Source organism: Patagioenas fasciata, chromosome 16 (genome assembly GCF_037038585.1).
Source record: "Patagioenas fasciata isolate bPatFas1 chromosome 16, bPatFas1.hap1, whole genome shotgun sequence".
Taxonomy (NCBI): domain Eukaryota; kingdom Metazoa; phylum Chordata; class Aves; order Columbiformes; family Columbidae; genus Patagioenas; species Patagioenas fasciata.
This window is the reverse complement of record NC_092535.1, coordinates 1,624,339-1,763,774: the sequence shown is the minus strand read 5'-3', so window position 1 is coordinate 1,763,774 and position 139,436 is coordinate 1,624,339. Positions and strand designations below refer to the sequence as shown.

Below are 139,436 nucleotides of genomic sequence, written 5' to 3'. Positions count from 1 at the left end.
CGGCTTTTAACTTATTTCCATGCTTTTAAGCTGCTGAGCAGGTGAAGCAACTGCAGCCACCACTGTACCGAGCCACAATTCGTGCTGTTACTGTCGGTGACGTTATTCCAGTACTTTTGGGGCGCTTGTGGTTCTTATCTGAGCCTTTCCACCTTTATAATGCACCTGTACCAAACTCCTTCCTTCCTTTTGCTCACCTTTACAGAGGAAGGGTTCATCAGAGATGGGTCCCATGTCCCTGGGGAGAAGCAGCACCCCACTGTGTTTGGGTGTCCCTGGGCTCTGCGGGTGCCACCGTCACCCCAGCCACTTGCACCCAGGTCTGGCAGCACCCACTGGTGCGGAGCTTCTTGAGATGCCAGGAGAAATGCCAGTTGCTGTTGAAGGGAAGCGGCTGTGGCAGCAGGAAAAGGGGAAAATGTTATTTTCCATTTTACCTCTGACATTTTTCAGGCGAGGAGCAGCAGCCTTTTTTAACAACAGAGAGCAAAGCGGAGCTGACAAGCTCAAATACACCCTGGTTTTCAGTGTTGTTTTGGGTGGAGAGTGTGAATTTTTGGTTGCAAAAATGAAGTGTTCTGGTTTTGAAAGCTTAACCCTTCCCCCCCCCAGCCACCAGAAAGTTAACCATTTTGGTAAAAGTTTACAGGAACATTTGGCATTCAGCTGAAGGCGCTCTCGTGCCGAAGAGGCTCCTGTGCTGTTCACCGGCTGTTGGATGTGATGCGCTGAGGCAGAAAGGATCTTCCCCATGTCACTGCCATGCTCCTGGCCATGTCTTGTGCTCCTCTCAGGGAAAATCTGAGTTTCTTGTGGAGTTTTGAGACCACCACTGAATGTGGCCGAGCTCATGTTTATCATGTATGACCAGCACCAACCCAGGCACTGTCTCACCCCAGGGACAGGACATCTATGGACCAGCCCCACCATGCTGCCTCTCCAAGAGCAGCCGTCTGCTGTGGGCACATCAGCAGTTTTGTTTAAACTCTTTTCCTTTCACCAAACCCATGGAGGGGTTGAACAGACGCATAGGTGAGGGTCTCGGGGACATGGGTTAGTGCCTGAGTGAGCAGGAGAAGGAAGGAGAAGGATGAGCTGGGTGGCTACAGTGACAACATGGCACGTCAGCTCTGGCTCCAGGGGCCATGCAGCCTCTGGGGAAGCTGGGGGTGCAGGACTACCTGCCTGAGGTGGAAACCCCCCCAGATTTGCTCGCTTGGACCTCCCGGAGTCGTGCGTGTAGCGGTGGAGGTTTTGAAGGGAGTTGGGATGAATAAAAACTTATTTGGGGCCTGTTTTCTGTACTAACTGCAAACTTATGTTGGATGAAGAACATGTTCCCAGAGGTATGTACCTAATGGATCTCAAGGAGCCGCCATCTCTTTGCTGATGCTTTATAAAGACCTCAACTATTCAACCGCCGGAAAAAACATGAATGGAGACTTAATAGAGGCATATTTCCGATATACAAAAAATTAATGAATTTATATGGTATCCTGCCTACCAGATGCATTAATTCAGATAGATGGCACTCAAGGCCTTAAGAGCTGGTGCTGCAGAAGTTGGACAGAATGAAAGCAAAGGAGAGTAAACAGGAGAGATTTCTAAGTGCCCATGACATTTGTTCAAATACTTTATTTCAATCAGCTTAAAAGGGAAACATAAAGCTGAGGTTGCTCCTAGGAAAGGGAATGGAATTGAAAACCAAGTGATGCACAGAGAGCAATTCAGAGGGAGCTGAGAGGCAGCCGTCTGCCCCACCGGCCATGGGCTTGTGCTCTTCTGTTATTTTCGTTTCCAAATACCATCTCACGTCGCCTTGTCTGTAGAAGAGAAACCACTCCAAAAAACAGTGAATGACACCGGGAGAGTTTCGCCGACGCAGACTAAATAATTCTACATTTTGCCAAATCCTTGGGGTGGAGGCCCAGATGGGACAGAGCAACCTGCTCTTCAGGAGAACATCCAGCATTTCAAGCTCATGTTCAATTCAGTTTAGAAACAACAAGAACTGTTGCATGGAAAAAAAAAAAGAAAATAAAAGGCAAAACCCAAACTATAATCTCAGAAAGGTATAAAGTTCCACTTCAATGCTAAAATTCCTCTTTCCAGCTCGCCAGCCTCTCTCACACGAGGAGGTGTGTGGTGTCCTAGCCCGCTGTACGTTCCCGGGGAAAGCCCTCTGGGACTACTCTACAGCAAGATTTGGTGAAAACTGCTCCGATTTCACACAGAATCACAGAATGGACTGGGTTGGAAAAGCCCTCAGAGATCATCCAGTTCAACCTTTGGTCCAACTCCAGTCCATTGACCAGATCATGGCACTAAGTGTCATGTCCAATCTCAGTTTAAAACCCTCCAGGGCCGGTGAGTCCAGCACCGACCTGGGCAGCCATTCCAATGCTGACCACTCTCTCTGCACAGAATTGCTTTCTAATCTCCAGCCTCAATTTCCCCTGGCAGAGTTGAAGCCCATGCCCCCTTGTCCTATTGCTGACTGCCTGGGAGAAGAGCCCAATCCCCCCTGGCTAGAACTGCCCTTCAGGTCGTTCTAGAGAGCGTTGAGCTCAGCTCTAAGCCTCCTCTTCTCCAGACTGAACAAGCCCAGCTCCCTCAGCCTCTCCCCATAGGTCTTGTGCTCAAGTCCCTTCCCCAGTCTTGTTGCTCTTCTCTGGACCCGCTCCAGCACTTCAATCTCTTTCCTGACCCGAGGGGCCCAGAACTGAACACAACACTCCAGGTGTGGCCCCCCCAATGCAGAGCACAGGGGAAGGATCCCTGCCCTTGTCCTGCTGACCACGCTGCTTTGGATACCCCACCATGCCCTGTGGTGAAGCGGATTCTGGGCTGTTCCGGTGGCTTCCACAGCACCAAACAGCAGCACCAAGGGCGATATTTAGGTAGAAATGTGGATTCGAGGCAAAGTGATACTTGGTTTCCAAGGAAAGCTGCGATTTTGTTGTTATTGTTTGAAAACTAGAAAACCAGCAAGCTGAGGAAGAAGGAAGACTCTTTGTGAGCACCTCCACTACACAAGACTGTGGGCTAAAAATGTTTGTTCAGTAGCATAATTTACTTCTAGTAAAAGAAGAAAAAGGTGAGGCTATTGATTTATCACTATTTTGTATTTGTTTTCCTCTTTTTTACATTCATTAGCTCACGGGGTTTCTTTGAGCTGTCTCTGATAGTATTCAATACATTTAGCTTTTCTATAAATATGTAAATACAAGATCTGTATGTGTAAATACTCACGCATAAATAAAATGGTAATGATGTGTATATCTATATTTGTGTATATATAAAAGCTAAATTATCTCCAATTTATCCAACGTCCTTTATATCTCCTGTGTGCATTATGTTCCTAAGTACATATAGTCATCATATTTACATGAAAATGGCACCTATGAGGAATACAGATAAAAGACAAAAAAGTGTTTCTGGTAGATAAGTAACTCCTAATTCCTTAATTTCTTTTTACTCGTTCCCCAGAGCAAGCAGAGGAAGATACATAAATAAGTCCGCACACATGTATTTAACCTCCTTGTTTAGCCATTTTCCGTGTGGTTTGTATCAGAGAGACCTGAGCTGACACCAAGAGGAGCGAGCGATTCTCCTGGGAACTCCCGTGCTGCTGCGTGGGTCCCCATACAGAGCAAAACCTGGAATTCCGAGTAGGGAAAACAAGGTTGCACCAAACAAGGTAAAGGTTAAAAGGAAATAAAACATCCCAGGGAGACCCTGAGTTGAGTTTTTCTTGGACAATGAACAAATCGGAGGCTTATGTCTCACAACTGTGCACCAAGAGCTGCAGGTGTTGCTGCAGCATCCCAGGACCTTCCCTTTTTCCCCATGCACACGGTTAATCCTGGTTAATGCTGAACCTTCCCTTAGAAAATAAAATCAGATGAGAAAATTCGCTGTCCTTGTTAAAAATCCTGAGGTTGCCCAGCAGGACACCAAGATCCAGACTGTGTCCCAAAGGGCGATGCTTTTGAGTCACCGTAGTCCTGCTGACACTTCCACCCATCTCCCAGGAAGGTTTTGCTGGGGCAAGGAGGAAAGGCCCTCCCATAAGTTCTGGCCCATGGCCCGGGGTATTTTGTAAGCACCAGCAAATGGAACTCAAAGGGCCAAACAGAGCTCAAAGGGCCAACTGCTCCTGGAAATGGGCTAAAGAAGCAGGAAAATCAGAGAGATTAGTAGAGATGATGGATGAGCAGCGTGAGCCCAAAGGTCTCTGCTCATTCTGACTTACTCCAGCACACAGCCGTGCTCCAGCCAGGCAAAAGCTCTGGGGTGTCTGCTCTCCCAGCTCAGATGATGCAGGAGCATCCCTGGGGAAGGGGTTTTCTCCCACTATACGGGCAAAGAGGCCTCGAAGGCAGTGGGGGTATATAGCTGTGTTTGTGTGCGTGTGTGCATGTGGACGTGTATCTGCGCTCACTCCTGCGAGCCCAGCTCCCAGGCACCTGCCCTTTCCCAGCCATCAGCTGCTATTTCAGACAGATTGGCTGTCCCAGGTTTCCGAGTTAGGACGGAGCATCGCCACCCTCGGTTTCTCCTCCGTTAGTTTGCAAGAGGTGAAACTCCGACTCGTTTGCCAAGAGAATTTCCTCCGAGCAGGAGATGAAACATGAAACCCCGCGTTTGGATGGAGCAGCCGGATCGGGGTGCGCTGCCGCAAGGCTTGAGCTCCCCCTGCAGCACCCGCGAACAGCAGCCACCGCACAGCCAGGCCTGCACCCAGGCAAGGAACCCGCTTCAGCCAAAACTGTCCGCTTTTAGCCAAGAATTCACCCCTGCGATTGACGTGACACCAGGCTGATGCTTAGGTGAGCCCCCGATGTGACAGGTAATGCCAGGAGGATGTCACAGCCCTCTCCTCTCTGCTTCCCACGCGTTCCCAGATGGAATGTGGATCTGAGGCATGTGGCATCCCCTGTGTCTCAGCATCTGGCTCCAACACCTGGCAGCACTCAGAGGGACCCACAGACAGACCCGCTGGTTCTGCTGGGGCGGTTACAGAACCACAGAATCGCAAAATCACAGCCTGGTTGGGGCTGAAGGGACCTCTGATCATCCAGTCCAACCCTCCTGCTCACGCAGGGTCACAGAGCAGATCACACAGGGTCACAGAGCAGATCACACAGGTGGGTCCAGGGGGTTTCAATGTCTCAGAGAAGGAGACTCCACACCCGCTCTGGGCAGCCTGGGCCAGGCTCTGGCACCTCCAAGCAATGAATTTTCTGCTCATGTTCAGATGGAGCCTCCTGTGCTCCAGTCTGTGCCCGTTGCCCCTCACCCTGGCGCTGGGCGCCACTGAACAGAGTCTGCTCCATCCTCTGACACCCCCCCTGAGATATGTACAAGTAGAAATAAGATCCCCAAATAAGGGTCCCTGCAGTGGGAGGGAACAGGGGGACCAGCCAAGCCCCCACATCCTCCTGGTGCCACCAGCCCCCAGCACCCACCTTTCTGCTTTGAGCAAGCTTCAGGAACCTTTTACAAACTGCATTTATTTTGTATCCTGTGCCTATAGGCCTAATAGAAGGAAAAAAGAGACTGATATTTTGGGATGCCTGAAAGAGCCATTTCCTGAATGTCCATGCCCTGGGATCACACCATTTAGAGAGCTGCACTCCATCCTGTTGTGGTGGCTTTGGATGCAATTTTGGATTCACTGTCTAATGGAGTAGGAAGGTATTTATAGCTCTGATGGGTTGTACCGGGCATTAATGCTGTCCTGGAGCCAAGAACTCGATTCTTGCTTTTAGGCTAAAATAACAGAGAGATCAGTGCTACCCCACGAGGGAAAAGAGGAGGCTGAGGATGCTGAAAAGCACGTTCGGTGGCACCGAGAGCAAATCCCTATTCGGCTGCTGAAGAGGGAGGTGGGGGCTTGAGCTCAGGTTTATGGGGTTATAAGGACAGGACTCCGCAGTTCCCTGGACCCGGCTTTTCAGAAAGAACGTGAGCAAAGCCTGGCAAAGCCGTCCCGCACAGGGAATGCTGCTCTTGCCACGGGCCAGAGTGGCATTGCCAGGGGCTCTGCAGGCAACAGGCACTGATCTTGCTTCTCTCAGAGACGTGAAGGTTATGGAACTACCATCCACTCATCTCTTACTCCCCTGAGCTAAGATAACGTCCTTGAGACGAGGACATGCTGTGGGATAGCAGACCAAAGATGTAGAGCCCAAGTCCTGCATTTCTCTGTGGGTCTCAGGAGCCCCCACATCCTTCAAGGTGTCTGTAGAGAGGATTTCTCCGCACTGCAAGGAGCCCCACTTAGGTTTTTTCTGGCAGATTACATGAGCCCCGAGTCTATGATCCTGTCAAAGCCCCTGAAGTGAGAGCTCTGCCAGGGGCACAGAGCAGCAGCAGCACCCAGGGATGCCAGCTCCCTTCCCTTGGCACCCAGGAAGATCCAGAAAGATTTTCAAGTGTTTCGCCAGGAGAGATTTCGTGGGAGAAGTGCTGCCAATCCACCCTGGGTGGGTGGGAGCATGGAAAAGAACTTGATGGTTCCCCGCAGCCAGTGTGAGGGAGGAGAAGGAGGGAAATCACAGTTACAGCAAGCTCAGCTTTGCTGGCATCCCAGCAGCCAGAGAGGTCACGGCAGGGATGACACAGCCTAAAGACCCTTCCAGTACTCGGGGGGTTTGCGCGTCTTGCCCGGGCAGAAGGGGAGGTTTTCTCCATCAGCAATTACTAACGATGCTGCAGAATGGTCCAGCCTAAAAATGATCCAGCCCCCGGCCAGGGGGAGCAACGGGAAACATAAAGCATTAGTGGTTTCTACCAGTGGGGATGTGGCCGTGGATGTAACCCTGGCTGGGACATGATGGCTGGGGAGCAGGGGGGTGGTGGGCTGGGAGTCCCCATGGGTCCCCCTCCTCCGGAGCCCTGGCTGCCCAGCTTCACTGGGGACTCACAAAAAATGGATATTTTGACTCTGTCCCTTCTTGGGCTCATCTGAGTGGCTTCTTTAAGTGCGGCAGGAGTGATTCTGGGCTAAAACACCAGCTTTGGCAGGGCAGGGCTGGGGAAAGATGCTGGAAGAGAGAGTTGGTGCAGCTGATATGGGAGGGACCAAAAGCAGGAGCATCCCCAGCTGGTCCCCACCACCAGTCCAGGCACAGCACATGCGGAGGCCCTGACCCCCATCCTCCCCCGACCAGAGGGAGCTCCCTGTTTCCCTCGATTTGCAGGATTCTTCACAAGCCATGAGCTCCCCGCAGCTCCCACCAGGTGCAGGGCGGGACAGCAGCAGGTGGGACAAGGAGAATTAACCCCTGAGCCCCCTTGCCACCCATTACTCCCAGGGCAGAGCCATTCCTCTTTGCGTCTATATTTTTGGGTCAACTTTTCTCCTTTTCTCTCCGTTCCTGGGCCAGCTTCCCTGCTCCATGCTGCAGACAGCACCTGTGGAAAGGGTTCAGGCTGGGGTGCCACATAGGGGTGTTTTTACCGCACACCTCAGCACTGCCAGCAGGCAGGACCCACACATGTACTAGATTAAGCACCCCAAAACCCAGAGAGACCCATGAAATAGCCCCAAACTGCCAAGCAGTCCCCAGCAGTCCTGGGTTCCAGTGGCTGCCAGGGCATCCCTGCCTCCCTGCCCTTTGCTGCAGGATGTGCTCCCCCACGCACGGTCCTGCAGCCACCAGGACACAAGCCAGGTGATGTCCCTTGTGTGGGAGAGCCAGGGCCACAGGGACAGGGGACATCGAGGTCCAGGCGGGTGCTCAGCACTCAGAGCAGCTCGGTTTCTGCAGGAATCCCGGTATCGGGCAGGGTGTGGGTGGCTGGACTTGTCCGCTGAGATGCTCATCTCCTACTTTTGATGGATAGAAAATCCTGGATATCCTATGGGGGGAAATACAGCTCGGTTTTCCTCCCCCTTTTCCTCAAAGTGTTCTGCAAACCTCAACACCTCCTTTTTTTTACCATTGGTGAAATGCTGACTTGCCAGCCCCAGTTTTTAGCCTCTTTACGAAACTCAAACCCAGGAAACGTTCAGCCAATATGCTCGTTTTCCACGATTTTCACTTTGCCAAGAACTCAAAGGCTTCCCAAAGAGCTGCTGCCTCTCTGTGGCTCACAGCACACGTCCCCGCAGCCGGGAGCACACGGCGGCCACGGTGCCATGAGGATGCTCAGTGCCAACCAAAGCTGGAGTTCGGCTGTTGCCACCAGACCTCAGCGGGGCTCCCCTGGGGCTCCCCTGGGTCTCCCCTGCACCCCACGACGCCCTACACCAGCACAGCCCCATCATGTCCAGCTTTTGCCACCAGCTCCAGGGATACACATTGGGATGGACCTTCTCGGGGGTGATCGCTGGGTCGTGTGCCCGGGAGCGCGGAGGAGACGGGGGCGGCCGAGTCCTGGGCACATCTATGGGACGCTTCCCCATCTCCCGCAGCCCCGGTCCTGCCCGCGGCAGCTGCGGAGCTGCCGGGACCACTTCCCAGGCTCCTCCGGCTCATTCTTCACTCTGCTGCCCAATATTTCATCATCCACCTCAGCAAAATGTATATTTCCCTTTTAAGAGCTCTCCTAGAATAATATAATTTTTTATTATCGTGACAGTGAGGGCTCCTGTTGCTATGGATACGTGCCCTTTGCCGGAGCAGGAGCGTTCTGGGTGTTGGAAATTCTGCTATTTTTCCTGATATACTGTGTTTGATTTTTTTTTTAATTTGGTATTCATTTCCATTATCATCTCCTGGAACAACAGGTCATTTATATTGCATATGGATGTGTCGTCGGTACAGCAAAGCCTTCAGAAATAACCTTCTGTTTTTCAGAATTTTTCACGGGGGGGGAATCTACCATGTAGCATTGGCAATATACAGTATAACAAAAACATGGGAACTCTGAAAAGGTCTCATCTCTATCTCACCACATTATACATTAAATCCCATTTCTGCCTTCAGGACTCCTGAATGAGCGTTATAAAACCATGAACAATTTTATGTGGTTTTCATAGTCTTGTGGTAGAACAAAACCTATATCTTCTGGTTGTCATCTCAGCCATTCTCCAGTCCTGAGGCTCCTGAAACCTGAGCTATTTGAGAACACACAGGGAGAAATTAAATGGACAAATGGAGGGAGCGATAGATAGACAAATAGACAGATAATAGACAGAAGGTTGGATAAATCAATTCAGCTTTTGACTCCAGCATCCCCTTGCAGGTGAGTGCTGTAACGCACACATTTACAAAGGTATCACACACACACAAAGACATTACAGGAACTTTTCCAAAGCATTTCATCCCTCAGGGTAATTAGCGGCGCAGGATTGTGCGTCTGCTGTCAGTGAGTGCTGGGAGGGGGCAGGAATAGGCCCATTTTACAGAAAGGGAAACTGAGGCACGGAGCGAGTCCACACCTGGCCCTAAAGCAGACGAACAGCAGAGCTGGGGTGAAAATATCTGGCTTTTCCTGGCTTTCTGCTGAATCTTCTCTCAGTGTTTTTAGTGACAGCATCCATTCCAGCTGACCTTCGCTGTGTGGTGAGGAGGGCAATCGGGATCTCACCTGTTGGCTCATTTCCCTCTGTCTCTCCACTTGCTTCCCTCTTGCTGCACCAAGGGATGCAGCAAGGGGTGCACCAAGGGATGCATTGAGGGATGCAGCAAGGGATGCATCAAGGGATGCACTGAGGGATGCAGCAAGGGGTGCAGCAAAGGGTGCACCAAGGGATGCATCAAGGGATGCACCAAGGGATGCGGCAAAGGATGCACCGAGGGATGCAGCAAGGAGTGCACTGAGGGATGCAGCAAGGGGTGCACTGAGGGATGCAGCAAGGGATGCACCGAGGGATGCGGCAAGGGGTGCACTGAGGGATGCAGCAAGGGGTGCACTGAGGGATGCAGCAAGGGGTGCACCAAGGGATGCGGCAAGGGGTGCACCGAGGGATGCAGAAAGGGGTGCACTGAGGGATGCAGCAAGGGGTGCACCAAGGGATGCACTGAGGGATGCAGCAAGGGGTGCACCGAGGGATGCAGAAAGGGGTGCAGCAAGGGGTGCACCGAGGGATGCGGCAAGGGATGCACCGAGGGATGCAGCAAGAGGTGCACCAAGGGATGCGGCAAGAGGTGCACCGAGGAGTGCAACAAAGGATGAAGCAAGAGGTGCAACAAGGGATGTAGCAATGGGTGCACCGAGGGATGCAGTATGGGATTCACCGAGGGATGCAGCAAGGGATGCACCCAGTGCTCACTTTTCAGTCAAGCATACAGCCGAGGCTGAATGAAAGACAACATCCTCACTATTGCCTTGGATCCTCAACATCTAACGTAGCTTCCTCGCTCCCGCAGGGCTCATGCCTGGGTAATATCACTCCCGTTTACATTCATCAAATGGCAAACCCAGTTTCCCCGCACCCCGAACAGGAGATGTGCTTGGGATCGCCGACACTGGTGTGCCGCACTAGCTCCGGATGAATATTGACTTTTTCATGACAAGCGCTCCAGTACAAATACCACCCGATGCAAGGCGGGCCAGGCAGACGGCTGAAGGGGGCCGGCATGCCTCTTATTCAGCAAATGAATTATTTGATTCTCGTTCCCCGCAGCATGCTGCCTGCTCGGAAATTTTCGTTCGGTCTCTCTAACTCGAGAACCAATTGTAAATGTCAGTGCTAAATGCTCAGATTTAAGTGTTAGGTTGTCTTGTTTGATTATGGCACTAAAAGGTCAGAGCCGACTAATGGCAAGAACAAGCAATATCGGGAGGGAAACAGTGTTCTGCCGCGGGTGAGCAAACACCTGGGGACAACCTAATCACTCTTCCCATAGCATCTCTCTCTTCCCTCTCCACTTCCTTCATTCAGGGCTGTTTTCCAGGTCTCGTGACCTGAAAAAGCCATTTCTGGAGAAAAATCCCACTTGTGACATTGCTGACGCCACCCCCTTCTCCCCAAGCACAACTCAGTTGGGCATCAAAGCTGTTTGGGCGCCAACCTTTCTGCCTTCATTTCCACCCCCATTTCGTGCCCCTCTGACAACCAGCATCCCAAGAGCTTCATGTAGAGAGCAAAATGTGGAGCTTTTTTTTATCCTCCTTCCCCATTTCCCATCAATTTCCCCACCACTTCAAACACTTTTAAAATCCCCTTTCCCTAAGTGGTTCCAATCATGGTGGCCAAATAAAACTACAGTTCACTCAAAGTGACTCCGCTGAGGAAATCTGCCTTTTATCTGAGCCCATCACCATCATTCCAGTTCCATAAGCTGAGTTCATTATATTTATTTTAAAGCCGCTTTCAAAAATATTCGTCCTTCTGCCATAGAAGTGCCTGGCAGAATAAGACCCCGCAGAGCTGTTATTGCCGCGGGGAGCAGCGCCGTGCGGTCCTGAGCAGGAGTGCTCATCGCTCCATCCAGATGCCAACCCCAAAACCTTCCCCAGGCAGAGAAACTCAGCGCCGACTCCAGATGTCTGAACATTTCCAGATATTTACGCCAATGGGAACTGGGGATTTTTGGAAAACTAGGACTTTTAGGAAATAATTGCAGCATGGTTTTTGTTTTTCCCCAAGATTTTGGGGGCTCTGATGGGTGTTGGCCTCAATCCTTCAGCACCAGCCTGGAAAATAACCCATCTCTGCAATGCTAATATCACCTCTCTGGGCATCTTCCCAGGAATCAGAGATGTTCTGGACTTCGGGAGAGATCTCCAGCCGCCACAGGCTCCTCTTTCTGGGTGGTTCATGTTACAAGGTCCCACACCACCCAGAGAAATAAGAGGCCGTTGTCTTATTTACAAGCCCTTTGCAAGAGCATCACCAGGGAAAGGGTCCCATCAAGCAGCGGATGGTGCTGGGAGGATGAAGGGGCTGAGAAATCACCATAAAATACACGAGGGGGAAAAAAGTCCCCACTCTGTCACCGCTATCAAATGCAAAGAAATCAAAGGAAAGGAATATTCACCTCCAAACCGAGCTGTTTCTTCGGCAGGCCAGGCAGGCAGCGCAGCGGTCTGCCCGAGCTGTGCTGCGAAAGTCGAGGCACTTTGTGGTCTGTAAGATTAATAGGAAATCTGCTCCGGATTGGGAGTGATTCCCTCTTTTATTAGAATGAACCCCAAAGAGTAATGGCTGTAGGGCAGGAAGAGGAAGGTAAATTGCAGTAATAATGTGTTTCCTTGTGCAGACATGCTTTTGATCATAGAAAAATACACCATCTGTTTCTAAATTACTTGTTGTATTGATTTAACAGTCAGTAACGGGGGGTGGGGGGGGGGGTGTCTTTTTTTTTTTTCTTTCGCAAATCCATTTTGCAGGGTTTCCTGGAAATCTGACAGTTATGTGCAATAAAAAGTACAGGCTTGTTCATCACAAAAGACGCCTGGTGCCAGCCCCGGGCTGTGTGCAGGGAGGGACAGGATGGGACGGACCCGCACGGGCCCCTCCAGCACCCTCCTCTCCAGCACCCTGCCCCACCAAGACCTGAGCAGCCGAGCGCTTATGCATCCCCTAAAAACTATTTCTCTACACCAAATAAGCCGTTCCTGTGCTTTTTGCCTGCGCAAACTGCCTGCACCTCACTGCCCTGGTTGCTTTGCATTTTCATCGCTTTCCTTCCATCTTTTTGCACCTCACACCCTGCTTCTCCCCCTACACCCCAAAGGCTGCGACAGCATCAGGGTCCCTGCACCTGGGAGCAGTTCTGCACATGGCAAACCACATCCCCCCAAAACAGCCTCCCCCAGGCCACCATGCCCACCCTCATCTGCTCATGTTCATTAGGCAAACAATTAATTCCCCAGTGGTGCACTGAGGTTGGCTCCAAGCAGAGCAGAAGCCCTGGAGCCTTCTCAGCTGCAGGTGCCACCTCTGCTTCACAGGCACCCAAGGAGCAGCACCCTGCACCCACAGCCAGGGGAACAGGGGTTCTCCCTCTCCAACCAGGTCTTCTCAGGGAACTTGGTCATTTCTGGGCATCCTCTACAGCCTGCTGGCAGCAGCCACCATCACAGCATCACCCTCCGCTTTTTGGGAGAGAAAAGACTTTTCGGTGCTGAGCCCCACACTAACAGGGATGCACCCGGGCCAACAGTGGTCAAGGTTAATCTGGGAATCACTCGGTAAATACCGGCTGTGCTGGAGAAGTGCCGGGAACCCGCAGACACCGTCACCACGCAGCAAGGGCTGCATTCGCTGCCTCCGTTTTTCAGCAAGGGTGGCATGTGAAGAGAACAACGTTCAAAGCCTCTGCTGCTGCTCGTCCAGGCGGCTACTTTTTAAAAAGCAAAACACACCACTTTTTCTGAGTTTGGAAACAACATCTCCCCTCCACTGAGCATCCAGAAGCAGGAAGCGCAGAGCACTCAGACCCACCTGGTATCACCAAAGCTGGTGCAGTGTCAGCACGTCCCTCTCCGCCACAGCCAGCGCAGTGTTGGGCACCTTAGAAGACTTTTGTCCCCACTTTAAATTCTTGCCCAGTGTCCCAAGAACCCCCAGACCAACACCACAGGCTCACCGCAACGTCCCACAGCCTCCAAGCGAAACCCTTCCTTTCCCTGGTAGAAAACACCCTGGGCACAGCCCTGGTATCAAAACAAGCCCATTTTCTACTTCTCCAAGCAAAACCAGATATGGGCTCCCGCTGGTTGTGATCCGCAATGTTTATTTGACCAAAAAATAAAGGCATTTTCATGCAGAATCTTTTGGTTCATAAAAGGAGTTCTTTCCCAGCAGCCACCTGACAATCGTTCCCCCCAAACCGAGAAATAAAGTGACCAAGGAGTTGACAAAATAAAGCAAACTGTCCAACTCCAACAAAGCAAAGTGGTTCCTGTCGTTCAGTACAATATGGAAAAATTGGCAAAAAGAGCTGATCTGCAGTTCCCATCTCTCAAGCACTATGGAGCTGACTCCGGACTCCAGCCCTCAGGTTGTCTGTCCAAGGGACAGACACACGTCCTTGTGCTGCAGGACCTGGGGACTCTCCAGGGGTCAAGTGAGAGCTGCTGCATCAGCATTTTTAACTGGGCGATATAAATATAAAACATCAATAAAAACAGGTTCTTTGTACAGAAAATATCATCTCACAAGGCACTGGGGTGACGACCGCGCAACCACTCGTGGTGGGCTCCGACAAGGCTTCTCCAGCTGCCGCTGAGCACCGGAGCGGGAGGAAGGAGGGGAAGGAAGCCCGGAGAAGTCCCGGTGCTGCCATCCAAGAGGATTCCACCCACCGCTGCCCCCAACCACGTCGGGAATGTTTTTTTCCCAGCTGGATGGTGTTTTTCCTTGGGGGGGGTGGCATGACCCCACGGGGGCTCCAGTCTCCTTGGGATGGCTCAGGGCTGGTGGGATGTGCATAGATGGGCTGGGGCTGGGGCTGCTCTGCCCAGTACTCCCTCCTCACACCAGCAGCCCCAGCCGGGTCACCTTGGCCGAGAGGAAGGAGTGGATGATAAAGACAATAGTTTTGGGGCAGGAGTGAAGATCCAATTGCTGCAAGAAAGGAACGGAGGGATGTTTGCAATGGGAAGGGGTGGTGTCTGGAGCAGCCACCAGCTTTCTGCTTGTGGTGGGGAGGGCAGGGATCAGCCAGAGCCCCCCAGAGCCCACCACAGCCTTACTGGGGTGCTGGGAAGGGCTGTGCAGGGTGGGTGATGTGCACGGGGGGGTGCTCTGCTCCCCCTAGGGTCGGTGGGGGAGTGGGTGGGGCTGACGAGGGTGAAGTCAACTCACAATCTCTCCCTCCGGGCCACCAAAGTCCAGGTAGAGCATCTTGGTGCCATCATCGGAGGACATCTGCAACTTCTCAAAGGGCTGTTGGAGCAGGATGGTCTTGCTGAGTCCAGGCTCGGTAGTGGAGATGGTGAAGCCTTTGTCGATGTGGATGGACAGGGTGCAATCCTGCCCCTTCCACGTGCAAGCTGGACAAGGGGACAGGGGTGAGATGACAGCCACCCACACCACCGCCTGTCTCCCCCCGGGCCATCGCTGACCTGCTGAGACCTCCTGGACCAGCTCGGCAGCGCCGTGGGTACCGTCCACCAGCAGGCGGGTCCACAGCGCCAGGTCGCGGGGGCTCTCCAGGCTGAAGAGATGGGTCTGCACGCCCAGCCGGGTGCCGCTGCGCAGCGCGAACGACAGCTCGGCCTCGTACAGCGCCGAGCCCTTGGCCGGCCCCGAGTGCACCAGCCTGCGGCACCGCACCGCGCTCAGCACCGCACCGCGCTCAGCACCGCACCGCGCTCAGCACCGCGGTGGTGGCTGCGCGGCGGGGCCGGCAGGGGGCGCTGCAGCTCCGCGGGTGCGCTCCGCATCCCCCTTTTCCCTATGCACCCCCTTCTCTCCCCGCACAGCCCGCACCTTCCGCGGCCAGACCCTCCGGAGATGCCTTGAACTGATTGAAACCCTCCTGCTCCGACACCCTGCCACCACCCCTGGACACTGCCACCACCCCTGGACACTGCCACCAACACCAGGGCTCTGTCACCACCCCTGGACACTGACACCACCCCTGGACACTGCCACCAACACCAGGGCTCTGTCACCACCCCTGGACACTGACACCACCCCTGGACGTTGCCTTTATCCCCATTGTCTGCCACCATCCCAAAGGCTCTACTACTAACCCCAGCACCCTGCCAGCACCCCTAGACACCGCCACCATCCCCCTGGCTCTGCCATCATACCAAAAGCCTCTTCCACCAACCAGGGACTCTGCCATCATCACTGCCCTGACCCCCAGCCCTTGGCTTGATCCCTGGACACTGTCACCACCCTGGAGTTCTGCCACCAATGCTGGGGATCTGCCCTGACTCCCAGCCTTCACCACCACCCTGGGGCTCTTCCATCTACCCTGGGGCTCTGCCCAGACCCCAGGCCCCTGCCAGCACCCCGTCCCCCATGCAGGGCAGGAGGGTGCTGGGCTGGTGGCCCCTACCTGGTGGCAATGAGGGGGTAGCTGTGCGCAGGCTTGCCCAGGGCGTCGCGGCTCTGCGGCAGGCTGCCGTACAGCAGCAGCTCCTTCTCGGTGAGGATGGCCAAGAGGTTCCTGGTGCCAGCGCTGGGGAGCTACAAGAGGATGGGGTCAGGGCCACCAGCAGCGTGGTGACATGGGGTGGCAGGGGGCATAGGGGTACCTGCTCGGTCAGCCAGCCCACGTGCTTGATGTCCCGTCCGGCCACTGTGCCAGTGCCCGCCAGCTGCGCTCGCAGCTCCTCCTTCACCCGCGGCAGCAGCAGGGCTGCGTTGGCCTGGATGGCACTGAGCCACGACAGCGCTGTGGCCTCGTCCTTCGCCCGCAGGAAGAGGGCAACGCGCCCGTCCGCCGAGCACACCTCCAGGTACCTGCAGGGACACGGCGCCGCTGGGTCCCCGCCAGCCCTCGGCACCCCAGGGCACCACGGTGGCATCGCCAGACCCCAGCAACACGTCCTGACCTGTGCTCCGGGTCGGTGGGGAGGCACTTGCGAGACACGTAGCACATCTTCAGAGGCACGGTCCTGCCCTCCCGGAGCTCCCGAGGGGGCAGGAGGGGGGATGACCGCTTCTGCGGGGTGGCGGGTGAGGGGTCCCAGCTGACTGTCGCCCCTGATGAGGAGTTCTTGAAATAGGGCGAGATCTCCTTCATGTACTTCACTGGAAGAAAGGCAGCACGTGGTTGAGGACATAGTGCAGACCAGGACAGCTTCATCCCACCCATCAGCACCCGTTCACCCTACCAAAATCCCTTGCACCATCCCTGCATTGGAGCTGGTGCCACCTCCATTGCCACCCATGAGTGGCCACGCCTGGGTGCTGCGGGTCACAGAACAGTTTGGGTCGAAGGGACCTTCCCAGCCCCCCAGTGCCCCCCCTGCCATGGGCAGGGACATCTTCACCAGCTCAGGTTGCTCAGAGCCCCGTCCAGCCTGGCCTGGGATGTCTCCAGGGATGGTTCATCCACCACCTCTGGCCAACCTTGGCCAGGCTCTCACCACCCTCAGCGTAACAATTTCTTCCTCATGTCCAGTCTGAATCTTTCCTCTTTTAGTTTAAGACCATCACCCCTTGTCCTATTGCACCAGGCTCTGCTAAAACAGGGTCCTCTGCCCTGCATCCCTGTGGGTGTGGGAGGGGATGGCACTGGTGGGCGAGGTGATACCAAGGGGTGACATGACATCTAGGATCCTCCCAGTGCCTCTGCCCCACCATCCCAGCCTGGGAAGCTCCTTCAGATGGGTGAAAATGGCCTTTCCCCCTTTTTACTTTCCTTTAACCCAGATTAGTTCACAGATACAAGTCTGATCGGGTCCCTGGGGTGGCACATGGAGTCAGGGGGTGGAGAATGGGCAGGAGTCCCAGGCCAAAATTACACAGTCCAAACTGTGCTGGTACAGCTGGTCCCGCTGCCAAGTGGGAATAACAGCTCTCAAATACCATGGCTTGGCCCCAGGAAAAGCTTCCAACTGCGTGCTTGCAGCTCACATAGCCCTGCCCAGAGAATTACAAACCAGGGACAAGAAATCAGCTTTGAGTCCCCAGCAAGTTTGGCTCCGGAGCCAGAGCCCTCCAAGCTGTGCTGGGACAGTGGTCGGCTCCCGAGGTTTAGAGGAAGGGGGGGACGAAAGTCACTGTGAATTCATGGGGCCCCACAGCTACATCCTGCAAATTAGGTCAGCAGCACCAGCCAAAGAGCTTGGGGTGAGCAGGGGGGACGCCCCACACGCCACAGCCCAGTGGGACCAGTCACGGTCCAGCTCTGGGGACAGTGTGGGACTGGCTGGTGGCTCCAGGGAAGAGCTTCCCTTTGGTGGCCCTTGGGGGAAGGACCGTGGGACAGCACATGCCTGTTGCCACGTCCCCAAACGTCACCGCTGGTTTCACTCCAGGTCCAAGTCAGCAGAGCGGGTGGCAGGAGGGGGGACACGAGCGTGGCTTTGCTGCTGACTCCTGTAGCTGGCTGGTTGGTGGACCAGCTCCACCGCTGCAGCAAAGCCACGGCAGCCTGATTTTGTGCCAGAAAAATGCCCTTTTCCCACCAGGAGAGAGTCTGAATGCAGAGCCTACCATCCCCATCCTTCACCTGCTCATTTTCCCCTCCACTCCTCTCCCAGTGAGCTCCCCAAAACCGCCGAGTCCCGCAATCCCACACAGGATGGGGCACAGTGGAGAGGCAGAGCCCCCCAGCAGGATGCAGCTATAAACGGCTGCCATGCCGCTGCGGCACGTGGGTCTGGTTACCCCGCGGTGGCCCCAGGGCCAAGGAGGCGGCGTGGGGCCACCAGCCCCGTGCCCTGCACCTCCCGGTATAAATAGCCGCCGCGTTCCCGCAGGCATTTGAGCTGTGTTGGATTTTACCTGGGTCATTAATCCTGGCGGCGGGGACTGGCCATTATCCCAGCGCTCGGGAACTAATTGGAGTTCAGAAAGATACCATTCAGCTGCTGAAACCCGAGCAGTGTCCCCACGCCAGCCTGTGGCTCCCTGGGCATGCGGAGGATGTCACCGGCATTAGCTGCGCGATGGTGGGGTCACGTCCCGACGGAGCAGAGACGAGCAGTGCCCGGCACGGGACAGGGCACGGAGAATTAGGCAATGGCCGGTGCGTGTGCCTCTCTGGCACGTGGCTCTCAGGAGGACTTGAGGCTGGTCCCGAAGCACCGATGGGTTCCCGCAGCACAACAGGGATCTCAAGCTGACAGGGGCAGCCAGGACGTGGTGGGGGCTGCGGTGCTCCCCGGGGACCTGTCACCCTCCCTGGGAGCTGCTGTCTCCTCCAGTGACAGCCATGGGTTATATTTCAGAGACACATGGCACAGCCAGGGGACACTCAGGGTGACAATGCTGTCCCCAGTCTGCTCTGCAGCAGTGGCCGCTGCATCCCTGCCCGCTCCTTGAAAAGCAAATAATGAAGCTGCACGGGCTTTCGAGGGGGGGTGACTTGCACCTCTGCCAGTCCGTTCATGGCAGCAGAATCGCCTGGTATTGAACGGATTCATTAACTACCTCCGCCTCATTAATGCAAACAACTCGGACCATATTATGCATCTTCTCTGCCACTGGTAACTGTAATTCTTCATTATTATTTTTAATTAACATCTTGCAGTGCTGAGACTCCCAGGCTGGCTGCCCTTTCCTTTTTAGCCAGCATCCTCCAAAAAACCACTCGGCACAAACCCTGCCTTGCTGCTCATGACTCAAAGCCACCTCCAGCCAGCAAACAGTCCCCTCGGTGCCTGCGGGCAAACCCACGGAGCCCCGAGGCCACGGCGCTCCCCGCTGGCTCTCTGCTCCCCCAGGGACACGGCCTGTCCCACAGAGCTTCTCCCGCACAGAGGAGACGGGATGAACAGGACCTTCAATTGCTCAGGGTTTTGCACTAAATAACACTGTATTTTAGGTTTGAGGGGAACAGCAAAAGTCTCCAGGGAGGCCACATGTGAGCAGCTGCTTGCGGTCACCTGTGCCCAAGTCACCTCTCTGCAGAGGGTGACAGCACAGGGTTCCTGAGCCCAGAGCATCACTGAATGCATCACATGTGCCCCAAACCCTGCTGTGAGCTGCACCGGGGACATGTTTAACTGAAGACCCTACATCGGCCCTTCTCCCTGTGTTGGAGTCAGATTTTTTTCTCCTCAGCACCCCAGAAATCGGCAAAGCCACAAAAACCCCTTGTTTTAAGTTCCCAGTTCCTCCCCTCTAACCAGCCCATCCCTTCCAAGGACGGGGAACAAGCCCAAACCAAGCGATGCTGCACCCTCCATCCTGAGCCACCAGCACCACCCAAACCAAGCTCCTGACCCACAAAGCTTCGCTGAGGAGCCCCTAACCTTCCTCCAGCCCCAAAAGCAGCCCCACAGTGACCCAGAACCGGGCTCAAGAGCCCCAACCCGCTGCCTGGGCCACCACCACATGCTGCTTCAGCCCAAGATCACACACAGATCCACTGTGGAGAGGCTGAACCCTGTGCTGCTGGGCAGGGGTAGGATGCCTCCTGCTTTTTCTCCCCACCAAGAGCTTCCCAGCAGCGCCTGTACAGTGCTGTGAGTCAGAAAGGTCCATACAGGTGGCCACCGCATCAGGAAAGATCGCAAAGAGGTCCTGGAGATCCAGTGCTTGCCCTAAGGAGATGCTAAACCCATCTCCAGCTGGCCTCTCTCTGTCTTGGGACTAACAGTGCAAAATTAACATGTGAAACTGGGGGGAGGCCAGCAAATCCACATTTCAAGCAACACACGGAAAGGCTGTGACCTGCGGTGTGCTTCCAAAATGCTACTGTCACCCCATCCCACACCCCACCCAGGGACCGTCCCCTGTCCCCGGCTCCGAGCGCAAACAAGGCGGCAGCTGCTGGTCACAGCTGCCTCAACTGAAACCCTTCTGTCCCAGGGAGGAAGATGCCATGGAATGCTGCGCGATGGAGGTGTCACCACTGTCCCTCCTGTCCCTGTCCCAGCACTCAGTGCCACATGCCCCAGCTCTTCCCTAAATACTCCCCTGCGGTGCATGGCCAGTGGTGACCCACAGACTGAGTGATCTCAGGGACATCATGAGACAGACAGCCACGCTTCCATGGAGGAAAAACATCCCCAGAAAACTCTTCAGAGAAAGCAAAGCGTCATGACAGCGAGCTGTGGAGAAGGTAGGAGGACACGGACCCTCATCGTCACTCTGCATCATCCCAAGGGCAGGTCCGAACTCTCCCTTTCTGCTTGTGTTTGTCACCACATCTAAACCACGCGAGCACACACAGCATTGCCGAGGGCAAAGAGCAGCTGCTCAGCCCCCCAGGACTGTCACATCTGCCAGAGGACATTCACTCCAGTGTCCCACAAAGGGCCAGAGACCACCTCAGGGCTTTCTCTGCTGCTGAGCCCTGAAGGGCAGCGGCGACAGGGAACCGCACAAATCCTGGCCGCCACCATCCCCTCCATCCTGCACCGTGTGTTATTCACCTCAGCACCACCTCAATTTTGTGGGTGTTTCACATTTCACACCATCCACACCTCCACCCTCTGCGGCTGACAGGGCAATCAGCCCAATGCAGCCGGGCATCCCCAGCGCCCTGCTCTCCCCAAACCCCTTCGCTCGTCTGAATTTCAACCTTCCAAGCTATGACTTGGCCGAGTGAGCCCTGGAGAGCTGTGACAGCCCCAGCAGCCAGAGCCCTGGAGTCGAGATGCCCACAGTTGCCCCAGCTCTTCCTCCCAGTGCCGATACAGCACAAGGTCCCCTCTGGGAAAACCATTCCTGGCACCAAAGCACTGCCCAGGGCAGCTGGAAGGATGTTTATCAGCCCTTCCCGTGCTGTGGAGGGTCTCTAGGTACCAAGCAATGCAAAAAAATAACAAGGGATAAATAAGGTAAGGGAGAGCAACTCTCCTCAGAATAACAATGTAATATAAATACAGTCAAACTCCTCCGGCAAATATCATGAGAGTAGTCTGGCACATCTGAGAAAACTCTTGGCAGGACACATGGACAGGTCTCTGCGTGTCCCCACGCCCGGCCAGCAACGACAGCCCGGGGCCAGCAGCCCAGATGAGCAGCCCCAGGTGAGATCTGGCACACGGAGCCACTGCTGATATTCGAATTAAAATCATCATCTCCCAGCTCCGCCACTTTGGGGACTCTCACCCCAACTCACGGTGCCATGAGGAGGTTCAGGCTCTCCCAGTTTTGTTACCTGCTGTAACACTGCTTGCACACTACCCTAAAAACTCTTAAAAGCATCCAGGAGCAGTGAGGCTGCAAACAGCCACTGGCTGTGACAAATTGTTCAGTTTTGGTACTTACAGCAACCGTAAGGGAAGCCGGAGTCATCCCTGCCAGTGCACAGGGACCAGAAAGTGCCTGCTTGATGTTATGGCCACCGTGTCACTTTTCAGCAAGCCCAGGTGTGAGGAGGGCACGGAGTGGCCACCCTTTAACACGCTTTGTGCACCTTGGGGCCACCCCCTGCAGGGGACACGCTGTCCCAAGGCCAGGCCGTCACCTCCGCTGGGCAGTGACAGCCGGATGGCGCCACACCGCGGTGCCAGCCCCGCCATCCTCCACGGACGGGGCTTTACCGTGCTGGCAAACCCCGAACAGGGAGGAGATGGACATGCACCATGTACTTGCTGCCGCAGAGACCCTTGCCCTGCTCCAGCTGTCACCTGCAGCATCCCCGAGCAACACAGTGACGCAGGAGCCCAAGGGCATCAGCTACAAACTAATTACAAAGCCTCCAGGGTGTCGTGGTGGGAGCCGGCCCAGCCCCGCTCTCCTCCCAAGGGTACCTGCTGGGAGTTTCAATTAATTAAGAAACCCAGCGGGTCATACCTGAGCTACAGCAAAGGCCCTGCCTGCCGCTGCCTCCTGGCAGCGCCCCGTCCCTGGGGGATGGAGGAGAAGGAAGAAGCGGTGGTCCAGGGAGAGAAGTGAATCTCTACAGAAAGGGCAGCTCATGTCCACCTCCCGCAGGACCCCCGGCAGAAAGGAAACTCACGCCAAAGTAAAGGACACCAAAAAGAAATAACAAAGAGGGTGGTCCAAGAACAACGGCTACGGGGAGGAATTTCACAGACTCCCAGAGAAAGAGGTTCTTGTATTTCTCTTTGGTAAAGAAACAAAACACAACACACAACCCCACCACCAACCCTATCTGCTCCCAGCAGCTGTGCAGAGCAGCACATTCCTCCGGCTGAACCGTGGTCCTGCGGCTCCCAGGAGAGGAGGAACCCACAGCAGAAAGGGCTGAGCGAAGCGAAAAATGAAAATCTGGAGCTGAGACAATGTGGGGAAGGCGCAGGAAAGCGAGAGCCACGGCGGTCGCTGGCAGGAGAAGACTCAGAGCTCTTCTTTGTCCGGGCAGAGCCCGGAGCGCCGCCCCCGATTAAAACCTCCCTTAGGGATGTGCAGCCCTACAACTGCCCCAGAAGAGCCTCTGGTGCCCAGACCCTCTCAATAAGCCAAGGCAACCTGGGGGCTGGTTGGTGGGGAGGGGAAGGGTCCTGTCCTGAGGGACATACCCCAGCAGAGTCGGGGTTCAACTGCCAGGTACCCCATGAGGAGGCACCTCCTACATCTGTGTTCCTGAGCTGGCCCTGCCCGCTCCTCCTGCCTGCCCCAAATCCCCCTCGGCAAACCAAAAGGTGCCCAGCCCCGCTCCAGCTGAGGATGCGGGTTTAAAGGAAATCACAGGAAAAGCAGAGGAGGGAACAGAGCTGGGGAAGGGGCTGGAGCACAAGTGTGATGGAGCAGCTGAGGGACCTGGGGTTCAGCTGGAGAACAGGAGCTGAGGGGAGACCTTCTGATCTCTGAACTGCCTGAAAGGAGCCTGGAGCCAGGGGCGGTCGGGCTCTGCTCCCCAGGAACAAGCGCCAGGAGCAGAGGAAACGGCCTCAAGTTGCCCCAGGGGAGGTTGAGGTTGGATCTGGGGAACAATTTCTTCCCCAAAGGGCTGTGGGGCATTGGAACAGGCTGCCCAGGGCAGTGCTGGAGTCACCAGCCCTGGAGGGTTGGACAGACACAGAGACACGGTTCTCAGGGACATGGGGCAGTGCCAGGGTTGGGTTCATGGTTGGACTTGATGATCTTGAGGGTCCTTTCCAACTAAAATGATTCTATGATTCCATGTTGTTTTCCATTTCATAGAGTGTGCACATGTGTGTGCAGATGATGTGTCATCCCCATGCTCCCAGCACACCACCAGGAAAAATTGGGATGAGTTCCCCAAAAGCAGGAAAACCCTCGCCCCTTCTCACACCTTCACCTCTTACCTTCCAGCACCACCTCCTTGCCCGTCTTCTTCAACGCCTGCACCGCCTCGTCGTGTGTCGCCTCGGAAAGGTCAGTCCCGTTGACGGAGAGGATGGCGTCCCCCACGTACAGCGCTTCGGTCTGATCCGCTGCCAGCCCCTTAAATATCTTGGAGATCAAGATGGGCATTTTATTCTCTCGGCCACCTTGAAACAGAAAAGAAACAAAGGGGTTGTGGTTGCTTGAGCACACAGAGGAGTGGGAGGGGAGGGGGATGCTCGGGTACCAGCCGGCCCAGCAGGCTGAGCCCTCCTCCCAGTTCTCTGCCGCACCGGGACAGTCGCTGCCCCGTTTCCTCAGATGCCCACGGCACACTCGGAACAACCACAGCAGCCAAAATACCACGAGGCCTTACAGCAGATGAAGATAATTGCTCCAAAACCACTCTGAACAGTTGCAGATTTCCTCACAGAGTGAACGCATACCCTGGCCATCTCCCCATCGATTCTGGCAGGAAAGCATGCCTTTATTTGCATTATTAATCATGTGTCCTAAGCAACTATCCCTGCTCTGGGGACTTCATGATCTAAACAGATAAGACAGCCAAATGTTTCAGGAGAGACAAAAGAGGCAGGGAGAAGTGAACCAACCTGGCTGTTTGCTCCTCTCCGCACAGTAGCCCTATTTACCTGCTGCTCCCCGTTCTCTAGTTTAAAACTATGCTATTCAAGCCTCCTGGCAGCTCAAGGAGATCATTTTGCACATTAACTTTTGAACTCACAGGGAGATTCGAGCCTGAGCTCCAGCCCAGGCAGGAGCAGCCGGGGATCAGCAGCACCAACGTGCCCTGCGCCCCAGGACAGCCTGTCCCGAGGAGCCTCCAGGAGATCATCTCTGGTGTTGGGGGGAGATTTGAGCCCAGCCTGTTGTCACCACCCACCCGGCGCTGCTCCCAGCCAGTGCCACAGGCATTTCCTCGCTCAGCCGCCTGCCAAGCCCCTCACAGGGCTCTGGTTATCAGCTGTTGGAGGCCCCCGTGGGGGCTGCTCGGTGCTGCCGAGCCCATCCTTACCGCAGCGGCTCCTGGTCCGCGCTGCCGGCACCGACAGCCCCTGCCAGGGCCAGGAGTCCCTGCCAGCTCGGCTCCCGCTGACCCGCCAGGCAGGGGACAGCCAGCCCAGCAGCTTGGGCACCCGTCCCCTCGCCACGTCACCTCACCCGCACCCCGGGTTGCGGTGAAGCATCCCCGGGTGACACGCAGCTGGCACGCTTTTTAACGTGGAAGCGCCAGCATTCTGGGTGACGAGGAGCAATGTCCCACTGCCCGTAACAGCTTCCAGCTCCCATTTCACATAACAACTACTTGGTTTCCATATACGTCACCGCAAAACTACAGTTTTAACTGAACCAAGTAATGCTTCTCCTTTCCTGGGAGAGCTACAGGGCTGGCAATAACTTGGCAGCCAAAGGGTTATTACGAAGGGGGCTTCATGCTTCCCAAAGAGAAGGGCTGGCAAGCTCGGGCACCTGGCAGACACAGCCAGTGGCAGCGTTTCGACCCAGTCCCAGCACCCGGACATCCACATCGCAAAACCTCCCGACTTCCAAAGGGAGCCGGAGGCTGCGGCCGCGTCCCCTCCGAGCTGGGAGGAGAAGCCACGTCAGGAGGCGAGAGCCCGAGAGCTTCCCCGCCGCTGCCCGCGGGGCTGCCGAGCCCGCACACCGAGCTACCGATCTCTCACCCACGCACCGCGATGGCCCTTTGCTGCCTGCTTAATCCTCCCTTCGGGGAGTTTGCAACACAGTCGGAGTTGCACGAAAAGCAAAGGCAGGCAGAAACGCCATCCCTGCCCCAAGAAGTTTCCAGCGTGAAGTTGAGGCGAGTCACGGAGAAGGGGGCAGCTCGCAAGGGAGAACGGGGATTACAACACAGCGGCTTTTCGCTGCCCAGCTCTTTGGGAGCGGCTATCTCCAAGCTTGAGAGCATTGGTTTAACGTCCCAGCTCTCTGCACCTGGAGATCGTCAAGGTCTCTACAATCGCTTCACTTTACTGACAGTTTTAAAGGGGCATTTCTCAGCACAGGGGCATAGAAGGGACAAGGACATGCTGGCAGAGCCCTCCCTTTGGCTGCAAAAAGGCAGCTTTTTTGTAACCAGGTACCCTGAGTGCCCCATCTGCCTCATGAGACAGCACCCTGCCTCTGCAGCCAAAGGGGCCACGGGAGCCCCCTGCAACTCCCAAACATCAGGGACCCCCACTCCAGCCGGGGTGCAGTGCCCAGGGGCTGACCTGTCACCCCCGGACCCCAAAGTGCTGCTCTGTCCCCGGGCTGGCGATGTTTCAGGCCCCATCAGTGCCACACATCCTGCACAAGGGCTGAGTTAGGGCACTGAAGACTCCAACCCCAGCCCCTGCCCCAGCTCCATTCCCCGCGGGCTCTAATTCCAGGAGCGGGAGCGAGCGGCTGGAAAAGCGGCAGCAACAGGTCCCGGCGCCCGCTGCCTCCCCCCACCGCGGGACGCCCCCCCCCCCCCCGGCTCTCACCTTTGATGCTGATGCCGAGCCCCCCCACGTCCTGCTTGACGACGCGAACCGTGCGCCTGATGTTGGCGAGCGCCTCGGGCACGGCGGAGCCCGGCTCCCCGCCGTTCAGCTGCGCCGCCGCCGCCTCGCCAGGGCCGCCCGCGGGGCCGGGGCCGTCGGCCGGGCTCACCCCCAGCACGTCCTCGGCCAGGGTGAGGAGGACGCGGAGCCACTGCCCGCCGGGGCCGCGCAGCTCCAGCAGCCCGCTGCGCGGGGCGCGCCTGCCCGCCGCCATCTTCCGCGCCTGCTGCGCCGCCCCCCGCGCCCCGCTCCGCTCCGCACCGCTCCGCGCCCCGCGCACCGCCCTGCGCACCGCCCCGCCGCGCCGGGACAGGGCACGGGTGGGAGGTGACCCGCGGCCACGCTCCGGCCCGGCGTGGAGCGCAGGGAGGGACCCCGGTGCACGATGCTCCGTTGCTTGTCCCCGATCTGGCCCTGGACGTGCTGGGGGTCCTATAATCATAGAGTCATTTTGGTTGGAAGAGACCCTCAGGATCATCGAGTCCAAACATTAACCCAACTCTAGCACTAAAACTTGCAGCTAAGAACCTCATCTCCATGGCTGTTCAACCCCTCCAGGGATGGTGGCTCCACCACTGCCCTGGGCAGCCTGTTCCAATGCCCGACAGCCCTTTCTGGGAATAATTTTTTCCTAATATCCAATCTGAACCTCCCCTGACAAAACTTGAGGCCATTTCCTCTTGTCCTATCACTTGCTACTTGGGAGAAGAGACCAACACCCACCGTGCTCCAGCCTTCTTTCAGGTAGTTGTAGACAGTGATAAGGTCTCCCCTCAGCCTCCTGTTCTCCAGGCTAAACAGCCCCTGCTCCCACAACCTTCCCTGTCGCAACTTAAGGCCATTTCCTCTTGTCCTGTCACTTGTTGGGGGTCCCTGTGCTGGCCTGTGTCACAGGGGAGGCAGCAGGAGCCCAACAGGGGGCAGCTGGCTCAGCCCTTAGTCCACACCCCCTCACCTGCAGCCTGTTCCCATGGTGGGGTGCCCAGCAGCAGCAGGGTCTGGTGGCCCAGCAAGAGCACTGGGCTGAAGGCCAGGGGCATAAATCTGCAGGGCTGAGCAGGATGCTCAGGGAGCCCCTGGAGCACCCACTCCTGCACCCCTGCCCAGGGGGGGCCACCCAGGCAGACCCTGTGGGGCACATCGGGGTGGGTGCTGCATTAAAGGGGTTTCTATCCCATGTTCGCAAAACTCTTCTGTGCAACAGCAGCACAGGAGCAGCGCAGGGCAGGGGCTGCCAGCATCCAGTCCTGGTCCAAGTCGTTTCTGGGCAGCCAGTTTCTTTGCAGTGACCCATGGGCAGGCTCCTCCGAACAGCCCCTGCAGGTATTAAAAACAGCAGTGAGACAGAGGGAGGAGGTGTTTACACGCACTCAGAAAGGCTGTGTTGCTTTTCCCTTGCTTGTCCAGCTTCTTGAAAACATGGAAAACATTTTGTTTTCTTTGGCAGACCAGCATTTTTTTCTGCAGACGCAAGGCAGCAATTACGAGCAGAAAATACCTCTAGGAGTGAAAATAATCCTTGGTGCGTTCCCCATGCACTTTGGGCGGCTCCAAAGCTGCCTGGGATGGGTCCCCGAGCCTCTGCAAAACACAAGGATGTGTAAGAATTCAGTGACATTTACTGCAGGCTGGAAGGGGACACAGCGAGGGGCTCTGGCCGCCCGGGGCAGCGGGTTCAGAGTGTGCGCCGCTCAGCACAGCCCTTCCCCGGCCGGGGGCCACGGCCAGCCCTGCGCATCTGCCACACGCAGAGGGGAAAAATGCTCCCCGGGCTCCCTCCCACACAGCAGCAGCTGTGGAATTTCTTGAGGTTGCAGCAGAGGAAACCCTGAAGGTTATTTCTTTACGAAACAGACGGCTCACATATTCCTGATTTTCTTTTTTGCTAAAAAAGTCCAGGGTTTGGTTTAAGTGACTCCTCGCCTTTGCAGGACGGTGCTGCTCGCTGTGGCAAGCACTTCTGCACTGCCCCGTCACCCAGCCAAAGGTATTTTGCCATTATCCCGTCCCCTCCACACCCCACGGGGATGTCTGTGCCCCGCTCCTGCTGCCCGTGCTGCTCGGTTTGGGTACAGCAGAGGGGAATTTTGTCCTTTCATCCTCGAGTGGAGACATGGCCCATTTTCTCTGTGCCACCCATTCTGGGAGCACTCGCTCTATCTGCCAGCCAGGCAGCTGCAATCAGCAGTCTGTCTGGGTTTTATTCCTTCCCAACACTCCTTTTGATATTTCCAGCCTTTAAGGCCACGTTCCCGTCTGCAGCGACAGCAGGAACTCTAAATAGTGCTTTTAGTATAGCAGAACGGCATCGTTTGGGTTGTTGTCTTTCATTTCTCAGCCCGTGCCCAGCAGCGCAGATGCTGAGAAGCGCGGCCTGGATGCAAGGAAGCCATCGGGATGGCGTCGACGCCAAGCAGAGGGAGAAGCCCTGCTTCCCCATCCCACTGCTGGGATGGAGGAAACAGCGTGGTCCCCGGAGCCAGGGCACAGTGTGCCAACTTCAGCTCCCGTGGAGAAACAGCCTCACGTGCCCGCACAGCGAGACCAAGACGCAGACGCACGCACAGCCCCTGTGCCGCTCCTGTTCCAGCAGCGAATTTGCCTAAATACAAGTACCATCTATTTCTCCCAAGTCACCCAAGTCTCTGCCCCAGGGCTGAGAGAGCTCTGAGTTTGCAGAGACATTTGCTGCACCCCATCCCAAGCAGATCTCCCTCCACCCCCATACAGATGAGCCTCGTTAGCAGATGGGCTTATTAGCATCACAGTGCTGAGCCTGGTGAAAGTGGGATGTGGGATATGAGGAATTGCCCTCCTGGAGCTACAGGAGCTGGAGATACAACAGAGGTGTTGGCCTCACTGTGCTCGGGGAATCCCCAAGCCATTTGGGTCATGGTAGAAAGCTCATTCCATGGCCACCGCTTTTGTACGGCAGCAGCACTGCCTGCTCTCCCCTTCTTCAGCAATTAATATTTCTTCTGCAATTGCATCAATTATTTATGTGGGATGCAGACCCAAGGCAAGTATTGCAGGTGTTGGTTTCTTCCAATGCAAATCACAAGTCCAAAGAGCCCTTGAGACCCTGGTCCCAAACCGGGAGGCTCAGCTTGAGCAGGGGCTTAGCAGACTAGTGCAGCATTGGCGTCTTGGCTCCAGGCTTTGCTCCAAGACAAAAACCGTCCGCTGGCTCCTCTGCACAGCTGGGTGAGGTGAGAGATGTGACCTGGGGAGGTTCGGCACTCCAGGATGTTCTTGGGGGTCTTGCTGCCCCCCAGGCGGAGATGATGATGCTTTGGGGACCTTCCCACAGTCTTGGTTCCCCCAGCCAGGCTCTCACTCCCACTTTTCCTAAGGTTCTTTCACTCCTTAGGAGCTCCCTCATGTCCCAGGGCACACGGTGAGCGCTGGGAGCCCAGCGTATGGGGCGGTTCCATCTCCATTTGACCTTCTGCGAGGTAACATGAGCATAACTCCCATGCGGCGGTGCTGCAGGATGGATCGCAGGGTGGGAGGGCGGAGGGTGAAGGCTCTGGCCAGGGCTGGCACGTGGGAGTGAGTCGCAGCTTCCAGGCATGCCAGCGGCGTTCGTCAGGGCTCCTGCCGGAGGGAGGCAGGACGGGGCGGCGGGGGGGGAGATGCTTGAAAAATTACTATTCACAGAAATAGAAACTTCCCGCAGAAACACGCACGCATGGGTGACAACAGCCCAGCTGGGTGTTTCTCCCTGGCAGCAGGAGCGGTGGGAGGGGAAGGGGCTGTGGTGCGGGGCTGGGGGTGCTGCCGGCGCCCAGACTGTTTTAGCTGGAAAAGCATCGCTGTGTCCAGCCGTCCTCCAAACGGGTCCCAGGAGGACCTGGCGCTGCGGGCAGACGGGCTCTGTGCTCTTTCTCAGCGACCTGCTCAGCCGGTGCTTCCCCAGCTGATTTCCAGCGCAGGGTTGAGCCCGTCCTGGCGTTTTCTCCACACGATCTCTCCAGCCCCTTGAACATCGTTGCTAAGCAGCTATTATTAGACTCATTTCTTGGCATAGCCAAGAGCCCATCAGCCTATTTATAGAGTGCGAGAGATGTTTTGTTACTTGCATTAATTTAATTAATCCCTTCTGAAACAAGACAAAAGACCTTAAGAGCTCACATTCAGTCCCTGGGACAACATTCCTGAGCTGTGGGGATCCAGGTAACAACACGTCAGGCTGCCAGCGCTGCTTGGGGTGCTCTGACAGTCCTCAGCACCGGGGACATGCTGCTCTGCGCCCCTAGGAATTCATGGGGGGACACGGCACCCACCCTGCCCCATGGGACTGAGCCCTGTGAATATGCTGCAAGGGCTGGAAAGGGAAATAAAATACATTTTATCATAAAGATAGGTATTCATATAGATAGATTTTAATATAGGTGGGTTTTAATATAGATATTAGTAGATTTAGATATGCACTACGTATTTAACTGACAGCTTCATCCTTTGTCGTTCAGGAAATGCAGCTAAATGGCATTTTCTGACCTTAAAATCACTGGAATCTTTGAGTCCTTTAACTTGAGAGCACTTTCTGTTTGCTTTGGGACATGGTCCCTGCAAAGTTTCTTTCGTCTCAGGCCAGACTTCTCTTACTGGATCTCCATAGGAAAGTCACCATCAGCTGGGCTCTCATGGTGAGAAAGTAGTTTTGTTACCACATGGGCAGATCTTGTTTATCAGGGCAGGATCATTTCTATCCAAGAACAAGACACTGGATGGGAAAAAGCACCAAGAAGCTGAAATATCTTTGGGAAAGGCTGGAGCTGTTGCACATTAAAGCCCAACATTCACTGCCTGCTGCAGCTTCTGGCTCTCAGGTGCTGCAAGACCAAGCGGCATCAGTGGCAGGGACTTAAATCAGCCCCCAGGGTAATCTAATGGACATAAATTAATCATAAAAGTCAGCACATGAATTGCAGATTGTAAAATCTGCTGTCACGCTTGCAGTTTTCGATTGGGCTGATTCACCCCACCGGCCTTTTCTGTGACAAATGAGGCAAACACCCCATGTTTTGGTTAATCTGCGGTTTGGAAATGAAAATGCTGTTTCCTGCCTAGCGGGCACGGGGGCAGAAGCATCCCTTGGACTGCAGAGCTGGTGGGACACACTGCTGGAGATACCACTCACGGGTCTGTACATCCTATGGCACTGTGGCTGCCGTATCTGCAGTGCCAGAGCTTGTGGGGAAACTGAGTCACGGATGAGGGCGGGCAGGTCCTGGCTCAAACCAGGAGCAAGGAGCGCTGGGCACATCACTGCCGTGTTTCCCGGCTGCATGGGTGATGCACAGGGGCTCAGGGATGTTCTCTGCTGGCCAGCACTGGTGATGTGGCCTCTCCCACGAGCATGGGCAGCATCTTCCCTCCAGGCAACACGTGCCCAGGCAATGCTACCTGCCAGAGGGTGTTTGACCTCTGGGCACTTTGTTTAGCAATACCAAACTCTTCCCTGCTCCCCAGCTGCTCCAGCCTGGCTTTAATTGCATCCCACGTCTTTGCCCGGGGACCACTAAAATCCTGGGGTGGGCTGCATATTTGGGGGGGTGACGGACAGATGGGCAAACACACTTGGAGGCAGAATGCTGCTTCCTGGTAACTGCGGTCCCACGCACACAGAGGGCTTCTGGATGCGGCCATGCAGACAGGGACCCCTGCCCTCTCTCCCCAGTGCCTCTGTGCCCGTGTGAATGCCGATGTGTCCCAGCAAAGCCGCGGGCTGACAGCCCCGTCCCCTCCTGACACCTCCGTCATGCCGGGATGCCCATGGGAAATGCCAGCTCCCCAGCGCAGGGACCTGGCAGCATCCCGGCACTCACAGCTCCCCTGGGCTTTTTTTAACTCAGCAAACAGAGCCTTGATAAATGTCACTTCTTTCCGCTGCTGTCGTTTCTCCCTGATGGCCTGTCAACATGACGACACCGAGGTGGTCCGGAGCAGGAGGAGAACTTGGTGGATGTTGTTGCGTTCCCTGGATCAGGGGATGCTGCAGGAGGAGGCTCCTCTACCAAGCACAGCGCAGAGGGGCAGGAGGGATGGGAAGAGCTTCTTGTCCCCAGGAAAAGGCTGTTGATGAGCTTTGTGGGGTGTTCACCCAGCTCTGGCTGGAAAGCCGCCTTCAGCATCAGGTTTTTGAGTTCAGCACAACCTTCGGCACTGCTGAGGCCCCACCTCGAATTCTGGGGTCAGTTTTGGGCCCCTCACACCAAGAAAGGCCTTGAGGTGCCGGAACGAGTTGAGAGGAGGGGACGGAGCTGGTGAGGGGCTGGAGCACAAGTGTGATGGGAGCGGCTGAGGGAGCTGGGGGGTTCAGCTGGAGAACAGGAGCTGAGGGGAGACCTTCTGATCTCTGAACTGCCTGAAAGGAGCTTGGAGCCAGGGGGGTCGGGCTCTGCTCCCCAGGAACAAGCGCCAGGAGCAGAGGAAACGGCCTCAAGTTGCACCAGGGGAGGTTGAGGTTGGATGTGGGGAACAATTTCTTCTCCAAAGGGCTGTGGGGCATTGGAACAGGCTGCCCAGGGCAGTGCTGGAGTCACCAGCCCTGGAGGGGTTGGACAGACACAGAGATGAGGTTCTCAGTGACATGGATTAGTGTCAGAGTTGGGTTAACGGTTGGACATGATGATCTTGAAGGTGTCTTCCAACCAAAATGATTCTATGATTCTCCTGGGGTCTCACCTTCCATGCAAGGACCGTGTCCCTGCTGCGCACCGCTGGCCTTGCAGATGACAGACCCATCCTCCCACGGACCGTGTCTCCTTCCCACGAGTGGGTGCGGAACAGCTCTGGGCCGAGTTTCGGTGTCACTCCGTGGAAAAAGGCAACTGCAGGATTCCAAGCTGACAGCAGATGCCAGCAAAGAGCCGCTCTACAGCCAGCCGGGCCCGGCCGTGGGGAGGGGGCTGCTCGGAGCCCCCCACCCTGGGCGCTGGGGCACCGCCTCCCCAAACCCGCCGTCCGGCTGGGTGCTGCCTGCCGAGGGACGGACCCTGCCGGGAGCCGGCGGAGCGCGGTCAGGGCTCTGCAGCCAGCTGAGAACCCCCCGCTCAGCACACAACCTGCAGCACCTGCCCTGAGCCGCTCCTGGCCCAGCGGAGCAAGTGGGGCAGCAGCTGTTGGTTATCAGACACTCACGGGGTGTGTTGGGTTGGAAGGGACCTTCAAAGGCCATCCAGTCATGCCATGGGCAGGGATGTCTTCAACTAGACCAGGCTCAAAGCCCTGTCCAGCCTGGTGTTGGTGCTACAAAGATGGGGCTTCTCTGGGTGACCTGATCTGGTGTATCACACCCTCACCCTATAAAAAATTCCTTTCTTGTCTGGTCCGAGGGGGCACTGGGGAGATGTTCCTGCTCTGGCAGGGGGATTGGACTAGATGATCTTTTGAGGTTCCTTCCAATCCCTAACATTCTATGATTCTGATTCTCACCTCCTCTCACTGCGCAGTCTGGGCTCTGGGCTAGCCCCAGCCTGTCCAGCAGAGTGGCCCTGCTTGCTTTCTGCTCAGCACTGTGGCCCCAAACCCATCCGCCCCTTCCTTACCAAATTCCTGTCACGAAGAGCTGGGAGACACCTCACACTCCCTCCTCATTTGGCAGGTGCCTGTGGCACTGCTGCTCCGCAACAAGAGCTATTTTTACCCACTGGCTGCACACCCCCCCCCAGCTCAGCCTCCCACCCTCCCCGTGCCCCGCATCGTCCCCAGTTCCTGGCTGGGTCCCCACTGCAGCTGGGACCAGGTGCTGCTTCTGTCCCCCGAGCACCCTGCAGCTGGGGGGGATGCAAGGGGGCCTCCTTCATTTCGTTTGTGGGCATAATTTCTGTGAGGCACATCCACCACCCAGTGCAAAGCTCCTTTTTCAGCCTGACAAGTAGATGGAGCTTGTTTTATAGGAGGATAGATAGATAGATAGATAGATAGACAGATAGATAGATAGATAGATAGATAGATAGATAGATAGATAGATAGATAGATAGCCTGTGCTATTTGCCCTTTCCCAACAGTCTTTTCAGGTCTCTGGTCCAAGTCCCTCAAGCGACCTCAGGGGTTCCCAGGGGATCGCTGGGAGCTTTGCCGGGTCTTTTCGATGGTCAGAGAAGGCTGTTGGACCTGGGAAAGCCCCAGCTCCATAGGTTTGGGGACCAGGGTTGGTGAGCACTTCCCGTCCACCACTCAGCTGTTGGACCCTGCGTTCCTCGAGGGGACGGGGCACACACAGTGCTGGTTTTAAGGGCTCCCTAAACAAAGCATCAGGGCAGCAGCTTGAGCCCACAGGGCTGGGGGAAGGCTGAGCAGGGGATCCATCTGCATCCTGGAGTGGATGCTCCGGGCACGAGCCCTGAGGGGGCTTGTACAGGGGCTGCAGCAAGGGGATGGGAGCATCACCTCTGCCACAGGCTCCCCATCCAGCCCATGGCATCTTCAAAGGAGCCCCCCAGCACGGGAGGGGACCCAGGGTCAGGAGGAGTGTCCCTCCAGGCAAGGACACCCTGAACACCACCCACTGGCCTCTGCTCACCTCTGATCCAGCCCTTTGCTCCTTTCCAAGGAGAGGTTTTAATTTACCCTCTTGGCTGGTGAAATCCTATCCCAAGCAATTCCCCTGCCATTCCTCCGCCTCACAGTAATTACCTCATTACTTTGATATTAATAGAATTCATATGGCCTGGAGAAGATAATTGAAATTAGCCCTGTGCCTCTGGCGAGGGGAGCAGAGGGGGCCGCGGGGGCCGGAGTGGGGTGAGGGGTGCAGGGCTGTGCCGGGGGGTGAGCTCTGACCCCTGGCCGGATCCTGGCACCCACTGTGCACCACCCACTGTGGGTCCTGGAGCCGGCAGCGCCCATGGGGCTGCAGCTCTGCCAGTCCCAGCCCCAGGGATGAATTATTGCCTGGAGTCTGCTCAATGGTACCAGAAGTGAGCAGATGGGATGGACGCCCATCCCGGCCTCTGTCGGGCTCCTGCAATTCAGACTGGGATGATGCTCAGCTGGACTCTGCCCCAGTTCTTGAGTCACTCACTCCCTCCTTGTCCCCTGCCTTGTCCCCTGCTCCAGGGCAGTGCATCCAGTGACCTCCATCAGCACCTCCTGCCATGGGGCTGTTTGTATTCTTTCTGGGGGAAAAAAGAAGAAAAGATTCATTATCTGGAGGAGCAACAAAGGCAGCGCGGTGCTGAATAGTTCTCGCTGGTGGTGCCATGCCCCAGCCACCAGCCGCTGCCCGGCGAGGCTGTGATAGAGCCGTCCACAGCCCCTCTGGCCCTGGGTGTGAGCAGCTCCCGCCCCACCTGCTCCCCGTCAGATGGGAGGTGACCCCCGACAAAGGCCGGGGCCACGTCTGCCACCCTTGGGCTTTGCCCCGACACGTGTCTCCTTAACCTCTTCCCTGGGACCAGCTGCTACCAGGGGACCCTCCTTTGTGGCCCCGTGCGCAGCAGACGAGTCTCCCCATCTGGCCAGTGAGGTCTCGTCTGTTGGAGACCCCCTGCCCCAGCTTATAATGGCATTAACCTTCCCTGCTGCGCCCTCCTCCGCTCCCACCCCCCGTCAACTGTCACCAAGCACCACCTGGGGACATCAGACTGGGGACAGCCCTGCATCCCCAGCTTATCACACTGCTCACCCACCGCCCAGCACCTGGCAGGGACGGGCAGCCCTGCCTGCACCTCGAATGCTGCCTGCAGGCTGACCCATGTGAGCTGGAAATCTCCTTTCTCCCCTCCGAACACTATGGCAGAAATATTGCATGTAAATTCTGTTTACAAACATTGCATATACATGTTGCTTGTAAATATTGCATGTAAATGCTGCATGTGAATGCAGGAGCCAGCCCTGGCTCCTGCAGTGCTGCAGCTCAGGACCAGGACCCAAGCATGGGGCTCCATCCCAACCCCACTGCCACCACGCCATGTGCTCTTGTCGCTCGCTGGCACTGAGCTCCCTGGGGAGCTGGGGGGTGCTGGAGCACCCCAGGGTGCCCAGCAGACAGGGGACCAGCAGAGACAGGATGCAAGGAACAGTAGTGTGCAGGATCAGGCCCTGCAGCCTGTTGGGGAAAGGAGCTGAGGGAGACGCCAGCATCCCCTGGTCAGTGGTGTCCCCAGGCCAGTGGCAAGAAGAGGCAAGACTCCGTCACCTCCACGTACCTTGCCAGACATCCGTCCATCCCCGGGGAGGCCTTATCTGCCGCTAATGCTTCACAGGAGCCTCCCCAAAGCTTACGGGCTTGGCAAGATGCTCCCGGACTGCATTTGCTCCAAATGGATTTTATCAGGGAGAGAACAAAGCACTGGAGAGTTTTCAAAGCAAAGTCGTGATCGCAGCCCGCAGGACAGGCAGACGGTCCCTCCCAGCAGCACCTCGCCGGGGACCCGACCCCCAAACCCAGCGGGCAGTGGGCTGGTGTCCCTCGGCTGTCCCCTCCCGGCCCCCACTCTACTGTCCCACAGTGGTGGCCGGGCAGGAACTGTTCAACGGGTGCTGGCCAAAAGACAACAGCTCCATTTTCACCAAAAAATGTCCTGCTGCAAAATCTGGCCTCACTCCAGCTGCAAATGAAAAAATAAGGTTAGTGGGTTTTTTTTTTCTTCCTGCAAAGTTTCTTGGAAAGCTGGTACAGGCCAGCTGGAGCAAATGCTGACCTGGGCATCACGCCATGGGGCTGGGGGTGCTGCACGGGGGCCTGCCAGCCTTGCTGCCCATCCCTGGGGCAGGCGGCTCCAGAGGCAGAGCAGCTGGCAGGGTGGACCTTTTTCCTCCAACACCCTCAAGGATCTGGGGAAAGAAAGGGAAATATTGTCTTCTCTGTTAACCTTAGCACAAACTGCAACTGCAGTGTCAGGAGAGGTGCTAACGCGGAGGCTTCCCCTGTTCAACCTGTGATCTGAGCCCTGGGAACGTCAGCGATGCCACCACACACCCTGAGCACGACGGGCACTTGTTGCATGAAGCGAGGTGTGCACCGTGCCCGTGGCGAGGTGTCCCCAGGGAACAGATGGCACGTGGAGACCCGTGCTTGTCAGGAAGGGCTGGAGGGGAAGCAGGAACCATGTAGGCAGAGGAAGGAATAAGACCAGAAAGTCATGTTGGCTTGGCTTCCCCCCTGATAGGCAGAGAAGATGGTGTCAGCAGTGAGTCAGCTCCGGGAGGTATGTGAAACCATAACTGAAGAACGCTGAGAAAACAGCAAAATCCCACCCCAAAAAAAAAAGGGGGGGGGGGGAAACCACAACCCTCAAGCAAAAGCAGCAGCGATGGTGCCAATCCCAGAGCCTCGGTGCTGGGCAGACACATGAAAGAGGACAGATTTAGCAACTGGATGCTCTTCAGGACACAATGGGATAACTGCAAAATTGCATCAGGGCCAGGGAAAAACAAAGCCAAGAGCTGTGGCTTTCTGCTGTGGGACAGGCAAAGGCTCCACATGGCCCTGCAGCATCAGGCCCTGCGCTGGGCTGAAGGACCCACGTGAGATCCCAGAGCCTCTCCCAGCCCATTCCCAACCCATCAGAAATGTTGTGGCCACGAGGGCTCCTTTCAACAAGTGTCAGCGAGAAGCTGGGGAAACAATAGAGCTGCACAACGCCAGGCTCTGCAAAACGCCTGACTCAGGGCTCTATCGCATCTTGAATGACGAACTCGTTTGTGCCAGATTAGCAAGAGGGAGCGGGGCAGGGGCAGGATGAGAGGAAACGGCCTCAAGTTGCACCAGGGAAGGTTCAGATTGGATATTAGGAACAATTTCTTCCCCAAAGGGCTGTGGGGCATTGGAACAGGCTGCCCAGGGCAGTGCTGGAGTCACCAGCCCTGGAGGGGTTGAACAGACACAGAGATGAGGTTCTCAGGGACATAGAGTAGTGCTAGTGTTCGGTTAACTGTTGGACTCCATGGTCTTGATGGTCTCTTCCAACCAAAATGATTCAATGATTTTAAATTCACAATCTCAAAGAAAAAGGTGTAACCAGTGGGCGAAGGGAGGGGTAGGGAACACGTGGTGAAGCTTCGGCAGTGACAGAATCCCAGCCCATGTGGCCCACGGGTACCGGGGAGAGCTTCAAGCTGCTGCCCTGACATTGCAGCACCACCACGATGAGCTACATCAGGTGAGATCAGGTCACACACACACTCAGGCCGGGACAGGAACTCATCTGTGGGGACACAAGCCACTCATGACCACCCAGAGAGCACCCATGCCCTGAGCATCCCCATGGGCGAGCGAGCTGGGCACCCAACCATGGCTGCAGAGCCCCAGTTGGGACCAGGGCTCAGTGCTGGGAGCCAACCAGGTGTGAAACAGCAACGAAAAATGCTCTTATGTTCTCGTAATTAAATCAAACAACCCACCCAGTTCAATGTACCCTCCTAAACGCATCCACTGCATAAGAGAAAAACAATGGCAGTAAGGAATAACTGTGCAAAAGGGGCTCCCAGCCCACGCTGAGGAGCAATTGCAGGTAGGAGCACCACAAACAGCACTTTTTGGGGGTGCAGGCATCTGCAGCTGTGAACACTGCCCGCGAGCACACAGCCGTGGTTGAAGAGATGCTCCTCAAGCTGGCTGACACGTTCCCAGCACTGTCCCAGCCCCACGGAGCTCTTTCCCCTCAACGGGGAAGATGAGCAAAGAGGTTTTACATAATCCTGTGCTATCTGCCTAACACATGGCCCCCCAAACATGCTGCTCTCACCCGCACAGAGCTCCTGGATGGTCCTCTTTCTTCTCAACCTGATTCCTATGTCCCCAGCCATGTCTTGAAGCCGGGAGTGAAACCCTGCACCCAGCAGCTCTCCCAGCCCCCCAGGCACAGGACCCAGCACTTTTGGGGGTGCTGCTGGCGGCACCCATAGCCCGACAGGCAGCTTTTCCTCTGGGATGGAAACACCACATGGTCTGCTGGGGAGGGATCAAAGGTGAAAGCGTGTTGAGACTTTGTGGGGACACTGTGAGGGTGCCATGCTGCTGGTGGCTCATCTCAAAAGGTCCCTTTCTCCAATCCCCCCATCACACCCAGGGAAGGAAAAGCCTCCTGCAGCTCGGATGCTGAGCTTTAGCTGGGGCCAAGAGTTTCAGAACCACATAATCCAGCCTCCTCAAGCTGAGAGAATAAACCATCCCTTGGTGATTGCTGGTTTTGCTTTAAAATAGAAAAGCAAAGCAAAAAATAAACCCCACCGGTCACTGCAGCCGCTTGCTGTGAATGCAGAAGCAGCAATGCCTGGTCACTACAACCTGATGTGTTTGCAGGGCTGGAAGTGGCCACATCCAGCCCTTGCCCTCACTGTTGCTGCGATGAGATACCCAAGAGAGCCAACTGCGACAGTGCCACGTAAAACCAGCCTGGCACCAGAGTGCCTCTTTCCCCATAAATCACCCCAAAGGGGGGGTCCATGTGATGGCAGCAGCGCAGACCCGGTTGGGCAGTACCCGGGGACGTGGCCGGGCAGAGCCGGCAGCATCTCAGCATCTGCAACTGTCTCCAATAATACCACCCAGAGGCTCCAAAATGTTGGGGAAAAAATAAATATAGCTCAAAGGAGACTCAGAGATCGAAGGGAAATGGCCATTAGCAACTCTCCATCTGCAGTAAAAGAGCCAGCCGTGTCCGGCACTCCGGATCTAATGGGTTTTTAATATTCTCGTGGCACGCACTGTGGTGTATATATGGCAAGAGACACGTGGAGGTCTTGCATGAGCACCATTACTCGGGGGGCTGCTCGCGGAGTTCAGGCTCTTCCTTTCCCTGCCAGCTGCCTTGTAGATGTAGATGTTTCAATTATTCTGTCAAGCTGCATATTCCAAATTAAGGCCAGAGAAGTGTCTCTGTCTTATGTAGAAAGAAAAAAAAAAATATATCCCTAAAAGGAAAAGAAATGAACTCAGAAATTAATAAGGCTGATTGACAATGCTGCTTTGGAAACTCTGGTACCATATGGCATCCTTGAATGGCTGCAGTGCTGTTAGGATGGAGCTGACCAGCTGGAGAGTTACTGTGGGTTGTTTGTAATTGTAATAATGGATATCAGATGGCTGGTGTGGAGCAGTTTATAAATGAGAACAGACAATGAGCCGCACTGTTTGTCAGGAAATCATTGCTGATACGGGCTTTGCGCTGCCCACCACTCCCCGGGTTGAGCTGGCTGCTCCCAGGGCACCCTGTGCTGCCGGTGGGCAACACGGGCGAGCAGGATGGGGGGCCCAGCCGCCAGCAAAACTGCCAAAACCCCCCCTCACCTTACTGGTACTTCGGGCAGAGCCCCAGATGCCGCTCAGAGATGGCGGCAGGGCTGATGGCCCCACGTGCGGCCGGGCTCTAAGGAAGCTAAAGCCAACAGGGATCCAGCCAGGGATCCTCCAAAGCCTCAGGAGCCACCCAGGCTCGCAGGGCTGATGGGGGCTCAGATACTGACACTTCCAGATTGGTTTTTGTGCTGAACAGCCGGAAAAATCATGACATTTCAGAATTTGCCATTTAATGGATTTTTCTTCTTCTTCTTTTTTTTTTTTTGTTAAAGTCGGTAACAGCGAAATTCATTATTTCAATTTCTGCTGATCTCCAGCTCTACGGCTTCTCATATAAAACGAAGCCTGAGTTTGGAATGAAAATGTCACACAGTTGTTCCCTCGCCTTTTCCAAAACAAAATTCCATCCAAATTAACACAGAGCATTTGCCCAGCTGAAATGTCCCCTGTGCTCCAGCCGAAGCCACCCTGTGCCACATCACAGCCCAGGACAGCGAGCCCCAGCCTGGGGATCTGCAGCCAGGGGTGGCTCGGAGATAACGCTGCATTCAAGCCTTAGATGTTACACCTATTTTTAATTCCCTAGCAATCTTGGATTTTTTTTTTTTTTTCAAAAAATAAAACCCCAAACTTATTTAAAGAAAAAGAAATGGATTATGCAGGCCAATGGCATCTTTGGTGTTGGGGCCAGGGAGCGGCAGATGCTCCAGGACCAGCCGGAGCGGTTTCTAGAAGAGCCGTCCCCGTGGGGAGGTGGTCAGGACGGGACTGATGGGCACAGTGGGCAGCGAGCACAGGGCAGAGCATCCAGGAGCTGAAATGCCCCTCGTCAGGGCATCTCATAGAATCATGGAATCCTTTTGGTTCTCTAAACCATCACCCGTAACTGAGCTCTGCGGTTATTTCCCTGAAGACTCCTGCTCCCAGCTCTGAAAATGTGCCTTTCTATACCAGGGTATGGCTCTTCCTGAAAACTTCTCTATTTCTTTGCTTTTCCCAGTTCGGAGAGGATTATTTGAGTCTGTTTATTTGGACCCTCAGTTTCTAGGCTTTCATATAAAATGCAAGTAACCCATTCATTTTCATAGCAGAGGTTTTTTTCTTATTTATATCAACCACTGGTTATGGAAAATTGGCACTCGATTCCCATGCACTAAACATCATCAACAGTTGATTTTAATCAGTAAGGGGACACTGAGATGTGATGCAGACACAAGACACGAGTGCGCTTTGGACACCCCCTCCGGAGCTGGACCTGGCCCAGAGGCAGGAGGGCTGACAGCATCCCCAAGACCCAGCCACCGCGTCCCTGTCCCCGTGTCCCCGCAGACCTCCCAGCAACCTGATCGCATCCCCCCAGCTTTAGCCTGAAGTTGTCACTCGACAGGAAAACTCCCCCACTTTCTCCAGCTCAACTTTGGCTGAACTCGCCAGCGAACTGAACAAATTGAAGGAAGCGAAGTCAGAAAACAGCCCAACGGCCCTTCCTGACGAGGCGATCGCTGTCACAGCTTGTTCGCCCCGGTTCCTTGCAACGAGCTGCGGGTTCCCCGTTTGACTTTGGCATTGCAGATGCATTGCTTACCGCTTGCTATCACAGTTTAAATCACCCTAACTGGAAGCCCCAACATAGGCTGTCAGCAGTTTAAATGTAGAGAGGTTTAGATTTCAAAAGAAAGAGATATTCAACTTGAATCTTTACTCAAATGCCCTGTTTTTCCAGCACAGGCACTCTGGAAATGCTGAGCACCCCAAGTTGGCTGCAGCTGTTTACTGGTACCCAGGTGTCCTATAGCTGGTACAGCTTAGTGTGCTCAGCTTGGCTCTCCAGGCACCATTTTTGGGGTGTCATCTATTTAATCAGCCCCCATCACCCCCCCCATTGCCTGCAGAGGGGCCCCACTCGCAGCCGTGCTGGTGTCGTTGTTGGTTTTTTATTTTACAGGGGTAATAGATCCTACCCACATCCTCCCATCCTGGCTCCCACCCACACATCGCCGGTGTTAATGGTTTGCTTTGCCGTGCCTGGCAGGTAACAGCCTCGAAAGCGGGTGTCACTTTGTCATCCCAAGCCGGCAGCTGCGTGGCGGGCGAGGAACAGGTGGCAGCCCCATGTCCCCTCACGTGGGGTCAATGCTCATGGGGTCAGTGTGTCCTGGAGGGATGGACTGGGGATCCCCGGCTCCGCTTTGAGCCATGACGCATCCCCAGCCCCACCGTCTCCCTGTGCCCCTTCTCTCCCCTTCCAAGGCAGGTTGAAAAACCACAAGGAATCTGCTGGGGCAAGTTGAAAATCCAAGGTAGGAGCCAAATGAGCACTGGGATGGGCACATGGTGGCTATGAGTGTGACCCTGGTACAGACACACCAGCCCCAAACCCTCGGTGAGTTGTGAGGGCACCCACGGCCAGACAGAGCATGTGAGAGGGAACAAGCACCAGGGCTGAGCGGGAACAACCATCATCATCTACAAGTCTTTTAAACCCCTCCAGGGCTGGTGACTCCAGCACTGCCCTGGGCAGCCCGTTCCAATGCCCCACAGCCCTTTCCAGGAATAAATTGTTCCCAAGATCCAACCTCAACCTCCCCTGGTGCAATTTGAGGCTGTTTCCTCTCATCCTGTTGCTTTTTCCTTGGGAGGATGAGGTGGAAAGCACAGGGCCAAGGATGAAACCCAGGAGGTGCATTAGGAGCAGAGGGACGAGCTGCAAGAAGCACCTAAAGCTCTTTCTGCTTCAGACATCTGCAAAACATATCCCATTAAAATGGAAATCAGGCTCCTGTCCATGCCTTCACTCCTGTTTACTGAGATCCCCAACGCCTCCAGGGTGGCAGCTGACTTTTACTTTGCGTCTGTGTCACAAACACGTCCCATTGCTGGGAAATGACAAAAAGTGATAAAAACGCTGTAGAAAACCCCAGAAAAGGGCTGAGTGCACACATGAGGATGGGGATGGTCATGAGAGCTCTTCATGGAGGAGCAGCAGAAACCAGGAGTGCTCCCAGGATGCACTCTGATGGGGGCTGTGGCTGCAATTTGCAAAACGATGTCTCCTTAGAGAAAGAGAAATGATGGGATTCGCCCCACGGGTGCGAGTCTGGCTGGAAATAGAGCCCAGCGGCCAGGCTGGAGGCGATGCTGCTGCCCAGGCGGCGTTGCCCGCCATGGGATGGCCCTTCTGCCTCCGCAGGGTCCCTCTGGAGCAGGGGCTGCTCCGAGCGACCCCAAACCCTTCATACTCCTCCATCCTCCAGCCCATCTGCCGCTCGAATCCCCGCTCCCCGGCTGCGATGTCAGGGAGCTCCTGCTCCTCATTAGAGGTCGCAGCCCCTGAGCAAAGATTAATCTGGCGCTTGTGCGAATTTATCTGCATGAAAAGAGAGGGACCGGCTCTGACCTAGCAGTCTGGAGACTGGTGGGGAGTTTACTGTCCCCTGAGCCGTCAAGCCAATTCCCTGCAGTAACAAGCTGTTGTTCTTGGCATCTGCTAGGCAGAAAGACTATGAAACACCCCAAATATCTGTTTGTTTTAAAAGGTAAATATTAATTTCAGGATGCTGTTTACATAACCAGACTCTTCGAGCTTGAAGTCATTGCCTTTTGCTAGTTGACACATGATATTCATGTGTATTTAACATTTATTTAACTCTACGTGGCCCTGCTTGTGCCAGATGGCAGGCAGTCTGCGTGGCTAGGCACGGGCTCAGCCCACTGCTGCTCTGAAGTGAGAAAAGGGGGTGGCTTGAGGCTTGGGTAGGAAACCTAGAGCTGAAACCCCAACCTGCAGAAGAGCACAGTGACTCGGAGGAGCAGAAGACGTGGGAGAGGATCTGCTCGCTGTCTCCTGAACAGGGAGTTTCATCATCTCAGTAAAGAGCTGAAAGATCACAGAATCACAGAACCATTTTGGTTGGAAAAGACCATCAAGATCATCGGGTTCAACCATTAACCCAACACTGGCAATAATCCATGTTCCTATGAACCTCAGCTTCGCGTCTGTCCAACCCTCCAGGGCTGGTGACTCCAGCACTGCCCTGGGCAGCCTGTTCCAATGCCCCACAGCCCTTTGGGGAAGAAATTGTTCCCCACATCCAACCTCAACCTCCCCTGGTGCAACTTGAGGCCGTTTCCTCTGCTCCTGGCGCTTGTTCCTGGGGAGCAGAGCCCGACCCCCCTGGCTCCAAGCTCCTTTCAGGCAGTTCAGAGATCAGAAGGTCTCCCCTCAGCTCCTGTTCTCCAGCTGAACCCCCCAGGTCCCTCAGCCGCTCCCATCACACTTGTGCTCCAGCCCCTCACCAGCTCCGTTCCCCTCTCTGCACTCTCTCTAGTATTTCAATGTCCTTCTTACGACGTGGTGCAGCCTCAGCAGCGATCAGCACAGATCTCACAAAGTGTTGCACATCCCCGATACACAGCCCCGACTAAATGCTCACACATCTCTTTTCTACCCCTCCAGTCATTGACTCTCCCAGCACAGGGCACTTTAGGGGTAATGCAGCACTGCTGGTGTCACTGCTTTCTCAAACAATAAAAAATTGCCGCCAGATGGAAAACAATGTGATGTTCAAGACAGTATCGTTATCTTTATGGTTGCAGCAGGCACCCATCAGCTTGAATATACAAACAAGTAAGATCTGAGATGATTTCAGAGACAGGATTATGGTTTTTAAGCTGGGCTGGACACTCTCAGGTTCAAACATTAATGTTTGAAGAAAGGGATCTGCCTGATAAATAATGTCCCCAGATTTTACCATAGAATTATTACCTGTTTGGGCTCAATAGCTGCCATGCACTCTGCCTCCCACCTGGTGAACAAGTCTCATCCCACCCCTCCTCTTCTCCAGCATTTTTTTGCTGGATGAGATCCCCTCCTCCCCCAGGCAATGCTGACCTGCCTTTGTGCCAGGAGAAACACCGACCGGACACCAGGACTGACCTCGGGAAACTCCACCAAGCTCCAGACCTCCCGTTCTGGCACCATCTGCCCTGCGCCCCTTTCACTCCGTTCTCGCCTGTGTTAGTGATGCTTGTACTAAACTTTCCATTTTATCTTGTTTTGAAAACCAGTTCCCAGCAAAGGAAGCAGGCAGGTTACTCTGCCACGACCCGCCCCATGAGATAAACCCTTTATCGCATTTCCCACTCATTTTTATGACACTAATTACTCTTTCTTCAGCATTTTTAGAGCTACACATGCCTGTGAGATATTTCCAAATAGCGTTCCCTCTTGTGTTCACTGTTCTTTGGTCAGACCCATTAATCCTTGTCACCAGATTTCCCTGCCCCATGGAGGGGATGAGAGGACCGAGATGGTGTGGGACCTGGGAGGGGACAGTGAAGGGGTGAGGAAGAGGCAGGACGAGGCTGGAGGAGCTGAACTGTGAGAAACAAGGACGGGCGTACATCTTTGGTCAAGAGAGCTTGTTCCAGCCCCGGGCCATGGTCACCAGCTGAGACACCCCTAGGAGCCATCCTGCTCCCTCCTCTTAACACGGGTCTGCAGAGCAGGAAACAACCTTCCCCTGCTTGCAGCCACCCCACCAGCTGCAGGGACAGACTCTGGGAGGGATATCTAAGTGCTTCAGAGCTTCTGGTGACCCACCTCAGTCCGCATCCTGCTGTCCAGGGCCTCTCTTGGGGCAGGGGCTCCCACAGATCCGTACTTCGATAAAACAGGGGAGTTGGGCTGTGTCCTGCTCCAAGAGATGGAGCTTCTCACCTGCAGCCACCTTTGTCACAATTTGCCAAGCTTTATTGAGAGGGGGACTCCAGGCTATGCAACCGTTTCTTTTCCTAGGACCTTTGCAGAAGCTGGAAGAAGCTGGAAGAAGCACAGTGAGTGAAAGATGATCAAGCCCAGAAAGGTGCTTTACATTGGTGCTCAGGTACGGGTGGGGATGCGCTAGGACAGCAAACAGCTGTGAAAAAATGCGTCTTCAGAGCACAGCTCGCCCAGTGTGGCACGGGCTGTGGGGTGGGATGCCAGCAACTGAGCAAATGTCAAGGACCTGCACTGTTCCCCTTGCACCGAACAGAGAAGCACACCATGGAAAAACACAGTCGATGACACGACTATTCGTCCGATACGCAGTGAAATGTCACCACGTGTTTAAAGATGACGGGGGCATTTCCTGAGCTGCGGAGTGCATGTGTGAATATTTTAAGAGGTTTTGTTCTATCGGCCATAGATATATTACATGTATAGTGGTTGTGTATTTATAGTCCTAAAAATGCTGTTTGTAAACTGTGGATGCTCAGTAGAGTGTGACTTATGTATATGTATTTAGACATACATATCTGCCTCTCTAGGATACATGTGCCCATATACTGCACTGGGCTGAGAAGTCTTCTGTCTGGATACATCACGTTTAAATCACTAAAAGAAAAGGGTTCCAAACAAAGTCCATGTGCTTGTAGAGCTTCTTCTCTAATACACAAGCCTATTTCAAGGACACACAGAAACATCAGCGAAGTGAACAGGTGTTGCTCGGTTGGACACAGAACACAAACCCATACTTAGTAAGGCTGGGTGGGATTTTTTTCTCTGAGAGCCAATAAACCTTGCTCTGCGTACCAACGCATCAACAGAGCAAAGACTGCAACTGTTCCCTTCCTTTGACAGCTGTTGATGTTTCCCAACCCGCTCCCCAGCTCCTGAGAGCACGAGACAAGCTCAGCTCTCTGTATGGCTTAAAATCTGGGGGGCTGGAGGCAGGGAAGAGGTGCTCCCCACAGGGACAGCTACGGCAGCATATCCCAGGGTGACACGGTCCCCCTGCTCGCAGGACATCAAGATGTGGAGCTCATCCTCCCTACACGACCATGCCCCAGGTCTCGCCCGCAGCCCTGGCACCATTTAGATCTCCTAAGAAAGAGCATGGTGAGCCCGTTCCCTGCTCCCACCTCTGCAGAAGACATGTTTTAAATGTGCCCTCCTCTGGAGGAGCAGCAGGACGGGCACATTTAAAACATGAGCTTGTTTCTGTGGGGAAGTCACATATAACTGTGGAATGTCTCCAGAGCTGCTGTTCTGAGCTCCTACGTCTTTCATCTGCATTGAGATCTGGAAGATCAAGCTTTGTATGTACCCTGTCCTGGTGTTGCTCTCATGATCATGAACTCCATAATTTCTGAGCTTTGAGGTACCTGCCAGAGGTAACTGACACTCAAGCTTTGGACTTTGCCAGAGTCTCAACTCATGTCTCAGCTCTGACATGGATAATAGACCTAACTTCTGGGTGTTTTTTTCATGTAAATCTAAATGTGTTTTTCTGTTGCCAGACTCCCTGGGGTGTTTGTGGAAAAGCAGCATTCCCTGGGAGATCTCCTAACACACAAAACTCCCTGTCCAACAAAGCCACCCCTACCCATGAGAGCTCGTAGCAAGGCTTTCCAAGTTCTCCCCCCTTCCACAGAAGGACCATGGAGCTACCTGTTCCTTGGAAGGAGCCTCATTTTTCTTTTTTGCAGCCTAACAGATAAAGGCTTCTAAGAAAGATGAGAGAGAGACATACTACCATGGGTTGTAATGACGGAACAAGGAGCAGTGGTTTTAAACTGAAAGAGGGTCAGGTTAGATTGGATATAAGGCAGGAGTTTTTATGATGAGGTTGGTGAGTCACTGGTTGCCCACAGAAGTTGCGGATGCCCCATCATTGGGGCATGAAGGTTGGATGGGACTTTGAGCAACCTCATCTAGTACAAGATACCCAAGTACAAGTTGGACTAGATGATCCTCAAAAGTCACTTCCAACCCAAACCAGCCCATGATTCTTCATCCCACTTCTCCTGCAGTGCTTGAAACATCATCTCCAGGACCTGATGTCTGTCCAAGCCAGCCTGGCCACCGAATCAATACCAACCTCGGCTACAACACCCAAGCCCCGGTGCTGGGCTGTGGACTAAGCCCTCAGGTATTGTCACAACTCTGAGTTAGCGGGGAGACCACAGCGCAGAGGGGAGGGGAAGGTGAGATGGTCTTGGGGACGCCATAAACCACAGCTGGGCGAAAATTAATCATTAAATTCATACAGAAAGCATCTCCTCGGACCAAACACGGGCGTCCCGCTCCGCCTCCCCACAGCAGCCCGGGGCCTCCCGCGGCCTTGCGGGGCGGGCCGGGCCGGGTAGGCCGCGCCCCCGGTAGCGTCACGGCGAAGGGCCGGGCCGGGCCGGCAGGGCCGCGGCGGGGAGCGGGAGGAGGCGCCGAGGAGCCGGGCGATGGTGGGGATCCCGGGCGGCTGCCAGTGTAAGAGCCGCGGCGCGAGGGGGGAGGCAGGCGCCGACCCGCTCGGCGCCGCTCGGCCGGGGGCGAAGGGCCTAGCGGGGCCAGGGGCGGCCGGGACCGGGCGGGGGCGGCGGGACGGCGGGACGGCTCGGCCTGGCCGGGCCGGGGGCGGAGGGGAGAGCGGGAGGCAGCGGGACGGGCGGCCCCGCCGCCGGGCTCGGCCCCCCCGCCGCCGGGCTCGGCCCCCCCGGGCCTGCCCTGCCTGGTTACGCGGTGCGGGGAGCGGTGCTGCGCCCTCCGCGCTCCTCCAGCTGCACACGTTTATATACAAAAATGTAAAATATTCCTGTTGGCTTGGTGTGTATTTCTCAGCATGTGGTTCATTTTTCTCAGAGTGTCGGGCAGCCGGGCCAGGAATTACTCTGGGGGGACCCCCACCTGTAAACCCGCCCGGCTGCACCCCTGGGGGCCGCCCGCTGGGTTTATGTTTCATGTCCAGGCTGGACGGGTTTTGTGACCCGGCCCTGGCACAGGCAGGGGTGGCAGGGGTGGCAGGGGTGGCAGGGGTGGCAGGGCTGCTGCCTGGGCCCCCTCACCCCAGGGCACGGCAGGAGGCGGCCGGTGGGTCCGGCAGTGGCCAGACCCCGAACACGCGTTGGGATGGGCAGTGACCAGGCACACGTGTGTAGGAACCTGAAGTCTGTCTGTGGCAGCATCCTCTGCTACTTGGGGCTGGGAAGGCAAATAACTGGAGCCCCATTTTCATTAATTTCTCGAAACAGGTTTGTCTCTGACTGCAGCGAGGTGAGCGCGTTGTTGCTGCCCAGGAGCAGGGTAGATGGTCAGCCGGTGCTTCTCACCACGTTAACCTCGTGATCATTTTTCTCATCTGTGCTTGTGCACGCAGCAGTTGTTTATCCACAATCAGGAGCGGACCATGAGCCGTCCCGGGCTGAGGAGAGAGGTGCCAGACGGAGCCAGGATGCCCGTGGGTACCGGGTATCTAGGCTGACAGCCTGGACAGGCCATTTACCCACCGGCTGGATCATGGTTCTGTTGATAAGTCACAGTTCAGTGAAAGGAGGAAAGCAGTTAAAAGCACGTCCCAAAGCTCAGAGGAAATGAGGGAATTTTAAAATGAAGTGTGATTGCGCACAGGGAAGCAATGTAGAGATAGATGCTGAAGCTAATGTGGAAACTGCGATGGGAGGAGGGCTCAGCAGCGAGTAAGCTGTGTTAACATCCACATGGCTCTGCAGAACCCTGGTACCTAATTGATGGGCTCCAAACCTCGCTGCCAGGGAGGGCTGTTCGTTTGGTGTGCCTTGAAGGAAAGGCCCCACAGAAGGAGCTTGGGTGAGATCATCTGCTTTAACCTCACTGTCCAGAAGTCAGCCCCCTGTGCCTGATCCCCTTTCTCCAAGCTCCCTTTGCAATCTCAGTGAAGGAACAGACACTCACGAGGCTGATTCATCTCATCGGTCTCGGACACCTCTCTCGGAATGAGATGAATTATGAGCTGGAGTTGCCTGAGCTTTTTTAATGACTGCAAAGGGGAGTCCAGGACAGCCGGCTTAGGCTTCAGCAGCAAGGAGGTAAATGAAACAAATCCCACCCGATGTGTCTGCTCATGGTGCAACTTGATGGTGTGTGCAGTGACTGGTCATGTTCTCTGTTCCTCTTAGTCTGAGCACTGGAAGGAGAAGAGCGTTTGAAGTCCTACTTAATAATAATTGAAGAGAGACAGAGATCTTGTGCCTAAAGCCATAGCTTCAGGGTGGGTATGTGAAACCAGTTCCTCTCTCAGCTGCGGGACTTTCTGCAACCTTGGGCAAATTGAGTGTTTTTCTGGATCGTGGCAGGAACGTATGAATGTGTATATAGCCACTCAGTTTTGCAATATTAAACCCTGAGAGGAGGGCTTGTCATCTGGGTCCTGTTGACAGAACCGGCTCAGGAGGTGATTGCACTGACCTGATGCCAGCAGGTACAGCAAGGCCATAACCCCTGGCCAGAGGGGTGACAGTCACCTGGGATGCTTCGGGTGACTCAGCGGCAGCTAAAGCATCGTTTCTCATGCAGCTTTAGTACAACTGTGGCTCAGCATCCATTGGTGAAGTGTTAATGGTAACCCCGGTGAGCCATACAGCTGTTTTATAAGGATAAGCACATAAAGATGCGTTATAGCCTGCGCCAGCGTTATAGATGGAGCAGGTAACGATGTCCTGTTAGTGCCAGTTATTGAACGGGCTGAACGCTGGCACAAGACATCACTTCTTTGGCCTAGTGTCTGCCAAAAAACACTGCTGGATTTTATCTTTGGGCTCGAGAAAGTGAATGATCCGCTGTAGTTTCATAGTTTTTATAAGCACAAATTATATGCATTGCCTTGGTGATTAGCCCAGTGATTTCTGCTGTGTTACAAGTACAGTCACTGGCAATGTCGGGAGGTTGCTTGATATATTTGGGTGTGTGTTAAGAGAAGTGGATCAGTGCTCAGTGTGAAGCTAGTGATCCGTCAGGAAAGGAGAAATGTGGGACTGCTTTGAAGCTTTGGGATCTTACGTGGATATTTCCAATGGGCAGAAATTAAAATGGATCCTTCAGGGACTTAGTCTTGATTTTCATATGCTGTAAAATGAAAGGCTTAAGGTGTTTTTCTTCCCTTGCACCGGAGTTCAGGAGAGCGAAATATACTGAATTTTAAAGGAGTCAGAGAAAAGGAAAAGTGTTTTTTTGTTTGCAGCTTCTCTGAGTATAGAAAAGAGCATGTACTACAGGTAGAGCTCACATAGTTGACTCTTAAAAGCAGGACTGGAGTGGAATAGTGAACCGAGTGTCATTTCCATCAGCCTGAGCTGCCAAGGGTTCACAGCTGCCTCGAGATGTTGCTGTAAACCACTGGAAAGAGAAGAAGGAATGCTTGGGTTTCCCTTTCTCTGGCGAGTATCGGAACTAAACTCTTTGACTTCGGAAGAAGGAGGTGGCTAAAAAACTCAGGAAGGTGAGAAGTGATTCTGTCTCTCCCCCTCTGATGCAGAAAGTCCCAGAGGCAAAGCTTCCACCCAGACAGTTACCTGGAACTCTTCTAGACTGAAAACCACCTTCCTGAAGACACTTGTCCAGCCGCTGTCTGGGGCAGAAACTTCTCCTGTGTCCCCGTCACCTTCGCATCTCTCCCTGCCACACCACACGTGTGCACACCCGTGTTTGATTCAGCTACGAAGGTGTCGCTGGACATCGGTTTGGCTGTGTTTGTGCACTCCCGGGTCATCAGCCCTGACCTTAGAGCTCACCTAAAATGTTCTTTACTCCATTTCATGTCCTTCTAGAGGGAGAAGCACTAACTTCTACAGGTAGTAACTTATCTGGCAATTGGAATTCAAACTCGAAAGCTGCACATGTGTTTTCCTCAAAGACTGGCTTTGCAGTCTTGGTATAATTTAAAGGATCAGGCTATTCAGGAAGGGATTTTCTCCAGTGTAGATTTATGTTGATATTTAATATAGTAGTTGATAATGGGTCCCAACCTTGGGTTGCAAGTATATTTTCAGAAGATAAATGGCATGCCATTGTCTTGGCTCTGGGTCCACACCAGTTTGTCGGCATCTCTACCAGATTCTCCCTGAACTAAATACCTCTGCATTTTTCAATCCATATGATCTCTGGGGAGTTGGTCTGTCACTTCCTAATCGTGCGCCTCGTTACTGCAACAGCAAGTTGCTCCGATGTATCACCTGGGATATTCCCGTCTGGCTTCTGTATGCGTTTTGCCATGCCATTTCTGACAGGTGGCAACAGGGCGGAGAGAAGATGGTATAAAATCCTAAAGGAAAGAAAACAGGGAGGGCCAGGGACTGGTGAGGGGTGGTTGGGTTGACACGATCCAGGGACCTTCCCTGACACCCGCCTGGCTGACAAGGTCTCTCTGGGCTTCTTCCCATGAGTGGTGAGCACACCAGTGCTTAGCCTACTACCTCCTTACATCCCAGCTATGTTTTGTGTCTGTTAGCCAACAAATATTTGCTTTGTACTGCTAAGTTGTTGTGCATCCTGTCTGCAGAGGCTCTTTGCATCTGGTCAGAGGCGCCTGAGCGAACAGAGCTGTAGTGTGGGGTCCATCTGTGCGGTTGCGTGTTGTCAGAGCTCCGGGACGCTCTCTGTTGTCTGCTTGGAGCACGGTCAGCTTTCTTTTCTTTTGTGAGTATTGTGGAAGACAACATTTTGTGGCTATATTGTTTGGAGCAAACATTTTGGTGGGTCTTGGTTAAGCAGAAACTTAATTTAATGCTGTTTTAAAGTTTGGGCATATCTCCGCTTGCGGCATTTCCAGGTTGGGATGAGATTAATTTGCTTATCTTAGGTGATGGCAGGTAACTGCAGGGGAGGTGCTGTAGTCGGGATGTTCAAACACAAAGAAGTCAAACGGCTCCCAGGTTCCTCTCCTGCTGTGGAAGCTCTTTTGCATTCACACACCCTGTGTAGCAGATCCGCAGGCAGGACTCTTCCCTCCTCCTCCTCCCTGATGAGGTTTGGGAGGGGCTGAAAACCCACGGATGAATTGTGACTGTAAAGATCTGAACTTTGAGGGGAGATGAAAAAATCCTTCAAAACATTTTCTGCCCTGGCAGCGTGTACGTGGGTCGGTAATGGGGTTTATCTTCTGACATCATTAGGGTCTCTGACATTTCTAGCTTAGAAACAATAACTTGCCTTATCCGTCGTCATGTTTTTCTAATTAAAGACAAAGCTTGGTAAATATTTTTTAAATGATTGAATTTCCCAAGTATGGAAAACACATGTCAGGAGTCAGGCTGACTGCGTCCAATGCGCCTTTTCCCATCGCGTCCCTTGGAGCACGCAAGTGCAAATGCAGATTTAGAGCTGTGGGTGACAGGTTTATCTGGGATGATTAGCAAGGATTTATAAACCAGGAGGGGATTTACTTCGCTTTCCCTCCCTCCTCTTCCCCCTTCCGTCCCCCCCTCCTCGACCCCCATCTCAGAAATAGGAAATTGGGATCACATTAAACCCTAATTGGTTTGGCTCCAGCGCTGGTTCGGGGGCTGCCAAATAGTTAATTTATTGCGTGAGAGTTTGGCCATGTGTTGAGAGGCAAATTTGCTTGAAGCAAGAGATCTTTGTAAACTGTACATCCCTTCCCGTGCCAGGTCCTGTTTACAGCAGCACCGGCACGGGATGCAGGGGGTGTTTTCCATCTCCATCCCAGCTGGACCTGCCGTGGGGCGCCTGCGCTGCAGGAATAGTTCCCTTAAGAGCCTAAAGTGGTTTTAGCTGGACTTGGCGATCGACATTTGGAAACTGCCAGCTAGATAAGGCGTGGGAGGCTCTCAAGAGAATAAATGCATCTGTTTGGGAGATAACAGCAGGCCTGGGCTGTCACCGCAGAGGTGGGGATTCCCCGGGGGGGGCAAGATGGCTTTTCCTGGATGGTGTGAGGAGGGGCAGACCGGAAGCAGGTGTGGATCTGGCCGGCTGCCTGTGGCCCCACGAGGGCCCTCCTGGTCCCTGCCCTTCTCCGTGAGGTCACCTGGGCTGGTGGCTGTCAGACACAGCCCACCTGGAGGCCTGTGTCCAGCTCTGGGGCCACCAGCAGCAGAAGGACACAGACCTGTTGGAGAGGGGCCAGAGGAGCCACAAAGGTGATCCGAGGCTGGAACAGCTCTGCTGGAAGGCCAGGCTGAGAGTTGGGGTGTTCAGCTGGAGAAGAGAAGCTCCAGGGAGACTGTATAGCAGCCTCCAGTTCCTAAAAGTGGCCTGCAGGAAAGCTGGAGCGGGACTTTTTACAAGGGCATGTAGTGACAGGACAAGGGGTGATGGCTTTAAACTAGAAGAGGTGAGATGTAAGGAAGAAATTCTTCGCCATGAGGGTGGTGAGAGCCTGGCCCAGGTTCCCAGAGAGGTGGTGGCTGAACCATCCCTGGAGACATCCCAGGCCAGGCTGGACGGGGCTCTGAGCACCCTGAGCTGGTGAAGATGTCCCTGCTCATGGCAGGGGTGGCACTGGGGGGGCTGGGAAGGTCCCTTCAACCCAAACCATCCCACGATTCTGTGATTTCATGTTGTTTGCTGGTGGATCCCGGGCACAGAGCTGTGTTTGGCTCCTGTGAAGGTTTCTGGAGGTTGGACAGCAGCAGAAGAGCTTGCATGGCCTTGAAGGACAAGCAGCCCTTATTTAGGCTGTCGCTGACACTGCATCCACTGGCACTCGAAAGGGAGTTACTTGGATTAAAGAGGATGCTGAAGCCTGAGTTAAAGAGTCTCACTGCTGGCGTGGCTCCAGTTTTGGAGTATGATTTGAAAGAGGCTGTGTAAGGAATAAATCCATGGCTGTGGCATTTTCTTTCATTTCTCACTGAGTTAAATAACAAACTTTGTGTTAGGGAGCCGCTTCCAGCTCCGAGGCAACAGAATTATTACCGCGGCGCTCAGCAGCACCCTTTCCACGTCAGCTGCTGTTTCCATTGTGAACTTGATACCTGAAGGCTCAATATTGTGACCCTTTAATTTTCAGCTGCTGAAACGTACCATGTGAGTTGGCTAAAAGGGAAGAGCTCGGAGGGGAATTTGCAGTAGTTATGCTGTGGGAGCAGTGTGTTTCTTTGGGTATTTCTTAAGTGCTGAGTGTTTAGGAGAAATTGATAGGTAGTAGCAATGCACTCTTAGCAATACTTTTCCTTCTGTAGCTCTTGCTTCCTGGGATGTAATAAAATCCATTAAGTTCTATTTATGATCTAAGGCCCAATATAGTAATAGTTTTATTTGGATAATTGTGGCTGTTTTACCTATAATCAGAATACTGAACACTTCCAAGCGTACTGCAAAACCCAGGCTGTGTATTTAGGGCGGTGCAGGGCTGGCACAGTCAAATATTGGCCAGTTTTTCCAAGGAGTTTGACATCGGTTCAACAATAAAAAAAAACCCTATCAAGCCGAGCATCTTGTAGTGAGGCAGCTCCTGCTCATGGCTGCTCTGGAGTTTCCAGCCATAGCAGGGTCAGGCAGGCAGAGGGGGAACAAAGTGGACAGGTATTGGAAGCAAAGAGCAATGGTGTGGTTTGATTTGGTGTGGTTTGGTTTGGTGTGGTTTGGTTTGGTGAGAGCATCTTTTCACCGCGAGGTCTGAGACAGGTTAAACATCCATCAGGGAGCCACTCCCCACTTCTGCATCTCCTCCATAGTTTGAAACGCAGCCATTTCTGGGATGAGCTGCTGTAATTACTTCAAAGTACATGGTTCTACCACCACTTTTGGCAGGAAGGAGGGAGGAATACTGTGCTCCATCGCCAGACAAAATAGAAATCAACAATTGGGATTTTTCTCAAAGAGCGGGTCTATCTTCTGTGCCATTAAATCCGAGTTGGATGGAAGCCTTGTGCCCATTTTGCATTTGCGATGCGAGTGTGGCATTCTGCAACCCGCAGCCCGTGTTCACGCAAAGATTTAAAGCATCGAGTTCTAGCCAGAAATCCTTTCTAGCGCTTTGCTTTCCTTCTGCTGTTTGCTTCCCTCTTCGCACTACAGATGCTAATGGATCACCTTCCCGTGGTGAGTAACGATACAGGCCGTACTTTATGTTGTGCTGAGAAACTCCTTCTACTTCAAGAACGTTCTTTCAGAGATGCACTCCCACTCCTAAACCATCGCAGATTGGGCAGCACTGAAAAACCTTCAAGCCTTGCTTGAGATCGCTTGTGTCAGCCTGAACAGACCCCCTGTTTGAGCCTGAGTTGTATTAAACTTCATATCGTCATCGCAGAGCCATCCGCTTCCGAGCAGCCGCGAGATCTGCAGGAGTCACGCTCTCCTTGATGCACCCCAGAACCTGGCAGCACCGCGTGGAGCTGCTCCTGCTCCGGGTGGACTGTGGGCAGACGTGACCCGGCCACCATGCAGGCTCTGAGAGCCCCAGTAGGTGAAAACCTGATGTTACTTCAGGAATATCTCCTGTGCGCCTCCCCAAACACACCAGCCGCCCTGCTCTGCCCTGCACGAATCCTCCCTCAGCACAAATGTGTTTTTTCTGCGATTTCTACAGCTGCTGCTTGTCCTTCCAGTCTGAAGGCCGGGGAGATACCAGTTCTCCAGATATCCTCAAAGAAAAAGCAAGAAGCGGTGGCATACGTGGGCTTCTTCAGGTGACCACGTGCAGTAGACTTCTCTGTGCCAACTCTGCTTCTCGAACACGGGATGAGTCTGTCGATCCACTGAAACAACTGAGTGAGGATGAGCCAACAGGGCCGCCTGTGTGCGCGCACCGTGCCAGGAATTTAAATCCCTCACCCGTGCTCCTGTCCAAACGCTGGGCTGCTCCGAGCAGCAGCTCCGTGAATGGAGATGCACCTCTTCACACCTGTTTTATAGCACAGAAGCAAAATATTTGGGGCATCTAAATAGTTTACAGCCTGACAAACAAATTCTGGCAGTGGGAGCGTGAGTTTCCATCTCATTAAGCTGTTGGCAGAGCTCTGGTAATTCCAGTCCCCGGTACAAGCGCAGGAATTATCCCTCGACACGACTGGTTGTGGCATGTCAAAGCATCACTGTTCTTTCTCAGCAGTTGTGTGTTTATAGTTGAGGTTAAAAGAAAGTGTTGAAATGTCAGTTCACTGGGTTCTTCTGTGGTGCCAGAGCAAGGTCTCGCGAGGTCAGAAAACAAGTGCCTGAGGGTTTTTGTACAATAAGCATAAAGTGGATTTCTACACCTGATCACAGAATCCCAGAATGTCAGGGATTGGAAGGGACCTCAAAAGATCATCCAGTCCAGTCCCTCTGCCAGAGCAGGAACACCCAGATGAGGTTACACCTAAGCTGTAATTAGGAATTGTTTTAAAATCTAATGGTGGTTTTTTAAATGTAAAACCTGGCGCTGATTCTCAGTTTTTCAGAGGCCTGAAGGTTCAGCTTGGAGGTCACAAGCCCAGGTTGGCTTTGATGAAATTCCTGCCATCTCACAGCTGTTTGTCGGTCTGTATGAACCCAGCTGGTGGGTTTGGTCTGTTTTCTTGGGGACAGGTCAGCTCCTGCTATGTTTGGTCCCATTTTTGGTGTGTCACGAGTTGAAGAAGTGGATGAGCTGGAGATGGTGGTGTCCTCTGGCTCCTCCAGCAGCCCAAGGATCAGGCGTTTTGTTGAAGGGATGGCACGCAGATGTCAATGGGCATGGGAAATTTGCCTCCGGCGCTGTTACAGATTTTACGGTGTCTTGCAAACAAGAGCGAGCAGTCTGCTCTCTCTGCCCCGTGTTATGTTACACAGCTTGAGACAGGCGCATACAAAATTCATTTTAGAGCTCCGTCATCTAGTCCCAGAGACTAAGGAATGTTTTAGTAGGGCTTTTCAAAAATGCATATGCTTTATCAAAGGTCCTATTGTTTCCTCATTAAAGCAGGTTTATCCCTCTGGGGTTAGCTGTTCTGCACGGGTCAAGAAGACAGCCACACTCGGTTTTCACGGTGAACTTCTCCTGCCTGCAGAGATGTACTGAGAAGCGGCCGAGGCAACTGGGAGGCTGAGTACAGGAGACAGAGGGAGGCAGGTCATGGGAATCGGGACCCAAGAGGAGTTTTTATGAATGTCGGTTTGATTGGACTCTTGAACACATGGAAGTATTTTAGTGGGCTGCACCTCCAGCACTACTTATATTTTGACCATCCCATCACAGAATAATTTGGGTTGGAAGAGACCTTCCCAGCTCCCCCGGTGAGCAGGGACATCTTCACCAGCTCAGGTTGCTCAGAGCCCCATCCAGCCTGGCCTGGGATGTCTCCAGGGATGGTTCAGCCACCACCTCCCTGGGAACCTGGGCCAGGCTCTCACCACCCTCATGGCGAAGAATTTCTTCCTCATGTCTAACCTGAATCTCCCCTCTTCTAGTTTAAAACGATCACTCCTCGTCCTATCGTAACACACCCTTCTGAAAAGGTTATGTATTTGTCATCTGTTTACTAGATGTGTAGAGAAGTAAAATGCAAAGGACTCACGCTAGAGCTTGGAGCATCAGATCAAACAGGAGCAGCTCACAGCACATGCGCTCTATCTGTCCCTGTGGCTGCTGAGGACACATGCACATGTGGCTGCGTTCACCTGCAACCAACCTGGAGAAGCTGCAGTGCATCCTGAGTCCCACCTGGCTGGGCTGGTGCAACCCAAAGCTGTTGTGCAGGGGTGCTGCTTGTTCTAAGTGTGTGATGGTTGGGCATCTGTGACCTACAGCCACGAGTAGGACCAGTGATGTACCTGGCACTCATCTCTTCCACCCTGCTTCAGGTGTTTTGTGGTGGCTGGTGAGTGGAAAGGTGACCATGGTCATTAGCTGTATGTAAATGAGTTGTGCTGAACTCAGTGCACAGCATTTCATTAACCACGAACACAGCATTTATCATCCAAATACTGATACGGCCTGGAGCGGGGCAGGAGCTGCCGTTCCTCTGCTGTCCCTGCGTGGCGGCCAGGGCTGCACAGCCCAGGTGTTCGCCTTTCACTGCAGCTGCTCCATCTGCAGAAACAGGTGGAGGCGTTCAGGACCATCAGCAAAACACAGCTGGGAGAAGTTCAGAGCAGCCCCACATTGGGCTGTTTCACCTGGGCAGAGCACACCCTGAAGCAGAATTGCCTGTGATAAACACAACTTTACCTCAGCGATGGCTCTGGGTAGAATTAATGAAATGAAGAGGAAGTAAATGTATGCTCGAGCTGGTTTATTTTCCTTCTCTTAGTAGCAACACCACCACATCAAATCAGCTCTTTCCAGAATGCTGCCTTTTAACTGCCTGTGCTATCAAATCCAACCCCACTTTGAAGAAGCTTAGCTGATGAACATCTCTTCTTCATCTCTTCCTCCAGGTTTTTATTATTGCTTTTTAAAATTGAGATGTTCCTTTCTTTCTCCTGAGACTTTGGTTTTTTTATTTGTGGTGTAAAAAGTGAGGATTTCGACAGCTGTTTAAGTTTCAAGTTTAGTAAATCTGAGTTTAGCGTTGCAGGTAACTTTTGGCCTCTTCCTCTTTCCCCCGTTAATTAACTTGAGCACACAGACACTTCGCTTCTTGCAGCTCTCGGCAGTTGTGTGAGTACGAACATCCAGTGAGGGGGGTGGAAGAGCTCTGAGTTCTTCGATGCGATGTTCTGACCAAATACTCCTTTCAGTCTGTTAAAGTCTTCTCTTCGAACCCTCCCGAGTGTTTTTTGGCGTATTACTTCCCAGGTTTGTGGGAACAAACAGAGACTGGGAGTGCTCTGATGGCTCTGTGACTGTGGAGAGCTTGCCGAGAGTGCAGAATGGGAGCAATTCCCCCTTTATGTCTGTAAAAATGATAAGGGATCTGATGGCTCCTGTCCTTTTGTGTAGGGATGGTGTCACCTGGATGTCAAACGCTTGGGTACAAGGCAGGCAGCTCCTCGGTGATGCTGTGGTTCCCCCTGAGCACTTAGGATGGAAATACAAATCTGGGGGGCTTTGCATGGCTCTCTCCTCCCCGTGTCTCCGAGCTCGTTGGGAATTTTGCTGTTGGTGCTGGTGGGTTGGCATGGAAAGCGCTGGTGTGCCCGGTGGAGATGTGCACCCCGGCTGAGGTGGGTCACCCGAAATCTGTGCTGGGGCAGCTACAGCGTCCGGCACAGATGTGGTGCTGTTGGCGGGGGCTGGTGCCTCCAGCTGTTATGGGCTTTAGCTGGGTTGGTCTCAAGCTTTTGCATGTTAAATCCTGAAAGTTTGCAAGGATGGGTGGGCTGTGTGCTTTGTCAGCCTTGTTTTCTTCAGTTGTTTCTCCTCATAGACACTCGCTGTATTTTTTTAGACTCGATTTTCTGTACCTGTTATGTGCAGTTGGATGACTTTGTTTCAGAATAATCTTTTAAGTGAATCATTATTGTGTTGGAAAAATGTCCATTTGTCAAGACAGAAATATTCCCTGGGACCAGTATGTGCTCAGGAGATCAGAAACTACCCTGCGCACCCCGTAAACATATTTACTAAACGTGGCCTAAATAGATATTTATGGATTTGAATGCCGTTCTGTGGCATGTTAGTAGAGTGCTGGCTGCTTGACCTTTGGCTGTCTTGATATCTCCTTGTTGTTTGATTTCTGAACTTTTTGGTGCGGGTTTTCTTTAATAACTACATGGAAGGGGAAGATTTAAGTCCAAGTTTCACAGGATGATCCTGTTTCTGCTTGCCGAAGGCAATGAATGATGTCCTCAGCTTGAGGTTTAGCGTTTGAAGTTTTGCTCTGACAACGTGGCTTTTCTGCAGGAGGAAATGGCTGGGAAATTGGGGTGTGAATTCGCAGGGCAGCAGCTGCTGCGCTGACACCGTTTGCAGGGCGCTGGAGCGAATTTGCCCAACCCAGAAAGCTGCCGCAGGTCTGCTGATGGGCTGTGGTTTCGCCGGCACGCACACCTCTCTGGTGGTTTGATCCGGGAGGAGGATGGATCGTGGTGGATCCTGGCGGGTCCTGGTGGATCCAGCATCACCAGCAGCCACCACGATGGTCCCACATTGGGAGGGAAGGGGCCACCCCGGTGTGACCGTGGGCTGAGTTTGGCTGCCGACCCTTGGAGGAACAGTGCAATGGGAATGAGAAGGGATTTCCACCAGAGGAGAAAAATTCACGTTAGTGCCTGAATATAGACTTTCATCCTCTTAAAATTCTTCTGTCTCTTTGAAGTGTGAATCCCAGATGCTACAAAACTATTTTTCCAGTCGTGGCTCTGCTGTCTTGCTGGGTATTTTCCACCAAATTGCTGAATTATTGTTTTCCTTTTGGCCTTCAGTTTTTTTCCTATCTTTATCTTTTGGTCTGGGTGTTTTACATGGCTCAAACTCGTTCCTGTCTAGCATACCAATCTGAGAACTCCCACGTGAGACAGCGGCCCCACTGAGCTACCGCATAGGACAGGAATGCTGGGGTTTTTTCCTGGAAACTTGTAAACATGAACTTCCTGTTGACAGAAGCTGTAAATCTGCAACCAGGCTCTGCTTCCCATAGAAGATGAAGGTAATAACATTTCAGGTCTTTGTTCATTGCACCTGGTTCTCCTTGAGCTGTGTCCAAGCCCCTCTGGGGCAATGGAATGGTAGGGGCACGGGTTCCCTGCACCTCTGGAAAGGAACCTTTCCATGTATTTATTTTATTTACAGGATGCAGTCCTAATAGAAGCCAGTTGGAGAATCTCAAAACCCTGATGACCCTAAAATGATGCTTCATCAGTTGCTTTCTCCTCTTGTTTCTCTCTGCATCTCCCACCACAGAACTAATCTGCGTTTTTGGGGAGTTAACTCCATCCTATACCAAAACCAGGCCTTTTTGGATAATGAACTGGCCGAATTCTGGCAGCTATTAGGAAGCTTTGCGTGTGACCACCCGTGTTGCTTAATCTTGCTGTTATTTCTACCTCCAAGAGGAGATCTGGTGGAACACACACCCCACATGAGTTGTTGTGGTTTTTTCGCTTGTATGCGCTTAACACTTCACCCTTCTGGATTTCAGCTCTGGAGCCTCGTCCCGCATGGGGCTCGGAGCTGCTCTCTCTGCCCTGTAATGCTGATAAAGCTGTGGCTAACGAGCCAAGCGCGTTACCTTCCTTCTCCCAGTGCCAAGACAAGCGTTCCCGCAGCTGGGAGAGGAGAGAAGAGCTGCCTGGTTCCCTGTGCTGTGTGGTTTTTAGAGGCTGATACATGTTCTGTTTCTGGGTGGGTAGCAGAGGCAGGTAGCAGACACTGGGGCAGGTGGCTGAGCTTGGCAGATACCTGAGCTTGGCATAACATGGGCTTATAATGGTTGGGCATGACCACGCTGACCTTCAGAATCAACTCTTGAGAATGCTGGGGCTTCTCGGTGCTGTCAGGGAAGGGATGGAGGCAGGTGAAGGACTGGGAGGTGGTGGAAGCAGAGAGTGGAGAAGGGAAGCAGAAATAAGGCCAAAAAAAAAAGAGATTAAAAGCGTGATAGCAGAAGGGAGGAAAGGATCTGGATACAGGGTGACCATGAGGCAGCACTGGGGCCTTGTGGCCAGCGAGGCCAGTGGTACCTGGGGTGGATTAGAAGGGGGGGGTGAGTAGGTCAGAGAGGTTCTCCTGCCCCTCTGCTCTGCCCTGGGGAGACCACACCTGGAATATTGTGTCCAGTTGTGGCCCCTCAGCTCCAGAAGGACAGGGAACTGCTGGAGAGAGTCCAGCGCAGCCACCAAGATGCTGAAGGGAGTGGAGCATCTCCCGTGTGAGGAAAGGCTGAGGGAGCTGGGGCTCTGGAGCTGGAGAAGAGGAGACTGAGGGGGGACTCATTCATGGGGATCAATATGGAAAGGGGCAGTGTCAGGAGGATGGAGCCAGGCTCTTCTGGGTGACAACCAGTGACAGGACAAGGGGCAATGGGTGCAAACTGGAACACAGGAGGTTCCACTTGAATATGAGAAGAAACTTGTTGGGGGTGAGGGTGTCAGAGCCTGGCCCAGGCTGCCCAGGGAGGTTGTGGAGTCTCCTTCTCTGCAGACATTCAAACCCGCCTGGACCCCTTCCTGTGGAACCTCAGCTGGGTGTTCCTGCTCCATGGGGGATTGCACTGGATGAGCTTTCCAGGGCCCTTCCAATCCCTGACATTCTGGGATTCTGTGAATAAGAGGAAGGACGAGTGGTTACAGAACATGGAGCAGCAGGCAGCATAAAAGGAAGGTCTGGATGGAGGCTGAACTCTCTTAATAAGCATCCCATTAATTAATACTTTCTCATGCGGCGGCACTGGGCTGTGGATGAAATCCAGCCCTTCCCAGCCCGACCCCTCGCTCGCCGCTGTGCTGGTTTCTCCTTGGCTCCCCTCCCGAAGCGAAACCGCAACCTTTCCGACTTCTCCGGGCGGAATGGGAGGCACATGGCAGCGGTGGAGGAGAAGCCTCTCGCAGTCGTCTGCGCCTGGGTGGGCGTGCTGGTTCTTTCGTAAACTAATAGCTCCCAGCAGTGCTACTAAATCAGACTTCGTGGAGCCGGGAGCGGGGAGCTGGAATGCCGGGCCAGGCGCAAAGGGCTGCGCTGGGTTGTTTCTCTTTTTTGTTTTTAATTTCTTTTCCTTTCCCCAGATTCCCCGTTTGTTAGGTCCGAAGGGCCAGCTGACAGCAGGGAGGGCGCTGGCAAGGAGGGACTTTGAAGGGGGAAAAAATAAAAAGTTTAAAAAATAAATCCACCCCAAATAAAAATAACCCCCCCAAAAAATCCCCATTTAAAACATAACGTTTTGTTGTTGTTGTTTCGTGAGGTTGAAAGAGAGGGAACCCTGTGCAATGCTAAACTTGCAAAGCCACCAAACTGGGATGCTACTGAAAGCCCCGCTTAAAACCCTGACCTGGTGGTTTTACTTAGTAAAATGAACAAAATAACAGGGGATTATTTTCGGAGGCGTCTCCAAGGCAGGCTGTGGTTTGGGTGAGAAATTTACATTTTATTTATTTCTTTTTTTTAATCAAGGTTACCAAGTTAGCAGCAACTAATTATTGAGAGAAGCAGCCTCCTTTGGTGCCTGCCCGGTGCCAGGTGGTGAGATGGGGACATACCAGCTCCTCTGGAGGGTCAGGCAGGGACCAGAGCTCCCCAGCACCATCGGGGAAGGGGAGGGAAGCTCAGGATAAAGGGGGAAAGGAGCCCAAGATAAAGGAGGAAAAGCCGTTATCAGGGGAAAAGCCACAGCCCGCGGGAGGGAAGTCACGGGTGGAGGGAGGTTCAGGAAACGAGCTGGGGAATAACGATCCCGCTGTAGGGCTTGGGATCCATCAGATGCGTTTTATTGCTCGTAGTTTTGTTTGTAAACGCTGCCCTTTCTGGGACAAGACCAAAACCGCAAGTTCTGCTAACAAGCCCTGCTTTCATAAACTTTAACGTGCGTGTTCTTAGCTGTTGATGATCTTCCCCAGGGGAGGTGGTGGGGAGCACCGGGAGCCCAGGCTTCAGAGCCCAGAGCTCGTCTGCACCCAGAAACACACGCTAAAGGGGCTGGTCCTCTAAGGACTTGGGTAAAGATGTCAGACCTGGGCAGGTAACTGGGTTTTCTGGAGGAGCAGGATGGTGCCCGTGTCAGCTGCAGCACAGAGCTCCGGCAGCACAGCTTCCAGAGCCTGAAACGCCCCTGATCCCAGCCTGGGCTGTTGGGCAGTTACAGATGACAGTCACCAGAATGACAACTGGCTCTATGTGTTTGAACAGACCTCTGGAATCGAAGGGAGCTGCTATTGATCTGGAAAATACTGTTAGAGCTGCAGAGCTGTTGGACTAGGCTTAATCCTCTGCAGGCTGGTTTTTCCTCTCTCCAAATAGGATTATTCATTTCTTCCATATTTTTGTGTTTGGTTTAAATACCCGTAACAGCTACAGAGGCTTGGATTTCTAATCAGAGCAAGGGTGTTAGGTTTAGGGATTGCTGTGTTGTTTGGGGGGGGAATTTTTTTTATATCGGTGTTTTTTCTTTACATATGTGGTCATATAAGCGAGAATAAAGTAACTTTTGCTTAGGTGCTCCCCCCTCAGCTCTAAATCAGTGGCCAGAGTTAAAGTTTCAGTGATGTGTTTAGGTCGTGCTTAACTCCTTGTTGCATCTCTTCTCCCACTGTGTATTTGCAATGTCTTATAGTTGTAGGGTGCAAATTCTGCCATCTCAGTTAAAGCCAACTTTTAATACGCTTTTTTCTCCTCTCTGGGCATTATTGAAATGGCACAAAAGCCAAACACTACTTGTGTTCGCTCCTGAAGGATGGAAGTTGATCAGATTTACTTGACAAATTAAGCTTGTTAGCATAACCTGCCATGTGCAAATTTAAATAATGGATGTATTGAAAAGAGGATGTTTGTTAAATGTGATGAATTTGCTGGGAATGGTTTGCGGGGTCCATGTCTCTGTCTACTGAGCCTGAACTTGGGTCAGGGAGCCCTCAACCCCACCAGCATCGCTTCAAAGGGAGCAGCCCCTCCTTGGCCCCCCCAACTTGTAAGGAAGGTATAAAGAAGGCAATAAAATGTTGGACTTTCCTGTCAGACCTGAGCCTGGAGGAAGAGGAGGATCCCAGTTGGTTTCCATCAGATTCCAGTTAGCACAGATTTACAGGTTCCACTTAGCCCGATAAATGGCTTTGGCTGCCTTGGTGTGTTTGGGTTTATTTTTGTGTACGATGGAAAGTGGTCAGCTTCAAGAGGCAAAGGCTTGCCAGGGTTGCTGTGCATACGAGTGAAACTTCTTTCCGAGGTAAGAACACAGCAGGCAGAAAAATAAAGCTGTGTCGCATCATGAAATATGGGTGGAATTGAAGCAAAATCAGAAGTTTGCTGTGGCAATGGATTGTGATAGGCATAAAAATTCCACTGGAAACTGGAAAAATTCTTCAGATTGCCTCACTTTCCTCAGAAACCGCACTGAGCAGCAGGTATCAATAGCTCCCAGTGTTCAGACTTGGTTTGCATCGTTCTTTCCATGGAACGTTCCCATGAGAAGAAAGCAGAAGCCGATTAACGGGCAAGGCGGGGAAGGCGTTCTGTGCTGCCTGCAGCCCCTCCTTCCGCTGCAGTGTGGTGTCTGCATTACAAAAGCTATTTTAGCGCATATTTGGGGAGCAGGCTAGCCTCTCGGTTACATACCGGCCACGTTCGAGGTTGGTGCATGACCTATCTCGGTGTCTTCTGTTAGTGCGTTGCCTCCGTTTGCGGAGGCGGTGGCTGAGCAGCACACGGTGTGCGGGATGAGCCGTTCAAAGGTGGCTTTGCAACGGGTTCCACTTAGGGTGTCCCCACCTTTAGTTTTTTGCCTTGAGGCCCCTAAACCACATGTTTGTTCCTTACTCTGGGGCTGGGCCGTGAGCTCGGGCACATTCCTACCCCAACTCCAGCCAGACTTGGGGACACCTGTCCTGAAGATGTTGCTTTTTTGGTACAAGTTGGCCTGTAGATGGTGTGCATGTTTTCATAGAGGTTTATAAAGTCAAATCATTGTAACTATACTTAAAATACTCAGAGTGGCCTGAGTTTTGTATATTTTGATTTACTTTTAGGTTGTAAAAATAAGGAAAAGACTTACTTGCCCGTGGGGTCACAAATGGTAGTTACAAGCCGGTTGTCATAGTTGGGGACAGCTTTTGTAAAGTGAAATGTTTGCAAGCTTTTGAAGTCCTTAAGTTAAAATACAATTAAAAAAAGAAGGTGGGGGAACATCTAGTGCTATTTACTTACTTCAGGTAAAACCCCCAAACCCTAGGGCACTGCATGTACCTTCTCTGATGGCTTTGACCCAGAGACCTTGCAGCTCCCAGAGTGCATCTCCTGAGCATCTTCTGTTTGTCACATACCATCTTCCTCCTCTCTCATGCTCAGACCAAGCTCAGATTTTGAATTTGCTGGCTGAGTTCAGGCTGGTTTGGTGCTGTTGGGATGAGGGTGGACAGGGAGCAGTGGTGTGCGATGCCGAATGCCTTAAGCGCAGGGCTGTGTCCATCTGCCTGGTCCCATCTCCGCTGGGGGCAAAGCTGCAGCATGAGCTCGCTCCTTACAAGACACCAGAGAATCCACATGAGAGCCACCACGGCTGGGACAACCCCGGCCAGGGACCTCACAGCACGAGGCGCCGGGGAGCAAATTGTGGGACACAAGTCCATAGGAAAGTAACTTTATTAATTCTGAGGCTTGTGTTTTGTCTCCATTCATTGTCTGTTTAATTTAGAGATGATTTTTCCATCTCGGCTTATGAAATATTGAGAGCTTTAGGATTTTGCGCAACCTTCATCAAAAGTGTCAGAAAGCCCAGCGAGCCAAACTTTCTGGAATTCCATCTTTTCTGGAGGTGCCTTGCCAGCAGCCGGCCCAGCGGGGAGCAGGGTGCCCAAAGCAGCGGGTGTCGGGAGACACCGGCAGATCTGCCCGTTCCCAGCCTGGTTTGCTGCCTGAGCATCACTTCATAGTGTTCTCCAGGTACCGTCTGCTGGTACTTCAGTGGGATTCACTTCGATTTTTTTTGTAGCCGAAACATGAAATCGCTGCTTTTAATTGAGTTTTGGAGGTGGGAGGGTGCCTGGAAACCTGTGCCCCCTGTGCCAGGCTGCTTTTTGCAGCCATGTGCTCACCCAGCCGAGGCAGCAACAGCCAAAAATCTCCTGCCCAAGCGTCCCCTCCCAGTTACCACCCTGCCTCTGCGGGAGGAGGTCCCGTGTCCTCGTCAACACGCGCTTTGCCTGCTCGCACAGTGCTTTTTAATGCTTCCTTTAAAGCACTTTTTTTCCCTCTTTTTATAGCCTTTTCCCCTCCCAAAGGGAAGCAGAGGTGCCTTCAACTAATTAGGAGCGAGAGGCAGAGAAGGCAGGGGTGACGGGTTAGGTGGGATGCTGGGGGGCAGCGCTTTTAGGAGGTTTATAGCCATGGCTTGGCGGTTAGGAGTAGCCTACCAAAGCACTGGAAATTTCATAAAAAGAAGCATTTTGCTGTCTGTGAGTGAGTAAATATCCTGTCATGCTTACACCAACTGTGGAGAATTCAGCTCATGTGATTTCTGGGCTTTTAAAAAACCGGCATCCCTCTCCTTGGGCTTTTGGACATGCTCGTAGTTTGCTGTCCCGATAAGGTGTGTACGTCTCTGATTCTCGAAAAAGAAGCTGGAGGTAGAGTTAGTGTTGCCTGCAAAGGTGTGGAAAGGATCCTACCAGGACCTGAAGCCCCTCAGCTCAGAGGACTGGAGTGCTGGATCCCTCCTGAGACCTTCATGTGTTGGTGCCTGATCTGCAAACAAAATGCAATCGTCGCTTCTCGGGTGGTTTTACGAGAGCTGGGAGGAGGATGGCTTGGGCAGGACCTGGAGGGGCGGGTTCTGTTCCCCAGGGCCGTATCTCAGCCGCCCATCTGCACAGTGGGGAATGCTGTTGTGAAAATCCGTGTTTCCCCAGCGCCCGGCTTGTGGTGAATGGTGCTGGGCTGATGGGATTAGTCAGGGGCCTCCGGTTGATCTCCGTTGTTCTGGTTTCAGCCGGGAGAGAGTTAGTTTTCTTTCGAGTAGCTGGTAATAGTGCTGTGTTTTGGATTTAGCGTGAGAAGAATGTTGATAATGCACCGATGGTTTGGTTATTGCCAAGCAAGGTTTATACCAAGTCAAGGACTTTCTGGCTGGGAGGGGCACAGCCAGGACAACTGACCCAAACTAGCCAAAGGGATATTCCATCCCCTATGTTGTCATGCTCAGTATATAGTTTGAGGGAAGAATAAGGAAGGGGGGGATGTTCAGAGTGATGTCGTTTGTCTTCCCAAGTCACCATTACCCGTGGTGCTCCGTTGCTTTCCTAGGGATGGCTGAACACCTGCCTGCCCGTGGGGAGCGGTGAATGAACCCCTTGGTTTGCTTTGCTTATGTGTGTGCAGCTTTTGCTTTACCTATTAAGCTGCCTTTATCTCAGCCCACCAGTTTTCGCGGTTTTACCCTTCCCAATCTCACCCCCATCCTGTTGGGGAGTGAGTGAGTGAGTGAGTGAGTGGGTGAGTGAGTGAGTGAGTGGGTGAGCGGCTGCGTGGGGCCGATTGCGTGCTGGGGTTGAACCACGGCAACACTGCCCGTCCGGGAGCAGCAGCTCAAAATGACCCTGCAGGTTTGTAGGTGGCAGAGTGGCCACGTCTGCGTGTTCAGGGGGGGGAAATGGTCAAATGTTGTTGTGTCCAGAGGGTTTCTTTTGTGAGCTTCCCCTACTGCTGTGAGATCCCTGGTGGCATTTACTCGCCGTATAAAACATTTTGGATTTACATTTTCCTCTAACACTTCCTCTTCGGTGCAAGTAATCTGTTACACATTTAATTGCTCTTCCTTTGAATTTTCCAGTCCTCGTTTGGTACCCTTGCAACATCAGTATCTTGTTATTGCTTGTAATTACTAACACATGCCGGCTTTCCAGCGCCGCAAACTCCGACGCTGGGGCTTGGAGGGGACTTTACAGGGAAGATTTATGTGCATGGGGAAACCTTCAGAAAATTAATTTGCTAGTTTACCCAACAGCTTATCCAAATTTCAAAATTGAGGGCTAAGACGAAGGCGCTGCGGAAAGCAGACCCGATTTGGGGTGGAAACGCCCCGCAGTGGCGAAGCTCCCCTTCCCTCTCGCCGCCGTCTCGCTCTTATTGCCGGCCATAAACAAATTCCGCGTATTTAAGGAGTGAATGTCAGGCGGGCTGCGAGGCGCTGGTAGGTGTGTGCTTGGTGACATCAGCTGGCGAGCAGCCTGGCAGCAGCGCGGCGCAGGCAGGGAGCAGGCAGGGAGCCCGGGGTGTGTGCCTTTGAGCCGGGTGTTCTGGCAAGGTGGAGAGCTGCTCTGTTTGGCAGGACCTTCCCATCTGGGATCCATCTGTGTTTCCCTGGAACCGGACAGGCGGCTCCAGGCAGTGAGAAATCGCAGATGTGCGGGACCTGACACATGTCCAGCTAATGAAAGGAGAAGGCAGGCTGGGCTCCGGCTGCGCTCGAAGATCGGGAGCGGAGGAGGAGGAAGAGCGCTTTTATTTATATTTCAAAGCGACTAGGTGTATTCAACAGCAGCTGGATCCTTGCAGCCGTGCTGTTTAGGGTAAGCAATAGCCGGGTGTATTTTTAAACGGGACTGGGAAGGGCGCAGCGTGTCTGGGGGCGGTGGGGGATGCTCGGGGGGATGTTTAGCCCCCAGGTAGCTTTGAAGAGCGACGTGGGTTTTGCCGGCGAGCTGGGAAGAGCCTCAACCTCCGGCCACAGGTAGAGGGAGAGGGTGGGAGCGGCGGGCGACTGCAGCGGCTGTGCTGGGGGAAACTTCCATAGAGAAGCCGGCTGCCTGCCTGGATTCTGCAGCTGAAATAACACTAAACTCTCTGAGGAGAGCTGCCTTAGAGCTCGCTCTATGTTGCTATGGAATGGTTTATTATTTTTTTTCTTATTTTTCATCCCTCCTCACCCCCAGCCCGTGAGCAGAAGGCTGGGATTCAGCATTTTCTGGGAAAATGGGAATGCGGGCAGGTTTTTGTGTGTGGTTTTCCCCTGTGCCCAGCCGTACTCTGGTTTGTGCACGCTGATATCGACGCTGGGCGGGTAAACGTGCAGAGGCAGATTTCTAACATCAGCTCCCAAATTTCCTCGATCTCCTCTGTGTTCTCAGTGCTGCTCTGCATTGTGGCGGGGGCTGCTCCCTTTTTGTCTTTGCGCTCCTCGAGCAGCGACGGACGCTACCAGCATCTAAATTTCTCAGATTGATTTTGTGATACCGGAACAGACCTCTCTGCCCTGGATATTTCTGCTGTATGCAGACTGCTTGTGTTTTCTTTTATTCCATTGTAATCTCCTGGTCCTGCATGTGTGTTTTAAACCTGCCCTTTCCCCCTTCTCCCTGTTTCCTGGGAAGGTTCGGCAGTTGAATTTGTTCCTCTAGCCCTTTCGGGGTAGCTTGTATAGATCCCTCTGCACGTTTGCTGAGCCGCCCCGGGTATGCACTCTGCTAAATATTCCAGGCTGTTTGTGCCCCCCGCAGCACTCGGCTCCCGTGTGACAGCACTCGCAGTCTATTTTATGTGCCGGAGAAATCCTGCCCAGCCGCGGGAGATGCACCAAAATCAGCGCTCAAAGTTTGCGGCTGAGGGTTGTTTGCTATCGCGCTGGAAAAAGATAGAGGAATATTTCCTATGCTGCGTGGTGCAGGATGATGCCCTTTGGGTCACTTTGCTTTGTTGGGTTAGTTTTAAGCGGGGAGCGCGGTGCAGCCTGCCCAGGCTGCTCTGCTTTGGGTGCTGTGGCGGCCACCTTAAGGTTTTCCTGCTCTTGCAGCATGCGGGCATTTGGGTGAGGGCTTTTAAAAATACATACATTGTAAGTCAGCTGCGACAAACACACCAAACACCTCCTATGCGCCCCTCGCTGTCCCCAGAGAGGAGGCAGAAGGAGCTTCCTAGTGCTCTGCGACTCCTGCGTCTCAAAGCGCACCGGCACAAAGGATAAATTAAAACCAAAAAATCCCACCCCCCCGTGCTCCTCTGCTGCGGCTCTGCCGAAATCTTCCCGAATTCGTGAGGGCAGCGCAGCGTGTTGGAGCATCTGCTGCTGCGGTTTCTTTGCAGGTCGGGCTCTGATAAGCAAGCGGAAGTTTTGCCGGCGTCAGGGCAGCACGATTTGGCCATTAAACAACTGATTTGCTCAAGCCCTGTGGGAAGCTGTTTTTCTGCTCGAGTTCCTCTATTTTTGGAAAGGATTTGGGGTCCCTGAGGAGCCGAGTGCTTAGGTGAGAGAGGTGACTGTATTTTGGGGAAGAAACTCGGTGGCTAGTTGTGATAATTTTACAGAAATAGGGTAGCACATCCAAGTGAAGACTTGTTTTCTTTCCCAATTGTCTGCTGGATTGCATGATTTTCACCATTAATATGGTGAAGATGTTCAGTCTGATTTTCGAGACTATTTACGCTTCACCTAAATGTAGGTCCTCCCCAGCCAGGTACATCCATCGCTTAGAGAAACCTGCAAATAATGCAAAACTAAGAGATTCCAGCGTAAGACACAATGTAAAGGGGGTAAAGCAAAGGCAGTTTGAGCAAATACTGCCCACAGGGCAGTGCAGTAAGCCAAGCGAAGGATTTGAAGGGTCGGAGGAAGGAGCAGAATTGCTGAAGGCAAATCATTAATCTGAGAAGTCTAACACACAGGGAATGCCCCGAGGAAAAGAGCAGAAACTCCGTTCAATAGCGAAAAGGCCAGAGCAGCGCTGCCAAGCCGGGTTCTGCTCTGCTCTGCTCGGGGACTGGAGCCGCGGCCCCTGCTCGCTTCCAAGATGCTGCTATTTTTGCAAGTCGCATCTGCTGGTTTTTGCAAAGACTTGTTTAAACTCGCCAAAGCCAAAAGCAAAGGGAGTTTTCTTCGTGTGAACCGTGAGTCAGGCTCTTAGGGTTGTTTCGTTTTGTTTTTTCTTCCATTTTCTTCCTCTTACTCTTACAGGACCAGTGTTCTGACAGAGCGGGGTTTCACTTCTTAATGCTGCCCTGTCTGTTGGATCGAGTGCGAGTCCCAAATCATTTCACTGCTGCTTTACCGGGCTTTGTCGCGCGTCGCTCACAGTGGATTGTGACTTGGAAACGTTATCGTTGGGGACAGTAGGCAAGAGGGAAAGAGCGTGGTGTGACTTAAGGAGCCGAGTTTTCACAGCAACCAGCCCTTTGGTCCCAAATTGCCCCACAAAGGCGGTGACCAGCAGCGGCATCTTGCAGGAGGCAGCGCCGATCTGTGCTGGGTTGGGCGAGCCAGGTGGCCTCTTGTTTTCTCCAATTCTGTTTCTTTTCGGGTTTGGACACAGAACAAGATTTGTTTGACGTGTATGTGCGATGTTTATAGTATAGCTGGATAGCTGAATAAAGTCATTTGAGGACTTGGGCATACGTAGCGGATTTAAGGCAGCACTGTCTAGTTCTTAAACCTGAACAGAGATGGTGGTAATCTGTTGCCTGTTGGGTTTTTTTCCCGTAATAAGAGTTGGCTTATCTGTACTTGTTCTGGGCTAGGTTGTAAGCTTGCCCTTATCCTAGCATCTAGTGACTATTTCAATATCCGATTGCTCATTAGACACTAGGTATGAAATGTGTTTCGACAGACACTCCAGAGCGGTCCCCGGGGGCAGCATCACTGCAGGTCTCTGGGAGCCTGTTCAACTTTTATTTTTATGATGGAGACTGTCTCCATTCATGCAGCATTCAGGGAATGGCTGGAAAAACCTTTGTTTGGAGCGAGAGCAGAAGCTGGGAAGAGCTGGCGAGCCATGAACCCGCAGTTAAAGTGCAGCACGGTGCGCTTGGGTTCAGCCCCTGGGTCTGCAAGCAATTTTCTGAGGCAAGACCTTGACCTTAGCGCCGCTTTGTGTGTTGGCGTCCTACGTCTGAAAGGACAATGGTGATTTCAGAGGTTTCAAAACATTTTAAAGTGTAACTATCATGCCTTTTATTAGGCTGGGCAGTTGGCATTTTTATAAGCCAAGCTTAAGGTTTCAGAATAATGTGTATTGAATTTCCTTGGCGTGCTCCGTTTCGTGTCCATGGCGTTATTCGTGCTGTTGAAGGAGGGCGGTCACAGGTGCTCAGAAGACCACATAGAAGAACCAGGACTGCTGCAGATCAGCTGCTCCGTGGCTCTCTGGTCCTATGGAAACTACAAAGCCAAGAGTCAGTTTTCCCTCCAGGACACCACGACCTGACAGCAGGATGCTACATAACCATCCCTTTCAAAGGCATCTCCTTCACTAAAAATAAACCAAGAAAGCCCCAGAAGTGTTGGTAACCAGCACTGAGCTCTCCGCAGCCTTGAGGAGGAGGAGGAGGAGGAGGAGGAGCACACTGCAGCCCCGACACAGCCCAAACCTGTTGCTCCGCGGCAAGCTGTGCATGTTTAAAGACCCGGTATTACTCGGGATGCTGGCGGAGCGTCGGGGGGAGCGGGTTATTGTGGGGGAACAGATGTGCCGTGCGCTGTTGCCGCGTGCCGGCTCTGCGCCGCGGCTCCCGGCACCAGGTGCAGCCATTGTTCTGGCTGGTCCCTATTCATCCGCCCTCGGCTGCCGCTCTGCGCCCGCTCCCTCATTGTTTCTCCAGGAAATTAGCATTAAAAACCCATCCCAAACCCCCACGTCCCTCAACTGCAGGTGACTGTTATTGGCCCCAGCTGCCACCCTTGTGCTTGATTACTTCCATATGGGGTTGTGGCAAGAAGTAGGATCTACTTATTGATTTTTTTTTTTTTTTAATATATTTTCTTCCTCTTTTTTATTCCCCCCGCCCCGCACAGACACTTCAGCACTCACAGGGAACAAAACCCTGAAATCTATTAAGCCCCCGATAGGCTCCAGTTGCTGTTACAACTGGGATGAACATTTTACAAGCAAAGCTAATTACACCCTCTCCCTGCTTTCTTCCTTTCTTCTGCCCCTGCCCCATAAATGTAAAATAACCGGAGGGCAATTGGTAGTAAATTAAATGTTTGCAGTGTCCTGAGAGGAGGTTTTCTTGCTAGCAGGAAGAAGTCTGCTGGGCTTTAGATGTTTGGTTATTTGGGGTTTTTTTGCTCGAAAATGGGACAGCCTGGTCTCTGGCGTGTCACTGTGGCACTCCTGTGAAGGGACACACAGATCCCAACCTGGGTCTGGAAAGAAAAGGAAGGGAAAAAATAGTTGAACAAGTGGGTTGTTAATTTGTGACCATAGTCAACGGTTGAGAGGAGCCCAAGAGAAGCTGCACACCGACTGGGGTTACAGAAATCTAGGAGCAATGTGATTTTCTCCTGGTGCGGTTCATCTGCAGGGCAGCAGGTTGTATGAAAGCCAAAACCCCCCACAATCCCTCCGGGTTTCCCGCTGTCGGGGCAGCGTGGGTTTGCCTGGAGATGTTTGGCAGTTGAGAACAGCAGAGCGGGCAGGGGACATCTCTTAATGTCCTGCCTGGGACTGGAGGACAAGGCTGTTCTGCAGGGGCACAGAGCATGCCCAGCGAGGAGGAGGATGGTTGGGTCGTGTTCCAGGATGAGGGGAACAGCCCACGCAGCCCTGAGCTGCTTGGTGCCAGGCAGCAGGGGAGGAGATGGGCAGCTGGGCCCAGCGCTGGAGGCGTCAGGCAAAGCTTTCCCCTGTGCTTCTGTCCGAACAACCGGGGTGACAAAGGCCAGACCGAGCCTGGAGGTTGGTCAGTTGGAGTAGAATCGGAATCATTTCAGTTGGAAGAGACCCTCAGCATCATCAAGTCCAACCATAACCTAACCTAACTATATAATTAACCCATGTCCGTAAGAACCTCGTCTAAACACCTTTTAAACCCCCCCAGGGCTGGTGACTCCAGCACTGCCCTGGGCAGCCTGTTCCAATGCCCCACAGCCCTTTGGGGAAGAAACTGTTCCCCAGATCCAACCTCAACCTCCCCTGGCGCAACTTGAGGCCGTTTCCTCTGCTCCTGGCGCTTGTTCCTGGGGAGCAGAGCCCGACCCCCCTGGCTCCAAGCTCCTTTCAGGCAGTTCAGAGATCAGAAGGTCTCCCCTCAGCTCCTGTTCTCCAGCTGAACCCCCCAGGTCCCTCAGCCGCTCCCATCACACTTGTGCTCCAGCCCCTCACCAGCTCCGTTCCCTTCTCTGCACTCTCTCTAGTATTTCAATGTCCTTCTTATGATGAGGGGCCCAAAACTGATCCCAGGATTCAAGGTTTGGCCTCCCCAGTGCTGAGTACAGTGGCACAACCACTTCTCTAGTCCTGCTGGCCACACTGTTTTTGACACAAGCCAGGATGCTGTTGGCTTTTTGGCCACCTGGGCACAGGCTGGCTCATATTCAGCCGCTGTCACCAACACCCCCAGATCCCTTTCTACCAGGCAGCTTTCCAGCCACTTTCCAGTTTGTATCCCTATGGAGAAATGCCGGCTTTTCCGGAGCTTGGTTGTGCTGCGGCGTTGCAGCTGACGAGGTTTGTGCTGGTGGCTCCTCACAGGGAGCTTGCTGGGGGTGATGGTCCTCAAAGCACCACAAGCGAGGTGTTCCATGCTCTGCCTGGGGCTGGGCAGGCTGCTGGAGGACCAAGGCCCATCAGAGCCCCACAAACCTCAGCCGTTATGGCTTGTGAGGCTATTTCATAGGTAATCGGTGGGGTTTGTGCCTTTGCATTCGCGGTGGTGCCTCAGCAGCCACTTCCATGGGAGGTGCCTCGTTCCCTACGGTGACGCTGGGGGCAGCTCATGCCGAGCCCAGCAGGGCGCTCTGGCGTGACAGAGGTGCCACAGTTGCAGTGCAGATACACGGGTGCAGGATTCTGTCTAGAAAAGATCCTAGATGTTCTCCTCTCTCCTTAGAGCAACCAGTTAACAACTGTGGTTTCTTGAGGGTGAAGCAAAAGAAGAGGGAAATCAGTAGAGACTTTTCCTTTACTTCTCCACTTGTTTTCAGACTACGATGAGTCTTTAGAAAACAGCTCTTACCAGTGGAGGAACTGTATGAGGATGCTTGGGGTGATCAATCTCTGGACTCGCTTTCTCCCTGAGTCAGAGAAGGGAATTTCCATTCCACTCCCATGTCTTTCACATGGAAGATACGTTCAAGACGATGACTTTTTATTCTGGTAATGCAGCCCTTTTGAGCAAAGAGTCTGTGTTGCTACTCTGAAATAGATGCTGCAGTGAGTCTGTACTCAGATACAGAAATCTTTGGGAATGGCTGGAGCTTGGCTGATTATCTCAAGGTTCATAAATGCAAACTTATGGGTGGGGAATGGCTTTGTCCTAAGACTTTGTGTCTCAGCATCGGTTCTTCGGCACTTGTCCTGTGCAGGGGTAGGAGTTGGACGTGGTGATCCTTGTGGGTCCCTTCCAACTCAGGGCATTCTATGATTCCATGATTTGCCAGGTTGACCTCCACCTCGAGGTCCATCCTGCGGTGATGGGTGGGACCCACCGATGCAGTTTGTGAGGAGGGTTTCAAGTAAAAATCCTGGTTGGCGTCTGAGGAGGTGGATTGAACTGAAGTCCTCAGGTTATGTACTGCAGGTACCTCCATCCTGGTAGGGACCCGTCCCACCTTGTCAGCCTGGCGTGGACCAGCAGATGTTCTGGGAGGCAGCCATGCAGGTGCAATGGTGGCGGTTCTGCATGTCTAGCGATGGACTTCTAGATACAAAAACCTGAGCCCCTTAGAGGTGCTTGTGGGGTGTGGGGAGAGAGAGCCACAAGGTAAATCGGGTCGGAAAGGTGGATGAAGTGAGCGAGACAACCTAACAGGGAGTCTTGAGCAATTTTCCTCATACTTGTTTTAAACCCTTCAAAGTCAAATCTCAAAACTTCGGGGGTTTCTTCTCCCTAATTAAATTAACAGGCCATATGGTGTTTACTGTGAGCGCCTGCAATATGGAAGGAGCTACCTCCTGGATCACTTTCTTTTTTCAAAAGAAGCTGCTTCACCTGATGTCGCTGCTCTGAAATGTTCTTTGCAGCCACCTCGCTGCTGTTGGTGTCACCTTCTGATCCTGGGCATGAGCTGTGCTGGAACCTTTTGTGTTTGCCACCTTCTTTGTCTTCTCCCAACCTTTGGTAATGCGGGTGTCCTGCTCGGTGTGTGCAGGTCAGGGGTGTTCTGTGCTTTTTCACATGCAGGTAATGATTCTTGTTCTTGGAGCTAAGGAGCATAGAGAACAACTCAGAGCGGTGGGATTTTGGGGGGTTGTGGTGTTATTTTTAACCACCACTACTGATATTTTTGCTGAGGGTAACGTTACAGTCTCAGGGCTGTGTGAAACTGAAAGTTTTGTTGAGTTTTGTTGTTTAAAAAAAAACCCACAACGTACTTTGCATGTGCTGCTTTTATCTTTACATGGAATCTGGAGGAGGAAATGAAGACCTTGAGGAAGAAAACCATCGCTTTATTTCTTATTAGGCTCTTGCGTTTAGATGAACAGGAGAACAGGGTAAGAATCTCTAAACCTGTAGGAGAAGTGGAGGAATGAAAAGCCCCCGATTTTGCTTGTCTGTTTTCAGCTACTCTAGCTCGTGTAGCAGGGTTTTGGTGAGCATGGCTCTTGTGTGCGAGCGGACTTTGTGAGCCCATCCTGACCTCTCCAGCGATGCACGTTAACCTGTGTCTGCAATCTTAACTTGTTGACGTGCCTTTTCCATAGGGGCTCAGTGTTAAGAGGGGAGCTGGATGACCCTTCATCTTCAGGCAGGTTCAGCGTGTTCTGGCGTATCTGAGCTCCAGATACATTTGCGTCCGCTGAACAAACCCTGCCACACTAGCATATTCCCTGTAACGTATGCTCAAAGGGTGTTTCTTTGCAGAGAGGCCTCTCTAAAGATAGCATCATGAAGTTCTGTGTTGTCAACCAAGGACACTTGATCTAAAAAACAACATTTGATACACAGACAAGGTTTGCAAGTGCCATCTGGAATCTGGGAGATGAGCTAGGTTGTCTCTGGTTTGCATACACTCACCAGGAATAAAAAAGTACATGCGGGCAGATTAATTTGTCAGGATTGCCTGAGCAGGACCATTTAGTCCACACAAATGTCCTCGGTGACATGGGACACCAGTGTAATCCCATAGCGCTGGCGCACCTTCTTAGGGTGCTGCACATAATTCTGTCGTTTAGTGGTGTGTTTATTGAAACCCAGGTGGAATCAATTTAAATTCCCTGGGGCCAGTAATATTTTAATCTCCTGTCAAGCATACTACAAGGCAGAACCTGCAAGTGGTGCAAAGCCCTGCAGAAATGGGCATATTTTGGGGGAGGTGGGGATGCAGGATGCGCAGATGTCTCTGTCTGGCTTCATCTCTGCGTGCTGGAGAGACTGTCCCCAAAACCATGGCAGCGCTCGAAGCAGGAACCTGGAGACCATCAACATCAAACACAGCCCTGGGCTGAACGGCAGGCTTACTGTCCACGTCTTCCCAGGGATATGTAGGTTATAAAACGTATTTTACTTCAGGGCCTATTTCTTGACTTTCTAGTTATCCTCTCGTATGCAAATCTAATTTGCCTAATGGGCTGGTGAGTGTAATTGAAAGGCAGGCTGCACTTACACGATAGTGAAAAGTCTCACCTGTGCCCAAGCACAGATGGGTCTCTGCCTCACTGCCGCATCGTTAGAGGAAATTTATAGGCACTGTGACCAGGAGAGGAAAATAGCACTTTGAAACAAACTTGTGGTTTGCTGATGTTTATTTGTGTGTAGAGTGGGCTCTCTGTTTCCTGGGTTTGCAATTTTGATGGTCACACTTCTTGGTTAATGTCATCTGTGTCTTTTCCTTGTGCAGCAGTTGATGGTGACCAAGCTAACGTAGGTTACTAGTAACTAGTTTAGGGCAATCCTAAGAGTGATGAGTTGGAAAGTCTTCTGTGTGCTGTGCTGCAGTAAATGCTTTGAAAGCAAGTGCATTAGCAGCTGAGCCAACACCGTCACTCTGCAGTCCCTGTGCGTCGCTGAACCTCCAGAGGTTGTCCATGGAGAATCTCCAGAGGTTGTCCGTGGAGAACCTCCACCTCAGCTGCCCGTGAGGATGGAACACAGCAGAGACAGTTACTGCTGGGGAGGCCAAACCTTGAATCCTGCGGTCAGTTTTGGGACTCTCACACCAAGAAAACCCTTGAGGTGCTGGAGCGAGTTGAGAGGAGGGAACGGAGCTGGTGAGGGGCTGGAGCACAAGTGTGATGGGAGCGGCTGAGGGACCTGGGGGGTTCAGCTGGAGAACAGGAGCTGAGGGGAGACCTTCTGATCTCTGAACTGCCTGAAAGGAGCTTGGAGCCAGGGGGGTCGGGCTCTGCTCCCCAGGAACAAGCGCCAGGAGCAGAGGAAACGGCCTCAAGTTGCCCAGGGGAGGTTGAGGTTGGATGTGGGGAACAATTTCTTCCCCAAAGGGCTGTGGGGCATTGGAACAGGCTGCCCAGGGCAGTGCTGGAGTCACCATCCCTGGAGGGGTTGAACAGATGCGTAAATGAGGTTCTTTGGGACATGGGATTTAGTGATGGACTTGACAGTGTTGGGTTAACAACTGAACTTGGTGATCTTAAAGGTCTTTTCCAATTAATATGATGCTATTCTATGTCTGTGTCTGCTGGGTTCATTCCCTGAAGAGCCCCAGAAGCAGTGAATTTGACTGGCTCTCCTGCCCACCTCCATCTCTCCATGCCTGGGACCTGCAGGAGGTGCTGGCTCCTGGTCCAGCGCCACACTGGTGTCCCCACTCCCAAAGCTGAGTGGGTGCACATCTATATCATCAGGCCCCTAAACACCTCTAAGTCCCATCCCAAAATGTGTTCCTCCTGTGCTGCCAGCTCCATGGGATGCTGGAAAGCTTCCCACGTGCTGGTGGGCTTGAGGGGTGAAGGGGAAGAGCAATTTGTCTAGTGACACGAGGAGTGTTTTTAAGAGGCAGAATTGTCATCTTGGCAGGACTCCTGTGTGTGTCATTGATCGGGAGCGAATGTTAGCTGGGCAGCAGTTAATGTGCTTAGCGCCCAAGTGAGTGAGACACTCTCTAAAGCGAGCCAGCCTGAGTTATGGTGTGATTAGCGAGTCTTGGCTGCCTTGGGTGCCCTGGCAGGACAGCGAGGTGGGTGTTGGTGTGAGCAGCACTGCTGGCTCTGCAGGGCCGCGCTGGTGGAGCCAGGGCCGGCGTTGGGCTGGGGAACCTTGTGTCCACAGTTGGGACTTCAGCACTTGTAGGAAGTTGTAAATAATGGGGATGAAAGACTTCCCAAGTCTTTTCTATGTTCCTCCTTGATCGATTTCGTAGAATCATAGAATCACTTAGTTGGAAGAGACCCTCAGCATCATCAAGTCCAACCATAACCTAACCTAACTATGTAATTAACCCATGTCCGTAAGAACCTTGTCTAAACACCTTTTAAACCCCTCCAGGGCTGGTGACTCCAGCACTGCCCTGGGCAGCCTGTTCCAATGCCCCACAGCCCTTTCCGGGAAGAAATGTTTCCAAATATCCAATCTAAACCTCCCCGGTGCAACTTGAGGCCGTTTCCTCTCATCCTATCAGTTGCTACTTGGGAGAAGAGACCAACACCCTCCATGCTCCAACCTCCTTTCAGGTACTTGTAGACAGCAATAATTAATTGGCCTATTTTTATATAAAGTTTGGTGGAACTCCAGCCCCTGGAGCTGCCTGGCGATGGGTGAACTCTGTCCAGAGAAGGGAGACTCTTTGCTGGACTCTGCTTTATATTTGGAAAGGAGGCACCGCTGGTGGGAGGCTTTAAGCAAAAGAACTTGCTGCACTGACCCAGAAACAGCATCTTTTTCGATATCTCCTAAATTTCTTACAGAATTGGCTAGAAAATTACCTCCTCTTTCACAACTTCATTTTTCCTACTGAAACTATTTTAATACTGAAACTAAGGCTTGGATATAAAACAGCAGGCAGTGAAAAAGACAGGTCGCTAGCCTGGTGTCTCAGAATACGGTGCTCAAAACCCCAGCACTGCTGCTGCTGAAATGCTTTTTGCAGATTCCCCTTTTCCGAGCCGTTTTGTTGAAGAAGGAAGCGGGCAGCTGAGGAGGCACAGGGCCCCAGGCTCGCAAGTGCGGCTCGTTGAGCACTGGTGAGATGGATCTGTGGCTTAAACCTCTTCTGTCGAGGTCCTGCTGGTGGATTTTAAGCAACGAGCAGCGCCGATGTTGTGACACCTCGAACTGCAACGTCTGTGCAAGAGCCTCTTGTGCAGGATGCGCTGCAGAGAAACTGCACGACAGCCAGAACCCTCCGGGAACGCTTTACCTGGGTGAGCCAAGCCCGGAGCCTCCCCGAGGCTCCTCCAGACCCACAAGTGTGACCAGAGAGCCCGGCAGGGGCTGTCACGATGGTGCCACCACGGCCTGGCTTCCTGTTCCAGCATCTCTGCTCCTTTCAATCAGTGGATACGTTTCTATTGACCATTACGAGCTGTGAAGAGCCCCTCAGAGCTAATTAGTAATAAGAGGATGATGCCAATTAAACACTGCTCCCTGGGCTCTGCCACCGCTTTCCTGGTACTGCTGGGTTAGCGAGGAAGGTAACAAAATGGAGCTGAGCGTGTGTTTCTTGTGGAGAGCAGGGGAAGGGTGGAGCTGCTTGTTAAATGGCCAGCAATGCAAGTTTTAAAAGGATTTATGAGTGCTAGATAAAATCATATGCTAAGGGCTGTCTCAAAGCCTCTTTTAAGGTGGAAAACGCCTTCAAAAGTTGAAGCTTGTTTTGTTGTGTTTTCTCCCTTTTGGGTCACATTTTTGCAGGTATGAATCTGCACCTTGATTTACTCCACAGCATTTAGCCTAAGCAGAAAGAAACAGAGATTTCCACTCCCAAAATTACAGTGATAGATTGTTCTTCTATATCACCCATGGGATTTTTGGTAGCAGATTATTTTCTTCATACCTCAGCACAGCTTAGCGCAACTTTATTTTAAAACCAGCGCTTGCAAACGCCTGAAGTTTTACAGTTCTGAATTTTTCCTTCTTCAAAACGTGAGTCCTCTTTCCGAGTTCATTGCATTTAATGCTGTTATTAATGGTTACAACAGCCCGGTGCTCTTCCAGAGAGGGCTTATGCCAGCTGATGGGTATTGAATAGGTATCAAGGACTAGACTGCTAATTAGATATAGGAGTTGTCGTAATGGGTGCCTCCACAATCCAGAAACGCTGCTGCGGCTGTCAAAGCTGCGGGGGGACGTGGTGACACACGCGCGGAGTGGTGACAGAGCTGGTGGCTTTGGCGTTGGGGTGCTCACCGTGCTGCCAAACCAGGGGTAAAGCCAGCGGGTTCGGTCCACATCGTGCAGCAGCGGCTGGTGCTTCGGTTTGGGCTGCACGGCGTCGCCAGAACCTCCATAGATGCGGTCCCTGAACTGCAGCCGAGGTTCCAGACACTGGCGATGGGAATGGAGCTTGGGTGCCGGCACTGCCCGGGGCTGCGCTGTCCTGTCCTGGTGTGTCACTTTCTGCCCTCTGGAGTAAACTTGGTGTTTGGTGAATCGCCCCATCCATGGCCTTGCTGCTCTGGGCAGAGAGGGATTTCAGACCTTTTTGGGGGGAACCACTTAAAGCCAACTTTTAAAATGCCTTTTCCTACCTAGAAGAACGGTGAAAGTGCTGTGTATTATTCATATGAGCATGGCTAACTCAATTCTTCCTTTTGCTGTACATTGCATTTCCTATAAGTGAAACTAAGACTCTTTTTTCCCTGACATAACATTTCTCCATATGCATAAGCCCCACAAAATAATCATTTAAAAAAAAAGAAGTCTTTGATAGCCAGCTGTTGCTCCGAGTCTCTTCCTACCCGGTCTCCCTTTTGTACGTGTTGTGTCTGTGCTCCACCGGACTTGGGAGCCATTAATCTTCCTGGTGTTTTCTTCCCTGCGGCAAATGAGAGACAGATGTTCCCATCTGGAAAGTGTGCTCCCGCCACCGTGGTTTCGCTCCGAGCCGGGGGGTTTGGAGAGCGCTGCGGCAGGCTGAGACTTTTAAGAACTAATTTTGCCATGATTGTGATAATTGCCTGTTTGATATCTGTAACTGCTTTCATTTTTCATTCGGAGCGCTTTAGCCTAATAAGTAAATAGCGCAGAGGAGTAAATGTTTCTTAATATCGTAATAGTGGTGGGTGATTAAAAAGAAAAAAGTCTTTATTCTGTAACTTTAGACGGAACAGTGAAATGATGAAAAATTACTAAAATACTTGAACAGTGACTACCCACGTGAATTAGTGAGCACCTCTGGCTTTGCTGGAACGCAGTCCCCTGCCCAAGGAGCTCTGAGCAGTCGGAGGGTGGTTTTGGGGAGGGAGGAGCAGTTCCCCTGATCCCCAAAGCCGTCCCCATCCTCACACTGGAACACTGGCTGCTCTGTAGGCTTTGCTCTCCAGGAATACATTCAGAACATATCCCTGCCTTCGGGGCGGCTGGCGAGGATGAGGAGGGGTCACTGTGTCCCTTTGAGGCAGCCAGTGAGCAAAAGGTGTTGGTGGGGACATCACGAGATGAACTTGGGTCCCCAAGACTGGCAGCGTGGGAAGGGAATTGCTGCGGCGTGTTGGTAACAGCAGCCAGAGCTCCCAGGTGGCTGCTGCGCCGCATGTAAATGGTTTTTAGGGCAGCTTTTATGGTCTGAGTAACTATTCCCTCCTTCCTTCATGGAAAAGAGAGCAGGAGAGCTGGGGCTACCACCCCAAGGTGGTTTCTGTTCTCGTAGAAGTGAGGCGACCAGAATTTGTGGGGTTTGCTGTGTACCCCGCGCTGGGGCTGCTGGAGGCGATGGTTTGTGGGCTGGATCCTGCAGCCGTGGGTTTGCACCGGTGGCCGTGGTGGGGGTCCCCGGGCCAAGAGGAACCTGGAGCTGGCAAGGCAGGATGGGTTGTGCCGATGGGGCTGGTGTGGCCAAGGCGAGGGCAGAGCCGGAGCTGCCACCGTCTCGTCCAGGTGGGAGCACAGCAGAACTGCTCTGCAGTCCACCCCGCGCTACCAGGGACTTTGTACAGCCAGGGACATTAATAGGTTTTCATAAAAATCACTGAAGGGCAAGACCGATAGAGATCTGCAGTCTGCCTCCAGGAATAAATTATTAATCTTATTTCCCTTATTAACTGATTTCTGGACTGTTTGCGAGCGATAACGTACTTTGCTCTTTCAAGTTCTCCTATCTGAGTTTCACATTGAATTGAGATTTAAAGTGAAACAGCTGCGTGTGGGAGAGGAATAGATGGCAATGGAGATACATGCGTTTATTTTTGATTTATAAACCGCCTGTCCCGGGCTCGGCAGCTCCCTCCCGTGTGGTGCGAGGCTCTCCGGCGAGGTGCCGAGTCCTCTCCCCTCCCACAGCATCTCGCAGCTCAGGAGCCGGGATGTGCTATGGAACTGAGCTAAACAGGGTAAAAATAGGCTGATCGCATTTGGCGGGGGAAGTATCGTAACGTAAGTTCCCCGCTGCAGCAGATGCTGGAGTATGGTCTTGGCCAACTCCGCGCTTTGGCGTGGAGGGAGGAGGACAGAGAGGGACCTCAGCTGACCAATATTTGCTGTTTGTGTGCCATGCTTTGTGTCCCCCAGATCTGGTGATATGTTCTCATTTATTGACTCAAGCAAAGGGAGACCTCTAGAAACCACCTTATGTGCAAATAAATGTCAATATTTGTATAGAAATGTAATCTTGACTCAAAACCTCGTAACATTTCCCTGTCTACTAAACTACAGCTAACCCAGTCATCCTTTATTTTTTCCTAAGGCTGCTCGATTGGCTGCCTTGTTTTGATGCTTATCTTCAGCCTTCCCTTTCCATCGCTTTCTGATGCCGTGATGCTGCAAAATGAGAAAACGTTGGCTTTTTGCTCGGTGATGCGATTTCAGTTTGAGCTTGGGGAAGGCTGGCTGGAGCAGGTGATGGAGGGATTGCAGCGGAGCAGCAGCGAACGGCGCCTGAGTAGCAATGCTCTTGGTTGTGAATAGATAACCTCTCATCTGCATGCCTTGGAGAACTGCAGAGGTGCTCCACAGATGGCTTAGAGCCGTCAAGGGGAGGGAAAGGCAACCTTAGAGCGGAGGAAAGATGTTAATAAAATTTAAATGTAATTCTTCCCATTTCTCAGTTCCTAAATGTGAAAAATATTAGCTTGGTGGAGACTGAAAACAGATGGTGAGCAGTTGGAGCAGATAAGCATGTTATTCAAAATAAACATTCGCCAAAGCTGGGGAGGTGGCAAACCATATTTCATTTCACCCTATTTACATTATCAGGTCAGGTTACGCTGATGCTGCCTCTCGTTTGCATTCAGACGCTCAACAGGGAACCCTGCGACAACACGAGCCAACTGCAGCGTGTCCTTCTCGTCACAGCCGTGTTTGGACTGCAACGGGTGGTTTGGGCCATTTCCCTGGCTTTTTCTCCAGGATGATCTATTGAGCTGATTATCTTAAACCAGCTCTCCTGGGCTGTAGGCCGGGCCCTGCCAGCCACCCAAGAGGCCACCGAGCTCTGTCCTTCCTTTGCTTTCCTCTTTCAAACAGTCTCTTTACCCATTTAGACAAGCTTTGCATTGCTCTGTCTTAAACCAGAGGCTCTTACCCATGTAAACAGTGGGGAAATGAGCCCCTGGTTCCAAGGGCTGTTTGTAGAAAGGGTTCGTCTTGCTGATTTGTAGGTGAATTATCATAGATGCTTCTAGAGCAAGTAGTCAGCTGAGGTGGTAGGGCCAGTGTAAGGAGAGGTGCTGGAGTGTGGCGTATCTCCCGTGCTTTGGTGGATGTTTTGGGGTGGGCTGAATGACCTTTGGAGGTGTCTGTCTGTCCGCTGGCTCCAGGATGAGCCTGCGTAGCGAGCTTGGACCTGGCTCCTGGGTGACCAAAGGGTTTCTCCTGCCAGCCTTAACCTTGGATGCTCCCGCTGGGGTGATCCTCCAGTCCCTTGCTCTCAAGAGACAGGTGTGCATTTTGGGCTCCTGACGTTTTGAGGTGAGGAGTGGCCTTTTATGAGCACGTTCTACCTGTTCTAGATGAAAACTGAAAACATCTGCTCCGGTTAAACCTCTTCTTTCTGTGTGTAACCATGGCATGCTTTCACTCCTCTGACTCTGAACCACTGATGAGCCCCTTGTACAGAGTGTTTTGCACAAAAGACATCAGCTCAACCCAAATTTTATTAATGTATAGGCTTTAATGTAGCCACTTAGTGGCCAAAGCCTTGTTGACAAGGTCTGATTTTCGGGTCTTCTCTCTCCATCCTGCAGACTGTAAGAGGAAAATGCAAACCCTTATCTGTGTGCAAGTGCCAGTTGCACAGTGCTGTCTCATGTTTAATGCGATTGTATCTTATTTCTTCCAATGAGTTTTGTGGTTTGACTTCTGCAAAAAGCTGAAGCATGATAAGCTGGAGTGCTTCAGTCTGGCAGATCGGTTTGTGAGAAGCGGTTCAGAGTCCTTGCAGCTGATTTATAAAGGAGATCTACAAAATCACTTCCAGGCCAGGCAGGTCCCTCCTTCCTTCTTAACTCTTGCAGCTGTGAATCAAGGGGAACCCTACACCTGTGTCAAAAAGGCCTCAAATATATCGGTGCTTGTGGTGCATGTGCCCTCCAACCAGGCAGCCACAGCCTGAAATCCATTTCTCTAGATGGAGAAGGAAAGGCTTTGCTGCCTTGAGCTGATAGCAGGGTTCTGGAGCCTGTGCATACTCCGTGTGCTCGCTCATTAGGGCTGCTGGATGGTGCTAAATTGTACCCATGCAGATAGGATCATGGAATCATTTTGGTTGGAAGAACCTCTCAAGACCATCGAGTCCAACCATAACCCAACATTGGCACTAACCCACATCCCTGAGAACCTCATGTCCGTCTGTCCAGCCCTCCAGGGATGGTGACTCCAGCACTGCCCTGGGCAGCCTGTTCCAACGCCCCACAGCCCTTTGGGGAAGAAATTGTTCCCCAGATCCAACCTCAACCTGCCCTGGTGCAACCTGAGGCCGTTTCCTCTCATCCTATTGCTTGTTGCTTGGAAAAAGAGCACAACAGCCGGTGTAAATTCATACAGAGCACCTGCATTTGGTGCACCGGGGCAGTGGCTCTTTCCCTCTTCCCTTGCTCTCGGGATGAAGCCTTGCTCCGGAGCATCACCGGCCCAGGCTCTACATAACTGTCCATCGCCTCTTCCAAACGGGACCGTGCGTGTGGGATGCAGCCTGGGAGTCCTGGCCCCAGCAAGGATGCGAGGCAGGTTCGCGACCCGCTTTTTCTTAATAAATATAGATCGCCCATGCTGATATTATTCTGCCATTTGTCAGAACTATATTTTGAACTCGGAGAAGTGGATGGGGAGGAGGCTGTGTCTGTCTGCCAAGCAGGGCTGTTCCTGGCGCTCTTCTCCAGGTCCTCCTCTTGCTCTTTGGGGGAAGGCAACGTTTTGTTTTCCTCATCAAGTGTTTTTATTTATTTTTCCTTACTTAGTTTATTCTCTAATTTTCAAAGGCATTTTAAGGATTAGTTTAAATTCCAGTGTACTTCAGACACTCCCCAACTTGTGACTATATTTTTGGTGCCTCTTCTCAAACCCACAGGCATGAAGAGATGAATAAAGCAGCTTCTGTGTACAGTTTGCAACGCGAGTAAATGCTGGCTGTTCTTCAGAGCTTACCTATCACAGCAACACCGTCTTTGCACTAAACACCAAAGGTGGAAGCCTTCTTTAAAGAAAATAAGCGTGATTAAATCCGTGGGTGTTGAAACCGCCCCTCTGAAATGTGCTGCTGTGTTGTAGAACTGGAGTCTTGGTCCCCAGGAGCGCAACTTCTCCGAAGAGCGGTCGAGACCCCGCTTTGCCCCTGGTGTTCTACCCTGGTGTCTCACTTAGCTCATCCTCCTCTCCAAAAACAAAAGTCATTAGCTGCGCTTAATCTTAGCATATGCTCCTTTTTAATTTGTTACGCTCGGATGAGAACTGGAGCAGCAAAGGCAATAGGGTGCGTACTGAAAGTCAACGCGGAGAAACAAATAAAACCGGGGCCTTCTGGCGTGTGAGTGGAGAGCGGAAGGATGAAGGGTTTCAGGTGTATTCAAAGTGCTGGGGCTTTCTGGTCTCCTGCACACCTGGGCTCCCTAAATGGGACACGTGAATATATAGGGCACACAGTATAAAGCCATGTGTGCTACAGCTGTCCTGAGCCAGCTCTGCGACACCTGGAACCTGCAGCTCCCGTTGCGCTGAGATCTGGTCCTCAGGCTTCGTCGGCATTTGGAGATGATGAAACTCTTCTTGCATCAAGCCAAGACTAAGTCCAGGTAGGGTCTGGAAGGAGGAGTTTTTGAAGGAGAACAACCCAATGTTTCCAGTTTAGGCAGGTGTCCTGCTCTGACACTTGGAGTATTCGGTCATTGACAAATTATTCTTTGTAAAGCATCATCTAAGAATCTACTGTGGCATTTGTGTGGTTCCAGATGGCCGGTATGGTGGAGTGACTTGCAGGCGTTTTGAGGAGCATCTCAGCATCTCTGTGTGTCTGGAGGCCGCTGGTGAGCCAGTAAAGATTTCTGAACAGTGAAGGTGGCGTTTCTCCAGGGACTATCACACCGACTCATTTTTAGACCCAGATCAGCTCAAGGCTAAATCAAGTCCTTGTTCACAGTCTGGTTTGCTCACATGATTCTCATTAAATGGATGTGTTTAGGCTAAAAATGAGGAGTTTTAGGAAGGTGGTTTTTATCTGCGTTTATAGATGCCCCAGGTCATTAGCAGGAAGCTTTTAAATTTAACAGTCCTGTTTGCTTCTTGTCTGTTGGAGTGAGCTCAGGAAGGAAAGTGTTGGCTTCTTGTGGGCTTTGGTGTCTCATACAGGAGCTGGGTTTATTCTGGGGTTCTAAAATCCATGTAACTTTTTTCCCTGTAAATTAACTAAATTAGTTCTGCTTCCTTAATGTGCCTTAGGAGCGTTTTAGGAGGCAAGAGTAGAAACCTTACGGATTGGTTTCACGCTGTGTTTGTCTGCGGAACGTGGCAATGTCTGGTTGTCCGTATACTCCAGGGGAAGAGACTTTCACGGGAAGGGGTGAAGGTGATGGAGCGAGGCGGGGGGCCAGGTGTCGATGATTGGGAAGCAGGAGCCGCAGGCGGGAGCAATGCGGTGAATGTGATGCGCTCAGCATCCCCACAGCCGCGCACAGAACTCGCAGAGAAAAGCGCGAACCGCATCTCCCGTCCCTGTCCATGCACGATGTGCAAACGGGTCGTGGTTCTCATGGATTAGCTCACGGTTCTGCAATTATTCCTGTGTTCTGAGCAAACACGTTTCCATCCCCTGATGGCCATGGGGCACCGAGCGGTACATGAGCACAATTAGCGCTGCTTTGCCTGAGTCATATGTTTCCCTACCTGGGGGAGTGAGCTCAAACTTTTTGTGCTAGAAACAACCTTAACTTCATGCACAAATTGGGCTCTGACTCTTTTGTGCATTTATTTCAAGTGGGAGGAAAGACAGGGGTTTGTCTCCTGCTGTTGCCAACAAACTCACCTGCTGCCATAGGTACCTACGTGCACGAGTGATGTCCTCGTCCTACGTCAATGTATTGTTATGCCCCTGAACGTCGTCTTCATGTGTGGATGTGAGAGGCAGAGTCTGCACATCTGTATTAAACCATAGGAAAGGGTGACCAAACGGATGTGAATAGTAGTTTGCAATATTATATTAGTAAAATTATTCCATGTTAAAACTAATAGTGCGTGTGGTGGGTCCCCACTTTGTTGAGGAAAGCAAAGCCTAGAATGATTTTTATTTTTGAGAAACATTTAAATAAATACAGACACAGACTTTCTGCTGTGCAAGTGTTGTAGACACAGGTTTTATAGCAATTCCAGCCCTGCCACCTCAGTTATTCCAGCTCCATTGAAATAGCAGGAGAGCATGAATTTTCTGCATACACTCATTTCTGCTCCCCCTTCCACGGATTGTCCTGCAGACAGCCAAAAAAACCTGCTCGTCATAATGAACTTGGTTTGTTACTTTGCTGGCGTTAACGATGACTTGCCATACGGAAAATAAACGAGGCGGCTCGTGCTGGTGTGTGGTGGCAGCGCAGGTGCCGGTGGCTCCCGGAGCCCATTCCAGGCCAGCAGCACGAAGGGCTCGAGCGCCAACTCATGTATTTTTTGCTCTCGAAAGCAGCGTTTTTATTGTCAGGAGCTGCAAAGCAGCCGGTCTTGTGGTTGTATTTCAGTGCAGAACTTTGCCATCCATTCCGTGCTTCCCCGCTTTACGGGAACACAACATTTAATTGATTTGCCAGAACTTGAAAGCTGAGTTTCTTACAGCTGATAGACGTTTGTAAAAACTGTGGGTTACGAAAGAGATTGCAATCTCATTCGATTAGATTGCAGCGTGCGCTTTAATACTGCTGGAGCACGGTCACAACTCGTTAGCGACCTAATTGAACGAGGCGAGCGGCGGCTGGGGGAGCAGGGAGTGGTGACGGTGGTTTTGGAGGGACGATTCGCATCGTGTCGCCTTGTCCGTGGTCACGAGCTGTGGCACCGCGTCACGGACACCCCGGCACAGAGGGGCTGTTGGCTCCCATGGGAGCTGCGCTTTGGGAGGTGCTTTAGGCTTTGTCCGCTGAGCTGTCTGGAGTTTAAAAACAAAACAAACGCAAAAAAAACCTCACGCAAAAACCCCCAGGTTTGCATGAGCGCGTATTTCCTCTTTCTCTCTCACTTCACCCCAGGATGTCTTTTTAGGCTGATTCCAGCCATGCTGGAGCTGGGAGTGCAGCCCTCGCTCAGCTGAGCTGGGATGTCTCAGGAGACTTTGAGTCCTCAAGAGGGACCCTTAGAGGCTGAGAAAGCAGCTCTGATGCGATCCGGGGCTGGATTAGACCCTAGAGACTTCGCACAGGAGAGGAGGAGTGTGGAGCCGATTTAATCTCGTTTTTACAACGCCGTGACCATTTCGGTCACTTGCTGGCACAGCTGCTGCCCTGTTGCACCGATGCTCCCCGCACACCCCCAAACTGGGCGGCTCTTGCACCACTGAGCTGTCTCAGGGCTGGTGAGAGAACTCATTTCCAGAAGGACAGGGAACTGCTGGAGAGAGTCCAGCGCAGCCACCAAGATGCTGAAGGGAGTGGAGCATCTGCCGTGTGAGGAAAGGCTGAGGGAGCTGGGGCTCTGGAGCTGGAGAAGAGGAGACTGAGGGGGGACTCATTCCTGGGGATCAATATGGAAAGGGGCAGTGTCAGGAGGATGGAGCCAGGCTCTTCTGGGTGACAACCAGTGGCAGGACAAGGGGCAATGGGTGCAAACTGGAACACAGGAGGTTCCGCTTGAATATGAGAAGAAACTTGTTGGGGGTGAGGGTGTCAGAGCCTGGCCCAGGCTGCCCAGGGAGGCTGTGGAGTCTCCTTCTCTGCAGACATTCAAACCCGCCTGGACCCCTTCCTGTGGAACCTCAGCTGGGTGTTCCTGCTCCATGGGGGATTGCACTGGATGAGCTTTCCAGGGCCCTTCAACCCCTGACATTCTGGGATTCTGTGAACACGGGGTGCAGCGAGGTCCACCCCTTGCAAGGGAAAAGAGGTACAGGAACATTTAATTTATGAGGATTGTTTTTAAAAAGCAAACACGCCAGACTGGTCAGGGCGCTGTTTGCCAGGGTGTCTGGTTCAGAGCCTGGTTGTGCTGGCTGGGGAGCGGGGCTGGGGGTTAAACCTCGCACCCCTCGCCGGTTCTGCCCCATGCGTGTGAGCACACCTGGGGGCACCAAGGGGATCTTAAGCGGTGGGGGAAGCAAACCAAACAGGCAGAAATACTTTGAGGAAGCATCTTGGGGTGTAAGGGGTAAGAAGATGCAGTTGGGGGACTGGAATGGTGAACACAGGCACCCTGAGCCTGCCTGGCAGCATCTTGGGACACCCTCCGCACCCCGGGTGCCTGCCCCCTATCCCCTCTCGCCCCTGTCCTCACCCTTGCTATGTAGTTTGTGTGCTAGGCAGGGAAATGCTGGTCTGTGACTGTCACTAAGCGCTACCACCTTCTCTTCATACAGTTGCAGGTGAGAAGAGGGTGCCAGTGATGCCCGGATCGCCCGTGGAAGTGAAGATACAGTCCAGGTCCTCTCCTCCCAACATGCCGCCGCTGCCCCCCGTGAACCCCGGTGGCCCCCGGCCGGTGTCCTTCACCCCAACTGCACGTAAGACCCCAGGAACGCTGCTTTTCCCTCCAGCTCTAGGAGGAAAGGTTCTGCTTATAGAAGTCAGCGAGGACGTCTCAGCCATGGGCCAGGGCTGCTCGCCAGCACAGGGAGCTTTAGCAGTGCTGCATGGCTGTAAGGAAGGGGGGACTGGGGCTTTCCTGCTGTGTATGCAGGACAAATAACAGGGTCTGTAATCCTCCCCAGCCTCCCTACCTGCTCCTACCTTGCTCCTGGTGATTCCTTGAGACCTTCTTGCAGATGCAGCCTTGATTTCCACCATAAACTCCTTAAGAAATTGAAGTATTTTATCAGGCTGGCTTCAAACAAACCAAGAGCTGAGCTTTTCACTGTATCTTTCGGAGGAGTTAATTCCCGCTCTGCTGTATCTCACTTTGCAGACAGTGTTTCTGCAGCTGAGATTAGAAAGTTTCCTTCTTTTTAATTTCCCAACCCTGGGAATTCCTTGCTGTCCACCCAGATTCTCTTTTCTCCATCTTCTCTTTATGATCTTTCCCATGAAGCCACAGTTGATCCTCGTCCTGCTCAGCCGTAGCGCAGCCTCACACCAACCTCTTGTGGCAGGGGTTGTGCAAAGGTGGCTCCATGGACGAGGTGGAAAGAGCACAGGCTCTTTTTTTCCTCCCTTAGCTGACATTTAAGCCATTTACTGTATTTTAAAAATCATCGTTCCAGAGCAAAGCTGCTTTACTTTATTTGGCATGGAGTTATCTGACCCCTGCACGTGGCACATAAGTATTTTCCAGGCTTTCCTCTCCCTTTTTCTCCCGTGCTCAGTGTCTCCCTAGCTGATTCTGCGTTGCTTTGCTGTTCGGGGTGGTGTCTGGGATATCTCAGTTTCACGCTGGCAGTGGATTTCCGAGATTTACAATCCGCCTCTTTTCAGGACACGCACTGATGTATTGCGTGGTGCTGGCAATAGCACTAATGGCTGGGTTATCCTGCCAGACACGTTGTCCCCGTCTTTATGCGCTGAGGGGTTTTTAATGGCTCTCCTTTTGCTCAGGCAGAAAACGACCATTAGCAAAGTGACAGAAATTAATTTTTCCAATGAGGTTGCTTGGCACACTGCTAAGGGCCAAGGAGCCTGAATCTGCTGATTGCAGATGACTTAATTGCTCTTTCCAAGAGAGATGAGAGAGGTGACTTGTGGTGAAGTTCATTCTCGCTTTATACTTCTCAGTTGCACCAAAGGGGTTTTTGTCAGAGTCAGTGGGTACAGACCCTGCCTTGTAAAAGCCCACGGCTTGGGCGGGCGAGGAGGAGCACGCTGGAGGAAGGCTGTGCCTGCATACGGATCAGTAACACAAGTGTTGGAGAAGAGGACCTGAGGCAGAATTCAACAGAGCAGCCCTAGATGATGACTTCCATGTTCCCAGGGCTTCAGCATCCTCCTGTCCCCGCAGCTGTAGTCCCGGTACACGGCCTCGTGCTTCATCGCTGTCTTCTCAGCTGGAAACAGCAGCCCCAGCCCGGCCCGTGGTCTGTGGCGGAGCAGATCCCGGCGGTGCGCGGCATCAGATAACTGCCGGCACCCTGCGGTAACGCCGTTTGCAGGGGGGTCAGGCGGGGTGAACCTGACGAGGCAGAGAGCGGTTACGGGGGCTGCAGCAAACGGCAGCCCTGACCCGGCCCCTGGCATCGCCCCGGTCCCTCGGCCTCCGCCGCTCCCGTCCTCGGCAGCCCCGCAGCCCCCGGGCGGGTCGCACAGTCCTGGCTCTCCCAGGGTTTAAATGGAGCTTGTTGATCTCCCTAATATGTAATTTGAAAGAATAAGAGGAAGCAAAACGGAGAAGGGGATAAATTGCCTCGGTCGCAGCTGCTGGAGAGTGTGGAGCTGCACAGTCCTGTGCTGTTGGAGAGGAGCTTCTCTGGGTGGCTTTCCTCCTATTTATGACACTGTTATTGTGAAATAAGTGCTCTTTATGAGTAGTTGCCAGAAGCCTTGCCTTTCACATAGCTCTGCGTTTGCTGGTACACATGGTAGCTAACTCTGCCAGTACATGCTGTCTCTGCAGGACATCCCTGTCCCTTTGCAGGTCTGGGGAAGCCAGTGTGGACAGGAGTTGTTCAGGCTGCATTGCTCCATAGGAAAAGACAGGGGCTCGCTTTGCCTTTGCACCTCCCTGTCCTTTCCACCTCTCTGTCTGTGTAAGGACACATCTTTGCTATGTCCCAGAAGAGCCCGTCGTCCCCTGGTTCGCAGGAACCACCTTTGATGGTCTCTTCAGCCTTATCTTTCCCTTGCATCTTAACTGACTCTGGTTAACCTGCTCGGCTTCCCTCTGGTGCTCACCACGGCAGGTCCAGGTGCATGGAGCTTCTCCAGCCTCTGACCCCACATGCCCCAGAGCGGTTTAACTGTTCGAGTACCTCCTGTCATTTTCTCTGAAAAACCCCCGCCGGGTTCATGAGGATTTGGTATCGTCCTTGCAGAACTGCAGCGGAAATTTTGGCATCTTTTTTTGCAAACTGCTGCTCCATCATGGCAGGCGCCTTCACCTGCCCTGCCTGCCCCTGACCTCAGTGCTCCTCTGAACGCTGCCGTTTGAATTGGTTGTTATAGCTTGTTGCTATTTCTTCAGCGCTTACATCTGTAAGGGTTTCAGAGCTGGACTTCTAAGGATGACCTGGTGGATCAGCTAAAACTATGTTTATGATGATGTACTTTTCACCTCTAAAATTGTGGGTCTGTACCGAGCTGGGCCCCCAGCGCACAGCTGCTCTTCAGACAGGGCTCTAGATTGCACAATGGCAGTGCAGGGATGTCAACAATTTATTCCGGTCGCTCGCCGAGTTCCCGAACTTCCAGCCCTTCAGTCTGTTTCGACACGCTCGCTGCTTACAGGAGGAGAAGCTGCCGATGGGACCAGGTTGGAACACAGCAACCATGTTTGTGAAACCCTCTGTAAATCCCCGGCAGGTACAGCGGGACAGGATCCCGTCAGCATCCTCGGGGCAATGCGGAGGCACCTGAGCCGCGGTATCTATTAATGAGACCCCGGCTGTAATGAGCACTGATGATTTATTGTAAGCAATGCGACTGGGAAGGATCCTTGGATCATCTGCTGTACTTTTGAGCCTGACGCAGACCAGAAAACGTCGATGGGTGATTTGTGCTGAGGGCCATAAACTTTGAGATAAAGCACATTTAATTCCTCATGCTGAGTGTATGGCACAACTTGATCAGCCGTGGCCTCGGCTTTATGCAGCCTGACCCCGTGTTCTCCTGGGCTGCCTCAAACACTACCAGAAGTGTCTGTGCTCTGCTGAGCCCTGATCCTGCTGTGATTGATGGCCCTGGGTATGAAGCTCACGGAGCAGAGGGGAAATGACCATCTGCGATGTGAACCTCGCCTGAGCAATCTCGTAAGGAAAAATCCTGCGGAGGCCTTGGCTGGGTGAGCGGTTCCCATGCACTGGTGGCCTCAGAGCACCCCGTGAGTTCAGGGGCAACTCGAGGAGGGGACACACACATTGCTGGTGCCTGGCTCCATCACTGGGTGGCCTCCAGCATGGCATGTGGGCTCTGCTCTGGCCACAGCATCTTTTCTCACTTTTGCCCTGTTTGCTAGCAGCAATTAACCATCAGCACCAAGCTCCTGTAAGATGGATCCTCTCGAACACCAGACCACAGGAACGTGCTCATCCAGTGCTCAGTAATGCCTGGCTGTGCTGTAGCTTATGGAGCATTTTACTTTGGTCCCATGAACGGCGTTCACAACCACCTGCATCAGTGGCGCAAAGCAGAAGTTTCTGGTTTCATTACTCAGTTAATCTCTTTTTTTTTTTTTTTGCCCATTTGAGGTGTAGCTTTGGGACTGGTGTATCTTTACAGAGTCTTAAGTGTCTGCTAAGGTGGCAAATCCCTGATGCCACTCCAACTAGATTTTTGGGACTGCAGCAAAGAGCTTCAGGTAGGACCACAAAGGTCATAGCGAGGATGTTGTTGGGCTCTTCTCCCAAGTAACAAGTGATAGGACAAGGGGAAACGGCCTCAAGTAGGGCCAGGGGAGGTTGAGGTTGGATCTGGGGAACAGTTTCTTCCCCAAAGGGCTGTGGGGCATTGGAACAGGCTGCCCAGGGCAGTGCTGGAGTCACCAGCCCTGGAGGGTTGGACAGATGGAGATGAGGTTCTCAGGGACATGGCGTAGTGACAGTGTAAGGTTATTGTTTGGACTGGCTGATCTTAAAGGCTTCTTCCAATTAAAATGATTCTGTTATTCTGTCTCCCCTTTGCAGTGCCCAATGGAATAAACCACTCCCCCCCAACTCTGAATGGGGCACCATCCCCACCCCAGCGCTTTAGCAACGGTCCTTCCTCCTCCTCCTCCTCCTCGCTGACGAACCAGCAGCTCCCAGCCACGTGCGGCGCCCGGCAGCTCAGCAAGCTGAAGCGATTCCTCACGACCCTGCAGCAGTTCGGCAACGACATTTCCCCCGAGATTGGGGAGAAGGTCCGGACCCTCGTCCTGGCATTAGTGGTAAGCACAGAGCGCTCTGGCGATGGGGTCCTGGCAGCCGGCGCCTGCCCGTGTTACACAGCATCAGCTGTTCGCGTCTTTACAGGCAGAGCTGTTGGCTGGGCAAGACTCTGCAATGTTTGTGCTCTCTGGTAAACTTGCTGGCTTCTTTTTTTCTTGTCTTTGCTGGGTTTCAAAAAGCTGTTTGTCCAGTGGCTTAGACATGGGCTTGGGTGCAGCTGAACTGAAGGAAAGCTGGAAGGATTCAGACAAAGCTTTTCTGTAAAGGCCACAGGCTGGTGCATTGGGCTGCTGGAAGCCATGGGCTATGCTGGACTTCTCCCTTTCCTCTCCTAAAGGAAACTTTTCACGCCTTTCAGAGGACCCTGTACCTTTGTACTAGGGAGGTGTTTTCTTGCTTGTGCAGATTTATGATTGCCTGACCCTGACGTCAGATCAGCTTACCCCGAATATGCTTCCATGCAGAGAAATGCCAGTTCCAGCTGCTGCTTCATTGGTGCTGTGCTGGCTTCACTGTGCTCAAACTCAACGGTGCTTTACTTGACGAGGCAGCCAAGTGTCACGGCAAAAGCAGGATCCTGTTGCTAGCAGGGACTCGCTCTGGAAAGCTGGTCCTTCTCTGCTCTTGAGTGTGTATAGAAAAATACAATGACACTTCAAAGATTTCATTTATGATAAGCAGTGATGTGTTTAATGGGCGTTTTTCTTCTTTATGGGCTGCCCTCGCATGTCTTCAACAGGCAAGGTTGGCTGTTGCGAAGGTCTGCACAGGATGGGAAAGCTGGTGAAGGCTGGTGTTGCGAAGCAGGAGGTCTGAGCTCCTGGTGTGCTGCTGCTTTGCGTGAGCGCGTGTCTGCCCACGTTTCTTACCAAAGATGTCCCTGCTCATGGCAGGGGTGGCTCTGGGGCAGCTTTGAAGGTCCCTTCAACCCAAACTATTCTACGATTCTATGAAATTACAAGCTGTCCATGTTCCTCTGACTGTTGTTCTCACCACGTAGTTACCTGTGACAATTGCTGCAGGTTTGCACATGCAGGTTATCAAATGCTGCTTGTTCCCGGGAGCACCCGGCCTGAACGGCCACAGGGGTGCAGGTCGGGGAGGACGTGCCAGTGGGTGAGCTGGTGTGGTTGGTGGGCCTGACCGGATGAGCTGCAGGGAGGAAGGTGCAGAGGACCGTGTGCCGCTCAAAGCAGCTGGAACCACTGTCTGGCTCCCCGCAGCCTGTCCCAGGCACCCAGCCGGGATGCAGGAGGTACCAGCGGGTCCCGCTGCCTCCCGGCTCTGGGAGGATGCTGGGCTGGGAGCACCCGGCTGTGCGGAGCGTTCAGCCCTCGCCTCGTGCCACGTTTCTGCTCCACTGGCCCGAGTCTTCTTGGCTGCATTAGGCAGGATCCAATGCAAATATTGTCAGTCCTGTAGTGACAGATGCAGTCTCCCTTCCAGTTCTGTTCATTTGGAGCCGTTTCCCACGTGTCTAAAAATAAGAACAAGTTGTCATTTCATTTCTTAATTCCTTTTCTCAGAACTCAACGGTGACAATTGAGGAATTTCACTGCAAGCTGCAAGAGGCAACCAACTTCCCCCTCCGGCCATTTGTGATCCCCTTTCTGAAGGTGAGAGGGAGCCGGGGGGATTTGCTGTTGCTCTGTGTGCCGGTCTGTGCCGCTTGGCAACGTGTCAGTGCTGGGAAAGCTCTCGTTTCAAGCCACACAGCAATTTTGTTGAAGTCCAAGACAGACTGCACAGACTGTAGCAGTGGCCATGTGGGACTGGCTTGAAGAAAGCTAATGTTATAACAAGTGCCACATATGTTTGCTTGTGTGTCAGGGATAAAGGAAACAAACCAAGTTCTGTTCGGCAGCTTCTGACCCTATAATCTTATTTGCACATGTTCAGATCTAGAACATTTGAGGTGCTGCCACACAGAGCTTGTGGTTAGATGCTGGGAGCACAGAGCGCTTCCCGTGACGTGTTTTTTGGGTGCACCGATGTCAGGTCATCCGCAGCTCTTGAGAAAACCCAGGTAAATCTGACAGTGCAGCCAGCAGGAGCTGGAGGATCCTGGGCCGGGGTCACAGGCTGCAGGTGTTACTGCTCGGAGAGGTTGTGTGTGCGGAGCAAACCTTCTGCCAGTGGCTGGAACTGCCTGTCCGCAGCCTGCATAAGCCAGAGCTGTGCTGGTTTTGCAGGCCAACCTCCCGCTGCTGCAGAGAGAGCTGCTGCACTGCGCCCGGGCTGCCAAGCAGACGCCGTCCCAGTACCTGGCACAGCACGAGCACATCCTGCTCAACACAAACACCACGTCCCCCACGGACTCCTCCGAGCTGCTGATCGAGGTCAATGGGAATGGGAAGAGGCACAGTCCAGACAGGTAAAAAAAAGTAGCTTTCATTGTTCTGCCAAGTTCTTGAAGTCACAGAATCCTGGCCTGGTTGGGGTTGGAAGGGACCTCTGGAGATCCCCCAGTCCAACCCCCCTGCTCACACAGGGTCACAGAGCAGATCACACAGGGTCACAGAGCAGATCACACAGGTGGGTCCAGGGGGTTTCAATGTCTCAGAGAAGGAGACTCCACACCTACTCTGGGCAGCCTGGGCCAGGCTCTGGCACCTCCCAGCAAAGAAGTTTCTGCTCATGTTCAGATGGAGCCTCCTGTGTTCCAGTCTGTGCCCGTTGCCGCTCACCCTGGCGTTGGGCACCACTGAACAGAGTCTGCTCCATCCTCTGACACCCACCCTGAGATATTTATAAACACTGATGACATCCCCTCTCAGCTTCTCTTCTGCAGCTGAACAGCCCCAGCTCTCAGTCTCCTCATCAGAAAGGTGCTCCAGGCCCCTCAGCATCTTTGTAGCTCTTCTCTGGACTCTTTTCAGTAAAGTCGTGACTTTTGTTTCTGCTTTGGTACTGTCAAAGCTTCAAGCAGCATCCAGGGCTAAAGTGTAGGACTTCATCACTCCCAACAGCTATTCTGGCTGTTGATAAGACACTGATGGTTGCTTCTCCTGCACTGTGTATTTGGATTGGGATCCTCTTCCTGGCAGGTTCTGTCCCAGGGGCACTTGTTGGGTAGCGCTGAAAGGCCCAAGCAGGAGAGCGGAGCGGTTCTGTCCCCAAGCAGAGGCACTGTCGGGGCTGGGAAGGATGCAGTTCATTTTCACCGCTTTTTCCAAGTTAAAAATTGTTATGTAATTGTGTGGAGCATGCCTCAAATTTATAAAAACTGTGAAATTTTAATTCGTTCATGCTCAGAAAGATGAATCACAGCACTCAGGCATCTTGAACTTTTTCTTTGACAGGGTCGTTTTGTGAATTTGTTCATGTTTGGTTTAGCTCCCTGCCTTTACCCTGCAGTAAAATCATCACTGCCCAAACTCTGCTCATTCCAAATCTGCATCTTTCCCATTCCGAGTACGTTCATGCGGTGCTAACGAATACCTCTGCTGGTGTGGTTGCAGAAGGGAAGACAGCAGCTTTGAGAGGGAGCCGCTGCCGACGGAGCCTCCGGCCAAGCGGGTGTGCACCATCAGCCCCGCGCCGCGGCACAGCCCTGCGCTCACCATCCCCCTGATGAACCCGGGGGGGCAGTTCCACCCCACCCCGCCGCCCCTCCAGCACTACACCTTGGAAGATATCGCCACCTCCCACCTCTACAGGGATCCCAGCAAGATGCTGGAGCACAGAGAGATGCGGGACAGGCACGGCGGTCTTGGTAAGAAAGCCTGGAGGGCTTTTAGTCGCAGGAGCTGTGGGGCTTTAGCATTGGTCACTCACACTCAGGACTGTGTAATCCTGGGAGTGTCTTCGGCACAGATTTTGCAGGAAATTCAGAGAAAACAACTAACCATGTGAGATTAAAAACGGGAAGATTGAGAGTTTGTGTTTCCCCGTGTACATGTAAAATCTGGAGGATGAGGAGGGAGGATGTGGCGTGTGAGTCTGGTGTAGCCAGCCCAGCAGGCAGGAGTGGAGGGCAGGGAAGGAGAAACAAGCTTTGCTGAGATGACTAAAGGAAGAGCGCACAGCCTGACCCCTCGCCCCGTTTCTCCCCGGGGTTGTGTGGGAGGTGGATGCTGTGTTTCCGACAGCACAGCCTGAATCACAAGCTCTGAGCCCCTACGGGTTTATAATGAGAGAACTGGCTCCCCAAGCAGGTCAGATCCAGAGCCGTGAGTGGATGTAGCGCTCCTGAGACAGTGGCACAGACAAGAATAAAAGTGCAGGCATGGAATTGCCCCTGCAGAGCCACGACCCTGAGATGTATTTACAATCCCAGCTATACATAGCTGGAAACACAGCTCTGGATTATTGCTTTGGGGCCACCTTTGCTCTGAAAGCTCTCTGTCCATCTCATCGCTCTTGTGGCTGCGGTTTGTTGCAGGTTTGAATGGGGGATACCAGGACGAGCTGGTGGACCATCGCCTAACTGAGAGGGAGTGGGCTGACGAGTGGAAGCATCTCGATCACGTAAGGAACGTGGGGAGGTGTGGGAAGCTCTGTGGGACGCAGCAGCCCCACCTGCTCCAATTTGTGATTTTCTTGTTGGTGCCATAGCCAGCGTTTTCAGGTGGATGGTGGGGAGGGCACTTTCCTGGCATTTTGCCTCTGCCCATGGTCAGTAGAAGCCAAAATTACTCTGGAAAAGGTGTCTGGAGCTGGGGAGCTTCTGCAGAGCACAGCAATGTGCCACCCTGGCTGGTGGAGCAGCCAAACCCACCCTTGTCCCTGCATGGGTCTCCTCAGCAGCAGCCCAGGCCAGCGCTGTACTGACAGGAGTGCACGTGCGCTGTGTGCAGAAAGGATATGGAGCTTACAAAATAAATAAACCCATCATTATTTGTTAAAGACTTCTTCCAGAGTGCCAGCGTTTTATGGGCCTCAACTGGGTACCAACAGCAAGACCTGGTACTTCTGGCAGACTTTCTGCAGTCTGCCTTTTCCCTCTGAGCAAGGCTGCTCATCCAAACACTTCCCTGGAGTGTTTCCCCCAAAGAGGACGCATTGAAATTCAGCTTTGATCACAGGTGCAGGGACCCTGTGCCCGATTGTGCTCTAAAGCTGATGTTCCATGGGGAGGTGGGGGTGTGAAGTAGAGGCCCTGTAGCTGAATATTGTGAGTTGGAATGTGGCTGTGGAGACTTGGCACCAGGAGCACAGCCAGCCCTTGCATGAACACGTTGTTCCCATAGGAAAGGGGGGGGTTTCACCTCCAACTTTAGAAGTGTGGCCCTAAAGCTGCTATGCTGAGCAAAGCGCCATGTGCAGGTATGATCCCCTCCCTCCCCTGGTGCTGCTCAGCATTGCTGCTGGGCCTGTGGGTACGGGACCCCATCTCACCCACCTGTTCGAATACTCCATCATCCAAAATACCGTGCTCAGAGCTCGTTCCTGTGAAATGACCTTGTGTTCTGTCTTCCTGGGATGGTCCCTCCGTGGTGCCTCCAATGGGAAATTGGGGAGATGATCTCGTGAGCGGGCAGTGAGGCTGAGAACATGTTCCTCCCCGCAGGCACTGAACTGCATCATGGAGATGGTGGAGAAGACCCGGCGCTCCATGACCGTGCTGCGGCGCTGCCAGGAGGCCGACCGGGAGGAGCTCAACTACTGGAAGAGGCGATGCAGCGAGACGGAGCCGCGCAAGGGCAGCGAGCTGGGCTCCCGGCAGCACAGCCCCAGCAGCTCCGACTCCATCGGCAGCGGTAAGCCAGCGTGGTTTTGAGCAGGTGTCTAATTACAGCAAAGCTTGTCACCATTCAGTTCTGGGCCCCTCACGCCAAGAAAGGCCTTGAGGTGCCGGAACGAGTTGAGAGGAGGGGACGGAGCTGGTGAGGGGCTGGAGCACAAGTGTGATGGGAGCGGCTGAGGGAGCTGGGGGGTTCAGCTGGAGAACAGGAGCTGAGGGGAGACCTTCTGATCTCTGAACTGCCTGAAAGGAGCTTGGAGCCAGGGGGGGTCGGGCTCTGCTCCCCAGGAACAAGCACCAGGAGCAGAGGAAACGGCCTCAAGTTGCACCAGGGGAGGTTGAGGTTGGATGTGGGGAACAATTTCTTCCCCAAAGGGCTGTGGGGCATTGGAACAGGCTGCCCAGGGCAGTGCTGGAGTCACCAGCCCTGGAGGGTTGGACAGACACAGAGACGAGGTTCTCAGGGACATGGCGTAGTACCAGTGTTGGGTTATGGTTGGACTTGATAATCTTGAGGGTCTCTTCCAGCTAAAATGATTGTATGACATTAGGCATAAAGTGATTATTACATCTAAGTTCAATACCTCAGCAGCTCATAAAGCTTTGAAGAGTGAGAGGTCACTGGACACCCGAAAGCTCCTGTGTGAGCCCCTGGAAGCAGCATTTGCTGACGCCTGAAGGTGCCTTTGGGCAGCAGCAGCTTCTACTGGTGCCAGGAGAATGACATCTTGTCACTGAGCTGGATCTGCTCACCAAACCGGGCCAAACTCATCCAAAGCTGAGAAAGCGGGGGTGAAAAGGCAGGGAGAGGTGGTTGGTTCCCTCCCTCTTCCCCTTCTAGTCTGCCTTGCCAAAAGGATTTTAAATGTCAAGCTCTAGTAATTCTAAAAATACTGAAGACTGCTCTAAGTGTAAGAGCTGCTACCTGAGTTATTAATTCTATTTTTGTATCATGAGTCAACTCAACTTTATGAAAGCTGACTATTTTTCCCATCCAGTGTGCAGGGGTTTCACCCTATACAAAAAACAATCTAAACTTAAACTGCTGATTTTGTTGGTTTGGATGGAGTTCTGACTTCCATCCAAACATATGCTTCAAATCAAATGCTGAAAAAAAACCCCTTGATCATTCAATAATAAAAATAGATGTTTTCTAACAACAGGGATAAATGTCAAACTGAAAATCCCAAGTGGATATATATTCAGCTTGTTTGTATACAAAATACAGAGTGAGTCCTCCTGCGTGTCAACAAGAACCATCCAAATCAGAGCCCAGCCCAGATTTAACTGCAATTGAACAAGTTTTGATAGTTCCCAGACAGCGGGAACCAGTGTTTCTTAGGAAAACAGTAACAAGCACACGAGCAGAAGGAACTAAAACAGAGTATGAGTCTGAATTTCTCGGAAACCAAGCGCTCGTGGCCCAGCTGTGACTGCAGGGCAATGAGCCGTGGGACACGTGTGACAATTGGAGGAGCATGGCCACTTTTAGCCCTCCTGTATTTAAGTATGCTGGGACTAATACACTTTCAACCCCAGGTTCTTGAAGGTGTTATATTTATATATGTATATATATATATTTTTTTTTAATAAATTGGGAAAGTTGTTGATGCTTTCTCCCCTTGTAGGCCCTAGGGGCTAATTTTTGAGCCCCGTTGCTGTTGTGGGAAGCTGCAGTTAAATATCAAGAAGCATCCCAGGTGTGCTGTGGGCTTAAGTAATCTCACCACCTTCCTGCGGTGCTTTGGGTTTCCCACCACCCTTTGACATAAGCAGTTTTTGTTCTGACCCTTCAGAAGGTGCTGCCCTTAACATAAACTTCTGGTCGTGTAGATGGATGTGCAAAGTTGCTGGATGGTGCAGATGTTTGATGGTTTATGTTTATAAGCATTGCCTGTTGTTATGAATTACCAGGAGATGGAAATGGGTTATACGGTGTCATAAATTATGCAGGGCCCTAATTAAATGTGGTAATTTATCATCTGAGTGTTTGATGAATGGCTTTAACTGTAGGAATCCTCTGCTTTGAGTTTTAGCTGGTTAATTCTGCCCTGCCCCACCGATGTGCCGCGGTACAGCCGGGAGCATGCCGGGCACTTCAGCAGCAATCGGGTGCAACGAGGCTTTGCCAACCTTTCCCTGTGTCTTTTATCCCAACAGATTCATTGCGGGATTTCAGCAGCAGGTCGGGAACAGGCTACGTCACTGAGGAGATATGGAAAAAAGCTGGTAAGTGTTTGCTGGTGACCTTGGTGAGGGATGCTGCTGGATCGGCCCAGGTCAGCACAGATACTGGGGGTTCGCTCTGCGGAAAGGGGAGCACCCAGCTGCAGGAAAGCCCCAGGATGTGCACATCTGGCTGCCAACCCCGCCAACTTGGGTTTTCTGAAGGGCTCTGCTCCTTCTGTGCAGCGGGAATCCCAGGGTGGTCATGACCGCGTCCCTTCACCCCCTGCCCGTGGGCGTCCCTGCCGCAGGTGACACGCTGCCACGTCCTGGCAGCTCTGTTGTCTCTCCGAGGCTCCTCGGGCGGGTGGGTGAAGCTGCTGTTTTCTTCCAGAAGAAGCCGTGAACGAGGTGAAGCGCCAGGCCATGTCGGAGGTGCAGAAAGCGGTGGCGGAGGCCGAGCAGAAGGCGTTTGAGATGATTGCCTCCGAGAGGGCTCGGATGGAGCAGACCATCGCGGACGCCAAGCGCCAGGCCACCGAGGACGCTTTCTTAGTGATAAATGAACAGGAGGAGTCTACGGAGGTAAGGTGGCCGGGGGCGTTCTGAGAGGGGACTTCCGAAGGCTCCCAAAGTGTCCACGTCCTGCCCAGCAGTGACCCAGAGCCCGCAGGTCCCCTGTCCCTTTCCCTTTGGAGAGTCTCTCTCCAATCAGTAACTCAAAGGCCGCACTGATACCCCAAAAAACCTTTTGATTTTAATGGGAGGGGAATCAGCCTAATTAAGTTACTAAACCTCGTAACACCTAATGAGACATTTGCATGTTGGAAAAGAAGGGACGACTCTTAGTTTGTCACAGCCAGTGACACGTGCCGAATGGGCGTCTCTTAGAGAATTTCTTTCTACTCCTCAATCCTTAATTACCTTCGCTGTTCCTTAACTGGAAGCTCACTTTGTTAAGCTTTCGAGATCTCAGCTGGACTGGGCAGGGAGAATTACACAGTTAATCCCTGCACCACCACAGCCCAGCCACATGTGGTTTGCTTCTCATTTTATTTTCTCTGCACAAATGCAAGAGCAGAGGCTTTGCCAAGCAAAAATCTGACGGGAACATGGAGTTAATGTCTGTTGGGACTGTGCTGGGCTTCAGTTCACCCTGCTGACGGGGGCTCGGGAAGCTCTGGTGCCGGTAGGTACTGTGTAAATACGAGGTGTTATTACAGAGAAAGATGTCTGTCCTGTGGTATTTCTGATTAAGTCACTGGAGGTTGGATGCACCGGTTGGTAAACATATGATGAGAATGGGTAGAACTGCTCGGGAAGCCGGGGAAGAAACGAGACAAGCAATGATTTCTGCACAGGGCAAAATCAGGGAAATAACCCATGGAGCGATACGGGGCCTGGGGAGCACCCGAGCATCCCCTGCCCGCACGGTCCCCGCAAACCCCAGAGCCCTTCTCAAAAGCCACGTTGAAAAGCTGTCGTGTATTCTGGTACACGGTGTAACCTTTGAAATACAGCTTTAAAACAGTGCTTGAAGTATAAACAGCTGTGAAGCGGTGACCCAGTTTTACAAGAGTTACCACAGGGTTTTTTTTGTGGTCCCGCTTCTCCTGGCGGAGCGAGGAGCCTCGGGAATGCGCTGGCTCCGGAGCAGCTCGTTCCTGACCAGCTCGCTTTGGTGCTTCGCTACCAGCCCGTAAATCACCGCCAGGAGCTGGTGGCTCCAGCACAGACCCTGGGTGTGGGGAATCCCACTGCCCTTCCTCGCAACAGGGGCCAGCATCTCCCACCCCCTCGCTTTCCTCCTTGCCAGCGTTTTGCTCGCAGTGGCAGCCGCAGCGACCAGCCCAAGCTGTGTGGTTGGGCGGGATCCGAGGCCGGCAGGCTCCGGCAGAGGCTGCTTTTCTGCTCGCCCTGCCCGGTCTGTGGTTGCTAACGCGGAGTCCAGCTGCAGGAAAGCTGATCCCTGCGCTCCCGTCCCGGAGCAGCTGCAGCCGCTCCCGGCGCTGGCCCCGAGCCCCACGCAGCTCGGGAGGCGGTGGCACCGGGAACCCACCAGCTGATGCCTCTCCCGGTTGCCAGAGGGGCTTTGCTCCGCTTCCAGATTGAAGTCTGGGCTCCGGCAGCGCTTCCACCTGGCTGGGAAGCTTTTAAATGAGCTTTTTCTTTTCCAAATTAGCTCGCTCCGACCTCTTGTGCAGCTAGGCAGGGTGCGCAGCAAATGGTGCCTGCGCAGCATGCTGTAATCCCTGCGGGGAGCGCTTGGCTGGGAGTGATACCAAAATAGAGCTGCTTAAAACAGGAAATAAAAAGACCCAATAGCAGCACCTGCAGCATGTTTTTCAGCCCTTGCCTGCTGTTTCCTCTGTGCATTAGGGTGAATATAGGGGAGAGGATGTGACCGGTGCGATCTGGCGGGCAGTTTTGGGCAAAGCAGAGGAGCTGGGTTTAGTACCCTTGGCAAAGAGCTGTGAAATAGCAGGAATTGATGGATGGCTCATTTTAATATTACTAAATCTGGGCCACAGGGGGATGAGCAGTCCCCTCCAGAGCTGTTGAGTCAGCACCGTCCTGCAGCTCTTGGAAACTAAACGCGTTTTAAAGTGTGGCGTCTTTGGTCTTGCAGAGCTGCTGGAACTGCGGTCGCAAAGCCAGCGAGACGTGCAGCGGCTGCAACATCGCCCGGTACTGCGGCTCCTTCTGCCAGCACAAGGACTGGGAGAGGCACCACCGAATCTGCGGGCAGGGCCTGCACGGCCAGAGCAAACCCCTGGCTCTGCCCGCCGGCCGATCGGCCGCCAAGAGCCTCGACGGCATTCCCAGCCCAGCCCTCGAGAAGACTTCGGCGACCACCTCCCGCTCCTCCACCCCGGCATCCGTGACAGCAATAGACACAAACGGGCTCTAAAGGGCAGGTTTTGGTTCAGTCCATTTGATTAGCTTCCCTGGGTTTTTTTTTTTAAGCTGAAAAAAGAAATCCACAGCAGTTTGTATCACTTGACACGTTTGACCCATCGCGCCACCTCCTCGGAGCGCAAACACTTGGGCTTTGCCGTCTCATTCTGCCTTTTTTCTTTGGTGGCTTGTGAAGAACTGGGCCGGCCTTGCCTGCAGCACCTCCGTGCTGGTCTCTGCAGGGGGACACCGGAGCATCATTCGGGTACCAGAGCATCATTCGGGTACCAGAGCATCGTTCAGTTACCAGAGCATCATTCAGGACACTCACTTGAGGAGCCTGGACTCGGTGGAAAGCGCTGTCAGCACACACAGGAGATGCTGCACCCCATCCTCGCAGGTCAGACATGCCCAGGCTCCTTTCCCGAGGTGCCTGAGCCACCTCCTCCTCCTCCAGCTACCTTTCTTCCATAACATGCATCTATTTTTTCCCTGGCTCTCGGGTGGCCGTGCTGGCCGGTTGTTGCTGTGAACAGACTGGAGCTGGTTTCCCAACAGGAGCATCTTGTTGTCTAGTGCAATGGCAAAAGCCGAGCCACTTCTCCTGCCTGCAGGATGGCAGCTGATGATTGCGGAGAGGGAGGAGAGGATTTGCCTGCTCTAAACCAAATGTCGGTACCAGGGAGGTATGGCTGGTCACTTCTGGACGACCTGGTTTTAATCCCATTCTCTGATGGGACAGACAGTTGCATGTAACCCTGGATGGGACCTTTGCTGGGGGGAAGCGCAGAGCAAGTCCAGATTGGCTGCAGGTGGTTGTTGCCCTTTCCACCTGGGTACGGTTACTTTGCTATGCAGAAGGCATTTTGTTTGGGGTTTTTTTCGCTGCATGGAAGCTGTTGGTTTTAGAGTTACTGCCGTTGTTTTTAACCAGAGAGATCCTCACGGGATCGCGATGGATTATTTAGAGCCTCTTCTCTCCATGTGCGTTGGCCAAACTATTTAAAAACGAAATGCGGGACTTGGTGTCCTCCATTGGCTCTTCCCGCAGCGCCGGGTGTTCCTGCAGTGCTGCTCCCACCCCGGCTGGGGACCCCCAGCCCCCCCAGGGCCATGGTGCAGCCACCACCTTGTCCGGCCTTCGGAGACCGTCCCAAACCCACAGGCTCAGGGCGCGGTGCTGCGGGGGTGCCCGCTCAGCGTGGGGACACCCACCGCTCAGGGAGTCCCTGCCATGGCTTGAACGGGGGACTCGGAGCTGCACAAACCCCGTGAGGTGAGCGACACCGACCGCAGAAGGGCTGTTTCGGGGTGCGGGGGGCTCGTCTTGGTGCTTCACGGAGGCACAGCCATGGGGATGGACAGGCACATGTGCTCCGTGTGGCCACAGCGCTTACCCGCGCCAGGCACGACCCGGCTCTGGAGCACCGTCTGTTCAGCAAAGCTGTGGATCTGCGGCTGCGTGTGTACGATTGCTGGGCTGGAGCCCAATGAGGCGAGTCATTCTCAAGTTGGTTTTGATCACTTTTTCAATTGGAGGTGTATAATGGAGATTTAATGAGTCATCACCAAGTTTGCAGCGGTGTAGCTGGCTGCCCAGGGACAAACGAGCGACCCGCACGTCCCTTAGGGAAAGCTGTTCCAGAAGCTGTTGTCATGGGACAGAGGGAAATTCCTGTGTCTGCAAGGTTTTATTATGCAAAAAAAGCCACGTCGTCGCCTGGTGTTCAACACAGCTCTTGTGTGGCAGTTGGGATGATGTCCTGTGTCCCCCAGGAGCTGGTGCTGCAGCAGAGCCCTCAGCATGGACTCGGCTCCTGGAGCCCAGCACCACGGGGTGCAGCCCTGCTCCGGGGTGTCACCCAGCCCAGGAACGGTGTCACCAAGCCTGGAGGAGATGGGGACAGCAGGTGAGTCCTAAACCACGGCAGCCTCGCCCTGCCCAGGCACCAGCTTGGAAACCTCGTCTGTGCCCGGGGCTGCAGCATGAAGGAGGATGCAGGAGTGGGGGCAGCAGCTTTGGGCTCCCCCAGGTGGGGGCTGCCCTTGCACCCCCATCCCCAGGATCTGAAGGGCTTTTGCTGCCCTGAGGGGACACGGACACATTCGGAGCAGCCTCAGGTAAATAAAGTCCAGTTGCAACGTCCCAGTCCTGACCGTGCCGTGTGGGTCAGTGGTGCCACAAGGTGGGATGGGGAAAGGCCAGGGCTGGAAGAAATTGCTTGTAAATAGATTGTCTTCCATAATTCTCATGCAACTTTGGTGGCCGTGTACTACAATTAACCCCAGTGTAAATGAATGAAAAACTAACAGTCACGATTAGAACGATTGCCTTCTTTTTCTTTTTTAACATGGAATGATAAATGTGAAATTTGGACATGGGAAGACAGTGGGTCGAGGTTTCTATTTTTTTTTTGACATTTAATTCAGTAATAGAAATTTGTTACTTCATTCCTGTGCATAACTTATTTAATGTACTGTATAAAGGAACCCAAACTGTTACAGATGTATTTAGTTTGTTCTACTCAAAAGTAGTCAATAAAAGACTATATTCATCATCCATAGCTCCTTCCTCTCTCAAAGGATCTGAGGTTTGCTGCTGTGCCCCGGCTGCCATTGGGGTTCCCGGCCAGGCTGGGGAGCTCTGGACACCCCAAAATTGCAGGAGGTGCCATGGGAGCCCCAAGCACAGCGCAGGTAGAGCCACCCCTCAGCCATGGCCTTTTGGGTTTCTTTGGGTTCATATTTAAACATATTCTTTTCTGAGCATATTTTTTCTTTTCACGGGGGTGTAGAGGAGCCTGCAAGGTGCTGTCACAGCCTCCAGCTGGAAAATTAGCAGTTATCAATAATTAGGTAAATAATCAGGCACTGGGAGGACACGTCCCACATGGGAGTGGGGTCAGGCTGAGCTTGCCCGGGGATGGGGCTTCAGGGGGCCTGTCTGAGCTCTAACGAAGGTTTCCCTGATCCTGGCTCTGCAGATAGCGCCGGGTCCCCCTCCCCGCACCCCAAACCCAGGGAGCTCCTCCTGGGGTAAAGCCAGCGCCCCCAACCCCGCTGCACCCCACCATGGCCCCACAGTGCCGGGGTACAGCATGCCCAGGGGCCACTGCTCCTGTGCCACAGATTAACTGCATTTTCGTCACTGCAAATGGGGACTGAGGAAGAAACAGTCAATGTAATGTTTCTGGGGGGCTGGAAAAGAGGTTGGGGGGCTGGGGGTGCAGGCACTGGTGTTGAGCACACCAGGCGTCAGGGACAGGCAGAGTGCAGGGATGGGGGTAGGTGACGTTTGTCCCAAAGCCATTGCAATGGCTGCACAGGCTGCTGGCATGGCCAGAAATACTTCATTTTTTTTCTATAAAATACTATTAGCAATCTGTGCAAGGCGGCCCAGCTCTGGCCCAGGGGGGCTCAGCAGGCCCCTGTCCCATGTCCCCGAACCTGGGACCCTGTGGAGCCTCAGCCTCCCCTCAGAGCCAGGAGGAAAAGGAGGATGGGGAGGAAGAGGAGCTGGGCTCCAAGAGGGACTGAGGGGTGTTGGGATGTGACAGCCAGACCAGTGCTCCCCCAAGGCCAGGCTGCCACCTCAAAGCACGGTCCCACAGGCACTGCTGGGGTGCCCAGCTCCCCTGGTGCAGCACAGAGACTGTCGTGGTGGGGGGAATAAATAAACACGAAAAGGGCAAAAAAAGGGTAAAACACGGGTGGGGATGATGGGGAGGCAGCCACCGCCCGACCGCAGGAGGGGACGAGGGGCAGGGAGGTGACAAACGCGAGGGCTGTGCCGAGGGCTCCCCGTCCATCACACGCCGGCCGTGTCCTGGGAGCAGCTCCGGAGTCAGTTGTTGTTCATGATCCACCAAGAGGCTGAGGAGAGAGACAGAGGAGGGGGGACAGGGATGTGCAGTCAGTGTTAAAAGGGGAGGGGGATTAGGGGTGGCAGACACCAGGGATCGGGCTTTTCAAGGACGTTTTTCCCCTGGTCCCTGGCCCCACAGCACCCACCACCCCGGCATGGTCTGCTCAGGCCGTGGTGACTTGGAGAGGGGAGCACTGGGAACACGGTCAGTGGGACCAGCAGGGCAGTAGGAGCACCACTGGCATGGGATTTAGGCCAAATTAATCTGCGTTCCATGTTATTTTATGCAAGACCCAAGAGTGACATCAAACTGGGGCTTAATTTGATCTCCTCTGTCACCAAGCCCTCCTAGTTCCTCACAGCCCGGCCAGGTTTCCACTGGTACTGTGGGGAATGTGCATCTCCCCCCACCTCAGCATCACTGGGCCGAGGTTCCATTTAAATATGAGAAGAAACTTGTTGGGGGTGAGGGTGTCAGAGCCTGGCCCAGGCTGCCCAGGGAGGTTGTGGAGTCTCCTTCTCTGCAGACATTCAAACCCGCCTGGACCCCTTCCTGTGGAACCTCAGCTGGGTGTTCCTGCTCCATGGGGGATTGCACTGGATGAGCTTTCCAGGGCCCTCCAACCCCTGACATTCTGGGATTGTGTGAAAAAATGTCTGGTAACCCCAAATCCAATTTATGGGTCTGGAGGGAGCCAAGGCTCCTGTTCCCTGCACTGCTCTCTGCAGAACAGCCAGAATGGGACTGTGGGGGTCCCAGAGCCCCTCCCCAGGCCATCCCCATGGCCCCCCCTCACCTGGGAAGAGCATGGTGGTCAGCAGCTCCGGGGACTCCAGCAAGCTGACGATGGACCGCTGGAAAGTCTTGCAGCAGCTGGACTGTAAGTGGCTGTAAAACAGCGTGTGGGGTCAGGGCGTGCGGGGTCGGGGGGTGCAGGGTCTGGCTGTGTCTCCCTGTTATACGAGAGCTGTACGATACACCGGGATCCCTGCCCACGCGCGGGGAACAGGGCTGCTTCTGCACTGCCCAAACTGGGACATCCACTGCTGCCCTGCTCCCCAGTCCCACATTGGGGTGTTCACCCCGCTCTGCTGCAAACAGCCCTGGCTGGGGCCATGCTGGGTTGAGCAGCCAGCAGCAGGACAGGCTGTGCAAAGAGGGGACCAGTGGGGTTCCCAGGGGAGCCCCAAGGGGAAACCCCTTCTGGCCCCCACCCAGAGCGCTCGGGAGCATGCAGACCCAGCCCTGCACCAGGAACAGCTCCAACCTTCTCCACGAAGTCACGTCCCGCCAGAACTCGTACAGGATGAAGCAGGCCTCGTCCGTCAGCTTGCAGGCAGACACGCTGTGGGGACAGGAGCCACGCTGAGACAGGGCCTGGCGCGGTGGCACGGCCACGTCGGCCCCGGAGCAGAGGGATGCACGTGAGCCTCTCAGAATCCCAGAGTGTCAGGGGTTGAAGGGCCCTGGAAAGCTCATCCAGTGCAATCCCCCCATGGAGCAGGAACACCCAGCTGAGGTTCCACAGGAAGGGGTCCAGGCGGGTTTGAATGTCTGCAGAGAAGGAGACTCCACAACCTCCCTGGGCAGCCTGGGCCAGGCTCTGACACCCTCACCGGGAAGAAATTCCTTCTCATACTTAAATGGAACCTCCTGTGTTCCAGTTCCTCCGCCAGACTTACAAACAGCAGGTTGGATACAGCCACATGTGGCTGCCAGGGCCAGCACATGGCTCCAGGGACAAGCCAGTGGCTGCGTGTCCCTGCACTGGGACCTGGGCTCTGTCCTCAGCTCTATTTGCAGCCCCGGGGCGGAGTGGGGGCAGAGCGTGGTCTCCCAGGGGGGTACAGGGGGGCTGCACCCTCAGGTGCTCATGGCGCGTCCCACCGGCCCCCCCCACACTTCACACAACGCGATGCTGTGACACGAGCTCCCTCCTTGACTTCTCCCCCGTTCTCCTACACGTGCATGCCGCTGCCATTTGTGCCAACACAAAAACCGGGCTCATCCTTGCCAGAGGCTGACAAGTGGTTCCTGCTGGGGGAACCTGCAGAAGGACCTGGGATGGTGCCCAGGCACAGACACCGCTGCAGCTGTGACACCGTCCCATCCTCTCTGCGAGGCCAAACCTCCGCACGCCGAGCCCACCCACGTACCCACCAGCACACAAAAAACTCTGAAAACCAGATCCTTTTTGTCTGCCAAGGGTGCCACGTTAAAAGCCCGATTCTGAGCGAGCTGTGCCACCACCAACTCCCTGCCCGCCACACTTACTGCAGGCAGCTGCTCTGCCTGGCGGTGACCTCCGTGTAGGACCGGAACGCCTGGCGAAACTCCTCGATGCTGCTTGTAGCCACCGAGATTTGCCTCTTTGCCACCAGGATGTGCTGTGAAGGGACAGCAGGTGAGCATCATCAGGGATGGATCGGCCCCTCCCGCTCCCACCCGGCTGTGGGACAAGGCCGTGCGGAGCAAGCACGGCACTAAAGAAGGGGCTGGCAGCATGCAGCAGGGGACAAAGCCAACATAAAGTGGCTTTTTCCTACCTGGGCAGGTTGCCTTTACAATGGGGACTGCACCAAGAGATGCTTCAACCCCTGGTCCTGCTTTGGGGCTGCTGCAGTTCCCTGTGTCCTTGCCCAGCAGAAAGGGGCCTCAGGACCCTTCACTGGGGCTCTGCACGGTCTGCAGGAGCTCGGAGCAAACCTGGGGCATTTGGGCACCCCGGGCTGGCCAGGGGCGCTCCCTGGGGCTCTCATGGACTGACGGAACCGAATTTGCCCCAGGATGGTCCCATGTGCAGCTCTCGGCTCCGACTCCCACCCGGGCAGCGGGTCCCCCCCAGATCAAACGTCACAGCCCACCTGGTGACTCTGGTCTCGGGGACAGGAGCTGTGTGAGCACACGTGTGTGCAGCAGCGGGGACCCGTGCACACTGCGGGGTTACCTGCAAACCAGCAGCAGGACGGGGACTTACTGCATCTTGTCCTTTGCACATGGCTTCCTCCTTCAGCGGCTCCAAGCGTGGGCTCTGCATTCACCCCCCAGGGAAAACCAGCGTTACTGAGAGAACTTTGCAACAAGATAAAAAGCAACGATAACCCACAACCCAGTCCAGTTCAGAGTGACAGACAAGTAGTGCTCTGGGGACATTCCGACAGGTACCCAGGGGAGAGAAGGGATGTGACCTGTGGGGCTTGGTGGCTCCAGATTGCTTTGTCAGATCAGCAGGGACCAGAGAGAAGCCAGGGGAGGGTCAGCGGAGCTGAAGGATCAAGGGGGATTTGGAGTCAGCAAGGGATGAGCAGCCCTGAGAGCCCCTGTCTGGTGAATGGGTGCAGCTCTGTAACGATGCCAGGGCCAAATACCAGGGCCAGTGGCACAAGGAGGGGTCCCGGTGCCACCCAGACCAGCGCCAAGGTGTGGGGCAGCCCCCAGCCCAGCTCCCCTCTGCCACGCACCTCGCACTCCAGCTTCTCGATGAGCTGCTGCAGCCTGCTGATCTGTGCCATCCACTGGCTGTTGTCTTCGACACAAACACCTGCACGGGGAAGGGCGGAGTTGTCATCAAAAGCCTTTATCACAGCAAAAGCTTGCTTAAGACTCAGAGAGCTTCAAATCCTCTGACTTAAACCAAAAAAATGATTCGGTCTTCTCACAGAATCCCAGGCTGGCTGGGGTTGAAGGGACCTCTGGAGATCCCCCAGTCCAACCCCCCTGCTCACGCAGGGTCACAGAGCAGATCATGCAGGGTCACAGAGCAGATCACACAGGTGGGTCCAGCGGGTTTGAATGTCTCAGAGAAGGAGACTCCACACCCGCTCTGGGCAGCCTGGGCCAGGCTCTGGCACCTCCCAGCAAAGAAGTTTCTGCTCATGTTCAGATGGAGCCTCCTGTGCTCCAGTCTGTGCCCGTTGCCCCTCACCCTGGCGTTGGGCACCACTGAACAGAGTCTGCTCCACCCTCTGACACCCCCCCTGGAGATATTTATCAGCATAAATAAGGTCCCCTCTCAGCTTCTCTTCTGCAGCTGAACAGCCCCAGCTCTCTCAGTCTCTCCTCATAGGAAAGATGCTCCAGACCCCTCAGCATCTCTGTACCCCCCCACTGGACTCTTCTCCTGAAACTTTCCCCACTGCTCAAGACATATGACTTCCTTCGGAAGCTGAAACAGTCCAGACTGTCCCAGACACGTCCCCCTGTCCCCTGCTGCTGCTCCCACACCCACTCCAGGCTCCAGCAGGGCACAGACACCAGGGACACTGGGCTGTGGGTACCTGTTGTGAGCATCCCAGAATAGGGATCCGTTGGAGACAGACAGATGTTCTTCTGTCCTCTGCGCCCGCATCGTCTCCCTGACCTCAGGCCAACCGAGGTCTCAGTTTTCTTTATGTCCTTTCTGAAAGAATAAAATACAAAAAGGAGGGTTGGAGTTACTATAGAGGTCAGCGCCCCAGCAGGTTTGGGAAGGGCAGATCCCTGATGTCCCTCGCAGGGGGACCCATGGGTCCTCTCGAGCGGTGCTGGAGAGACAGGGAGGACCAGGACATTCTATGATGCTACGACCAGCACATCCCACGAGGTTACCTCTCCCGTCCCGCCTGCTCCTCCACGGTGTCCACGGCGCACTCGAGCGAGGCCTGCAGGGACTGCAGCTGGTGCATGGTTTCCCGCAGCAGGAAGCGGGTCAGGAACTGCTCCATCTTCGAGGAGGTCTCGTAGCTCTGTGGGGAAGGGAAAAGGATCTGTCAGATACCCCCCAGCCCTGCACAGGGTGAGCACAGTCCCATCTGAAAGGGGTCGGCCCTTAGATAAACCCAACAGGGTGGATTCCAACTGAATTTCTATGTATCGTAAGATACAATGATACTGTAGGACAAAAACATCTTCTGGCTGCGCACCTGTGAGGTCACAGTAAGGAATGCATGGTGCGACCCCAGCCCCAGCACCACAGGCTGGCACAGCCCCTGGAGCTGGGGGGGACCACTCATGGACACCCCCAAACCCTAAGGTAAAAGCCACTTGCAGAAATAGCCCCCAGCTCTGTGAAGGGCTCTGGGGCAGGCAGAGCAGCCCCTGCTGCGCCCAACAGCTCACACACTGCTCTGCTTGCACTGGGGTCTGGGGCACAGCCGGGGGACAGAGATTTCAGCTGGACATGAGAAAGAAATTGTTGTGCTGAGGGTGGTGAGAGCCTGGCCCAGGTTCCCAGAGAGGCGGTGGCTGAACCATCCCTGGAGACATCCCAGGCCAGGCTGGACACGGCTCTGAGCAACCTGAGCTGGTGAAGATGTCCCTGTCATGGCAGGGGGGGCACTGGGGAGCTGGGAAGGTCTGCAGCCCAGAGCACAGTTCCTTTGAACGTGCTATGGGTTCTGTTGGCAATACCATTCCCTCCAGCCTGGGCCAACCACTCCACTTTCCTGTCCAGTTTCCACTTCCTTCCTTAAAACCACCCAGAGATTTGTCCGTGCACTGTTAGATGATGCAAGGACCTGGGGCAAATCTCCAGCCCACAGGATGGAGAGGAGGTACCACAGCAGGATGCTCAGCGAGGCAGGGAGCAAGGAGGCAGGAGGAAAGGCTGAGGCACAGCTCAGACACCGGCAGGGCAGGCAGAGCCCTCGGCTGGGGCTGGGACGCAGAGCAGGCACCTCACCTGCTTTGCCCCCATGAGACTTCTCTTGTTCCACCACAGGACAAGGTGTCCCTCGGGAGTGTTGGTCATGTCAAAACCTGCAGTCGTCATAGACAATGGCAGCAGCTTCACCCAGGCAGGCTTTGCAGGCCAGAATAAGCCCACGTTCATGCTGAAGACTGTGTCGATGCACCCCTGCAGCGCGGGCATGGCGTGGGAGACCCAGCGGCACCCCACTCCTGCTGAATGCACGGCGGGCGCTGCTGTAGCACCCAGGACTTACCCAATCAAGTACGGCATCATTGAGGACTGGGATGGCATGGAAAACCTGTGGAGCCACCTCTTCTTCTGTGGCCTGAGGGTCCTGCCAGGGGACCAGCCCGTGCTCATGGCCGACTCACCATCCTGCCCCTCCACCAACAGGGAGAGGCTGGCAGAGGTGCTATTCGAGAGCTTCGGGGTGCCAGCCCTGCACATGGCCAACACCGCGCTCCTGTCCCTCTGCGCCTACGGCAGAGTCACTGGTCTGGCCGTGGAGGCTGGGGGAGGAGTGTCCCATGTCACCTCCGTCTGCCTGGGCCAGACCTGGAGGGAGGCGACCTACTGCCTCAGGGTGGCCGGTGGTCACCTCTCGGGCTACCTGCACAGGCTGCTGCTGGACAGCCCCAATGACCCCTCCGTGCTGAAGGCCCTGAAGAAGAAGACACTGACCCAGCTCAAGAAGCAATGTTGCTATGTCTCCATGGACTATGAAGGAGACCTCCACAACCAGGCTTGCCATCATCCAGCCAGATTTCAGACCCCTGATGGGCACTGGATAGCCCTGGACAAGGAACGGTTCTGCTGCCCCGAGCCGCTCTTCCAACCAAAGCTGCTCCAGCACAGCTCCCCAGGGCTCCACCACTTGGCCTTTCAGAGTCTCCAGAAGGTACCTGACCACACCAGGAAGGACACGGTGGATAACATCGTGCTGGCCGGGGGCTCCTCCATGTTTCCTGGTTTTCCCGAGAGGATGTGCTTAGAGCTGAACGCTCTGTTCCACAGCACAGGCTGCCGCATTCGGGTCCTGGCCATGCCGGAGAGACACACAGCAGCCTGGCTGGGGGGCTCAATGGCCGCGTCGCTCACATCCTTCCAGCACGCGTGGATGGCAAAGGGCGAGTACCAGGAGCACGGTGCCGCGTACGTGCACAAGATATTCCAGTAGGCAGACGGTGGCCATGCGCCCAGAGCATCCCAGCGGTGGGGAACAGCTCCTGCTGCAGCGGGAGCACCTCCCAGACACGACCTGGCCCCAGGCACAGCTGCAGCAGCAGCAGCGACCGAGAGCCAGCTCCTGCGCTGCTGCAGAAGCGTGAAGTCGATTCAAAAAGAAGTAAACAGCTTTTCATTTACACTCTGGGTTATTTCTGCATCCATCACTCTAGGAAGCTCATGTCTGACCAGGCCAGCAATGCAACCGTGGCTGCGTGGTGCTGCGAACTGTCCGGGCACAGCCACCACGCAGCCGAGCGCCGAGGCCGTGCGCATCCAGAGCATCGCGGCAGCGCTGGCCTCTGAGCTGCTGCTGGCAGCCGCCGGCATGGGGAAGGGGTCTTGCCCCAGCAAAGCGCTCCTCCCAGCAGCGGGGAGGGAGCTACAGGGCTGGGAGGAAGGAGCTGGGAGGACAAGGCACCCGCACCGCAGCAACGTTACTGTGCGAGGTCATTTCTGCTCTTGGCACTGAAGCACTGGGTACAGAGTACGGATGGAAATCACTGTCTCTCAAGAGAGCCACAAACGCTGTTTTGCCCTTCTGCACTGACTTAGAAAATTTCATGCTGGGTAAGGGGGAATCAATTGAAAAATGCACCTTCCCTCCAGTTCGGCTGCCTGGGCCCCTCGGCACTCCTCAGTCATCTGCCTCCAAGCAAAACCCTCTTGCCAGATATTGCACCATGCAGCTCAAAACCTCCGCAAACAGAGGTTCAACACCAAAATCTGTCTCAGAGAACACAGCATTTCCTGCTCACAGCAGAGACTCACGGACAGGAGTCACGGAGGAAATAACTCCGCAAGCACAAGACAAGGCTTTTTGGTTGGAAACTGGTATTTCAGCTCCATCGACCCAAATGAAAATCCCAGAGTTACCAAGAGCTGCTATAATTCTGCTTTTGGGAGGTTTTATTAGTTTCTTATGATGATAGTTAAGCTTGGGACAGAATGGAATAGGTGATGGCATAATTCCTGCCAAAGGAGAAATAAGAGCGCCAGACTTGGAGAGGTGTTTCTGGGCCAGGCTGCAGTGTCTGCGAACTGGAGAACGGAAAGATTTTAGCACACGGGTCCCCTGTGAGAAATATCAGGTGGTTTCCCAAGGTTTTTCCACAATCCACTGCTTACTCCGATGCTATTATATTGCAGATGCAAAGCTTAGCCACACGATAAGCTGTATTTAGTACCCTGCAGCACAGCTATCAAGTTATACATTACAAACATAAGTGGGAATGACAGAATTTGGAGAAAAACAATCTTTTCTTCAAAAGGCAGTTTTACCATGTGTCTACCAACCCAGTGAGGACGGACGGGAGTGCAGGAGCCCCTAATGACCTGGTTTCCTCCTGCCAACCTGTGGATCCACAACACAGATCATGAGCATGTTTGCTGCAAATACACACACTATTTCCTACGGTACCTACAGTCACACGGTGAGAAAGACACCCCTAGCTCGCATTTCCCATGCCCCATCACAGTGTTCACCCTGCAGCCGACACTGTGCGTGGCAGGCAGTGAGTCAAGGAGACACCAGTGGGCAGACACCACTGATCCAGCCCAGGTACCTGACCTGCAGTGACAGTGACGGCACATGCGGAGGGGGGATCCTCAACACCAAAAAGGCTTTTTGGCAGCACTGGTTCAAACCTCAGCTCCCAAACACAGCACTGCAGCACATTTCCTCTGAGCTCTGGGTTCCTTATTTCCCTCTCCTCCCTGCAGCTCATTGCCCTAGTGTGGTCTGAGCAAGCCCAGGGCATCTCCTGGCTCTGCTTTCGTTGTGCTAACAAAGTGGCCCACACTGTCTGTTTTCCTATTGTAAAGTGGGCTCCTGTTTACATGAGCCTTTTTACAGCTGTGGGGCAGCACCTGGGGGATGCAGGGCTGAGGAATCCTGTGGCAGAAGGACAGACCATGCCCTAACCAAGAGATGCTGTGGTTCAACTGGTGAGACCCAGCTCAAGTCAGAGATCCCCTTCTCCTGCTTCTGGCTAGCCTGGGTATCCCTGCCTCCCCAGGACTCACGGATGCTGTCTTAAACACAGCCTGGGAAAAGAGGCAGGGACACAAGAGCCTTCAGCGTCTGTTGGCTCCACAGCCCGCTCTGGCAGCAGAGCTTTATGGTGAGGCACAGCTGCACCTCCAGCAAAAGCAGCTCCCCAGGACCAAGTTTCATTCACCTCTTCCAGGAAGGTGATCTCTGCCAAACTGGGGCTCTCACTCCTCAGCTGTGGTGGCATTAGAGGTGTTTGAATCGAGAGAAGTGACGGACAGATGTGTACTGCGGGAAATCTCTGTTCTCTCTCCCCTCCTCTGGCTCAGCGAGGCGTGAGCGTTGGCTAAAAACCAACCTAATAAACCCACTAATCCCGTAATAACCCAAGATCGATTCCCATTCTGGAAATACAAACATGTGAATATATTCAGGTCACAGCAGGTAGGCACACAGCATCTATCATCTCTGCCAGCGGCCAGCAGCAGCCCATTTCCCACAGCTCCGACACAGCCCTGACCACAGGGCTGCAGTGTCGCCCTCTCCCTCCTCCGCCCCGGCACAGAGCCCCACGGACCAGGGGAGCGCAGGGAGATGCTTCCTAGGGGGGTCAGGATCTGTACTGGGCACTCAGGACCACCCGGATCAGCACAGACCGTGCCGGGGTGAGAGCAGCGCTGTGAACATGGGCTGCTCCGGCCCCCAGCTCTGGGCAGACCCAAACACAGCGGGAGAAGCAAGTCCACAAAAATCTGTTTGAGCCGGGAAAACCTGCTTCTGTTTTCCAGGGAACCCCCGTGGAACCAGAAACTCTGAAGTGAATGAATATATCACGGCAGTACTGGGAAGCAGGCAGTAATTGCGTTGTCCTTCGGAGAAATACATGAATACACAAATTCATTACCAAAACAAAGCAAAACAAACCAGAAAAGAACTGAAATCAAGTGTAGCTCTCTGAAGAGGATTCATTCTCTCCCTCTAGACTTGCATTTAGTAACTGTGAAGGGGGCCAGGCAGCTGAACCAAAGAGAAAATGCATTTTCAAGTGATTCCCTCTCCTGGAGTGAAACTTCCCAATGTACAGGGAGATGCTGCTGAGGCTGGATCTGACCAGGGACAACTCAAAGACAGGGTGAGCTCCTGTCTGGTGCTGCAGAGGCACAAACACCCCCCAATGACCCACAGAGCTGACAGTGGGGCTGATCCTGATTCGCGTCTCTGGGTGATCAATAGGTCAGCGGACGATGTGCACGCGGATTGTGTCCTTCACCTGCTTCTTACCAAGCACCAAACCTCCACACCAAAGGGAAAGAAAGGGAAGGTCCTTCCCACAGCTGGAAAACTGCAGCAGCTGCACACACAGCTAAGCCATGTAATCCATTTTGGATGCAAAGGGGGCTGCTGGTTCCTGGGAGGGTCCCTGCCAGTACCCGCTGCTGCTTTTTCATGGCCGTATTTAGCCCATGATGCTGCGCACGGCAGCCCTCTGCCCTCCGACGCACAGGCAGGGGGGCTCCCAAAGCAGGAGGCTGCTTGCTCTAATTAGTAGCCTCTAATCTGCCTCCCATCGGTATGAGCTGCAGGGAGAGGGAGAGGATTCACCGCAGGGATGAACAGGGCACAACGCTGGGAGTCAATGAATTCCACCCTTTCCTGCTTTCTCCCAGGCACCTCACCATCACCTTCCCACCGCAGCAGCTCCTGCCTCCTCACCCACAGCTGATTTGTGTTGCACAGGCTGTGCTGAGCACAACCTGCCAGGGTCAGTCCAGAGCAGGCTCGACCCTGGAGTCCCCACTTGGCACCACACTGCTTAGTGGAACAGCTCTTGCTTTGGCTCGGGGACACAACACCCAGGTTATCAGCGATGCCCCCAGAAACAGTGTCCCCAGGCAAGTGGTCTGCAAAGACCTGCTGAGACACTGGCTGCCAGAGCCCTATGAGGAACAGCCCGGAGACAGACCCAGAGCACCAAACCTCCTAGTTCTGCCCTTCTCCTTTGGCTCCCCCTCCTCCAGCAATGCTGCACGCTGTGCTGCAGTAGCACTTGCTGCACATGGAGACAACCAAAGCACACACAGGGAACCCCGCTGATCTGAGAGGTGCCACATTTGCTGCCCCTGACACCCCAGTTTAACACTAAGCAAGCAGTTAAGGTCACCACGGCTCCTGTTCTGCACCCGTCTACTCCACCACCCTCCCAATGTACCATTCTTACCAGCTTGGTTTTGTCCATGGCTGCCAGGACCGCAGAGTTGAGGGCTTCCAGGGCGGAAAGCACGTTCCTGTATTCTCCAAGATATGCCGAGAAATAATCTGAAGCAGGAGAGAAGACCACGGTGAGCTTCCTCATGCCTCCATCCCTGCCTCCCCTGTTGCTTCCCACACACAGCAGCAGGGCAGCGCTCGTGTCCCTGTCCGGAGTCACCTAGACCGAAGAGTCCTCACCTATCCCCAGCGACAAAATGTCCGATCCCCTCAGGAAAACTACCTTCTGTGCTGGAATTCGGACACAGGGACTGCCAACGCCACTTGACCACCCAGCCCTGCCCAGGTCAGACACGTACAAAGTCCCCCCGCAGACCCGAGGGACAGGAAGACCCCTGGGGCAGGAATACAAACCAACTTACCGCACAATTTCTCCGTGTCCACGTTGCTACAAGAAACGGAAAAACAAGCTCATGTTAGATGGTGGGGCTGGTTTGGGAGAAACAGTCGTGGTGAGCAGGGTCTTGAGGGCCTGTTTTGAGCCCCCAGTGGATTTACTGCTCCTCCTGCATGTTCAAAAAAGCCGTATTAGAAAAACGAAAAGCTGCACCAGTTTAGAGTCAGCAGGTCGGGAGCTGTGGCATCCCCGGGCAGGGCTGCAGGGTCTCACCTCTGCCTGGGGGCCGAAGGAGCCAGCAAAGCTGCTCCACCACCATCTCCTGGGGCTGGAACGTGCCAGGAGAGCGTTCGGGAGCAGGACAGGAGGCCGGGGGAGGCCGGCAGTGCCTGCACCTCTGGGCTGGGCAGCTGGGTTGGCAGCGCCCTTGTTGAGCCCTGGAGCTGACGAGCTCCAGAAGATGCTTCTTGAACCCAACGCCTTGCCCCAGAAGGGCCAAGAGTCCAGCCAGGACTCCTCCTCGTGTCCCCCTTGCCCTCAGCCCAGGGGCTTCCTCAGGACTGCCCCATGGCACTGGGATATATCCTCTCCCATTCGCCCCACAGCTGCCCCCCCACAATCCTCCTCCCTCCAGGTGATGTGGGGTGGCACTCAGGCTCCCAGGGCAGGGGCTGGGCAGCTTCACAGCCCACAAGAGGGGTTGTTCCTGCCGTGAAGGCTGTTAATGCAGGGATCTGGGTGGAAAAACCTGGAGGGGGGGGACCAGCCCCCCACCCCTTTCCAGTGACAGGGAGCACTGCCCCGGAGAATCAACGCTGGCAGCCCCGCAGGGCTCGGACGGGCTCCCCCTGCTGCTAACAAAGGTGCTGCTGGGGCTGGAGCGGGGAGGAAGCATCCAGAAACAGCCCCATGTCTTAGAGACCCAACATCAAGCAGAACTGTGGGTTTGCGCGAAGCGTCTGGATCCACTCGGACAGCCAAAGCCACGGTGGCCGAGATGCTGGCGATGCTCAGCATCACCTGCAGAGAAATGCCCCAGGACACCGTTTATGCGAATCAGCTCAAGAAATTCTGCTCTCTCAAAGCCCCTAAATGATTACAGCCGTCTTTAATCCTGATTGGGAAAGTGGAAAAGAAGGCAAAAGAGAGTTTAAGCGTTTAAGTGCTGTCACACATGGAAGAACCGGTGATAGCTGGAGTGCGCGGGGCTCCACGCACAAGGACGGCTGCAGCGCCGCTGCCCGGGAAGCCAAACCACAGGCACATCGGTGACGCTGCTCACAAGACAAAGGGGCAAAAACGCACCAAGGTAAAATTAGAGGAGAGCGTGGGAAGTATCCTAAATGCCATGCCAAGAATAGGTGTAAGCATTTAAGCAAAATCTTCCTACAGCTTCTCCCAAAACATTAAAGGCTGCTTTCTGTGCCTGTCTTTCTGCTGGGCTTCCACTTAGGGTACTTTAATAATAGTGCTTAAAATTATCGAAATATTTTGGTGCGAGACGTCAGTGCAGACCCGCAGCAGCGGGACTGCAAACCCCTCTGTCCAGCTAATGCGTCAGGCACTTCTGAGGCAAGAGACAGCCAGTTTTCGGATGCAATTTGGCTCATCTATTTTAAACACCTACCGGAGGAGCTGATTACGGCAGGGCTCTGGCGCACTGTCCTGGCACTGCAGACAGTTTTTAAAGTGGATTAAAAAAAACACAGTGTTTCCCTTGAGAGGCAATATAGATAATCAGCAAAACCACAGCCTCTTCTTCTGCCGACTCCACTCCATCAGACTTGATCCCATTTCTGAGCAGCTCCGCGCATCCGACCACAGCTTGTGTTTTGAAACACAAACTAAAAGTGGGAAAATGTCTTGCTCCTTCTTAATTTCTCCATGTATTTCTGAAAGCTGCCTGGAGCCTGCAGAGCCGCTGCTGCTGCACTGCCACAAGAGACCTGACACCGCAGCCACCGCGCGCTGCTTGTTAGACCCGTGCCACAGAGCAACGGCTGCAGCCACGGGTTCCCATCCAAGAAGATGGGTAAAATGCACAAGAGAGGGGATGCGCACATGAGAAAATGAAATATACGGTGAGACACCGAATGCATACATTACCCAGATGTTTGCATCGTCCCAGTGAGAACAGGAGGAAGAAGAAGGGGTCACCAGCTCACATCACTGCCCAGCTCCCCAGCTCAGCTCTAGCGAGCAGGTGTCCTTGTGACAAAGAGCTACTACCAACACAAACCCTACGGCTTCCAAGGGGAGGCCAGAGATTATTAAATAACTCCTTCTAGTCTGTTTGCTGCTTAAAAAGAAACGTTAATCAATCAATTGAACAGCTAAACACTGAACTGATCACCTAGAAGATCCACTCCTGTCCCAGCACAGCCCAATCTGTCACAGCCCCGCACAGGCACCGCTCAGCACAACCCGCACCCCGCGGCAGCCCCAGGGCCCGGTCAGGGCAGGAAAGAGCGCAGCAAACAAACTGCAGGACCCACGGGGCTATTTCCATGCCACCAGAAGCTACTTCATCCCAGAAACCAGGAGGAGCTCGTGTGAAGAGCCTGCACATCCAATCCTGACGCACTGTGCGGGGCAGCTTCGCTCCGCTCCCCTCCCTGCCAGCCCCTCTCCCACTCCAAGAGAAGAGCCATCCTCTGCCTCCAAAGCACTCATCCCGAGACTCTCCACATTGCCACACTGCTGTATTTTGACTGTGCTCAAACCACTGATTAACTGTAATTAAGCTTGAACTGATGATGAAGGATCTTGTCATCATTATGCTGTTGGGATTTTGTCAGAATGTGCCTGGAATTTATGCAAGAAAACAGCAATCAGCTTCAGCAAAGCAGACGGGAAATTTTTTATTTTTACCATTTATCACGTTGGGAACCTCGGCTGCCATCACAGAGCTGGATTCCAAACCTTCCCAGCGCGACCCAGCGTGTTTCAGCCTGTCCATCACTCCAAGACTGGCAGAGGCTGACAGGGGAGGGAAGCTCACACAAGTCCTTTCTTCCACAGATCCAGAGACTCGAGATTATTCCCACTGAGAGTATTTAAAACCCACCAGGTCAGCACTCGCACCTCTTGCACTTGGGGCTCGAGGTCAGACACGGGCCCCAGGCAGTTGGTACCCAAATCCTGCCATCGCCACCTCACCACTCGAGCAAAGGAGGATTTACCAGGCCTTATTTCTCTAAAGTTTCCCAACAGATACAGGACAGAAAGACACGTGAGGTCCACATGACACTTCCCTGGGCAGGTTTCACTGCAAGGAGCGGTAGGCACGCAACCTATGCAACACTACAAAGTTCAGTCCAGAGCCCTCTGTGACTGATTCTCCGTTAACTTGTCCCCATGAGACCCTGGGAAGTGCTGCCACCTCACCTGACGGGGCTGCAGACGGACACACGGCTGCTCGGAGAGCAAACCGCAGCAACAGAGCTCTTCATCCCTTCGAAAACATTTGTCTCTTCTCAAGCAGACATTTCAGTGGATGAAGAACCTTTTCAGGAAGATGAATCTTTCTGTTCTGCAGCAGTGCCAGTGCTGGCGTGGGGCTTCCTGACACGCTGAACGAAAACGGTGGACCGAGCTGCTGCACCAAATTGCATTAATGGTTGAGTTTGGTTTCAGCTTCATTTTTAAAATGTCAAAGATTTAGAGCAGGCAGATATTTTAAAGACAAAACGGAACAATTTTCAGAAATGCAGAACAAAAAAAAGCTTTGTGGGGAAACGTAAAACCTGAACCAAACCCAAGAGAGGTGCCTGACACAGGGCACAGCATCCCCACCTCAGTGCTGTGTGGATGGGAAGGGGGGCGATTTCTGTCACCCGTTGCTGCGTGGTGGGCGAGAAGTGCTGGGCAGCCCTGGGGACAGACCAGTCCCTCCAAGTCCCTTGTCCCCGCGGGCACACACTTCTGATCAGGATCAGAGCGCTCTGGCAGACACGGCGCTGCCCCACTTTCTTGGTAGGAAGGCAGGATGCCTCTTACCAGACAATAAGCTGAGCGCCAGGCTTCTTCTCTGGGATGTCCCATCTCCTCTTCCTCCTCAACAAGCTGGGGATGAAGCTGAGGAAATCACATACAGTTCCCTGCTGCCGCCTCCCACGTCCCATCCTGCTCACACTGGAGCTGACCCTGCACATGGACCAAATCACAGCGAGGGACAGGAACAAGCATGACACCCGCAACAGCCTTTCTGGACTTTCCCTTCTGCTCTCACAGAAACAAGGGCATCCTCGCAGGGCTGCAGGGATGGCATCTCCTCCATCGTCTTGAAGTCACTGAATGCAGGAATTTAGACACCAGCTCTGTCCACAAGGTCCCTTCTGCTCCTCGTGGCAGAAAGAGATCAAAACCCCATTGATCATGCCCTGCTAATAGATGTCACCAGCTCAATGCTGCAACCGCCACGTTGTCATAGCTACCGCACCGTCATTACGGGTAACGAGTTATAGGGAGCACTGCTGGAGCCAGGGCCGTGCGTGGTCCCACAGCCCGCTCTCACGGGGCCTTCCGTCAGTCCTGCTGATCTGCTCCGGACAGACAGAAGAAGCCCGACCTGAAAGCAATGGTAAACCAGGAGATCTTCACCATCCCATTAATGGCACAGTTAAAATTCTCTGCTTTGCTGCAACTCGTGTTTTCCAGCAATATTGTATGGGTGGTAACCCCAAGGTCACCCCAAAATTGAGCTGGAGGAAAGGAGAATTTGCAGAGGGAAGGGCTCACTGCTCGCTCCCTGGGATCACAGCCCAAAGGGGCAAAGGGACTTTCAGGAGATGCCTCCTGCTGCCCACATCCAACAAACCCAACCAGCACGACGACAGCAACAGGCAGCCAGGCTTAAAAGAAAGCGACAGCAGGGGCTGCCCACTGCAGCCCACTCCTCTGCTCCATCGCTAAGCAGGGGCATCGCTAAACCCATCTCCCCGACACTCAGCAGGAGTCAATCACCGCCACTCCCCCCGTCCAGCGTGGATGACATGGGGACACGCAGCCAGGGTATTCGCTGTCCTTTGCTTGGTGACACTCGGTGGCTGTTGGCATCTCAGCGTGCCACAGGCTCTCTGTGCCGCTGCACTGGCTGCCTGCAGAGCCCTGGGACCAGCGTGTGCAGCTCGGGCTGCTCTGAGCCGCCTCTCCCTGCCCGGAGAGGTGCAGGAGATGCTTCCCGTGGCGCCAGGGAAGCAGCACAAGCCAGAGCCGAACCTGCTGCTCGAGTCCAGGAGAAGCTGCAGCCACCTTCTCCCCCAGCAGCAACACTGTTTGAACCGGCAGCCCCCAGACATGAACTTTATCAACAGCCAGTTCCTCCCAGTGCCAAAACACCCTCGTTCCCAGTGACCGGCACGGCAGAGGGACCCAAGCAAGGCCACACGGATCTCAGAGAGGAGAAACCAGCTGAGCCAGACTCCTCTAGGATAGCACCAGCCAAGAGGAGACTAGGGCTAAGTGCAATTACTTCTCCTGTTCTTTGGGGGTTTCTTTTTTTAAAAGTAGCTGGCCTAAATTCACAGTTACTCTCGTAAGGCCCACTTCTGATGGAAAGCAGCACTTACATAAGTGAAAAGCAGCTCCCTGTGTCAGCAGTGGCAAAGCCTGCGAGTTCACGCAGTCTGTGCATCGTCCTCGCACCACCGCACGCTCCTGCAGACACGCAACCTGCTCTGTAGAGCTGTATATTTCTGGAATACATTTTTCAAACTAACATAATGTAATCTTAAATGGACGTTTGCTTTTACAGAACCACGGTAAATCTGATAACGACTGTTCTCAAAATGTCTGGCTTCTCTCATCGCCAATGCTCATAGTTGGTGTTCAATGGGTTTTAACATCCGCGGATTACAAGAGGTATGTTTATCTCACCCTATTTATTGCACCCGCCTCCAAATGTCCTCCATCTACAGTCAGGCAGTTCTATAATCTCCTTCGTCTCCTCTCCTCTGTGCCACCACAGTACTCACTCCGAATGACGCCTGTCAATGCCGCTGAACAACTCCCACAGCTCCTCCGAGCTCAGGATCCCATCAGCGAAATAGTTCTTGAACTCCTCAAACGACAGCTTCCCATCATCTGCATTTAAATAAAAGGGAAGAATAATTATATATCTGCAGAAAGAAGCACACAGGCCCCAGCGATCCTCCCAGCAGCCTCTCTACCAGGAGCGTGGGACGATTGGGCGTGTTGTGCATAGCAATCAGCGCAGATATCTCGCTGGAAACACGTCCCACCCATCCCTATCACAAACCCAGGAGCACTGGCAAGTGGGGCCACTGCGGCTGGAACTTCAGGTGAGAATCCCAGCCCCTTCCGAAAGACACCACGCAACGTTTTCACAAACACACGCGGACACTCTGTACTTGGGTGACTGTCCACGTACAGAGCCCATTACAACCAGCACAGTGAGGACAGTATCAGGCTTCTACAGAAAGAAAATCTCTCCACTGACTCAAGAGCTTTTCCCTTCCTCCCCCTGGAGGATTTCAGCTCCTGGGTTGCATTTGGATCTGTAATAGAAGTAGCTCCTGGAGCCTGCAATTTACCATGGAGAAGAGCCCAAGTGGGGATGGGAAGGCTCAGAGGAATGATCTACAATTTTGGACTTCTTGGTTTATGGGTGCCAAATTAAAAAACACCAGGGGCTCCAGCAGACGCACAGGAACAGGACCAGCCGACCGGGGGACACATCTAAACCCCAGACTGAGCGCAGAGGCTGAATCAGTCTTGCAAGGGACAGAGAAAGAGTCCGATGGCCCCTGGGCTGCCTAACGCACAGCTTGATTTGCCTTCTCTTCTCACTACCTGCAGGCAGGAGAAAGGCTCAGAAGAGGCTCTGTGTCGTTTGTCCGTCTCAACCACGACAGCTCTGCCCTGTGTGATTCCCGGCTGGTGAACTGGGGGAGCACACCCGAACTGGGGGAGCCCACCTCCCCAGCCCCTGGCCAGGCTCTTTGCTCCATGCTCTTCCTCCACGCAAATTAGAAAAGCATTTTTCTTGCAGCCAGAGAGCTCCTTGCTCTTATCGTCCCTCTTTCAGCCAAACCTCCCAGTGGGGAACGGGCTGCGCTGCTTCACCCAGAGCCGAGCAGGGACGGGGCGGCAGCAGCAAGAACAAAGCACTCACCATTCTTGTCGGCTCGCCGGAAAATCTGCAAGAGAAAACACGACAGGGTTTAGTGAGGCAGCAAGAAGAGCAGCGCGGCTGAAGGGCAAGCCAGGCAGCACCCGGCCCCAGCAGCAAAACCACCTCCCAAAAACACCTGGGGAGCCACGGAGAAGCCCCAATACCAGGGCTGTGCAGGCTGCTCTGGGAAAATCCCCTTTTGCAAACCATTAAAACCATTTCTTGCCTCCAATAAACCATTTCTTGCCTCCAATGCGCAAAGCTCTCAGCACAGCTGCCACTGCCCGAGCGAGCCCAGCGCTCGCACCAAGCACCTTTTAGGGAACACAGAGGGAGAAGAAGTAGAAAGGGCTTTGCTACACCCTTGTGATGGAAAGTGTTTAATTTTTCAGACCTTTAAATGGAAGAACATTAACCGTAAACCCACTCTGTAACAGGAGCACTTTGCGCATCACCGCTGACACTTCCAGCGGCTGCACCGAGGAGCAGCTCTTGTCCTGCTCTTTGTAACCACCCTTCCCAACAACCCTTCCTGTGCCACCTCAACATGCACACACACTGTAATTAATAATTAATGAATTAATTAATCTGTAACTAATTGTGCCACAGAGCACAGCTGAAGAGCTGCTCCATTCAGGGTTTCAACCCAGGTTCCCAACCATGAGGCTTCTGCCCGTGCCCCAGGAGAAATCTGGGGTTTCTTAACCCTGCCTGGCTCCTCTTTCCCCAATACTGGCAGCTCTGGGCTGACCCCAGTAAGGAGCAGCATCATTTCCAAACCCTGGGAACATCTTGCCAGACTGAACAGCACGAGGTTTTGGCCAGCACATCCTGATGGAGCCGACGACAGAAACCTGTGTGCACGGCAACTTTCAGCTTTTTAATCAACCTTTTTAATCACCCTGCTTGATGAAGAAACCTGAAGAAAGAAAGATCAACAATGAAAAAGGCCAGGAGAACGGTAAAAAGGACTTTGCCATATTCGTCTCCATGCACCTGCGAAGCGGAGGCCACTGATGAAACCACCCCCGGACCAGCTCTGCTCCTGCAGGAAAACATCGCTGCCAGCTGCCCCCTCCACCCCCAGCTCCCTTCTGCACCGCTCTGCTGCGCCTTTTGAGGGCACAAGTCCTCACCTGGTCACTGAAATGTCCCTGAAAAATCGCTCTGAGGTGAAGAAACAACTGCTCGGAGAAACCGCTCACTCCTAAGGAAGCCACTCGCTTGCAACTGGGCTTGCAACTGCAACTTTTCTGATGCTGGTCCCAGCAGGGAGATCCCTGGTCCTTCCCTGTGGTTAAATCAGGAGCTCACGCACGCTGGGGATTTCTCTGGGTTTCACAGCAAAACTTTGTCCAAGACAGAGGGTTCTGTGCCTCAGGGCTCTCACGGCTGCAGGGCTGCTCATGCCGGGGCTCCCCATAGGTCTCACCTGTCTGTGTCACCACGTCACCTCCCTCTGCCTGGGGGACCCCACTTTCCACTGAGGCAAAAGCTTAATGCTGTGGAGCTCTATGTCATCAGAGGGACACATGGCTCATGCAGTGACATCTCTACGACTCCAAATGTCACCAGGGCCAGCTAGGTCATCCCAAAGGCAGTCCAGTGTCACCCAGGCACTTGAAACATGCAGATGCAAGTCAAACATTTCCCTCTCCCAGGCTGGTGTTGCTCAGCAGGGTCTGTCTGCAGGCTAGGAGGGAGAACACAATTTCAGGAGGGATCCCATGGAGCTGAGAAGGTCTCTAATCCCATGTGAGCCCAGCCTGGGTTGAGCAGAAACCTCAGCAAACAGAGCTGACACTTCTCCATCACACATGGGACCCTCTGCTCCAGCGGTGCGTTAGAAAAGCCCGGCCAGGGCACCCACGACAGTTGCCTGAAGCTCAAAATAACTAAATGTGGAGCAAACAGCACAGCTGGGAGAGCCCTGCGAGGCAAGGCCACATGTGCTCCACGTCCCCAGGGACACTGGGGCTCCTCGCTGCCTCCAGCGAGCCCGTCCTCAGCTGGCTCTGGCTGCAGAGCAGTGCCTTGGAGAGCACCGCATGTGCCGGAAAACACCGATGGCTCCTGCGCACGAGGCACGGTCCAAGCCCAGCCAAGCCAAAATAGCACAGAGCCACTTCCACACTCCACGGGGTGACCCCCAGCCCCCCCGGTGCACAGGCACACACACGGCAATGCAGGTAAGCACTGCTCCCTGTGCAAGAGCCTGGCACAGATGGCAGCCCCGGGACAAAGCCAGGGAAAAGTGATGCGAAGCCAGGCAGGCAGTGGGATCGGGTCTGCGTCAGCTGTTGGAGCAGCCCTACAGGCAACCCCTCGCCTGCACTCGGGGGACTGGCAGGCTGCGGAACATGGGGACACCGCCTCAAACCTGAGAGAGGCATTTTCCTTCAGCCCTGGCTCTGGGGCTTGTGTCCAAGTGGCCACAGCTCCGCACGGCGCCTGCAGCTGCAGACACACCGAGACCGAGGGAGGGAGCACCAAACCAGTATTTACGTGGGGATGAGTCCCTCAGATCCCAGGAAGGAGGCACATTACAGGGCTTCTCCCTGCCTACAGGGCAGGAAGCAACCGCAGCTGCTGGACACACAGCCAGGGACACCCTGGCTCCTGGGGAGGGGACAGCTGCCCTAGGAACACTGTGCTCAGTGACCACCGCAGGCTAATGCAGGCTGCGGCCACAACGGCAATAAACAGCGGCTGTCCCAGCAGCTTCTCTGAACCCCTCATACACCAAGAGTAAGCAAGCCCTGAGCACCAGCATGGGGGACAAATCTGCTGGAGGTCTGAGATGTCTGCACAGAGAAACAACTGCAACGGCAGCACTGCAGTTCGTACCGCGCCTGCAGCGAAGCATCAGGCTGGTCACTCCGGTCCCAGGGGACGCACCGGCCGCATCCTGGGACGTGTCCTGGGCAGCCGTCCCTCCCGCTGCCCGAGGGGCTGGCCGGGATCCTGCCCCGCTGCGGCAGGGCGGCTGGAGACCAGCCAGCTGCCCAGACCCAAAAGCAGAGATGTTAAACTCACCCTGCCAAGCTCCGGGGCTGAGGCCAGAGCAAAGGGAGCCACAGAGAAGAGGAAGGGAAGCCGCCAGAAACCAGAAAGCAGCAGCTATAGCTGTTAACACTTCCCATTTTAATTGCCTTAATGATGCCCTGAGGGATAGATGTGGGACTCAGCGAGTGCCTGGAGGAGCTGAGCTGGAACACAGCTGTCACCACCAACCCCCTCCAGCCCGTTTTCCATCAGCCAAGTAATTAGCGTGGTTAACAATGCTGGCTGGAGAGCCCTGCAGTCTGACATCCCCCCATGGCAGGAGAGAGACCCCTTACCCTCTGCTGGAAGCTGCAAGCACCACCGTGCCTGAGGGAGCCGCGCTTTCCAGCTACTCCCTGCTGATGCCAAGCAGGTCTCCCTGACGGAGGACCAGACCAGGCTTGGTGTTCACCTTCCCAAAGTGCTGCCCCAGATCTCCTGCTCCCCTCCTCTGGGATAAACTGGGACACGGGGGGTGGCATCACCTGGACTAGGACAGGATGGAGATGACTGTTGACACCATCCTGGGCTGTCCAGGTGCGCCCGTTGTGCTGTGTGCCACAGCAGGAGAACCCAGCACCAGGGCACACAGCTCCCTCTCCACAGGAGCACCCTCATCACGAGCCTTGAGGAGACGGGGCACGACAGGCAGCATCACGCCAGGACCTGTCTTGTGAAAACAAAGACGGCCACTATGCACATCTTCGACCCCCCTCAAGCCACCCACAGCCGCCAGGATGTCAGGCTGATCCCCAACCTGCACCAACAGCAGCTTCTTAACAACTCCCATGTGCTGGGAGCAGCAGGGATGGGGCTGCAGCAGGCAAGGGACACACTCCATCTGTGGGATCCCACGGCTTGCAACTGCTACACAGCACCTTCTGCAGCTTTCCTGCCACACACAGCTCCTGCTCCAGCAGCCACGAAAGACAGGATGTCACGACTCTCCATAAGGAGCGGGCTATTTCTAGCCACTCAGAGGCCCATAATTCAGGAAAAGGACACAACATTAAGCATTATTTAAGACATCGTGACCCACGCCTTGATTCGCAGCTTCAGGCCTGGAGCAGCAGCCAAGCCCACTCGTTTGTCCATCGGGTTTGGTCCCTCGGCCGGGGTTCCGGAAAGGGGCATCACCCGACACCTGCGAGCACAGCCCAGAGGCGGCACCGCGGTCCGGGCTGACTCCGCGGGGGGACGGAGGGGTTGGCTGGGGTACCGGCGGTACTCACGTCGTGGAAGATGGGGAGAGGCTGGCGACGGGGCGCGGGGCCGCGGTCGGCAGAGAGCAGGCAGACGGCCAGCAGCTCCGCACACGCCATCATGGCCCCGCCGGGAGCGGGCGCTGCGGCGCCGGAGGGAGCAGTGCCTGTCAATCCGCTGCCGTAGGGACCGGTGCGGTGCCGCAGGGAGCGGTGTCCCGCAATCTGCTGCCGTACGGACCGGTGCGGTGCCCCGCAATCCGCTGCCGTAGGGAACGCAGCGCAGAACCGGACTCACCCCAGCGCCTCCGCAGCCGCCAGGCAATTTTGCCTCCGCTGAAGGCCCGCCCCCGCGGCGATCCGGTTGGTCGCGGATGCTGATTGGCATCTGCGACCGCGCCTGTGACTGGCGGAGGGGCGAGGGGCGGGGCGGCGAGGAACGCGGGGCTGGGCCGTGGTCGCCACCCGGTGCCGTGGCCGTGGGCTGGTCCCGGTTTGATCCCGTGGTCCCACTGTAGCCCCAGTTGATCCCAGTTTGGCCACGGGTGATCCCAATATGGTCACTGTTAGCCCCACAGTAGTCCTGGTTGCCCCAGTCGGTCCCAGTAGGTGGTCCCAGTATGGCCACCATTGGCCCTGCAGTAGCCCTAGTAGCTAGCTGGCCCTAGGGTGGCCCGAGTTTGCCCATGGGTGGTCCCACTGTCCCCCAGGTCAGTCTCAAATGACTTTCTAGTGGTGGCAGCTCCTCCGTGCCCACAGTCGGTGCTCAGTTCTGCATCTCCCCCGTGCAGCACACTGAGCACGAGGCACTTGGTCCCCAATACCTCGAGCAGATCTAAAACCCCCTTCCCACCCCAAGCAGGGGGCTGCAAGGCTGGGGGGCAAGCTGGCTGACGAGGAGGAGGAGGAAGGAGCTGCCTTCATTCCTGCCTGGCACAGGCACCCGGAGCCTGTGCACACAGAGAGGTTCAGGACAGACACACATGTCCATACCACAGCTTGTCCTCAAAGGTTTTCACAAACAAGAGACAGATAATTAGATAGAGAAACTCGATAAAGCTGTGCCCACGCAGAGCTTCACAACACTCCCAGAGTACATGCAGTACGGTGACTTCTTGGGGTGCTGGACTTCTCCCCGTCCCTTTCAGAGTATCCCGGGATTTCACTTAGGAAAAGGGGGGTGCCACTGCAAAACCCCCGCCAAGTTTGCCTCCATCTGCACCACCTCTCCCTTCACGGGACGTCTCAAGGCCGAGCAATTTTGCTGAGCTCGGCTTCTCTTAACCCAGCTCTCAAAACTGAGACACGTCCTGAGCCCAACGTGACTGAGGTGCAGCGTGCAGTTCGCCCACTCTCCTCCTCCCCTGGGGAGCCTGCAGCGCCTGCCATGATGCATTGTGGTTATTTTTACCATCTCCCGGCTGCTCTGGGTCCATGCAAGGAAAAAGAGGCAGAAAAAGCACAGCTGGGACCTGGTGGGGCTATCCAAGGGCTCCGGGGAGCACGTGTACCCAGGTCACACAGCACTGGGCTGTCCCCGGGAGGCACAAAGGCATCCAAGAGCTGGAGCTGTTGATGGCCATTGTCAAATCAAACTAAAGAGGAGAGAGGTAGCAGAGAAACAAGCATGGGAGGCCCTATGGCAGCAGGGACAGAGGATCACCCTGCCAAGGGACATGGGACAAGGCTTGGGTGATGGCCGGACTCTGCTGTGGGTCACAGCAAAGCCCCAGGGGGGCCTTTCCGCACTGCCATGTTGCTCAAATCCACGCTCGGTCCCTGTCAGGGCTCCTCAAGATCAAGATGAGTTTCAGCATGGGAAGGAGCAGCTGGAAAATGTTGAGGGCCAAGTCCAGGGCAAAAGTTCTGCCAGTGGCAGGAGGCAGTGGATGTCCCCAGCTCCTTCCAGCAGGGAAGGGGGACATAAAGAGGATGCCAGCTCGGCTCTGCTCCCCAGGTCATGGGTGCACAGGACAACAACCGTGCAGGAATTAAACAAAGCACCCGCTCACTGACATCTCGTGGAGCAATGTTGCTGCACCTCACCTCCCTGTGTTACTTGCTTCTGGAAGAAACAAGAGCGGCTTTTGGAGGTGGCAGTACGGTGTGGGACGGGATGCAGAAGCAGGCAGCAGCGCTGATGGTGACACAGAACCCCAGGGCAGATGTATTATACCATGGGGCCCTGTAGAACCCCCAAAACCTGCCCTGACCCTCCAAGAAGGGACATTACATTAAAGGTATAAATTCTGGCAAACTTGATGCTGTGTCAGCACATAATGCTGCTCCCTGGCCACTGCCAGCCTGTCCCGTTGGGCTCCCCTGACTCCTCTGAGCCCAAACCTCGCAGCACAGGGACAGGGGACCCCCAAACCCCGGGGCTCAGCGCCATGTTCCCATCAGGCACAGCTCAGCCCACAGACACCTGCCTGCCTGCTGTGGTGTTTGCTGGTGCCAATGGGGCTGCCACCGCAACCCGGTGACACTGGGCACCCCCAGAGCTGTACAGTCCCTGCAAGGTCCCTGCTGGGGACAGGGAGATGGGAGCAAACAGGAGCTGAGGACCTGCAGGACACCCATATCCCATGCTGTGTCCACCTGATGAAGAAAGGCACCCGCAATACAGATAGCTCATAAAACCAAACAGCGCTCGAGGTCGCTTCCCAAAGCTGCTGCATGGCCTTCAGAAACAAGAGCCTCTACATGAGTGATCATCTCTTTCTCCAGTGATTCAAAATAGCAGGAGGGAAGCCCCTCAGCTGCATCATGAATCATCCCTGGGAGGCTGAGCGGTTATTTTTGTGGTGCTCTGGCTCACGTGGAGCCACCAACGCGCTCCCCCCAGAGATGGGCTGTGCTGCCGCAGTGGGGGACATGGTCCTTTCCCGGGACCGGGAGTCCCAAGGGCTCATCCTCCCATGAGGTTCCCTATTAAGGGAATATGACAGCGGATGCCATCAGAGAGGTTCACCTTCACCAGGGCAAAAGGGAAAAGCTGTGCTGCTGCGGGCTGGCTCACTCGCAGGAACAGCCTCGCAGAGCTCAGGGTGCTGGGCTGGGTCCTCTCCCCCCTCCCTGCACCCCCAGGCTCCTGTGGAAGCCAGGGGCCACCTTCCCCTTGCTGGGGTCTCACCCTTCGGGCAGCACTGCAGATCACCAGGACCCTCCACAAAAATGAGATTAAAAGGGGAAAAGGAGGAGGGCCAGATCTTGCTAACCGCAGGGATGAGGATGCGTTGGCATATGGCTGGGCTGGGCGCCCCACAGTAAATCATAAAAGCTTCAGTACCTCGGTCACCTCAGGTGACAAACAGCAACCTTGTAAAGAGGGATGCAGCAGGCAGGGGATGGGGGACCGTGCCCACCCCTCCTGGTTCTCCTGGGAGGCAGGGGCTGGGCAGGATGGGGCAGCAGGAGAGCTCATTCAGTTTAGTTGCCTGAAAAAGCCCCAGTCGATAGGGTGACGGTGTGACAGGGAGCCACCAGCTCAGCCCATTCAAGCACAGGGGACAGGCTGTGTGTGCCATCACCCTCCTCGCTGCTGGGTTTGGGGACAGCATGACACGTCCCCTGCTCCCCAGGGAGCTCTGCCGGTCCCAGGTGGTTGTAGGGACGTTTGTCCAGCCACCATCACTGCTCTGTCCCCTCAGCCGCTCCTCAAATCCACCGGCAGGGTGCCAGCTCCCGCTCCGGCCTTGCACCCCTGGGGAGGCACCAGCCCTGGGACCTGCACCCTCCGCACCACCCAGCTTCACTGCCTGTGGTACATGGCTCCTCTGGCCCCCTTCCTTCTATTTTTCCCCAAATAAAAGAAAGCACAGCAAGAGGCTCTGCAGGGTGGCAATGGAGTGGAGCTGCCACCATGGATGGGGCTGAGCTGTGCTGCTTTGTCACCCCCCAGTCAGGGACACCAGCACGCTGCTGTCCGTGTGGCCCTCAGCAAGAACAGCCCCATGGCAGCAAGGGAAGCTGGGACTGGGCTCAGGGATGGAGATGTGAGGATGGGGGCAGGAGGGATGCTGGGCACTGGTGACAGCATCGCCGTGTCACCCCAGCACCTGCTGGCAGCCCGGCCTGAACCGGGGTCCCATTGCCTGTGAGGGGAGCGAGGGGACCTCACAGCACAGGGGAGGACAAAATATTTATCAAACTGCTCAAAGGAGAAACAGGCAGGAGGAGGAGATGAGTGCGCAGAGACGGGAAGGAAGTGGCACGTCCCGCCTGCCACCAGGGTGGGGGCCATGGCCACCCCCGACCTGCTCCTGCCTGCTGGGCAGTCCCCAGGGTCCCCAGGAAGGGGACAGTGTGCTGCAGAGCATGTCTGGTACCCAGGGTCAGAGCTGCCACTCGCAGCCAGCTCATCCCGAGTGAGCAGGGACACAGGGACCTTGAGCTTTGGGCCATCAGCTGGTGCTGGGGGGGCTCAAACTGGTTTCAGATCAGCCCCATGTTTCCATCATCCTCCTCAGATGGGAGCCACTGA

General features: G+C 53.9%; 4 protein-coding genes across 10 annotated transcripts; 2 read left to right on the top strand and 2 right to left on the bottom strand.

Annotated features, from left to right (window-relative positions):
• Positions 1-13,620: 13,620 nt before the first annotated feature.
• SNTA1 (syntrophin alpha 1) lies at positions 13,621-26,544 on the bottom strand. Of its 2 annotated transcripts, none has more exons than XM_065850089.2 (8): positions 26,248-26,544; positions 23,722-23,907; positions 16,417-16,615; positions 16,117-16,324; positions 15,918-16,048; positions 14,974-15,170; positions 14,714-14,901; positions 13,621-14,473 (listed from the first exon to the last, which is right to left on the bottom strand). In XM_065850089.2, exons 1-8 carry the CDS (start codon positions 26,519-26,521, stop codon positions 14,381-14,383), a joined length of 1,476 nt encoding a protein of 491 aa, XP_065706161.2. In that variant the 5' UTR covers positions 26,522-26,544; the 3' UTR covers positions 13,621-14,380. The 2 variants fall into 2 exon arrangements, with proteins under 2 accessions (XP_065706161.2, XP_071671681.1); XM_071815580.1 differs by lacking the exon at positions 26,248-26,544 and adding an exon at positions 24,352-24,453.
• A 22,152-nt stretch (positions 26,545-48,696) lies between these two features.
• Positions 48,697-110,775, top strand: CBFA2T2 (CBFA2/RUNX1 partner transcriptional co-repressor 2). Of its 5 annotated transcripts, none has more exons than XM_065849665.2 (11): positions 48,697-48,806; positions 92,816-92,959; positions 97,223-97,464; positions 98,992-99,081; positions 99,658-99,839; positions 100,927-101,180; positions 101,850-101,935; positions 102,978-103,167; positions 105,312-105,380; positions 105,715-105,902; positions 107,947-110,775. In XM_065849665.2, the coding sequence occupies exons 1-11, from the start codon at positions 48,779-48,781 to the stop codon at positions 108,226-108,228; spliced, it is 1,755 nt and encodes a 584-aa protein (XP_065705737.2). In that variant the 5' UTR covers positions 48,697-48,778; the 3' UTR covers positions 108,229-110,775. The 5 variants fall into 5 exon arrangements, with proteins under 5 accessions (XP_065705737.2, XP_065705736.2, XP_071671607.1 ...); XM_065849664.2 differs by having other exon boundaries at positions 105,712-105,902; XM_071815506.1 differs by having other exon boundaries at positions 48,761-48,781; positions 105,712-105,902.
• On the bottom strand, positions 110,535-135,294 carry NECAB3 (N-terminal EF-hand calcium binding protein 3). 2 transcript variants are annotated; one of them, XM_065849669.2, is made up of 13 exons: positions 134,984-135,294; positions 130,707-130,731; positions 129,547-129,655; positions 123,597-123,622; positions 123,185-123,282; positions 116,669-116,805; positions 116,359-116,480; positions 115,543-115,622; positions 115,059-115,112; positions 114,356-114,468; positions 113,349-113,426; positions 112,878-112,969; positions 111,926-112,088 (listed from the first exon to the last, which is right to left on the bottom strand). In XM_065849669.2, the coding sequence occupies exons 1-13, from the start codon at positions 135,074-135,076 to the stop codon at positions 112,060-112,062; spliced, it is 1,056 nt and encodes a 351-aa protein (XP_065705741.2). In that variant the 5' UTR covers positions 135,077-135,294; the 3' UTR covers positions 111,926-112,059. The 2 variants fall into 2 exon arrangements, with proteins under 2 accessions (XP_065705740.2, XP_065705741.2); XM_065849668.2 differs by lacking the exons at positions 112,878-112,969; positions 113,349-113,426 and having other exon boundaries at positions 110,535-112,088; positions 134,984-135,293.
• Positions 117,808-118,926, top strand: ACTL10 (actin like 10). The gene has a single exon (XM_065849487.2). It carries the CDS (start codon positions 117,808-117,810, stop codon positions 118,924-118,926), a length of 1,119 nt encoding a protein of 372 aa, XP_065705559.2.
• Positions 135,295-139,436: the final 4,142 nt, after the last annotated feature.

Excerpts from the sequence above, each read along its gene's own strand:
- NECAB3 (XM_065849668.2), bottom strand. The coding sequence starts at position 135,076 with ATGATGGCGTGTGCGGAGCTGCTGGCCGTCTGCCTGCTCTCTGCCGAC. Across the intron at positions 115,623-116,358 it reads TTCTGGGATGCTCACAACAG|GTGTTTGTGTCGAAGACAAC; the intron begins GTACCCACAGCC and ends TTCCCCGTGCAG. Across the intron at positions 115,113-115,542 it reads TCGAGAAGCTGGAGTGCGAG|AGCCCACGCTTGGAGCCGCT; the intron begins GTGCGTGGCAGA and ends GGGTGAATGCAG.
- CBFA2T2 (XM_065849664.2), top strand. The coding sequence starts at position 48,779 with ATGGTGGGGATCCCGGGCGGCTGCCAGT. Across the intron at positions 99,840-100,926 it reads AAGAGGCACAGTCCAGACAG|AAGGGAAGACAGCAGCTTTG; the intron begins GTAAAAAAAAGT and ends GTGTGGTTGCAG. Across the intron at positions 101,936-102,977 it reads AGTGGAAGCATCTCGATCAC|GCACTGAACTGCATCATGGA; the intron begins GTAAGGAACGTG and ends TCCTCCCCGCAG.
- SNTA1 (XM_065850089.2), bottom strand. The coding sequence starts at position 26,521 with ATGGCGGCGGGCAGGCGCGCCCCGCGCAGCGGGCTGCTGGAGCTGCGC. Across the intron at positions 16,616-23,721 it reads CAAGGAGGTGGTGCTGGAAG|TGAAGTACATGAAGGAGATC; the intron begins GTAAGAGGTGAA and ends CCTTTCTTCCAG. Across the intron at positions 16,049-16,116 it reads TGGGCTGGCTGACCGAGCAG|CTCCCCAGCGCTGGCACCAG; the intron begins GTACCCCTATGC and ends ATCCTCTTGTAG.
- ACTL10 (XM_065849487.2), top strand. The coding sequence starts at position 117,808 with ATGTCAAAACCTGCAGTCGTCATAGACAATGGCAGCAGCTTCACCCAG.